We start from the raw sequence: 139,339 nt of genomic DNA, 5'->3' as shown, positions 1-139,339 counted from the left end.
CTGGTGAGCTGTTCATGTGCTCAAATTTGAAGATGTCCTCATTGACCTGATTTTAGTGCTGTCTGAGAGTAAGACAGCTCACTTTGCTAGTCCTTTCATAAAAGCCACATTAATATCAGTTTTATGGTGTTGCTCAATGTACTGTTAGTGAAGTCACACACATTTATAACACCAAAGCTGCACAGTTAAATATTTCAGGGTGAACAGTTTAACAATCCTGCTCCTCTTTTGATTCTCAGTGCTCTGATTAGAGCCAGCATGCATCTTGGTTATTGCTGACTCTTTTTGTACTCAGGAATCTGAGCAGGATGCCAGGCAGCTGAATCCCCTTGACATTTTTATAACACATGCACAGAGCTGCTGGCACAGTGTGTGAGTTAGAGGGTCCAACATTTCCAGGAGGGTGATTTCACTTCATTCTATTCCTCTGTGAACACAGAAGGATGGAAGCTCCTGCTCTGTCTTGCACAAACTGCTCACACCATGAGCTGTTCTGGTGCTTTACAGAAATACTGGGTGGACTTCACACATCTGAGCTCTGGATCCCACTGTATGGAATCACTGAACCTCCTACACCCTCCTGCATGTGCAATACCCAGCCTGTGTGCTGGGAGCCAAAACCATCCCAGCAGGCAGATTTATGGAACATGTGTAGACTGCTGGCACAGTGCTCACAGAGCAGATCTGACACTTCCTAGAGGCATTGGATTGGTACCAAATAGACTTTCTGCCCCACAGACCCTGAAATGTGGTGCCCTGAAGGGTTTCTGTTGTGCCTGTAGGGACTTTCACTGCCTTGACATATAGCAGAAAAGCACTGCAAGGATTAATCCACTTGGGCAGGTTAAGCATCCTGGGATTGCTGAGTGGTAGCTGTGGTAGTGTGCAAGACAGCATTATGATGCCACCCAGACTCCTCATTAATTCATTACTTGAATTTACTAGTGATGACTGCAAATGTGGTGAATAAGGAAAACAGCAATAATGTAGGGAGATTTTCTACAGGGGAAAACAGTTTATCAGCATTCAAAGGGCTTAAACCAAATGCATAACAGGTAGCACAACTAATAGCTTACAGTGTTTTTCATTTTTCATTACATTTATTATGCTTTAATCAGTAGGAGTGCTGTTTTCATTGCTGAGTGTACTTGAAGGACAGGGTATTGTTTTCTCTGTGTTTTTACAGAGATGCTCCTGCCTGGCTCCTGATAGCCTAGACCTTCCTTCCACAAAAGTCCTGCTCTTCTGTGTGACCCAAAGAACAGCCCTGGGTCAGTTCAGGTCTCTATCAAGTCTTACCCACATCTGACTCATTCAATAATCCCCTGGCCCAGTATCCCACCCCACACATCTGCATGGCTGTGCTCTGGTGACCCTGCCCTGGTGGGGGCAGCTGCCAGCCTAATGCATCTCCTGCTCAGAGGCACAAGGGGTGGACTGACCCATCCCTGTCCTGTTCCTCTTCCCTGCAGGGCTGGCTGTGTGCTCCTGCTTGTGCAGGCACATCCAGACCTCACACACAGGCAACACTGAGGTTGTGCTGTGTCCCAAGAGGGAATATTCATGCTAACTTTGATGCTTAAAGTCCAGATGCAGATCCAAAGTTAGTACTAAATCTGGCTCTGATCCCAGCTGAGGCCATGGGGACCACAGGGGCCCAGAGGTACTTTAATGTCATTTTAGACAGCTGGGAGTCTTGAGACATCTGCACAGATCCAGCAGATGGGACACAGGACCCATGGGGCACTGAGGGCAGAGACTGGTGGCCAGCAAGGACATCCTACAGCACCTAAGATGGCCCCAAATCCAGTGCTTTGGCAACCTCACTTTATTCATGGCCTGTAGAGGATTACTCCTATTCTATGCCTAGAAAGAAAAGTACAGGATTGCTTTTTAGCAGTTGCCAGACTCTGTAAATACTTGTTCTGCAGCACACTATCAGCAGTGGGGGGATTTTTTGATTATCTGTGTGTGATCTTCCAAAAGTGAGCTAACATTAACTAGAGATTTAGTGGACAAAGAGGGGCAGAAATCTTCTTTATCGTGTCCTCAAGGAGGAAGAACAGCATTTTTTCCTGTGTACTACAAAGGAGAGAGCACAGTAACCACAGCAGGTAAGAGGCCTGCAAAAAGAATTTGCAAATGATTAGTGTAACTTAGGGAGGACTGAGTGGGGAGCCTGGACAACCAGGAGAGAACAAAGTAAAAATTCTCAAACATAATTAAATATTTTGTTTGAGCCAGCTTACATCAGGAATGACAGCACGTACAGCAGATTTACTCATTGTCTGGTAGCGGAAGCAGCCGCCTGTGAAAGCCTGAGCTGCTAAAAGGGAAATACAGGAATAACTAAATAGCAAGGAAGCACCAAGGCTTGGTTGCCTGAAGTCCTCTAGAACTCCTGAATTAATGTTTGCCTCTCGTAAGACAGGGCTGTAAGTAATCCATAATTATCTTGCTCCATTTAAAATTTTGTGAGAGGAGGAACAAGAGCTGTACGAAGGTCTGAGCAGTGCACTGAACTGATCATTCAGTGTGGGGAAAGATTTCATGGCTGAGCTGAGATATACTGAGCTTAGTTTTGTTTTCCAGGAACGTACAATACTGGTGGAAAGTCTGAAAAACAGATTTCACAAAAAGGCAAAGGTTTCTTCTTTCTTCTGTGTCACTCATTTCTCAGCTAATCACTTGGTTAATTGAGAAAATAAACGCTGCTTTTTTGATTATTTTGCCATGGCTATTTAGTCAGCTGCCTTTCAAATGCAGAGCCCAGAATTTTTGGGTCTTGCCCAAGGTTATGTGTACAGAGACACTTCATAAGCCACAATCAACATTTAATTCAGCCCAGCATTTGTTCTCGTGACTAATGGGATACAGCTATTTGCAAGGTTATTTGATTCTTACACAATCTTGTTACTAGCTTTTTGAAGAAATCCCAAACCTTTGTGGCCTCTGTAAAGGCTGATGATCTTTTCCATGTGTATGTGTGTAAAGGGTTTTTCTCTAGGGGCAGGAAATCTGAGGTGGCTCCATTCAGACAACAGATCCTTCACAACCACAGTCAAAGCATTGCCTGCCCTTGCCAAATCCCTTGGAAAGTTCCTTGTGGTCTGCATTATGGGCTAGAGGATTAATGAATGCTGCTGCTCTTTAATGGGCCTATTTTCAGGGGATTGGCACTCATGCAAAGTAGGCTCCAACACAAGCATAATATATCTAGAGAGAGGGACAAGAACCAAGATCCTCAGTCTTTGCTGATCAAAGTTTACTTAGTTGAGCCAAAACTCAATTCCAACTGTAAGGAACAGCAGTGATAGCTGGAGAAGTGTACTGAAGAGTTGGCAGGGCAAATGCAGGTCATGTCTAGTGACTTAAGAGCAAAATAATACTAATTGAAGGGACAAAGATAAACTACCCACACAGGTTATAGAATCATGGAGTCACAGAACGGTTTGGGTTGGAAGGGACCTTAAAGATCCTCTTGTTCCAACCATCCTTCCTCAGGCAGGGCCACCTTCCATGTGGCCAGGCTGTTCAAGGCCTGATCCAACCTGGCCTTGAACTCTCCCAGGGATGGGGCACCCACAAGTTCCCTGCACAACCTTTTCCAGTGCCCCACCACCCCTGAAGCTGTGAGATTTCACAGCTCCCTCTCCATCTCACAGTCAGCAAGTCCAGTGCACCTGACTGACTTCAGTCTGTCCAGCAGCCTCACCTGATGTGGCCACCCACTATCTGTAGGGGAGGTGAATGTTCTCCCAGGTCCCACTCCTGGCCAGTTTGGACTCCTGGAGGAGGAGGAGCACTCCATGGCTCCCTGGCTGCTCAGGGTGTGTGGGCTCGGTGTGTCCCAGCCCTGAGAGGTGGGAACCCCCCCATGCCCCACGTTTGGCCCATGGGATCCACAGCCCCTCTGCAGCCCCAGTGTGGGACATCTGTTTCAGAAGGTAAAGAGGAGACTCAGCACAGTAATGCCAACTCAGTGGTGTTAAAACACCTCTTTTGGGAGTAAACAAACCAAATTCTGTCTGTGGCCCAAAATGGAGGCCAACTTTCCCATCCTGCTCCCAGTTCTGTGCCCAGGTGAACTTGGCCTGGGTGCTGCTGGGCCAAAGGTTTGTGTTTGACACACTGCCAGCCACTGCTGCCCGGGTTCTGTGCCACACACAGTGCTCGTGGCTGGCTGCTCTTGTTTGGGTAACAAAGACAGCCTTAAGCCCTGAGATAAGAAACACTGCAGTGCACTCACAGAACTGAGTCCCAGAACAGGCAGCTGCACAGAATCCTTGGCTTAGGATATGAATGAGGGTGTCAGAGTGCCTTCCTGACATGTCCCTGCTGGCAGGGCAGCCTGCTGTGCTCTCTGGTGGTGTAAGGATGGCATCTGAAGGCTCTGGTCTCCTGGGAGGCTCTCCTGCATTTCTGGGGTGTGCTCTCCCCATGGATGAGAGACCATGGGGAAAACCCACAGCAGAGCCCTTGGGTTTTCTGCAAAGCGTTGTCCCACCCATGGGTGATCACATCCCATGACCTCCTGCCCTGCTGGGCTGCTCCAGGAGCCCCTGCCCTGTGCCATGGGGCTGAAGTGCCACCCCAGGGCAGCCTCAGCAGGGCAGGTTTGTCCCTGTCCTGCAAACCCCAAGAATGGAGCCCCACAGATGGTGCACTGCTCTTGTCCTGAGGCAGACTGAAATGTTTGTGATTGATATCACTTGGAATACATCTGCTTACTTTGGGAATTGAACTAATTGAAAAGAAATGTCTGCCAGCAGCACAGGATCCCTGCAGGATTCACCAGCAGGGTTATGAGACCCACTGCTCAGCTCAGATTCCTGACTTCAGTCCCAGAGCAGTTTGGGGGCATTCCTGAGGACAGGCTGCTGGAGGGGCAATGGCACAAGCACCTCTCCAGGGAATTTCCCTTTTGGCAGAGCAGCCCTGTGGGCTCCTCTGGGGCACTGCCTGTGTGACAGGACACAGCCACCTCTGAAGGGAGCAGAGGCAAAACCCAAAACACTTCAAACTCAGACTGACTTCAAGCACTAAAATGTCTTAATTCCAATCCAACAATTACAGAAAACACCTCATGTGGTGATCTATACATATGCCCTATAGGCATGTAATCCTGTAATGGAGAGCTATTGATAATATGGCCTACAGAGAAAGAAGAGAGAGCTTTCAGATCCCCCTGTCTTAATCCTCTGTGCTGTGACACACCTGGGTCTTTCTTAAGTCCATTTGTAACCCTGAATTTCCTGTGTTTTGTGTAATTTCAATGCCCCATGTTTTTCTTTAAATTTCTCACACACTCTTGCAATGGGAGGAACTTTTAAGAGTGTAGCCAAATAATTTGAATTTGAGAAGCACTGCAGAGGACATAGGGGAAGATGTGTATAATTTGTCTCCTACCAGCTTTATGAATGTCTCTCTCTCAGGAAAGGTAACAATTCCATGCAGAAATAATTCCATTAGACATGAAATATCAGAGCTGTGAATCACTGGGCATTACAGAGCATCTTCCCAGCAGGAGAGAATCCAAAAACTGCACCAGAGAGAGAAGTTTAATTCCTATTGTAATACTAGGGAGGACAGTGCAATCAAAAACAGCTATAGGAAGTTGCAGTACAGCAGAACTATCTACTTTACTTGTTGTCTTCCTGGGAAAAGGAAACCAGGGGATTATAGTTATTCTCCCAGCAATACTGTTGATTTGCTCAGGGTAGTAACTAGAATTCACAAGACTGCAATTAAGGACTCAGGAAAGCATGTTAAATAAATTCCTCTGAAAGAATATTGTAGTGACTATGCACAAATTGCTTCTAGGTGTCCATATAGCAGAAATAACTGGATCTGCCAAGGAAAAGCTCTTCTGATGTTCTGAGAGAGCAGTACCTCCAGCCTGTATTAGAGGTTTCTAAAGGCAGAATGGATCCTGAATTGTGGGGGCAGTCAGTTATTGCCACCTGGAGGGGTTCAGCTCTGACTATAGGAAAAAGGCACCAGTTCCTTGTTCCTGTCCCTGCAGCTCAACAGAACTCCACTGTTGCACTGTGGATGGCTATGGGAGCATCCCTCCCACAGAGGTGGCCCTCTGGGACCATCCTAATTAGGCAGGAAAGTTGTTTCACCTGTAATTTTTGGACTTGCCCCATTCTGCCAAGGGACAAAGCTGTTTCCCAGGGCTCACTGCTGATGCTCAGAGCCACAGTGCATTTTCCCACTCTTCCCATTGCTGAGGTGGACAGAAGAAGGATCACAAGCATGTTTATTCTGAACACTGTATATTGCAAGTAACAATAATCAGGGTCCTGCTGACTTGCCAGGGTAATTTATAGACATGGGACCTAACCTTTGGGAGAAACAAATTCACAGAAATTGCATGGACCTTAAGCACTCAGTAACTCTGAAAGCAAGCTCCTACTGCCTGTCTCAAGATTACTGCTGCCTGTGAGAAACAGGTGTCAAAGGCTATTACACAAAAAAATAAAGGAGGTCCTTGTAGGTTGTTAGCTAGGCAGCTAAAAAGGTAATCTGCAGAGTGTTTGCCTTACATGGCTTAACTGGATTAGCCTCTACATGCTGAATGTCTGGACTGTCTCCAAGAGAGGTAGCCAGTGCCTTTCCTTGCAGCAGCCCTCTTTTCCAACCAGTTATTGGAGAGCCATTGCTCCCAGGTTGTCTGGTTGTCTGACAGCAGGATGAAGATGGAGAACTTGCATTACAGGGGCTGCTTGCAGAAGCAAACACAGGACATGTTTAAGCAAATGTTTAAGCAGGAGGACACTCTTTGCAGCAAAACTTCTGCAAAAACTGGGGGCAGTTTTTTCCAGCTGCAGTTGTGACAGTATCAAAACACTTTTCCATGTCAGTTTTTCACAGTAGAGCTCAGGTTTTTTCAGGAAATTTTACTTGTCTTTGAGTTTTTTTCCAGCAAGCTACTGAAGAGAATATGTGCCCTTTAACCCTTGAACCCAGATGTTTACCTGGTGAGGGGACAGACACTCAAGTGCCTACCAGCTTTGGGGATCCTCCTATCCCAAACCTCTGAGTCCATGGCTGCCTGAAAACCTGGGCTCATGGTCTGAACACCCTGGAGCCACCTCCAGTGTTTGCCACTGAGGTGCTTGGCAGGTGACTGTCCTGTAGCCAGGATCTTCATTCTGTTTTTCAGAGACTTTCAGCACAGTCAGAATGATCCAGTTCATCTGCCCATTCCCTTCTGTCAGTCCTAGAACCCCCAGTGCATCTCCCAGCTTACCAGGACCCAGGAACGTAAGACAGTGAGGAACAAAGGCCTGAAATGAGACATTTTTTACAAAAAACCACCCCCACTCTTGAATAATGAATGCAATGTGATGCTCCATTTATGTCATATATTGTCTATAACCACAAAAATAAAAGTAAAGCAATCCTACATTTGTCTGAGAGGAAAAATTCTGGAACAGGATGAGAGCTGCCAGAGATGTCTGGATCTGTTGAGAAATGCATGCACAGCAAAGGGGTAGATGTCCAGTGTGGCAGAAGACCTTGCTGAAATAATTTATGGTGCATTTCCTGCCTCTGCCTTGAACTGTCAGGAGGCCTTCAATGTGTCCTTCATAATTTCCCATCCTTTTCCTTGTTAAACTTCAGTCTCTGCATCCCAATTGGCATTGTGATCTCATGTGAAATACAAGGGTAATACCCTTCTGGGCTCCAAATGCCATTTTGCATTAAACTGGGTGCTGGCCATCAGCAAGTGAGATGAGCCACTCCAAACATCGATTTAAACATTCCTGTGCACTAATCCACACAAAGTCATCAGCAGAGTGATTTATCATGTGTGTGTGCATAAGTGTAGGGAAAAAAAAAAGGACAGTCTTGAAAACTGTGCTGAAGTGATCTATGTCCTGGCTAGAAATGTGTTAAGTTGGTAAAGGCTGAGCAAAAATATATAGGAGGGGGATGATTCACTGATTCTCACCTGCCCTCTACCAAATAAATCACAAAGGCTGGCTCTGCCTCCCTTGAGATTCTTTTTTTTTCTGCTCTTCCCCCAGCCACAATGAAAGGGGCTTTTCTTCCACTTGAACTGACCTTTGGCAAACATTTCCCTTCCAATTAATATCTGACATGTCCTTGTGGACTGCTGCTTCTGGAGACAGCAGGGAGGTGGCTCTGAAGCCACTCACACAAGAGTCAGGGCAGAGAATAATTGCCTGAATTCATAAGGTTAATTCCAGTCTAGACGAAGGCAGAGAGAAGTTAACTAGAGGTCTTCTTTGGAGAACAATATGTTTGTTTTTCTGGACTCTCTGGTCTCCCTGGCTGGCTGCTATCTATATAGTGTGATTATTTCTCTTATGGACTGCTGAGCAATTACTGTGTCTGAGCGCTGGGCTCACTGTCCTCATGTCATTATCAGTTTTATAGCCCAGTGGGAGCCTCCCAGGAATGAGGCTTTGACTGGGGCTTGACCTGGCTCACTGGATGAAATGGAAAGACAGCAGGCTGGGCGTGGGTGTTTGGCAGTGGGGAAGTTGCTGCCTGACTAAACCAGAGAAATTTTATTAAAAACATTCATCAAAATCTTGATGCATGCAAGTTTACAGGTAAAGCCTAGAATGACTTAATATACAGTCTCATTAAAAAGGACCAGGATAACTAGAAGAGGTAAAAGAAAAACATCAGATTAATGACTGCAGGAAATTCACGGGTTGCACTGAACATTTTCTCATCCAGACCAAGTTCTCAGGATTTTGCAAATTCTTGCTATTGTAGGCAAATTAGTGGCTAGAGACTGGCTATGTGATGTGCTGTGAAACACTTGGGCTGTCATGGTACAGTTACCTGGGTTTCATGGCACTGCCATGTCAAGCCAGTGGTGTTAACAGTGGTGTCACTGTCAGGATGGATGAAGGACATGATGCAAGGCTGGTCAGTGAAAAGAGGTAAGATCCTTCAAGACAAAGCTTTTGCCACACAACTAAAGTTCTCTCATGTGCTCTTGGGCCAGGGTAAGTGAACTTGGATGAACAGTGGTCCACTGCTTGTGCAGCTGTTGGTGGGTGGCACATACACTGTTGTTGATCCCTTCATTCCCAGCTACTCCATATCTTTAGATCATCAGCCTCCTTACAGGCTTTGGTGACATCAGTTTTATCCCCTTGCTGAGACCTTTTCTTTCCCTGGCTTTGGCAGTCCTGTGCCTCCTAAGACCTCTTTTTACTTCTCTGTTTGTTCCCTTAATGCTTCTCATCAGAGGCTTCCTCTGTTCTTCTCCTTGTTTCTTTTGAAACAAGAACCTCACAGTACATTGCTCATCCTCTCTGCATTCCAGCCACATACTCTGATGAGCTTGTAAGAGCCACTCATTAACATGGAAGTAATGTTTCTGGGCTGAAACATCAACATCCTCTGCATCTTCCTTCCCTTCCCTTCGTCATCACCATTCTTCTTGACCTCAGAAGCCTCTATTGACCATTCTCCCTGTCTTTCAGGTCCACTGTAAGATGAATTTCCACAGCCTTAGTTACTTGCTGTGCCCCACATGGTATTTGTAATAGTCCATTGTGAGGGGAATATATGAATCCTTCCACTCTTGGCTTTCCTAGTATGAAACCCATTAAATCTAATGCATGTGCATTGATAAAGCAATTTCCTTCCCTGCTCTATCCCATTCTGCTTCTGTCTTCCTTATAAATATATCAAGCACAAACATTCTCTTTTCCTGTTCCAGACTTCTGTCCATTTATTTACTTTGATGCCCTGTTGATTTCCATCCTCTGCAATGCCAGAAATCCCAGCCCCATTTGCCTGGATATCCAGTTTCCCACTGAGTGCACACATGCTTTTCCTCCTCCTGGAAGGGGGGCCCTTCTCACAGAGGTCTTTAAAATCTGCATTTTGCAGGCATTTTCATTGTGCTGCCCACACAGCAGTGCCAATTAAGCATGATGGTACAGGCACCAAGGAGATGAAAAGCCTATTCTGTGTGGTGTTTTGCCCCCACATTGACATGTGTGTGGCTGAGCTATTCATAGGCATTACGTGATCTCTCTAAATGGGACCCGAGTATGTGAGGAGGAGGCAGTGTGAAAGTGAAGGGCTGGCCTGTGACTGGGGTTTTGATGCCAGCCAGCTCTGTCACTGCTTTGGCATGCTCTGACAAGTCACCTGCTCATGCCTCTGTTTCCCCACCTTTGAAACAAGGATAATTTTGCTTACCCTGTTTTCCATGCTTTGAGACCAAATGATAAAATATGCTCTGCAGTAACCATGCACTGTTGTTTTTCCTGTCCCATTCCTCCTCATTATGTGTCACTCCAGCTGGTTTCATCTGTGGCTAAATTAGTCTGTGGGCATCTGAAGGAGCCCTACATTTTTCATTTTTCACAGCATGATGGCAGAGGCGTTGCAGTGCTCTCTAACTTACAGGTACTAATGCAGCAGAAGTAAAAATTATAATAAAAGCACCTCTCCTGGAGCTGTGGACAGTGCTACAAAAGGGAATGCTGAGTGTCTGCACTCAATAATGGGGTTCTGAAGTGACTTCTTGTGTCATTTTATAGTCGGACGTTGCCTGACAAAGATCCCATCTGGGATGTAAATTGCATGTGCTGCTGCCATATGCCTGGGGAAGCAGGATCTGTTTGTTCTGTCAGGAGAGAGGAGCCTGCTGAATTCAAACCAGAAGTCAGGTACACATTGTGTTCATCCCAGCTTGTGTTAGAGCTGTAGCAGCTTTTTATTCTTTTTCTTTTGAGTGCTGCACAGAGTTCAGTTTGGTGAGGCTGACCTTCTGTCACAGGGAATTTGTTTATTATTTGTGAAGGGATGTATCACATCCTGGTTGTAAACTGCATTTTCACTCCTAGGAAAAAAAAACCCAAATGAGCTCCCCTATTTAATATAGGAAGCCAAATTCAGGCATAAGCCTGACTCCATGAATTTCCTGATTTCATGAATGTTCCAATCACTTAATTTGGCCTGGGATGCACAATAAGACACTGGATTGCTATCTGAAAGCTAAGAAGTTTATCTTTAATCTTTTCAAGATTCTTATATTCCAGTAAAGATAGATAGAATGGGTAAGGACTGTTGTCTGAATTTTCTCTACCCTCTATTTCTCTGTTCTGACACTTTATAATGTTTTAAGATTTCTTATTTAAGACCTGTAACAGTTTTATGGCTATGCATGAATACAAGAAACAGTAACTTGGGAGACACAGAAACTGCCAGACTGAACACCTCCATTAGATGCTGATCTTACCTGTCCCTTGCTGTAATTCTAAAAACAAGGCAGTTTTTGATTAAGAAATTATGTTTTGAAAGGAACAGCCCAATGGTTGAGGCCCTTAACACTATCTGTGATTTTTTAATAGCACATTTCTCACTTGTTGTTTTTTTTTTAAATTTGGCTCTGACATTCAAGAATCTTGAAGCAGCACAATGTGGCATTCACATTCTCTGAAAAAATCCCTTTGCCCAGGATTTTTCTCCTGGGAAGCTGAGAAGCCTCAGAGAAAAGGAAAACAATTCTTGTCTCATTTGCTTCTCCTGTGTTGTGCTCACATGTGGAATGTGTTTGGAGATTGTTTACCCACAGGTGATTGTTTCATTGGATTCTGCTGTGAGTTGTTTTGACTCATTGGCCAATCAGGGCCAAGCTGTGTTGAGACTCTGGAAAGAATCACAAGTTTTTATTATTATCCTTTCAGCATTCAGTAAGTATCCTTTCTGTATTCTTTAGTATTGTATTGTATAGTATTATAAAGTAATAAATTAGCCTTCTAAGAACGTGGAGCCAGATTCATCATTCCTGCCTTCGTCAGGACATTTCCCAGCAAATGCAATAGCACAATCCTGAGAGAACATTTTCTCTTAGAAAAAAAAATTCAGGCTGTTAGATTTATTTTTTTTTTACAAGATCCATGTACAAGATCACAAGAAAATGGTTTTGCTTCCCAAACACCTGTTGTACAGGTGTAAGCTGAGGTGAGGGGGTTTGCAGCCACTCAGCAGCTGCATCAGACAAGATGCTGCAGGGCAGGTGCTGCAGCTTCTCACCTGACTCCAGACCCTGCACTGCTGATAGCTGGGCATGGGTGAGCCCTGTTGGCTCCCTGTGTAGGCTGGGGGTAGAAACAGGCATTTCTGAGAGCTGCATTTGTCCTGGTGTGAGCACCCAAAGCAGCCCAAGAGGTAAATATCTTAGGTCCAGCTACTGCTTTCTCCTGGCTGTAAGCAGGGGATTTGTCACCAGCTCACATATGGACATGTCCAGTGAGAGAAATTCCTCTCACACTGTTTCAATTTGGTCTCCTGAAGTGAATGGCTGCTTTGAAAAGGTGTAAATTGCTTTCCTTGGGTCACAAAGTAAAGTCTGCACCACATCCCTCTGTGAGGGTTCAGGTGACTCATTCCTACACTGGTCACATCCCAGTCTCTGCCTCTCTCTGCCGTGTTCCCATCTCTTTCTCACTGCTTATTTTTTGATAATCTGTCCAAATGAACTCTTTTCACTGTGAATGTTTGAAAGAGACACTCACTGTCTTTCATTTACATGCTGATAAAAGTCATAAGCCATGAAATAGCTTAGTCATACATCATCCATGTTCCCACCTTCCTGCAGGGATTCAAGTCAGTCTCCCAGGGAGAAATTTTAGGCAGTTTAGCCACCCCTAGGCAAGGGCAAAGCATCTCTCCTAATTTTTTAACCCACATATGGACTGCCAACAGAGAGCATCACACTCACCAAACCATTTAAGAGAGAAAAAAGGAAAAGCAAGACTACGAAAAAAGTCCCTGGAAGAGAAAAAGAGGGAAAAATAAAAGGAAAAAAAGCCCCACCAACAGTAAATAAGAAAAGAAAAAGCAACTAAAATGAGTTAAAAAGAAGTTTTCCAAGGATGCTGCTGAATGAAGCTTTTGTGGCACTTGGATGTTGTGGTACAGAGCAGAGAGCTCAGGCCAAGTCGTGTGCTGCACCCCTTCAGTCCCATTTCTGTGCCATGATCAGCCCAGAACCAGGGGCAGTCAGAAACCAGAAATCCCATCCTCAGGAAAGCTGCAGGATTTCAAAATTTGGTTTCATTCTGAATCATAAATAAAAGTGACTTGCACTGATTTTTTTTTTTTTTTTTTGATGGGGCAAACATTCAAACACTAAAGTCAAATTGTTTCCTTTGGGCTCATTAAATTAGACTTCATTTTTCATTTATGTAAAATATCAGTGTAATATAAAAGCTGTAGCACAAAGGTAAGAGTGGAATATTTCAAGATATTTTGCAAATATTTTAATGGAAGCCATATGTAACAGTAAAAAATCAGTTTTGTCAAACCAGCATTTCCCACCTGAAGAAAAAGAATCCCTCTAATGTATCTCTGCCTTGTCTTTTCAGTGCATTCACCTTTTGGTTAAAACTAAGTATTAAACAATCAAAAATATGTATCTGTCACGCTCCTCTTTCGATTTCCTTTCTGGAAGGAAGAGGCTGTCCAGTGATTTATGGAGGCATATGAACACCAGTAGAATTTTTTTCTGATGGAGACCAGCCTGGAGATTTTTCATCTCTGTGTCATACCAGGATTTAGGCTTCAGAGGCAAAACCAGAAAGTTGGTGGGAGAGGAAGAAGGGAGGGACCATAAAACAACTGTGCTGGAGGGTTGGAGATGAGTAAAGGTTGACTCCACTATTTAAAACCAGGCCAAGATAAATGTCAGATATTTATAACATCATTGCTTGTCATCATTCTCTTATCAATATATTGTGGGACATAAGGCCCAGGCATCCCTTACATTGACCCATGAGAGAAGCAGCACCACAGGCAGTAAGCAAGTGAAGTACCAGATCATTCAGGAATGTAAATATTTTTCTGTGCCTCTGTGGGTCATTTACCTTCTCCTTGGTCAGTATAGTAGAATAATGCACGTGACTGAGCATTTATGAAACTCCAACAATTTGCTTAGGCCAGAAAATGAGGTTGTGCACTGTTTGATAATCCAGCAATTACTAATGGTCCTGCTAGTTTCCTTTGGGAAGAAACAATGATTTTGGGAGAGTCACTGCATGAACAAAGCATTCAAAATGCATTTATGAAGTGGATAATATTTTATAAGTAGTTCTGTAAAGATATCCCTGGGCAAGGAGATTCAAATCAAGACTTAAACTAGGGAACACCTCCTTTGATGAGAAAAATATGTTTCTGAGAACAGTTGGAGCCATTTGCTGAGATAAATCAGATGCTACTCTCTGCTTTTATGGGTTGCTAAACCCCAGAAATATATGGTATGTCTAGGATCTGTTGGCTGCATTCTTGTGCTATGAACACAGATATTGTAGTCCACTAACAAAGAAAAATGATGGACCCAGCAGGCAACTGCAAATATCTTCTTTTCTCATTCTTACTGATTAGAGCTGAGAGAAAACTGCTCTGGTGAAACCTCTGGAGATGTCTGATTTTTTCCTATATTAGACATGAGCTGAAAGCAGCCTGGGTCTCCTATTGCCACTTTTACCTCTAGGAAGGGAAGTAAAGAAAATATCACAGACCTTTTTTTAAGGTAGAGCATTTTTAAGGCTCACTAGCTGTTACAAATATCTGGAAAGAATAATGGATTGTTAGGAATGCTGTCTCAAGAGACAGTCTTAGAGGCCACTAAGTCCTTCATGTCTCCAGCATCTCCAAGTTTATGATAAACACACCTTCTATTCTGGATTCTGTCAACTTATTAAAGGAAAAGTAAATTACTTATATTAACAATGATCAGTGGGTTGCAAAAGCAACAATAGAGGAAATATATTACATTGTTTTTCTTTCTTCCTCTCCTCCCATGCAGGGTGGGTTTTCTCCACAAAAGCATTTCTCACAAACAAATGCACCTGAAGCCTTTGAGCCAGCCAAGCCAGGAGCCATGGGGACACAACCTGCTTGTAGGTAGAAATGATCAAGCATGAGGATGATGTGAGCAAAAAACCACAGGTATGAATGAAGAAATACAGAAAGCAGATCTCAAAACACATGTGAGGCATTGCAAGTCTGTAATGAGGAGGCATCACAAAAGGGCAACAACAACACAATAACAACAACAACAACAACAGCTTTGCTGCTTTGCAACATCAGTTCAGGAGGCAGAGAAAGGTCCAACTCCAAGCAACCCCAGAAAGATGGGATGTGACTGATTGCCCAGTTCACATCTTGTCTCATTTTCCTGAAGGGACAGACTGCTGTACTCCAGACACTGAACTGGCTGCCAGAGAGATGCACAGAGTTTTCTTTTGGAGATGTTGTGTTTTCTCCCTCTATTGTTCTGCTTAGTCTGTGCTGCTATTTATGTTACAGTTGTTCTTCTGCTAATCAGTAAAGGTCTTTGAAAACCTCCCAGTTGAATTATCAGCCAAAACTCAAAGTGTTGCTTTTGTTGGCAGCTAAGAGAGACATCACAGCATTGCATCACACTGAAGTGTTTAACCTTCTATTCCCACTCTTTTTTTTTCCCCTTCACTTTTCTTTGGCCTAGATAGAAAGCAATGGTAAATATGTTATTAGCACTTATAGAACAATATTTCCATTGTGAAGTCTCCAGGACATATTCTATTTAATTTGTAATTTCACTTCTGAATTTTCAGACTAATTCTCTTAGCAATTCCTCTGACTCAGCCTCATAAGGAAGGGACTTTATCTGCATTTTTTTCTAAAGCCATTTTAGCCAGTTGAGCTATACACATGTTTAAAAAGAAAGGTGTTTCTTCCTTCCCCTCTCATTCTGCTTCAGCACTGACACTGCTGTAGCCTTTTGCTGTGGAAATGTGCAGTTTCCTGGTGGGTGATGTAATGGAAGGTACCACAGGTACCACAGGGAAGCTCCAACACACCTGCAGTGAGAAAATGCCTTCCTCCATTTTTGTGCCAAACACAGAAACATCACATTTTTAACTAATGACATTTTGGGGTGGCTTAGGGGTGCTTTTAAAAGGAATGTCAATTAAGTTAGACAAAAATGCTGCAGTGATAGAACTCTGTTTGGCAGCTTGTGTTGAAGTCCTTGGGGTAATTAAAGATTTCAGAGAATATTCTAGTGTTAATGGCACCATGTAGGGTAAGTGTGGACCTGCCTGTTCCTGTGCAGGCCAAGAGACAGGGTGGAATGCATACAACAAACAGCATAAAGAAGATAAATTCACACCTCTCTATTCATATAATTTCTTTCCTCCACCCACTTGACCCCACTTTTACAAACCAGCAGAGATGTATCTTCTTCCAGCCCTTTTTAAATCTTGCACATTGAGTTATGCTGATAGCTAAGAAAAGCATTTCTAAAGGTCAGAGGAGTGGTGGGTTTTTTCCACCTACTGGAGAAAGGAAACTTAAAAACCACTATAATGATCAATACTAACAACAGCAAAGAGTAATAGGAACGAAGTGCATGCTCCAAAGAAAGATCAGGGCAAGGGGTGTGCTTTGAAGCATGTATAAAAGAGAAGAAAAAGAGCATTTTGTTGTGGTCATTACAGAGAAGGTATTTTTTCAAAAGAAACCAGGAAAGGGAAGATCTCCACACCCTTCCCACAGTTCCTCCTTCTAGAAAGAAAGCAGCATTTGACACGACTCTGAGGATGAGCTGTGTGCAGTTGTTCTCACATGGGTGAGAACCACCACCAAAAAGCCTGAAGGAGATGGCAGGCACGTGGGTGGGGAGTGGATTGCAGAGTTTCCAGGAGTAACAAGGGAGAACATTGGCTATTAGAACCACAAATGTGCAGGGATGTGGCCTCTCTGGTGTTTACCCCCCTTTGCTGCACAAGCCTATGAGACACAAACACTCTGGAGGGGTGTCAGCCAGTGGGAGGAGAGTGCTGGCACAACAATACTCTGAAATGATTAACAGCAGCATGGAGAGAGTTGCCATTTATATTTATTCTTCTCCTCTGTGTCATGAATCATCTGACAGACCAGAAATTGGGAACAGATTGTGCAGAGTTTGAAGGGCTCATGCCAGGGTGCTGCTCAGGTGGCACAGGCCATGCTGGCCCTGTGGTGAGCCCTGCAGGCCTGCTGTCTCTCCTCTTCTTTCCAAAAGAAGGACAGGGAAAGTGTGTCACTGCTCCTTCTCTGGACAGCTCATGCAGGCTTCTGGAATGTGGAGACAGGGGCCTGACAAATATCCAAGCTGTGATTCAGCCTCAGGAATGGAAGTGGGAAGAAGGCACACACCGACACAGATCTAGGAGCTGGGAAATACCCCTGGATCCCACAGAAGAGGCATGAATCTGAATCTGAAATTAGCAGGCAGATTGGTGAAACAGTAGTCCAGAGAGTTTTTGAAAAGCCAGTGTTCTTCAAGAGCCTTTCCACCAGTACCTGCATCAGAAACCTGCAGCACAGAGCAGCTTGGGATGCTCCACAGAGCCTGCTGGAGAAAGATGCATTTGGGGCAAAAGAGTGGCCTGCAGCCAGTCTAGCAAAAGGGGCATAGAATTACATTACTGTCTCCTCCTACATTCACATTGTTGAGATATTTTATTTTTGAGCATACAAAGAGAGGCATCACACTGACAGCAGGAGTTGTAGCAGAGGTAATGATCTGGGGGAACAACTGGCAAGGAGATCAAGTTGAGAACTTAATTCCATTTTATCTCCTTGTTTTTCTGTCCTGGATGTCTAAAGTATCCCTCATGGGGACAGCAGGCAGTGTCAGTGCCATTGCCTGTCACTAGAGCCAGCAGGAGGTACTCAGAGACACAGAGAATGGGATCACAGCTCTGCATACAACATCCAGTGCTGTGGCACACACCCATGCTCAGATATCCACCCCTGAAAAGAACACTGAACATGAAGAAGAAGGTTAATCCAAGCATGTGCCAGCTCCCAGTGATGTGAGGCCACTCAGGGCAGGATCTGCACTGCAAGGCCCTGGCTTTTCAGCACAGTGGGCTCAGGGTAGGCTACCCTTATCCTGGAGCCCACAGTCATGCTCTGGAACATGAAATATCCTTTTTTTAAAAACTTGCAGCACTTTTGCTAGATGAACTCCCACTTAGTACTGCAAAGTCCTAACACCGGGAATTTGTCTGTTAACAAGTATTGGAGAAAGGCTTCTCTGAGCCCCCACAGGCACTGCTTCTGATGATGCCATTTCAGAAGATCCAGGGATATGTGCAATATGCAGAACTTTATTCCAGGAATGTCAACAGCATCAGGGCCAAGAGGTCTCTTGAAACCTCTTAGCAGGAAACAAAGGCAATCACTCATTTTCTCTCAGTGCTCATACCTAGGTTATATAACATGTCCTGGTCACTATTATTTTTGTCTTCCCATCCTATCCCCATGGCAGATGGTTCACCTTGTGTTAATTTGATTCATAAGATTTCTGGGCTAGAGAATGTATCTCACTGTGCTTGCAGTGTGTACATCTGGCATTTCCTGGCTTTCAAGTGCTTGACTATGCAGCCTAAATAAATACAATGTTTCTACAGAGGTATTTGTAATACATTTGAATGGCTATATTTATATTAATAATGTATTGTTAGACATAGGAGGAAAGTAATTTGAAATGCAAAATGAAGAGAGAGGTGGATATGAAAAAATTATACTGCTGTAAAATGTGGAAAATTGCAATATATTCACAAGGTAACTGAATTAGGCTTTGCAGAATGGCTTCTGCATACAGAACTTTTAATTTTCAAGTATCTGACTTTGCAACTTGTTTCTTAACATAAATTTTTTTGCATGCTTCTGTTTTTAAATGTAATTCTCCATTTTTTCTCCTGGTGTGGAAAATGATGAAGAACAAATGATATGTAACTGTAGCAACCTGCTGTCCTTGTGAGAAGGACCTGAACTCCAGACACAGACACAGAGGATGGGACTTGCCTCCAGGCCCAGACCCCAAAATTTGGGTGTTGCTGGAATAGCTGCCTACATGTGAAACTCTTACCTGTCCTGCCACTGTGGTCATTGGGTTCTACAGAACTTCCCTAAAATGGGATGTCTGGTGAATTCACAGCTCCCCAGATCCTACTAAAGGGCTCTCCAGTGACAGTAACAGGAGCTGAGACATTCACTCCACCTGCAGGTACCTGTGTGTTTGGGTGTCTGAAAGTGGAGATAAAGAGGAGCATCTGAATCTGTTCCCTAATCATGGACTTCTGCTGCTCTATTACACACTCTAGGGAACCTTGTTTACTCTCCAGCCACCTCTCCAGAAGATTGTGGGTCTCCTGCTTTTCCTTCAGCCCCAGAGAGACCTGCAGGAGAGAAGAGGGTGTCTGAAATAGCACAAGGGATCTTGGGACAGCAGAACTGAGTCCTGAGTGTCCCCTCCAGGCTGGGGAATGGACACACCCAGGACTCCTTGGTCACCTTCTGGAGACAGGAGGGCCCTGCAGTGTGGGGAGGCAGGAGCTGGAGGCAGGAGGGGGAATTCTGCTGTTTGACATGGAGCCCCATTCTGCTGCTGTGTCCAGGGGCTGGCAGTCTGATAGTCTCCCTGTTATGGAGTGGTGGGATTAGCTGTAGCAGCTGTTGCAGGGTGTGGTTGATTGGTGAGTTTAGGGGCTTCTTTTGTGTCTTTGGTGCTGGTTGTGGTTTATTTAGGGGCAATGTTGGTGGGGTTTATTTATTTGGTGCCGTTGGCAGCGGATCCTTATCCTGCAGCTTGGACTGATTGAGGGGTTGCTGGTTATGTGTGATTGCACAGGGAGAGGGAAGGCCCCTGGCCTGTCTCTCTTCTCATCACTGATTGCTTCAGCAGAGATACTGAGCCCTCCCAAGAGGAGTAAATCAGTGGTTTTGCTACAGCCACAGCTTATCCTCAGAAAGCTGATGGCTGGCAAGGAAGCAAGTCTTTCCCAAAGACTAAAATTAAGGGTGATATTTTGGGGGCAATATACTTCTTCACAAAAACCTAGCAAGAATTTCACTCTTTCAGCCAAAAGCCTTTGCTGCTGCTAAAAATCCAGCTCCCCTCACCCACAGCAAAACACTGAATATATGAAAACTTCTGGTGAAACATCATGATGGTCTTTTGTAATGGAAAGCATTAAGCAGTGTAAAATGACAGGGTCCTTATCCACTCCTCCTGAATTAATCAGAAAGTTGTTTAAGCTTTTTAGAGAGGATAATGAGGAGAGAGTTGCTTATCACAGACACAATGCCATTTGCATGGGTGCCTGACAGGCAAATCATCTTGGAAGTGGTGAGTGTTGCTGTGCCAAGCCCCTGTGCTGGTTTGTGTGATGCTCCCCAAGCCTGGAATGCAAAATCAGCTGCTCTGATGGAAACCACAACTCTGTGAACTATTTCCAGAAGACACTAACGAGATTTTGCTTTGCTTTACTTTTATCAGTACAAAATGGAAACCCCAAAGAAGATAGAAGGCACAATTGCTGTCTTACAAAAATATAGCTACATCCACATAAAACAGAAGTTTGGTTTTTTTAAGCACTAAAAAATTGGTTAAAAATTATTTTAAATGGGGCATCACATGATTTGATACAAGTCTGGCCCTGTCCTGAATTAGAATGTGCTAAGTTTGTCTATGGACATCCCTTCTTAGTCATGCTCCAGGCATGTCTGCAGCACCCCAGGTTGATGCTCTGTCACGTGTCCTCGAGGCTGACAAAGCCCTGCTGCCACATTCCCAAAATGTGCCCAGCTGACAGGTGGTCACTTCCATGACTGTGCCATCCAGGAACACTTTCTGAGTCAGGGTCTTGCTTGTGTCCTGTTTAACTGCAGATGACATGCTCACCTAGTTATGTTCAGCCTGGAGATGAGACTCCAGTGAGGTGTCGCACCCTCCCTATCAATGGCATCCTCAGCCACGAGTCACCCCAGCAGCTGAGAGCCTGACTTGTTCTGAAAGGGGATTTTAGAACACAGGTTTTGCTTTCTCCCAGGGTGCTAGGACTTTATCCCAGCTTCCTGCAATCAGAGGTTTTGTGTTTCCCCGTGCTGCTTCCCAACTGCTTTGCTTAAGGGCTGCTAATGATAGCTTTGGGTACCCTTGTTGCTGGGCATTGGCAGCAGCAGCTGTGCAGGAGCTGGAGCAGGCTGGTGGCTCTGCCATGGCAGTGGCAGAGCAGCCAGACTCATAGGGCTTGTCTTCCAAGCTCCCACAGCATGCCAGCTGTGAATGGCTTCATTTTGCTTCATGTGCAGCCTCGGCATGCTCAGGGCTAGAAGGCAGCTCAGAGGTGCCTGGGAAGTGGGCTGGACAGTGTGCTCCAGCTGGAGTGACCCATGAATCCAGCTCTGGGTGATGCTGAGCTCAGATGGGGCTGAGGCCAAACAGTGACTGAGCCCCCTCAGGCACCAATGTGAAGCTGAAGCAATAACCACTGCACATTTCTGCCTGTGTTACAAATAATTCATGTCTGACCCCTCAAAAAGTCTCTGGGAAAGTCCCTGCTGTTTTCTACCTTTCTACTTCTCAGCTGCCATATTTCAGACTTTGGAGCCATATTATAATGGATCAACTTGTTATGCTCCCTATTAGCAAAAGGCCACTGTGACCTCTGCAGAAAACTATTGCAGTGCTATAAAAAATTCAATAAACTTAGCCATGAAATATGAATGGGTTAAAAATTTTCAGTTCTTTGTTTAAATATTTTGTTTTCAGCAGAGCACAGAGCTGCCCATAGTGTGCTATTAAAATACAGTTAGGCAGAATATTATATACTGATGGAAAACCATAACAGCAAATAGAAGAAGAGCTGTGGTATGGAACCAAATCAAACCATGTATTTTGTAACAGCTCAAATGCACCCTGACTCTAACTGATTACTACATTACTGCTGTAGCTGCTGCATGGACATGCTGGGAATGTATAAAGAGCCACTCTCACTGTTACTCAAACCCTTTTCTCTGTGGAATGACAATTTCCCATTTTTCAATCTCCAGCACTCCTTCCTTTCTGTTCAGATGTGCTGAATTATTCAGACCCATTTAACTATTTGTCCTACTGCAGCATGATTCATACCTCAAGACTCAACACAGTAACTGTCATACCAAGAAAAAAATACTCTGCCATCCAAGACACCCTCTTGTCAAATGGTCATCCCTTCATTTTCTAGTGGAAAACCCTTCTGCTTGTTTTTTTCTTACCAGCAAGACAGAAGCTTTACTGCTTCAAAGTATTGGTTTTGGGTTTTTTTTTTTCTGTAGCTACTGGGTACAGTATACAGCTATTTTTGTCTCCTATATTGTTCTTGTCTTTTCCATACATTTCTCCTAACAAGCTTGGAGCCATACTGGCTGCCATCATTTTTGCTCCTATATAGTTGAAAGCTTTTCCTCTCCCCAGTGTTGCCATTCTCAGCCTGCTCAGAACCACCCCTCTAGTGGAGAGAAGAAAGCAAGAAAGCCCTTTCAAGGTATTTTGGCTTTTCTAGAACAAAAAATATTGTACAGATTTTTTTTTTTTTTTTTTTTTTTTTTTTTTTTTTACATAGAAAAAATTGACTTTTGGCTCAGTGCATAAAGCAAGACAAGGGTGGAGCAATGGTCATTTGTCTGGGTCTGCCTCTCTGGCCTCTTCCTCAGGGACTAGGCCAGAGGAACTGGCTGATGGCTCTGTGTTGCTCCCTAACTTTCTACATTTATATTTTCTTCCTACATCTCCTCTGGAAAAAGATTCTGCCTGAGGCCATGGCTCTTTAGCATCCTGAATCGTGCCCTCCCTGGGGCAAGGGGGATCTCAGGGGCAACAGCTGGGTTAGGAGAGAATCTGAGGAGCCTCCTGCTCCTCCCTGCACTCTGGTATAAACACACTGGCCTCCTTTTCCTCAGATTCATTTGCAGCAGCTGTGCTATTTGTCTGGCACAGGGAGGTCACTGTGCCTTTTAGATATTACCCAGTGCTCCCTGAATAGAGTTATTGGCAGTGCACAGATTTGAGCATTTGAGAAATTATGGGCATTTCTTGAGTTAGCCTCTGTAGACTCACCAAAACTGTCTGTAGAAGAGAAATATCCTGCAGAGAAATTTATTACAACCTTTTGCTGACTGAACATTGATCCTATCAGGTTTTAAAGACAAGCAGCTGAGCATGCAACTCTCATCCTTTCCCCTAAATCCTCCCTATGACTTTTGGAGTATGAGGGTTCTTTTTTTTAATTTTAACTAGCTACAAATACTAGGACCCTGTTGTCCCTGTCTGCTGGAGACATTGGGGATGAGATCCTTCTGAATTCTTCACAGATAAAATGCTGCTCTTCTCTAGACCATGGAAACAACCAGCACACACCAGGCAGAGGGTGTATGAGAATGACAGTGGGGAATGCAGCAAATACAGGTCCCCATGGTCCCTGCAGCACAAGCACTGCTTTTTCTCCATGTTCCTGAGGGAGCAGGACAAAGCTGGGAGAAGTGCAGCTCTCTGCCTCTTTCCATGAGCACACACACACACAAAATCCCTGTCATGGGTCAGTGCAGACACAGACCAAGCAACACCCATTCAGTGCAACTATGAGTGACATATCTAACAATATACAAACCCTCTATTTGAGCCCTCCACATAGAGTTCAGCCAAATCCCCAAAGATTTTTCAGTCATAAATCATTAAAAAACCCCCAGAATTTGTTTTTCTTAGCTTGAAAAGAAATTAAGAACTTGTCGAGAGTTTAGAAGACAGGAATTGAATGAGTTTTGAAGGTAAGATTGGGGTCAGGTTAATCTTAAGACCAAGCTGTTTGCAGATAGGCAGAACCTCCAGGTAGGTTTAATATAGCAATGTGGGAAAACCACACCATTCAGTGCAAAGAAAGGGAGGGAGGAGACAGGAAGGAAGAAGGTGCAGTAGTGGGTATAGAGGATGGTGCAAACAGTACTGTTTTCTAGGCATCCAGAAAGTCTCATATTGCTGTAACATCCAGCTTCAAGTAGATACCTTTGCCATTAACACAGACTTTTGCAGACTGAAAGAAATAGATCTGTTTTCTATATAGACTAAGAAGCAAGAGTTAAAAATAACCCATAGAGTCAAATAATTCTGAAATTTAATAATTAAATGACACTTAGTACTTGCACCATACATTAATTTCAGAGCAGTAATTAATAGCCATCACAACAGCTGAAAGACTGTATAAATATTATCCTTTGTTTATCAATTTGAGAAAAAGGGGAGGGACAAGAAGTGAAGTGCCCAAGGCTACTGAGGATTTATAGGAGAAGCAAGATGAGAAAGTGGCTATCTTTGAACATCTTCTCCACTGGTGAGCAAAATGGGCTGTTCTTCCTTCCACTGGAAGGTGAGCACAGACTACCACCAGTGGGAAATGGGGGAATATTCCACTACTGCTGGCTGCTTTAAATAGTTGCAGGAATGATGGGGAAATGACACAGTGGATTTTTTGCCCCCCAGTCCCAGGGTCAGATAATAATATCCCCATGCATCACCCCTCTGCAAAGGAAGTATGGTTCAGTTACCAGCAACTCAGGGCACAGAGAGAATCAATTAGCTCTACATTAAAAACTACTTTTTTCAGAAAAAAATCTATGTTAAACATTAATACTGGGAAGTAAGTTAACTATTACACAAGAGCAGAACACAGTACAAAAGGACTTTATACACACGGGCAAGTTTGTGAACATAAAGCAAAATCCAGGTCCCACTGAAGTCAGTAGGACCAAGATTTTATCTGCTTGGCTTTAATGAATTTAGTAATTTGTCCACAAATTCTTAGCCTGTAGAGGACACCATATGGTTCACCACTCTCCTTTTTAAAGCACAGGGACAAGGAAAATGATGGAGGGTTTCCATTTCCTAGGATAGGTTAGTAATAATACAATACTTCCATCACCCTGCAAGGAGGTGACATAAGTGCTTCACTAGCCATCCCTGCTAAACCACATATTTCTCCTTCAGCAGTGCTCTCAGAGCTGTTATGGCAGTATTTATACTCTGCCAGAATCACTTCTCTGTGAGTAGAAAATGGTTATACAAGCAGACAGCCCAGCAGCTCCGTGTAACTCTGTGCTTCTCTTCACGTGCACTCCCAATATTTTGTTTTCAAGGGCTGGCCATGGGGCACCTCTGGCAGGTTTCTGCTCCCATGAACAGGCTGGTGGCCCCAACCTCCAAAGCAGAAGCTGTGCAGACAGAGCCTGGCTGTAATTGGGTTTTCTAATTTTAAAGCCACGCTACATTACCACTGGTCAAATTCCTCAGGGCGCTGAAATCGATCTCTGCAGTAAAGCTGCACCCACGGATGCTGCCCATGTGATCCTGTTTAAATTGGAGCACCACAGAAAAGACAAACTATTGTGATCTCTTTTATTCTGCTCTCTACAGCAGATATTTTCCAGCCTGGTGGGTTGATAGGAGAGAAAAGCAGAATAATCCTTGACTGTCTTAACTGTGTCAGCAGAAGCCTCTGGTGCAGATCCAGCTACACTGGTGAGAGTTCGTGTTTTCTGGGATAGTTTGGCTTGCTCGTAAAATATAGCTTTGCTTTTTTTAGGAGCACAAAGAGCAGAAATGGTGATACAGCTACACAGCCAGTAACAAACTCTGTTGTTCAAATCACTGTACCTGCACTACTGTGCAAGAAAATTCCTTCCAGGGCCAGCACGGCTTCTGACTGCCACACATGAGCTTTGAGAAACTTGAGCAACTGCTTTAATGTGTGACAGATCCAGCTGTCACTCATTCACAGTAAGGTTATTGCCCCCTTAGCAATGTGAGGTGAAGGAAATGTCACCTCTTCTGTGGTGGCTCCAAATTTTGATCCACAGCCTTAGTTGAAGGTTTAATGTGCAGGATTGGGAATGGGAGCAGGTGTAGGTGGCTGCACATCTCCTCCTGCAAAGGTTGGGACTTTGAACAGAGGGACAGAGCACAGAGCTGGAGGCAATAACATCTTAAACTGCTACACAAGGGTTACCATCTGACAAACCCCTTTGTAATGAAATTGTGTATCTTCACTTGAGAAATACAGATGTTAACATCATCTGCTAAAGCACAAAAAAATAGGGAGCATATGTAGTAAATTTCTTCTGTGGGCCAGCATTGCCCTAGGACTTCTGTGGCTGAAACCAGGACTCAACGCTGGTGCTTTCCCTTTTCAGTCAGTCTCTAGCAAGGGAAGGGTGATTTATTTTCAAGATTTCCTGTGCTTGCTGTTAAGGAGATCTGCAGACCTGGTGCTCACCTGTGTGAGCAGGAACAGAACAACTCTGGGACCTGTTCTGATAGACACCTGAAAAGGAAAAGAATATCTCTGATTACCCTGACCAGTCTCTGGTCGCAAGGTGAGAGTGATGCAGGCAGAAGGGGCAAGAGCAAAATTGTTCCAGTTAAGGGCAGTCAGTGCCTTGTCCCAAAACACCCTGAGTCCTGCTCTGTGACCACTTTTGCTATTGCTGACATATTGCAGGGAGCAGAGCCTCCTGCTGCTCCCCAGATGAGACTCAGTCTCCCTCTTGCTAACTTTCCTGCTGAGCCCTGGCAGCTTTGGGAGCTAGACCCCTTTAAGGATTGCAGAGATCCCCTGCCAACAGCAGGGACAGAGGATTCCTCTCGCTCCCTCCCTGGCTCCCCTCCATGCTGAGGTTGGCATGCTCTCATATCAGACAAATCCAGATCTTCTTGGGCTCAGGAAAGCACAGAGCCAAAGCTGTTTTCATTCAAGGCACATTTTTCCACCCCCTAGTCTTATTATATGGTGAGATGGAAGATGAAGAAAAAGATGAGCTAATGCCACTGCCTTTTCTTTAAAAAGCTGCTGATCCTCCTCAGAAAAGCAGTACCTCTGGTGGAATGAGTCATCCAGCATTTCCTACTCATTTCTTAAATTTTCAATGGAGAGAGAGAGATGCTCAATCAAAGATGCTGAATTAATATCTAGAAGCTTCTAGGGATGCCTTCTGCCCTCTCTAAAAGGCAGAGAGAATTTTCTTTAGGAAGGCTGGAATAAATGTTTCTATACTATGGGCTAGAGGCCCGAGAAGCAGGCTGGTGATGACCTAAATTAGATCACAGAGCCATAGAATATTCTGAGTTGGAAGAGACCCACGAGGATCATCAAAATCCAGCTCCTGGCCCCACACAGAACAGCTCCAAGAATTCTTCCATGTGCCTGACAGCTCTGTCAAGTTTGGAGCTTTGACCACTTCCCTGGGGAGCCTGTGCCAGTGCCCAGCCATGCTCTGGATGAAGAGCCTGACATGTGGGTGCTGATGTCTGGGTGCTTGTTTGTGCTTGGACAATGGCCTCTCTGGAAGTCCCAGTGTAGGAGCACAGCTGTGGAGCTCCAGCCACTGACTGGAGCCCAGCTCATGGGACCAGCCCAGGGCAGACCCAATGTCCTGCAGCAAGGGTGAGGAATTCTGGCTACCACCCCTCCACCCCTCTGTTTCCAGGCCCTGCCTCTGCTGCTCCTCCTCACAGGCTGATGTGAACAAAGCCCAAATGAGGTGGCATTTATCAGGCAGTTTGCTGCCTTCCCTTGTGGCTATCCTGCTCCTTTTCTCCCTTACCACTGTTTTCCTTCTTGCTCTTCCTCCCACTCAGCAAGCTGCTTGCTTTCCAAGGATAGCTTTGCCCTGAAGGTCAGAGCTGCTGCCAGCAGCTGTTTTATTTCTTATTAGTGTTTGAGGAGTTCCCTCCCTGCCTCCCAGGCCTGCCTGCAATCCCTGCAATGACATATTTATAAAATATCTGCACCTCCAGTCTAATGACAAACTAGATTTCAAGGCTATTGAACTAACAGGGTATCTTAGCAACAAATATTTATTTTAATAACAGTATTCCCAGCCATGTTAAACAAGCACCTACTTCAATAGTCAGAACACCCTAGAACATTTTATTTTATACCACAGCCCACCTTCTGTTGGCTCATCTTCACTTTAAAGAGTTACTAAAGTCAATGCCATTGTCCCAGAGAGGTTGTTCTCAGTGACTTCCCAATATTTTAGAACAATACCCAAAAGAAGCAGGTCACTGCACTCCTGCTAAGCACCCACACCGATTTGATGTGGGGGCTTTCCTCTCACTATCTGCTGGAAATTTCTTCTTGTTGCTGGTGTTGATCTTCTCAGAGAAGTTGTTGAACTGATTTCTTGCATTGTTTGTTTACTGTATTGTCTTGGTCTGGAAGGACAGGAGTCTGCTAAGGAAGGCAGGAGCCTCCCCTGAAATGGAGAATGTAAACCCTCCCCACCCCTCTGAATTGCTATAAATTTTAAATTAAGGGGCTCTCAGGCAAAAAATAGGGGAGCAAGAAATAACAATTCTTTAATAGGGAAGAAAATAAAAGGTAAAATAAACAATGCAGTGCACTAGAACAACACTGCCAGAGTCAGAACCCAGCCTGGCACCCTGTGGGGTGCTGGCAGCAGAACCATTGGAATTGTGGCTGCAGCCCTCCTGCAGTGTCAGCGCTGGTTCTGCTGCAGCAGGGATCCTGTAGAGAAGGATGTGTTCTTCCTCTGAAGATCCAGGGAAGAGGCAGCTGCTGTTCCTCTGGGGAATCCCGTGGAGAAGCCGTGCTGGTGTCTCAAAACCTCTGGATTAGATCTGGGTAGCAATGCTTGGCTCCTCCCCCTGGGCTCACATCTCCCAATGGGATGCTGTAGTTCTTATCAGCCATGCAGGGACATTCAATAGCTGTTATCAGCAATGTCCCCTCCTGAGGGAGGTGTGAATGTGGTCACTCAGAGAGAGAGATAAGGCAAACTGCCCACTTGACACAAGACACCTGCCATACAGATGGAAACTGAAAACATCTTGCCTTGCAATCTGGAACACTTCTCTCTGAAGACTGCAACGCTCCAGCCGCTCCCCCAGCCAGGACCACCAGGCTGATCCCTGCTCTGGTCACAGTCAATCCTTGGCTCACATCCTCTCCTTGAAGCTGCCAGGAAGCAACAAGGGACATCCCAACAGACTGCCCTGCTACTGCTCCTTCATGCTGCTCACCCAACTTGCCATGAGAGGCTTTCCCATCCATTTCCTCTGGCCCTTATTAGGATTCCAGGAAGGATTTTTCTTTAAAAGAAATTTCCAATTTCCTCTCGAAAATTAGCTGTAGTGGAAACATTCACACATCAGAAATAATGGCTAACATAACCACCTAGCTTTACTGTTTTATTGTCATTGTACATTTTGCAATTACCTTTTCCTCTCCCCTGCTAGCTAAGCCAAGAGACTGACTGTGACATCAAACCATAATTTGTATGGTCATCGTTATAAATTTATGAAAGCAAGTAATAGTTTGTCTTATGGAATAAAATAACACAGCATGAAATTAGAGTAGCTTATCTTCATATTCCTTGGACAGCACATTGTTGCTCCCTGATGGGTTGAAAGCTCTTTCTTTTGATAAACTCACTAGTATCTGCCTTTGTTCTCTCCTAGTGAGATATTTTAGTGACAGAAACATCCAGAAACATTTTCTCAGCATTGCCCTACGGAGGATAAATCCAGCCCTTCTTGTCCCCAGCACTCACTGGGGTTCACTTTTGTTTCAGGAAGGGAATACTGTGGTCATCAGAAAACACAGCCTCTCCAGTGCACATTTACCTGGGGATTGTTGAGCAATATGCTCTCCAGTTCTCTCTATTTTTCCATATTGCCTCCTGTTAATTTGTGTGTCAGCAGCAGGAATCAAGTGGCATTTGAGCAGTTCCTCTCCAGGGATTCAGCACAATCCAGCCCGGGCCAGTGGGCACTTTCCTGGCTCCTGGGGCTGGTCCAGCACAGGCCAGAGTGCCCTTGCTCAGCTCCTGGACACAGCTGCAGGTTCCTCACTGTATTGCTCCACTTCCAGGTTGACTTTAGTCCATGTATTTTCTCTCTTCCACCTGCCACCCTCCTCCCCCAGTTACAAATGAATGTTTGTGTACAGCTCAAGGAGAAACACCTTCACAGCTTCATAAAAATAAATGATGTCAGCCTGACACTGAGTTAGTCAGGAAGTTCTGCTGAGGACAAAAGCTGCTCTAAAGCTGCATCATGCAGGATTTAGCAATCCCACCTGTGCTAGAGGGTGGGCCTACTATCCCACAAACTGTGTGCAAGGACAGGGGAACTGGTAATGACACCCATCTCCCTGAAACAGCCACAGGGCTTTAAAAAATGTTATGGCAAGAATCACTGTTTACTGCTGGATAGCTGAGCACTTCTTGTGTTGAAAGAGGAATATTGCTCACCTCTCTCATTCTTGCTGGTGTGGGTCAAAGTCCAGATCAAACAGGTGGTGTGACCTGAGCTGCTCCCCAGACAAGTGAAAGGAGTGTTTTGTGTTGAATGCCAGACACTTGTGGTCTGAAAACAACTCTTCTTCTGATTCTCTTAGCATAACTTCATTAGTGACAAGGACTGAGAGTGAAAGTGACAGCCTCATCATTTGATTTGATTGCTTATTGTGTTAATTTGGTATGGAAGCACTTTGAAGCTATTAATCTATTGATTCATTTTTACTTGAGAACATAATTTGATTACCGTATTTTTTGCATTTCTATTAGCTTTGTAAATAAACCAAGTAGCGTGCTTGCTTTCAATTTATGTTTGCTCTATCATTCAGTTTGATAAATTATACAAAAAAGGCCACTGATCTGGTTAGGTTAGACCATTCCTAACATGGCAAAGGCAAGTCTATCCATGCAGCTCTTCTTCCACATTATCCATATACAACATTTACAGCTTTGCTCTGTCCAGCAGCACTACCCATCCCCCTATTCATAAAGCACAGCTGGCTCCTCCAAGTGCATCACAGCTCTATTTTCTGATGTGTGAGCCACATTTTTTGCAGCTGCATTAACCAACTTGTGCCAACGTCCCTCTAAGCCAGTACCAGCCCACAATCACCCTCCAGTATTTCTGGGTGGAGTTCTGCTCCCCATTCACCCACAGTAGCTGCTCATGGGTATATGGGTATGCATATACAGCCTCATAAATTAGGGCAATCTGAATTCATAAAAGCAGGCAGGCTGTTGGTGTTTTGGGCTGTTTTTAGCACTGCTGCTCAGCTGAAGCAGGAAAAATGGATGCAGGCTAGGCATTTAACTTGCTGCTCTCCAAACACAAAACACTTTTCACCATTGCCAAGGTGTTCACTTCCAATCTCAAATTCTAAGGGAATCTGACACCTATTGTAAGCAACATCTCATGGAATTAATTTACTTTTTACAGGTCTCAAACGAGGAGATGCCATGAAAGCTATGGTGTTGAGTGCTGCTTCATAAACTGGCCTAAATTTAGGTTTTGTTATTTACAGCTAGAGCAGCAATGCATTTCAAAGCACTGGTTGGACTGTAGCTAGGAAATTGATGAGAGATCTAACCTTTAAAAATGTGTCTTCTTTGTCTAATGAAAGATAGCCACCTATTCTTCCTCTCTCCTGTAAGGCCAATCTTCACCCTCCGGCTTTGCAACATCATCATCCTCAGTGTGGCCTGGGAGCACGAAATAAACTTCCCTCTAGAGACTGTCAGTGTTTCCTGGTCATGGACACGGACAGTGAGTCATCAATCAGTTAAGTACAAAGCTGGAAATTAGCTGGGAAAATGAGGGAGAAAGATCCCCTCAAATATTTGTGCCTAAGCAGACAGAGATCCTGCTCAGCCAAGCTTAAATCCGTTTGTGTTTAAGCAAACATTTGAGTGGCCACTGTCTGTTCACAGGGAAATGGGGAGAGAGGCTGTTCATCAGTGCTTGTACACACACAAATCCACACTGCAGAAATGTTGTCTTACATATCAAGAGTTCTCTTATCATTATAGTGCAAGGATTCCATATCACCAGAGTTTGGTACCTGCTTGATGTTTCTCATAGGCATCTCCTCCAAGCACTAAGCACTCCTCTTCCTGGCCCTTGCAGCAGCCAACTGACTCCAGTTCCCAGCAATTCACTCTTTTATAATACAGGTCTTGTTGGCTACAGGTGTGGCCTGTTAACATCAGGTCTGCTCCTAATCTTTAGTAATTAGTTCAGCTACAACTCTTTAGGGGATAAGATTACATTCTATACCATCTTCATCTACCCATCTACTGTATCCCCCTAAATTCCCCCTTTTTCTTTTAATTAAAGAGTTGCAGCATTTCTGGAAGGACATATTCAAATAAACATTGTGATGCATTTATACATTTCATTTAGAACTAAGAGTAATACAAGTGTTCAAGCAGCATATTATAGTACCTATATATATTTCTAAATGTTAGTTCAGTTTTATAGCTTTTCTCAGTTTACAAAGTACTCATATTTAACAGACACTAATAGCTGTAATTGATATATTTTGCCATTAGTTCAGTATTCAAATCTGGTTTCCCCAAATCCACAGGGCAATAGAGTTTAGCCCTGAATCCACAGGTCATCCCAAATCCATGGGGCAATATAGTTCAGAATTTAAGTCTATTTTCTCCCAAATCACATCAGCATCACCATTTGTTCTCTTACATATCAAGAGTTCTCTTATAATTATAGTGCAAAGATTCTATATCACCGGAGTTTGGTACCTCCTTGATGTTTCTCATAGGCAGCTCCTCTAAGCACTGACTGTTCCTAACCCTTGCAGCAGCCAACTGACTGCAGTTCCCAGCAATCCACTCTTTTATAACACTCTTCTGATTGGCTACAGGTGTGGCCTGTTAAGATCAGGCCTGCTCCTAATCTTTAGTAATTGGCTCAGCTGCAACTCTTTAGGGGATAAGATTACATTCTACACCATCTTCATCTGTCCATACTGTATCCCCCTACACAGGAATTGGTACCAACATGCTTTAACCTTCACTGTGTGGGTAGGGGGTGTTTGGGAGAGTGTGAGGAAGCACAGAGAGACCAGGGAACAAAGCAGGCAATGCTCTCAGTCCAGACCCATGTGATGGATGCCTGGCAGTGGTGAGGAAGAGGAGGAATCCTTGAGAAGTGGTGAAGTCCTTGACCAGGAGCACAGGATGAGATGCCTGATCAGGAGCTGGGAGGGTGCAGATGAGTAAAATTCTTTATGTGCACTGCCCCACTTCAGCTTTGACCTTAAAGATCACTGAGATGGAGTTGTTTGGTTGAGAGAGGGAGACACTGATAACTATTTAGTACATGGTTCAAAGCCTGACTCCTGTCTGGATGAAATGGACAGCGACCAGCCCTGCTGTCAAGAGATAAGTGTGGAAAGAGAATTGGGTATCTTGGCAAGATTTCTGCTGGAGCTGAATTCAAACTGCAAAGTAATTCATCACTTGCAACTCTTCAATCCTTATTACCCTCTTTGCTATCTTGAATCAAAATCCTCTGTCTTCTGGAGTTCAGTTCTTATTTTAACTGAGATGTTTTTCCTGAAGAGTAACTCTTCAATTTAGGGGCAGGCAATAAATTAATAAAGAGATAGGTATAAATCATCACTTGTGACTTGGAATAGCTCTGCAATTATTCGGGTCTATAAGGCTTAGCTAATGTTTCTAATGTAATATTCTGCCATGAGATTTAATTTGCCTCATATGAGTCATTTAGTAACATAAGCATGGATTTAGAACTGACAAATATCTATTAAACCAGTATGTCCAGGTACAATAGGGTGGATTTGTCCATCACTAGGTATTATGGCAACAGTAAGCAGATGATTTTGGATAGATAGCCTCAACTGTAAACTCTATTTAATTACAGGGTTTTTTTTCTCTTATTGTTATCTGTCTTCCATTGAGCCAAGTGCATCAAGAGCTCTCTCACATGAGATTTCTGGGCATAAACAACTAATTTACATTAAGTGGTTTTTTTAGTCATCTGCCTGTTACGTTCCCATCTGGATATAATTCCACACCATGGATTTGGCCCTTTTCTGTGGATTGGAAGTGGCTTGTTGTCACCCTGGGAGCTCATGACTCAGGTATAAGATACCACTGAGGTCACAAAAACCACAGAAGGTTATAGCAACAATTACCACACCTCCAGTTACTTAAATTGAATTGTCTGTGACGTTCCCAACACACCTCCATGTCCTGTTGTTTGAGTGTGCTAGAAATGATATTGCGCTTTTCATAAGATAATGGCAATTAGCAGAACTGTGCTCGGTGGTTATTTTAGGCAGCATTGTCTCTGATGTGAGCCCTCAGTTTTTTTCTCAGCAGTTGTCATGGTGGACCTGAACATGATATTCTTCTTGGTCACAAGGTCCTTGACTATGAAAGTGGTTAAAACTGGCTTCAAAGTGACTTGTCATAAAAAAAAACTCTTCCAAGCAATATCAGTGGGAAAGCACCTACTGGTTAAAGGGAGAAATGTAAACAGAATTGAAAAGCAAAAGCTAAGAGGGGAAGGTACTCAGTCAAGACCTGACACTCTCTGTGCCTGATCTGTGCTTTTCTTCACCACCTTTCTCTAGATAGGAAAAGGTGATGCACTTCTTGCTGCACCTGCATGTTACCCAGGGAGATAAAATTCCTCAATAAAAAATGAAAAGCGAGGCTGTACGCTTTCAGAGCTAAGCCTCATTTTTTAAATTCAAACTCCTCACATCTTCAGGCAAAATAGCATGCAGCATTTAATCTCCAGACTTCTTATTCCCATGTTTTGAATTAATATTAACCATGAACAATTCTACTGGAAGAAAAGACTGAACACCAGTGTTGCTGAATACACTCCTGGATGGGTACAGGTTTCTGAAGAGCCTATCAGCATTTCCTTGTTTTATTGTGCCTCACTAGAGGAAACTCCCAAAAAATCAGATAAGCCTGGAACCATAGAGCCTTAAAATTCCCTTGTAATCTACCTTCCAGACTTAATTTCTCTCTGCCCTCTTTCTACTCCACTTTGGAATAAAACAGGGCTTTAATCAGTGTAGATTACAAAATGCCCTCATCCCATCCTGCTTAGATTGCATGAATGGCCTATTGCTGGACTGTTCCCAACTTGACCCTCGTTGTGCATCCAAATTCAATGATACAGCCATTCATCAGCTTGATTCTGGCAGTGTTATACATGCCCTCTGAAACATTATTTTTGGCAGGCTCTCAAAGCACGAGTGACTTCCAGCATACAAATCTCATTTGCTGCATCATCTCCTTCGTGATCCTTGATCAGCAGGAGCTCAGCACCTCGGCTGACTAGCACAGAGCCAAAAATAGTGTCTTTGTCAGTGCAAGTCTGAATAACCATGAATATGGAACCTCAGTGACAGCAGCTGGTGCGTGCTCTGGGACTGCTTTTCTCCACCTGTGTTCAAGGGAGCTGGTCAGCAGGAGGAAGGTGCCCTAAAAGCACTTGCATCTGGTCCCTAAATTAAGCAAATGTTGCAGTAAGTTAATTTGTCCCACCAAGGCCTGTCTGGAGATGGTAACTACAAAGAGCAGGCCCCTAAATCAGGGCCTTTTTTGTGGTTAGAAAAGCAGTAGTAATGACTGTGTGTAGTTTTTAAGCTCTGGAAAGTTTTAGAAGCATTTCTATTGTTTTTGATGGCCTGGAGTTCAACATTAGTTACCCCTGTGCTACCAATGGGGAAATGGCAGCACAGGACAGACCTGGGGATCTCCCTGACGCTCAGATTTTCTTCTTGGAGGATCAGTTCTCAGGCTTTTTCTAAGATTGCTGGATCTCACCTCTTTAACCTCTCAAAAGCTCCAGCAGAAAGCACAAGGTGCCCTGTGTGCAAGCTGTGAGTGTCCCTGAAGCAGCTCTTTGGGAAAGCACTAGGAAGTAATGGATTGCTGCAGTGCCTTATATAACCCAGCAATACCCACACCCCTGATCCCCCTGAAACTGCAGAAATGCTGTGGGGCTCTGCTCAAGTCCATCAAGGCACAAGAGACACCACTGCACCCCAAACACCCCTCTTCAGACACTCCTGCAGGAAAAAAGCTGGAGGAGCTGCCTGGACACTGGCAGTGTCCTTTACCCCCTTGGAGGGAACCTCAGGACAAGAAGTGATTCAGCAGATGATGCAGTGCAGGAGTGATTTGCTTGGCAGAGACCCCACTGCAGGTCTAAAGCTGCTGTTCTACAGCACCTCTTCCACTGGAAATGAATAAAACCAAAACCTTTGCCTCCCACAGAAGGCAGATACTAAACAGGAAGCCACCTTAGGTGATATCCCAACCTAGCAAGTAGGAGTCAGCCTCCCTGGCTGTAGTTTTGGAATAAAACAGGGCTTTAATCAGTGTAGATTACAAAATGCCCTGATCCTATCCTGCTTAGATTGCATGAATGGCCTATTGCTAGACTGTTCCCAACCTGGCCCTCCCTCTGCATCCAAATTCAATGATACAGCCATTCACCAGCTTGATTCTGGCAGTGTTAAACATTGCCACCTGAGGTGATATCCCAGCCTAGCAAGCAGCAGTCAGCCTCCCACAGCTTTGTTCCCTCAGCCAGGCTGACTGGAGACCTTGTGCTCCTCAGTGCTCTGAGAGCTGAGCCCAGCCCTTGCCAGAGCAGCTCTTTGTGCCCTTTTAATGACACAAAAAACAAGCACTCAGACTGCAAGTGTGATTCTTCACTGAGTTGTGCATATTTCATGCCAGTAAATAACTGCAGTAAAATCTATGTTCTAAGCCAGTAAAATCTATTTTGTGATGATGAGGGATCAGGCTCAGTAAAACGTATCCAGAAATTAAACAAGTAAAACAGAGCAAACAGCTCTGTCCTATCAAGGTGATTTATATCCTGTTAACCACAAGAAAAAAAAAAAACAACCCAACATGCTCAAGAGACATCTGGAAATGAAAATTAACTAAACCCAGACTGATGACATAAACAAGAGAGAAATACAGCCTACAGATCTGTGTAGCTGAGCCTGATGTATATCACAAACTAGATTGCTTGGGGTTTTTGTTTTTAAAAGAACACAACAAATCAGGGAGGAAGTTTTCCATTTAAAGCCATAACTTCTCAATTCAGACATTTGCGAGGGCATAAAAGACAGAAGCATGGAGGAAAAAAATCATCTGCTGAGTTCCACATGCATGTTGGTCCCAGAACTGATTGAATAGCAATAACCCTTATTTGAGAATCATTTTGGTTGCCAGAATTCACAAATAATATAATTTACAACCTGTTGTATGACCACCTTCAGATTTAACTGAATTAAAAAATACATATTAGCATATACACACAAAAATTTAGAAAAAATAGTTTTAATTTTAATTTTAATTTTAATTTAAGAAATAACCGTTGAGCAAGCACATGGTTTCCCTGTTGCAATATTGTCTTACACTAAGGGCATTCACTCCTCATTGTGAAAAAATTTCTGGGTTTGGTGCATTTCCTCTAAATGTATGAGAAGGATGTACATGCCACATAGATAAAAAAAAATCTGGGCATGGTTTTCACCTCATTGCTGACCTTGACTATTCTCTTCCATACCTAGCTCTGAAATCTTCATCCAAACTGCAGTGGGATCTGCCATCTGTTTGATTCCCCTGCAGATCTGGGCAGAGCAGTTTTATGATCTGTTTCCATGTCTATAATAGAATCTTTATAAAGATGGCAAATGTTACCACTTAAAACACCAAGGAGATGTTGGCTTATTTTTTATTTTCAGTATTGGAAAAAAATATTTGGAAAAATATTGGGAAAAAAAAAAAGCTTATTATGGAGCTTTCATTTGCTCATATTACCCCCAAGACCCCACCAAAACAAACATTTGCTAAAATAATGGTAAACTCAGCAAACCAGAAAGGTTCAGGTTTTGAACTATATACCATTAGATCTTAAACAGTACTGCCTGCCAAATCCAGAGTCCACATCATTTTCAAGCACAAGTAATTTTCAAATTTTCAAATACCAGGCTAGTTCTGCAATGCTGACAGACTAAAATGATCTCCTGCTTTACTTAGAAGTTGACCCAATTTGACAGAAATATCTTCAGGAGAAAGCAAATGTAGAAGTTTTTATTTTATTTGATACTACTTTACTGACTACAGCAAAGCCCTGAAGGTCAGTAATGTTATCCAGGCACTAAATGCCAAATCCTGCATCAAAACACATCCCAGAAAAGTGTGCCTGGTTCTTTTATTCCTGCATGGGAATGGGGAAGTCTTTCCTTATGGAACCCCTTCCTTGGTGAACCCATCCTGTGTCTTTATTGTCCTGCTCCTGCACAGAAATAACACAATGTCAGTAATTCATAAGGATCATAGAGGCCTTTGCTGTGCTTTGTGAAGTCACCAGAACCCAGTGAAAGGCAGTTTACAATCTAGCTTGGTGTGGAAACCCAGGGCACTGGGAATATTTCTGTGTCTGCTCTGGGGTGCCCTGACCCCCAGGGGAGCACTGACTTTGACCCTCATTCATGGAGAAAGTTTCCTAAACTCCAGAATAGACTGGAATCCACAAAAGTGTGAAATAGATGATAGAGAGCAGTGTAGGTGTATCACTTGGTGAGAAATTGAGGTTTTGGGGTTTTTAGTATGTTGTGGATGGAAGCAAGATGGAGTGCACAGGGCGTCATCTGTAACCATGATATTTTCTGAAAAATCCTTTCCTTAGGATTTTTTCTCCTGAGAAGCCGAGAGGCCTCAGGAACAAAATGTAAACAATGGTTATCTGCTGCTGTGGAATGCAACAGGTGCATCTGTGATTGTCTCATGTGGTTGTTTCTAATTAATGGCCAATCACAGTCCAGCTGTCCAGACTGTCTCAGTCAGACACAAGCCTTTGTTATCATTCTTTTTCTATTCTTAGCCAGCCTTCTGATGAAATCCTTTCTTCTATTCTTTTAGTATAGTTTTTATATAATATATAGCATAAAATAATAAATCAGCCTTCTGAAACATGGAGTCAGATCCTCATCTCTTCCCTCATCCTAAGACCCCTGTGAACACCATCACAATCGTCCTGGGTTTGTTCTTCATGCTTCTTCTTCCTTCTTCTCCATGGGTTTGGGTGGCATTTTGTAATTGGGCAGAAAAGTCCCCATTGCAGCTCTTTGAGATCAGTTATTGGGTTAAAAAGGAAATAATCCAGGTGTCAGTTCTTCATTGGATATTTTAGCTTTAAAAGACCATGGAACAAGAGATTGTTGGCCATTTTTGTGGTGCTTTTCCAGTGCACTGAGCTTGGTGTGGGCAGCATGCAAAACTCCAGATAAGATAACAATAAACAAGAACCTGAAGACCAAAAAAATCCAGTGTGTCTCTCTTTCCTGACACAAGACCACTCCAGGAGGGTATCCCTCAACAGGGGAGCCCCCTGGGAGGGCCCAGCCAGAGTCTCCAAAGTCAGGGAATTGGTGACAGTTTGGGTTTGTGTGACTGGTGCAGTCCTTATAGCCTCTTATGGACATCATGGAACTGCCTCATGACAACCTCCCTAAGGGGGTCTGAGGGAGAAAAGATCCTGTGCAGGTCTGCAGGCTGGCCTGGGCTTGGAGAGGACTGCAAAGTGCAAGGTGGAAGGAGAACACTGTAATGGAAAAAGAGGACAGTCAGAGAGACTTCATTCCTAAAGCCTGCAGGTTCTCAGGCACCAAAGTGATGAGTAAGAGACTTGCTGAGCTCTTCTTCCCCACAGGGGACATTCCACACAAGTGTCACTGGGGCTGAGGGCAGGCTTTGTGCCCCTCATCCATGAGGCCAGCATGCCAGCAAGGACATATGGGATGTTCTGGGGTTCTTGGGTCTGAAGCTCCAGGGAGAGCTGTACAATGTAGGGGGTTCTGCAGAGATTGTTTCCACAGGCTGTGGTTGTGGTGAGGTTTATGCAGCCCTGGTTTTATGTTCTCTTTTGCTGTATGAAATTGAGTATTGAATACAAGTGACATCATTAAAAATATTTCAAATTAGTCAATAAACTATTTATCTCAGTTCCTAATACAGGTATATTTCTGGGGGTCTGTCAAGAAAAAGAAGAAATTTTAACAAATACACACAATTTAGGACAAACATGGACATCCCAGATTTCAGAGGCAATAAATCAATAAAAATTTTATCAGCCTCCACTGTGCATCCTTAAAAAGGAAAGTCCTAGCTGATTCTCTGTTAGTTAAAAATCTCTGTATCTCCAGTCTGAGCCTGGATGAGGAGAGGGAGAGGGAGAGGGAGAGGAGAGGAGAGAGGAGGTACCTCAGTTATCCAGCAGTGCCCATAAGGAGGATGGGGGGAGCATGAAGCAAGATGTCCTGGTGCTTTCCCTGTGCACCTCCCTTTGCCCTGGGCTCCTCCTTTCACTCCTGCTGCTCCAGCACAGGGTGCTTTGCTCCCAGTGCCAGGGAGGCTTTGTGAACGAGCTACTGCTCTGCTCCCAGTGCCAGGGAGGCTTTGTGAATGAGCTGTGGGTGCTTCTTGCATTCCTTGACCTGAGTCCATCTCGGGTGGGTGGGCGGCCAGCTGGAGCACAGGCATGGCTGCAATGTGGCTGCAGCATGATCAGGAGAGTGCCCAGCCTAAAAGCTCCTCCAGAGAGAAGGGCAGCCCTTCCATCTCCACCAAGGCTTCCTTCTCACAGAGCTTTCCCAAAGGTTTGATTCAGGATGGGACACCTGCACCCCTCGCCTCAGCTGGCCCCAAGCAGTCCAGAGCCCAGGAGGAGCAGGAGGGTGTGCTCAGGGTCAGGGTCAGACAGGCTGTGCTTGGCAGACTGGCACAAATTGAGGCACAACTGTGCCTTAGAGGAGCAGAGCTCCTCACCCAATGGCTCAGGGAATTGCTGGATGGCTGTGGAGGAAAGGAGGCTGCTCATGAGGGAGCTGACAGGGACAAGCAGTGGGTGTCTCCAGGGAACAGATTGCTCCTCCAGAAGGAAGGGATGTGGGCACAAAGCAAGAAAATCCTGCACAAGGGAAGCAAAGCTGCTCTCATCCACCTCCCAGCTGAGCCAAGAAACAAGCAGGGTCTGAGTGAGCAGTTCTGCTCCATTCCCCAGCATCACAGGGAAGGAATCTGCTCCACAATGGGCAGCTGGGCCTCTGAGCTGGGGCCAGAGCTTTTGTGTGCTCATGTAAGAGATACCTGAATGCTACATGCAACAGGCTGTCCCTGAAAAACAAGAACTTTGCCTGCACTGGCACTGATGTGGGCACAGGATGTGCTCTAAGTATCAGTCCTGTTTCTTTGGTTGTTTTAAGATTTGTTGTCCCACACTTTACCTGTAATGAATTGTTTTTTAAATGGTATTGCTTGATACAGCATAATTCTATTCACTAAAACATGCGACAATTTTGTTGTCATTTTCTCTTTTCATCACTAGCAAATTGTTGTTAGATACTTGGCAGCTTTAAAAATCAATCATCTCATTTTTTGAAGATAAGAAGAGGAGCCATTGTTTAGAGGAGGAGAAGGAAAATTAGACATCATATAGAGAGAAAACACATTGGATCAAAATCCATGCAGTGCACCTCAAATTCCTTTCATTATGTATCTGATATGATTATCATATGTACATGGTATGATTATATACTTATTTTACCTTGAGCATGGCTATTTACTAAAGAGCTCTTGGTGTTCCCATAGCCTCTGTGGTGCTTTTCACATTGGACTATCACACTCCACACCTTGACCTCCCTCAGCAGCACCTATGTTGCCCATGCTCCATCAGCTGTCCCTCCTGAGCTTTCCCCATCCCACTGTCCATAAACTGAGGACATCCAGCATTCCCTTTCCAAGACTTAGGTTATGGTTTCCTTTCCTCTGGAACTCGGCCTGAGATGCATACAAGGAAAAGCAAGCCTCAGGGGAAAATGAAGTTATAGTAGAGGAAATGTATTTGAATATCTGTATAGAGGCTTTGCCCCGGAGGTCCCGGTTGCCCCTGATGGGCTGCAGCTGTGATGTCCTTAATTGGGCTGCAGCTGTGACCAATGAAGATGACTGGGATAAAAGGGGGTGGGTTAGCCAGTCAGGGAGAGCCTTGGAGGAGCCCTGGTCTGAGAGAGAATGGCATGCAGCAGAAGGAGTCAGTGCAGAGCTGCAGCCATGAGAATGTGCCAAAGAGGTATGGACTTTATAAGTCTGAGAATATCATTATAGAACTCTAGAGAAATAGAACAACAACATGAAGTTTTCCCAAACCTGTTTGCAAGCTGGAGTGGTCTCTGCTGAAAGGATTTGAACACTCTTATGGCTGACACAAAACAATCCAGAGCCTGCAGCTGGGGTGACAAGGGTAAGAGCACCCCAGGCAAGAGGTCCATGTGTCACCTGTGGCTGCTGTCAGAGCCAAGGTCCAGGGCCTGGCAGGTCCTTGCAGGTGCCAGGCTGACCAGAGTCTCACCCAGCCCAGAAAACACCACACAGTACTCAGCCAGACATTCCCACATAAGCCAGGGGCCTGTGTCTGTCCCACTGGGGGATTGCTGCAGACAGAAAAGCTGGGATTTGCTCTCCTGCCCCTGTTTCTTATGCAAACTCTCACAGGCCAGCCATGACAATGGGTAACTTCTGCCAGCACCGAGAAGAGGCCGAGCTCTGCCTGCTTTTGCCTCAGGGCAGACAAAAGAGAAATCTAGTGGAAACAAATCATGGCACAGTCAAGAAAGGAGAAGGAGGCAAATAAAAACAGTACTGAATGCTTTGGTGTTCACAGTTTAAGCCAGTGCAGCCCAACCACACTCCTTGACAGAAGCAAATAACAGAAAACCATGGAGGAGGGGGACCTCATAGGTATTTCTTGGCTCCTCACATTGATCCTTCTAGAAGAAGAAATTATCTAATTCCTCCCAAGATTATTGTAAATTATCTACTGACCTTAAGAAAATGTCCAGGTATTCCAGGGATACACAAGAGAGAATCTGGTGCTGTTACTCATAACTACAAAGTAAAGAAAAACCAGATAAAATACAGTGTGACAAAGTAATTTGAGTGACTTGGCAAATGTGCAGGGTTAATTGTCACTTTATTGCTATAGATGAAGATAATAAAATTGCATGCTCCATTCTTCTTGCTGTGTGTCAAAACTCCCATCATCTGGAGATGTAATAATGCTTCTCCTGAAATAACATAGACCTGTTCTTTGTGTGTTTATATGCCCTTTGTGTATTTTTCTGCTCTCTGACCTCTTATCTTTTCCAAGTCCTCCACCCACCCTCTCTAAAGGCTGGTGATCTTATTTTATCCTGTTGTGGTAGTTATGCTTAGTCACAAATGTATTTCTGTTCCATTCCCTTCAAGAGGACCCTTCACAAAGCTTTGGAGTAATCAGGAAAGTCATCACAAGCCATGAGAAATACCTGCCTACAAAACAGCTGTAAACCTCCCTTTTCAATCAAGGCATTTTCTGAGAAATATGAAGAGTTATGAAAAGCTTATTTGTATCAAAGTTACTGATAAAAACCAGATATTACATGCCTGCTCTGAAGGGAAATGGGACATCTCTTTTTGGCCTAACATTAGAGCATGAACTGAGTATGGTTCATAAGGCATGAGATGCTTCCTACAAAGCATCCTAAAGACCTTCTTAAAAGGTTTAAGAAAGTTTCCTAACATTGCTACTTCCTCTGCAAACAGGTACTGCTGCCCATCAGTGTCAGCACCACGATCTCAATATTTCAGAGCCATCCCATGAGCCCTTTATGTTGAATCAGTGCTGAATCTGAATTTCATCCTAACTCATATGTGTTGCCAAACTCTGAACCTGATGTCTGTGTGTGCTCCCTTATGCCTGTGCTGCAGGAGACTGGGCCTTTCTTTCCAAGTTGTGGTAAGTGGAAATACCTTGGCTGACTTTGTCAACACTACATTAATCTCCTTACAGGCTCTTTTCTGGCAATTCATTCTCTGGCACTGGTTTTGAAACCCCACATCTCTTCCTTGGGGACCTATAAAGCCTGAGGCATCTTTAGAAAACACACTTTGGGGCCTGGGCCTGGCAGCTTGGTCCCACTGATGCATCTGTCAAAAGCATGCAGCCACCAGCCATGTGACAAATGTGCCACCAGCCATGAGACAAACTGGCTGCTGTGTGAGTGAGAGCTCTGCTTTTTTAGAGCTGAAGGATGCATGATGCAGAGGTGGCAGTGGGACCTGTACAGAGTTACCTGAACTGACCTGTGACCCCTCAGTGCAGCAAAAGTATCAGACACTTGTTTTTCCTCCTGCTTCCTGCATTTTGCCACAAAATTTGTGGTTACTCTGCAATGGAGTGATGATGGAGTGATGTGGTTACCCTCCAATGGAGGACAGCCACTGACAGGTCACATGGAGATAGGGGGAAAGGGAAAAGGACAAAAAACCCTCAAACCTCTGCTCTCCAGGGAGGATGAAGTGAGTGTGGATTATAAGCCTGAATGCCCAATAAATGATAGCAGAGGTTGCTGCCTTTACTTTCGACAGCACCACAGCAAATCTGTGAAAGGCCAGAATGGGCATGAAGAGAACAAAGCACCACATTTCTCACCTGCTGTAATTGCAGAAGGGTGTGAGACCTTTACATTTTTCCTCTACTACTCCCAGAAAGAAGTTATTTCCCCATCAAATAGCCAAGATCAGCTCCAGGTAAGGATGGAAGTCCTCATTTTCACTTTCAATGCTCTGCCACAGGATGCAGGACCTCCTTCTAGACTGATGCTTTGCAAACAGACTTAGTAAGACAGGATATTCCCTGTGCTTTATGAAGAAATAGGAATTTACAGATTAAAGAAGAATCCCTGCAAACTGCCAGTGTTTTAAAGAAATATTTTTCAAATGACACAGTTAGGCAAAAATGTCCTGTTTTGAATAACTACAAAAATGTTCTCTCTGTGGGGAGATGTGAAGAGCAATTATGTTCCCAACTTTGCAAACGTGGATTACACAACTGAAAATGTATTTTGCTTTAGAAAGGCTTGCTTTGATTTTGTTCAAGTAATACTTGAGAATCTGCCCTCCCAAATCTGCAAAACTACGATAAAAATATTTTTAAAAGGTAGATGTGTTTCCAAGCCACACATAAAGGCTAGCAATTGTTCAGTAATTCCATTTAAGCCTAAAATGTTTGATGGCTCGGTGCTCTTGTCATATTTTAATGGTATTTGCTGTAATCAGGCAGATTTTTGTTCAGCTCTGTTCAGACATTCTCAGTTTTAATCCAAAATTTGCATCTACATCCAATAAAGTATATCCTCCTTGACTGCATGCCAAGAAGCAACTCAGTTCCTCCACAGACAGCCTGGTGAGAAGACTGTAGGCTCAGGTGGAGATATCATGAAGCCTCTGTTTCTCAGTCCTCAGGACATCATCCCCTCCAGGGCCTGACATTTGTGAAAAAAGGAGCTGTATTTCCTGGTGTGGGCTTTTCTTCTTGCACCTCTGTTTTCTCTCTGGTTCCCTGGTGCAAAATCCTCTGAGCTTTACCAGCACTGTCAAGGGAGGCTTTGTAGGCACTCGTTCAGTTTAGATCCCCAGCACATCCTTCTGAGAAGACTCGGGGGATGTATCCCAAATTAGGCACTATGGGACAGAGTGACCTAAAATCACATGCTGTTGGCAGAAAATGGGAGTCTTTGTCAAAATCAGCATCTACCAAAATATCCATTCTGATTGATATTATAGTTTGTTTCATGCTTTCTTAAAAACACCTGAAGGGGAGGGGAAGTATAACCATAGCTACTGAAATAAATGGCTTCTGTCCCCTGGGCTGTGACAGCAGCATTTATCTTTCTACAGCCCATGTGTGAGAGGAAGGAAGAGAATTCTCCAGCTTGGAGCTATTTTCTGTCAAAAATCTTAGTGTAATTTTTGTACAGTGAATATTTATAACTGTTGTTAGTGTCAATACAATTTTTTGCAGTTAGTGCACTTATTTACATTTTAATGGCCAAGCCAATAAAGATTTATGCACCTGTCATCTGAATTTTCCACAAAAGTGGTGATTGCTTAAAAAAACCCCCAGTACCTCCTGCAGAATACTCCCTCTCCAATCATCTTTTAGATGCCTTCATTGTTTTGGGAAACAGTGGGCTTACAGCTCTAAAAGTCATAAGTTAAACCCAGCAAAATCCTGCATCAGTCTTCATGGCAAAACTTCTGCATATTACAAAAGCACTTGCTCAGGAACCATTTTTTTCTCACTCTGTTTTTCAAACACTGTCTCTTGAATGGCAAGGGCTGTTTAATCACTTTGATATGTCTCAGCTGCACAAACTACATTACTTTTGCAGCTTGAGGAGATTCGCTGTTTAGTGTTGACCTTGTTTTGGTTTTAATGCAGTTAAAGGCATAATTCAGATCCCTGCTTTGTGTGCAGCCACACCACTCAGGAGGGACACACAGTGCTCCAGCATCCACTCCCATGCACACATAACCTCCTCCAAAATGTGAACTACAGAAAAAGCCCTGAAAGCATCCCCTCTGTGCCTGCCCACGGTCCTGGCACAGCAGCCAGGACATGTGTGCCCTCATTCTGGCCATGCTTCTCCTGGAGGCAGCCAGCCCACAAACCTTTTTTATTCCCACACCACTGCTTTGGTGCCAGGGCTCTGCAGGATCAGCTCCTTTTCCATGCCCAGACTAGCCCGGTTATTTCCCTGCGGTCCATCCCTCCTCGCTGGATTCCCCAGGGGTGGCTGCGGTGACAAGGAGGAGGGTCGGGCTCTCTCGGGAGCTGTGTGCCCTCTCCGGGCTGCGCTGTCACTCAGCGCTGCTCCAGCCGAAGCTGAGGGTCTCAAAGACATAGAAATGTGAGGTTTCTGATCAGTATAGCTGGGGTTCAATGTCCAGAGTAGTTTTAGCATACAGTTCAGATTCGAGGCATAAAGCCGAGGCCAGGGGCCAGGCTCTTGTAAGGCACCGTCCATAGGTCACAGCTCTTACAGTTCCACACAAGCACCTGCATAGAGCTGCAGAAGAGGCACGGCATAGGCCGAGAGCTGGAGGAGCCCTGGCCCCCAAATAGCTTCGGTGCAGAGCTCTTGCTCAGCCAGACTGCGTGGCTGTGACCAGAGCACCGTCAAACCTGCCCTACTTGCCCTTGCTGTGGTCCCCAGACCTTTGAAGCTTGCAGGAACACACATTTTAATCGTGACACTGAAGGATGTTTTCTCCCGTACGGGCAATTCCCTCCGCAGCTCCGACCGTGCAGCGCCTCCATCCCCAAACCCCTGAGCAGCCCAAGCGACGCCTCCGAGCATCTTCCTGACAAAACGGGGCGGCCGGGGGGTGTCCTTCAGCTCATCTTTCAAAACCTCAACTCGCCCCGTCCCTGAGATGAATGTCACCCCCGCGGCCGCCCCCGGCAGGCGCTGCTGGAGCCCGTGCGCGGTGCCCGGAGCGGGGGTCCCCGGGCGGCAGCAGGAGGCGCGGTGAGCCCGGCCGCGGCAGCCGGGCTCTGAGCTCACCTCCCTCCGCCCCCCCGCTCCCTTCTCCCTCCCCCTTCCCTCCCTCCTCCTCCGCCTCCTCCCGCGCCCAGCCTGCAGCCGGGATCTCAGTATTATGGCATCGAGGAGAATGGAGACCAAACCCGTGATAACGTGTCTGAAAACCCTCCTCATCATCTACTCCTTCGTGTTCTGGGTGAGTGCGGCTCGGCGCGGCGCGGGCACACGGGCACCGCAGGGCACCGCAGGGCACGGCCCGGCACCCCCCGGCCCCACCTGCCCGGGGCGGGGGGCACCGGGGGCTCCGCAGCGCGGGGTGGCACCGCCGGGCGAGCGGGAACGGGGCATGTCCGCCGGATACAGATCTGCATGCACACACACACACACATATATATGAGCTCACACATATATATATATATACACACACATTTCCATGTATAAAAAATGATGGCTTTTGCCTCCTCTCGCGGCGAGCACATCCCCCCGAGCCCCCGCGGGGGAAAGTTGCAGGGGTCTCCCTGAAAGCCTCCATAGCCTGCGCCTTCCCTGCCGCCCCCCTGGCCGCCAGGACCGTGTCCCCACCCTCCAGGACCGTGTCCCCACCGCCGGACCGTGTCCCCACCCTCCAGGACCGTGTCCCCACCGCATCCCCGTCCCTCCGGGCGATGCCGCCCGAGCCCCCCCGGTACCTGCGCGCAGCGGGGGCTGCCCGAGCCCCGGCCGCTGTACCCGCGTTTCGTAACCGGGCTCAGGCTCCCGCAAACCATTTTCCTGACCCAGATGCATTAATTGAGTTGCCGCGATTGCCTGACACGGCCCGGCCGTGTTTTTCAGGCCCCCTCCGGGGGCTGGAGGTTTTCGCAGCGCCCCGGCCTGTTAGTCAGCAGATCCCCGGCAGGAGCCGCGTATCGCGGCGGCGATCGGCAGGTTAAGGACCTTTCAGTGGCACACGGTGACAAGACACGCTAATGGCCCCGCTGTGTGCAGTTAGGGACCTGCTCCGCACACCATCGGCACAGCGCACCGAGGCGCGTTTGTCACTTCCCAGCCGGGGGAGCTGGTTGTGCTCTCTCGGTTCGGTAGCTCTGCGCTGTGGAAAGTGTCTGTGAAACACACTGGCTCAAATCTTCATCTTTCTGCTTCAAAAGGCATTCTAAACAAAGAATTGCTTATTCATGGCAATAGCGTTTGACATCGTTAGAGTGAACATAGGACTTCAGCTGTTTCAACTTTAACTTCATAGGCTTTTCTTTTTTTTTTTTTTAAAGCATAACCAAAACACATTTTTGTTTTTCCATACTCATGGCAGTACCTCGGTGTTATTGGTTCCCTCATACCTCGTACCCTCCCCCCCGATATTTAACATATCCCCCCCTCTTCCTTTTATTAATAATCTTGGTGGCAGCAGAGGTGTCTGATGACTGAAATGGATAGGAAGCCAGAATTATCTGTTGGGGCTTTTGTTGGCAAGTAGATTCTTCACATTAGTCTCAAGGTGGCTAAGTTTATATACTTACCACAGTTTTAAGATTCATCCTTTCCAGTCCTCAGTTCTCAGCAGATCTGTAAAAAACCCCTCTTTATTCTGTGATGAGTGAGCAACTGCAGGAGCTCAGGCGAATTCATGGCATCTTTTAAAATTGCGTCTTTTTTTTTTTTTTTTAAAGTGATCGTTGTATCTGCTGCAGCCCAAATAAACAGAGGGCTTAGATCAGCATGCCCATTGAGCTAGCACATTTCACCAACGCTAATCTCATTTAAAAAGAGAGAATTGTACCCTGAGCCAAGCAGCTGGCCGAGGGCATTTGTGCTGGAGGCTGTCAGGATGCCAGGCCAGGTTGACAGCTGGGACCTCGTGGGGTAAATGGCACAGCTGAGCTCAGGGTGGGCTCTGTCAGAACCCAGGAAACGGGCTCCAGCAACACAGCTGTGCTGCTGGGATGCTCTGCTGTGAATTCTTTCCCTCTGAGCTGTGGGTCAGGCTCCTGTGTCTCCGGATCTTCTCCAAGGGCATGGCCCACTCTTCCAGTTACTTAACATTTGATGGCTACCAGAGTCTCTGTTTGTCCTCTTCCCTGAGCCTGGAAAACGAGGAGGAAATCAATGGTTGGGGACAGAATCCTGCAGCCATGATCAAAGGAGAATGAAGAATCATGCTTGCTGTTGCATCTGGTTTCTCAAGGCACCGGCCAAGGGACATAGGCAGGTGTCAGTGGGAGAAGACAGCAAAGGGTTTGGTAAAGGTCCAGAGCATTTGACAGCAGATTCTAAGTCTTTATCAGTTTTTCTGTGCTAAAATCTAATTCATATTTTTGTCCTCTTTCTGGGCTCTGAATCCATTTTTGTCCTCTTTCTGGGCTCTGAATCCATTTAGAATAAATTGGAGCAGGATGCCATGAGGAGAGCAAAAACATGGCATACTCTGGCTATCTGCTCATTTTGTTTTTTTCAGGCAAGTTTGAGAGCTGAGGGATGTATGGACTTCCCTCAACCCCACTCCATTATTTTCTGGGGTGATTTTTGTACTCTTAGAATCTGCTGGCTCCAGAGTCAGTGTAACTCAACTTGAGTCCTTGTGAATTCTCAGAGCTGAAAATATGGGAAGGATTCTATTGGAGGAACTATTTTAATTTTTTTTTTCTTGGACTGAGCTAAATACCAGAAGGAAACCATGCCAGCACCACAAATGGCTGGTTTGTAAATTTTTATTCTGACGGCTTTCCCACATTTTTTGGAGAGGTTGTAAGCTGATTTCTGAAGGAGAAAGCTCTGTGTTGCTTAGCTGCAGTTTGTATGGGGTTTTTTTCTAGCTGTGGGAATGGAGCTGTGATACAGCACAGGGCAGAAACTCGTCCTGTGGCATGGTGGTGTGTGGTGGCAACCCTTTGCCTGGTGGGTCAGGTGGTTACAGATGTGAGGCAGTGGGGAGAAGGTGCTTCTTTGCATCCAGTGAGCTGTTCTGAACCGTCATGAAGGACTCCTGTGTGTTTCACATTGTTTATAAAATAAGAAAGTCTGTGTACGCAGCATGTTCCCCCAACAAGTGATTTTTTTGTCAGGCTTAAATATGAATTGCATTTGTATTTGTGGGACAGATGTGTATAGGTGAAGGCTTTTAGTAGGAGCATTAAATGAGGCTGCACAGATTTCATGGGAGCTGTAGGACCGTAATGGGGAGACACAGTTCATTCAAATTTCATGCTGCGTAGCTTGTTCCTTTCCAAATAGGTTTTGTTTAATGTAACTTGTTATTTTGATGGCTTCTTCTCCTCCCCCTCACCATACTTCCCAACTTCTTTCTGTAAATGTATCAACATGGTAAAAAAAAATTCCATAAACAGAGATAACAGGCTTTTTGTGTGCTCATATGTATTGTTATTCATAGAACACATTAAATGCCTAAGGTTACCGCTATTGGTCCTTAAGGGATGTAGTAATAAAAATTCAACAGCCATTTTTTTCCTAATCAGAATTCTATACTGACTGCATCTGGTTTGGAACTAGCAGATTAAAAAAAAAAGTTGATAAAAGCTCTGCTCTGCTTGTTAGCTATTTTTATTTTTTCCTTTTGGGTATCATAAAATGCTTGCATAGAAATCTGAGTTAGAGCCTGTCTTGTTTTTAAGAGAAAATGAATTTTGAATTAGAATTCTAAGTGAATTTTTTATAGGAGAGAGAAACCTTGAAGCACCCCTCAGTACCTTGTATTTGTCTAGTACTTAAGTAACCTTTGGTCTTAAAACATGTGTATAATTAATATTTCACTGTAGCCTTCTAAATATATTTTGTTACCAAATTAACTGCCTGCCTCAATGTGTTCTGGGAGGGAGCTTTAAGGGGGCATGCACTCATCCTTTAAAGTTATATGGCTGAGGAAAATGGGTTTTCTCTTCCATGCAAAACTTGTTGTTGCCCCAAATAGGCACCGTAGCAAAGTGATTATTTTCTGATCCCAGGCCCTGTGAGACACTTGGCACCAAATGAGTGCTTTGTGTGTGCTGTCCTGCTGGAATGGGGTTTTCTTGCTGTCATAAAAGCATGTGAGTAGAGTTTCCATTTAGATAACATTCCAAGGTGGGTCACTGATCTGAAGAGCATCTTCCAAAATTTGTGGGGACTACACTAGGTTCTTAGAACTTGGCCTGTCTTTGGCTATGTGACAAAATCAGAGCTAAGGTACCTGCTTAGCTCTGTAGTGGTAGTTTGGTTTGCTGAGTGTTTGTTGCCTTGAAAATAGACCTGTGCCTGCTGGTGTGATCCCTTGGAAGTTAGCAGGGGGCAGGAGAGAGGTGAGGCAGGTGAGTGTTGCTGGCTCTGAGGCCACAGCAGGGCTGTGATTTTAAAAAAGGTACAGTTCCTCTTCTTTAGCCAGTTCCTCTGGGAATGTGGTGTCACTGGTGGAGGTCAGGGGGTCTGGAGATGGCCCCATGAAGGGTGATGGGCTCAGTGCCCCTCTGGCATGGGAGGTGTGGGAAGTCCTGGTGGGTGCTTTGAAGTGCCTCCCCATTTTCATCTTCTCAGAATTCCCCCAAAAGGAGTCACTTGTGGGTGCTGGGAGTGGCTCTGCTGTTGGGACAGACAGCTCCCACTGTGGCAGGAGGGTGGAGGGGGCATTTCCCTGCCATTCCAGGGCTCACAGAGCTGTTTTCCAGGAAATGACTGAGACAAAGAGCGAGTGTGGCAGCCTGCTTGGGAACACAGATTTATGGCTCAACTCCTGACCCGTCCTCAAATGCAGCCATCTGAGCTCTGCATTACAATGTGGGATTAAATCTGTGTGTCCCTTTGAGTTACTAGTGGTATTACTCATCTCCCCTATATGTGTCCAGCTGGGTTGCTGAAATAACTGGTTTTCTCCCCAAATCTTCTTTCCAGTGTTTCTGCATTGGTTCCTGCATGTTTCCGGTCTTTTTAATACCTCTTACCATGCCTGTATTTCTTTTCTTTTAATTCTTTTAAAATATATGTTAGCAGATGGTTTTAGAGGAAATATTTTGGGAAATTTTTAGCTTTCCCATGTGGCTTAGATTGCTCAATCTCTTGGTGGTTCCATTTGATTGCAAAGTCAACATTGCTATACTTTTAGAAAGTGTTATTACTCATATGTAGTTACCTGAAATCCCAAAAAACCCCAAGCTCTCAAAAATGCCCAGTATCCCCCCATCATGACAGATTTGAAGTGCTCCATTGTTCAGCACAAACCTCATGCAGTTGCCTCCTGAAGTCAGTTGTTCCCTGTTCTGTTCTCATAATGATACACACGAAAGATTAAAGATAATGGTGTTTTCTAGTAAGCATAGCCCAAGGTGAATTCTGTTGGCTAAATAAATAACTGGATTTTTAAAAACAACATCAAAAAAGGCTAGATGGTGTTTGAAACCATAACTCCAGTCAGCTTTGTAAATTCCTTCTTGGGACGTGTACACAGCTTGGCTCAGTTTAGTGGGGTTTTGATTGGGATTTTTCACATTCTGAAAATTGTGTGGTTTTGGTACAAATTAGCATTTTACACCTCATTTAATGGAATAATTGATTTTGCTGTTGGCTAAATCCTCCTTCTTTCCTGTTTGTGGAGCTGTGCTTGCATCTCAGCAAGTGCCACCCCTTGACCTTGGAGTTTGCATCAGGACCGTTCTGTGGCTTGAGGACGGTGACATTTTCACATTAATGGGTCGGTTTGGACTGGTGAAGGGGATAGTGGGGGACTTGGAAGTTGTTTCAGCTCTGTTTGGGAAGGCACAGGATGCATTCATAACCCAGCAGAGGCAGGAACCCTTTTTTTCCACAAGGAAGGGCAGGAGGCTGTGGGGGAGTGCCACTGTTTGTGTAGTAAACATTTGGCTGTTTAGTGTTCCCTCCTGCTCTGAGCAACCTGTTGTGTGCTAAACAGGGTAAATATAAATTCTAGGGAAAGGTGCTGGGGAGGCCTTGTTAGCACTTTTCCATGAAAACAGCAGTAGAGTCCTTGGATGCTGCCTCATTCCAGCCTTGCTTGTCAAGGAAACGGAGGCAATTATCGTAGGTAAACCAAGGGAATTTAAAATGGATCCAATAATCTGATTTTATCTCTGATTCTGTGACTATTTATCAATTCCCTGTGCTGTCAGGGAGGGAAATTAGGTTACCTGGTACTGTTAGTTGTCTCCATCTCTGGATTTTTATCATCATTTCTTCTGTTGGTGCAACTGTCCTACAAATTTACGTGCCAGTGAGTTAATAGATGAGTATCTAGAAAGGCTCTTTGTGCATGTGAGCTTGCAGAAGCATCTCCTTCAATCTTTCACATGCTGTTTAAACCCAGTGATGCTTGTTAGAGAGATGCTGGCTTTGCTGTAGTGCTGAGTCCCTTCTGCAGCCACCAAATTTGCACTTTTCAGCCCTGCTGATCTCAGTGCCTTGCAAACCTCGGGACTGAATCTTTAAAATAAAGTACAGGACTCAGAAGTGACTGTGGGCAGCAGATGACAGACATTGTGCAGCCATTTTTATTTTGCATGATGTTACTTCTTTAGGCTCATTTCTATTAATTAGCATTTAATCATCTCTCAGAGATGAGAGATGGGCAGAGCAGGCTTCTTTCCATCTTAGCTCTCTCTCATGGTGGTGGGCAGATGGTTGAAATGTTCTGTCTCTATCACAGTTCTGGGTTAGCAGAGGGAAGCATTTGAATTTCCCTTGCACTAAAGGGACTCTGAAGCATGGCACACTTGTGTCTTACTGGATTATCATTACTTCATAGCTGAGCTGGTTCTTTGAGCTCTGGGAGGAGGACACAGGATTTTTAGGAGCTACTGTAATGAAAGAGTGGAAGTTAATGTTGTTAATATCAATTTTGCTGTAATTTCCCCGTAGTGTTTTGCAAGATGTTTTCCAGATGTGCTTTTTTCATCTCTGTGTTTCTGGGGACAATACTAAAATCTTTACAAGAAGCAAGCAGCCCCCCTTCCCTCTCTGTTTCTTGCTTTTCCCATCTCCCTAAATTGTAATGAGTTCAGTTGGTGGCTGGCCACAGTGTGATGCTGGCAGTGACCCTCTCCCAAAAACCAGGCAGGATTCACCACATTCACCAACAGCCTGGGCTGAGCAGAAGGTTGAAATTTTGCCATCATTTATTATTGGGAGATATTTGCTGAGAGCTTTGTGGGAAGGTTGGATTTGGTTTGGGCTGAGTGTGGATTTGGATGGATCAAACTGAATTTTTTTTTTGTTATTATGTTCAAAGAGAGTCTTTTTCAAGAGTTTAATTGCTAGGAGAATGTGATGGGGTGAGTAATGACGCGATGGACTTAATCTGCAGAAGCCTCTGGATCTTGGGAGCAGAGCTAAGGAAAAGGGTGGCATGCTTGTAAGGTTCTGCAGAGAAATCAGAGAGGAGAAAAGAGAGTGAAACCCTGTAAATATCATAGGAAGAGGAGCACTTACATTTCCCTTTAAAGTGGGAAGAGAAGGAAGCCCCTGCTGTCTGACCCACATAACCACTCAGTGCCTTAATGCCTCTGAACAGAAAGGATCAGCTCAGACCTGCTGCTGCCACGGGATTGGAGCTGCCAGGGAAGCTGACAAGTTCCTCAGGCTCTTGTTCCTGACTGGATTATGGGCACTGCTTCAGAGAATGCAGGAACAGGAACAGCAAATTGCACCAGCAAAGCTCATCTGCAGCTCAGCACACAGGAAACTCTGCCTGCAAGGACCTGAGTACATCTCCTGCAGCTGAGGATTCAGCTAGGCCATGCTGATTTCGTCATTTGATAAGTTGTAAAAACATTTGTCATTTGGATGGAGTTTCTCATGGGTTGGCCTCCATCTGGAAGCAACTTTGAAGTGTTTGGAGAATTCCTTTTAGCAGTTTTTGGCAAAAGAATATGAAAAATTGCTCATTTTTGTATGTTTCTGAAAGTAAATGGGAGCTATATCAAAACCTGACATTTTTGATGGAGGTAGTCTTCTCAATTATATAAACTTAGTGATTTGGGAAATTCTAGAAAAAAAAAAGAATTTTTCAAATAAATGAGAATTTCCTGAATATGCCAGGTAGCACTGAAATTCTTTCTTAATTTTTTTGTATCTGGACTTGAAACTGAGGCCAGTTTGTGGCATCACAGGGTGGGTCATGGCATCAGTGTGGCATCAGTCCAGTTGGGCAGCACCAAGGCTTCAAAAGTTGTGTCTGGGGCTTGGAGCCCAGCCACAGGTGAAAGTCTGTGGCAGAGATGGGGACCTGGGGTCTGCAGGCCCCTGTAGCCTGCAAGGATTTGCACCTGGATATCCCCCTGGAGTGGGATGTTTGTCCATGCTTGAAGATAATACAAAAGTGCATGGCAGTGTGCAGCTTGCTTGGACTGTAAAGATACTCTGCTGTGACCTCAGCCAAAGAAAAGGTGGAGGACATTGTAAACAGATTATGGAAACACATCCAAGACAATCCCAAAAGCTATTTGAGGAGAATTGCTGCAGATTTCCAGCAACGGAGAGCCCATGATTTTTGTTGTCTTCCCTAATAGTTTCCTGCCCAAAACATTTTTATTACACCTTGCTGTGGCCTCCCCTGCATTAAAAGACAGTCAACACACCAGAAATGTGTCACACAAGTTGTGCCTTTCATTCTTGGAGAATAGGTTAAGATAGAAGAGAAGGCACTTTCCAGGTATGCATTAACAGAAGAGGTAGAAACTCAATCCTCCTGTTTCACTTCAATAGTACTTAACATCTAACTGGCTCTAATTAGGCTTGGAATGGGAAGATAATTAAGAGCATGTCTGTTTCCCTTTGAAAACAAAGAAAGGAAACAAATGCAGATAGGTTACCCTCAGTACCTTGATGGCTGCATCTTATGGCTGGGTTCATTTTCACTGGTGCAGCTGCCCTGTGCTGGATGTAGCATTTATTGCTCTGTGGTGTGCACTGACTGCAGACTGAGCATGATTCAATTTACCTGCAAAATAATGTCTTAGAGGAAATAAGCAGCTGATATTATTGCATGTCTTTGAGAATTTTTTTTTTCAAATTTCCTCTGTTTTCAGGTCAGTGATGCTATGCCAGAGCTCCTTTCTTTGTCTAGCTGAATCTTTGAGTCAGTTAAAGCTGATCCAGTGTGCAGTTTCTTGTAAATGTTGAGGTCAGCTTGAGTGCCACCTGGAACTGAGTTCCTCTTTCCAGTATACTTCAGGAAAACTGCTGAGTTAAATTGAGTGGGTTCAAATAATCTAGAGGCTTAAATTGATCTCTCTTGTCCCTGAATAACCTATAGGCCATCTGTGCATCGCCTTCATGGTTTGTTTTTTTTTCTGTGCAAGTGTGACCTAAAACCTCCTGAAGAAAGAACCAGAACCTCAAGATGTTGGAGAGCTGAGTTTCAGGAATGTTTCCCTCTTATTTCCTGGATCATACAAGCCAGCCCTGGGTATATTCCTTGATTCCTGTTCTCACAAAACAGGAGCTGATGCAAAGGGATTGAATCAAGATTTTCCAACAGAAGGTCACACCATTTAAAAATAAAAAAATGTAGTTCACAGAGATGACCTTACAGGTTTATTTCTGTCATGGCAGCTTGGACTGGGGACACATAAGAGCCTTTCTAGGAGGCAGTGTGACCTTGCTGCAGTTACTGAATATGTGCAGGATGTCTGGGCAGCTTTCAGAGCACTTGTGCAAAACTCTCACTGACAGGATGGGGCAACTGCTGGTTTTGCCCATGGCCTTGTGGATAAATAGTTCCTTATGGAAAAATAACCACTCCTTTCTAAACCTTTCCCTGTTGGTCTCCAAAGTGATGCTTTTATTGGGCATCCTCCCAGCATGGAAAGGGCAGCTCAGTGCCCTCTGTGCCTGCTCAGCACTGACCTCATCCCCCCTCAGCTGTGTGTAGTGGCATTCTCACCAGAGAGATGTGCAAGGCAGGGCCACTGGTCCTTGTCCCATCCAAGGTGGTCCCTGCCACAGCCAGGGGACAGCCAGCAGCCTCCTGGCCAGCACAGGAGCACTGCCAGGCAGGTGTGGGTGGGCTTTGTACTCACCAGTGAAATTACAAACTGCAGGAGATGTGCAGGACCAGCCAGTGTGGTCATAAACAGTATTTCGTCCAGAACTTGTGTAATTTTCAACAGAAACCAGCAACAAAAATAAAGCCTCCCACTCCCAGGACTTCTGTGTTTTGTAAGCAGCAGCTTTGTGACAAGATGGTTGTGCTCAATATAGGTATGTCTGTGGTAGAGAGAATTTTCAGCTCATGGAATTATCAGAATGATATGGAAAATTTGCCTGAGTTTCTGTGAGCTGGCATGATAGGCATGTAATACTCTTTAACACAAAACAAAGTTGTCCCTGTTGTACAGAAACCTGAGCATGCTGCACCATAGCTATTTTTTAGCAGAAGTATCAGATTGAACATGTTCCCTTCCCTCCTGCTCACTGACCTCAAATTGCTGGGGGACCAGACAGGATTAATCCCTGTGCCATGAAGACTATCCAGTATTAAAGCAAGGAGCTTGGTTGTTTCCTAGAGCAATGCAATCCCCAAATGATAAAGAATATAACTGAACCACAACCACTTAGTTGATTTCTATCCTTAATTTCACCTAATTTCCAGTGTCATAGCAGGTATTAGACCAAAATTAATTCCTATTTTTTCCAGCACTATTGAATATGAAAAATATTTAAGAGTGAAGACCTCTAAATCTGAAGGATATAGAGAAGAATTTCATGCTAAGTTTTAGCTCTTAGGCAATCAATCAAGTTATTAATTATATAAGAATAAGAGCCACCTCATCAGTGAGGAGCAAACAATTACCCAGTTTTTCTTCTGGTACCATTAACCAGCTTATCAGTTGTTTACCAAGCTCAAGTCTGTGTGGCACTAAAATTTCCCTTTTGGAAACATATTTGCTCTACATCATATGTTAGTGCAATACTGGTAAGCAAAAGAATATGGAATGAAAATACATTTTGAGAAGAATTACATCAGCTCTGGTTGATGGGCACATGTGGGTGGACTCAGCTTGGTCCATATGAAAGGTGTAAAATGTCTTACAACATCATCTTTCCCTGCTTAAATTCAGTGGGAAACAAACATGACCAAACTGTCTTATGCAGCCAGGCAATGGTTTTTGAAACTCACCTGTGCTTAATATTCATGTTCAGTGAAACAGGAAGTCACTCTGGCTTGGATTCCTCAGAATTCCCACAGACATGTGTGTGCATGGGAGGGTTTATCATTCGTGTGCTGGATATCTCAGCAGGATAAACCTTCTTCCCCTTCCTCTGCCAAGTTAAATTCTGCCTCTGGTCTCTAGACTCCCTTTGGTTACCCTGTGATTTTGCAGCACAGCATCATTTCACAAGAAGATGTGTGATCCTCTGGTGTGGTGATGCCACTGAATTCAGATGGACCCTAAAATTGTGTTTAAAATTTCACAGCTTCTATGAAAACAAAACCTAAACTAAGAGAATACAAGAGCAAAAGAGTTATCTCTGTGTGGATGAGATGGAGTAGTGTGTGACCACCTGAGTCAGCTGGTGGATGAATAAATGCTGAGTATTATGGCTGGCATCAGAGGGCATGGCAGAGTGCATGTTATTTGGATTAAATTCAGGAAAAAACTGGACCCTGGCTGCACCTGTATGTTGATAAGATGGGATTTTTTAAATGTTGATAGCTGTATGTTATATTTTCTCTATTCTTGAGAAGCATTGTGCAATTACTTAGAGCAACACTAAACCTTTGGATTTATTTACCAGTGGTAATACCTAGAAAAAAAAAATGTATGAAAAATGTATTTTTTCATACAGTTGGTATGTCCATTTGATAAGACAGAGCCACTGCTACAAGTCAGGCAATATGTCTAGGATGTGGCCCAGCTGTGAGTTGGTTCTTTTAAGTCCCTAACTATAATAATTATTATGTTGTAGCATTCACTTTGACATATTACTTCAATTGCAGGAGTAGAAAGCTGAAATAATAATTAGGGTCACCTGATGTTGCTTGTAGAGTATGGGAATGCTTCTGAGAAGTTTAATGAATTCTCCTTGTGAAGACAGATTATGATGGAGCAGCTGGCTGTATCTGAGCTATGAAATTCATACACCATGATGCTTCTTTATTCTGAAGCTGCATAGACAATGCTCTGAAAAAACCTTTTAAGCTGCCCAGCATCTTGGGAGAGGGAGTGGAGCTGCTGCTGCATGAGAGTAACCCCAAGGTGAGTGGGCTTCCACAGCTGGGAATTATCCATGCAAATTTCCTGACTTCACAGGAAAACCCTTTTGTGGGAAAAAAAAAATATTCCTGCCATGCAGGGCATAGGTGGGGGATAGTTTTTCTTCAGGGAAAGAGCTGCACATTTCTGTAGATGGATATCCACCTTTATTTTGGAAGATATTTGACTGGGCCACAAGCATGTTGACACAGCTCCCCATGGAGAGGAGACTTGGTGTACCTGCTTAAGAATGTCCTCCTCCTCTTGGTGCTGAGTGATCTCTTATCTCCATGCTGTGTTCCAAGGGTGGCAGCCAGGATCAGCTTTTAGTGGTGACCTCCAGAACAGGGTGGTTTGTTTGCTTTTACCCTGCTGTGGACATGAAGACCCAGAGGAAGATTTTGCTAATGTGGAGTTCTGTATGACCAATATACAGAATTTTGTCATTTGTGGGTTCTGCCAGGTCTTGTGAGTGGGATTGTCAAGTGCTTCTAGGAACTGGACTGACTTACTGGCTCAAGAAGGGTTTCTCTCTAGTTTACTCATGCAGTGGATATTTTGACAGCTACAAAGAGTTATTACCAGTTTTGTTTGAGAAATTGTAATGAGGTAGCTAAAAAGAGCACTCTGTGTGGGGATGCAGCTCTCAGGACTCTGCTTTAGCACAGGGAGGGACCCTAGCACCTACAGGGGCAGAGGCTGTGCTGGGAAGGACAGTGGGAGCTTTCCAAGCTGTCATTTAAGGCTAGAACATGTTCTAAGGAAAAGGGTATCAGGTAACTTACTGCTTGGAGGAAACTTTTAATTTGGAGATTTCTTCAAGTAGAAGGGAGTTTGTTCATGCTGAGAGCCTATTCTGTAGCTTGTGCTTTCTCCCACACCCCTTTCTGGAAGAAATTAATGCTGGCTGCTCTTGGTTTTGTGTCAGAGTTAAATTAAGGCTTTTCACTAGCCTGGATTAAGGTGTATTTTGGTGTTTGGTGGGTGTAGGCGGTGACAACTCATGGAAAGATGTGATCATTCATCCTAGCATGCATCTTGCATCTGAGTGGGTGAATGACAGGCTGGTTTTCTTCTGATGGCCCTGTGCATTTCTATCTAAAACCCCTGTAATGCCCAGCTGGTCAGACTGGGAGCAGAGCAGAATGCCTTAAAGCAGTCACTGTTTTGTTCTTGCCCTCTCCTATGGCTTGGGGAACAAGAGGGCAAAGGGCTCAGCAGGGACTCAGCAGAAGGTAATTAATTTCTCTGGCATTCCTGGACCATGCTGCTTTCAGGCAGAGAGAATTTTCAGGTTAGCCACAGCATGATTTCTGTTTCCCACTTCTCCTTCCCCCTGAGTGGGTATCATGTAGGGACAGAGATTGCTCTGTGGCTTAGCTCATGCTTTTGTTTTCTTTTATCGCCTTATGTGGTGCAGTTTAAATTACACTTTTCAAATGGTAAATTGCTTGGGAAAGACTTCTTAATGCCAGTTCTCCTGGCAGTTTATTTCATACTTTTCATGCAAGTTGTACCAATCAGTGTCTGGTGGGGCTGCCTGCTAAGCAGGACCAGATGGCCCATGCTAGTGAGGACAGGAAGGATCACAGGGGTAGGAGCCAGTGTTATCTAAATATGTGTTTTGGATTGCATCATGAATGCTTCCCAGGAGGAAGCACAGCTGGCACTGGAATTGCAGAGATCTGATTTTTGGTATTCTCTATTTGCAGTCTTGGCATATGTGAAAATCAAGTTCATGTTGGGCCAGATCAATAATATTGAAATTCTTCTTGGATAAAATCAGTTTGCTTGCTAGTTTTCTTTCTGTCTTTTTGCTTATCCTGTAATCAAATGTACTGTGTGATAGAAAATACACAGAAGAGAGCAGCCAGGTCCATGATGTAATCTTGCTTCCATGTGTGCTCTACCACAGGATGGCCTGAAAATGGAGTAACCAATGCATAACTGCAGGAAGAAAACCAGAATTAATCATAGGTGGTTTGACCACTATTTCCCCCTCTGGCACTAAAATACTTGAGTACCCTGCTAGGCAAAGCGCCAAAGAGGAGAGGGGGATGTGTCAGAAAGTGGCTGCCTTGCAGAGCTCATGTTCTGGGCAAATTTCTTTTTCTTCCTAATGCTGGGCTGGCAGCATCCCCTATGCTTCGACCTGGTTTTCATCTGTAGCAGTGGGCACATCTCCAAGGGGGCAGGGAAAAAGCATGAATGAAGAAAGCTGTGATCTTAAACACAGTCTGTGGAGGCCAAATTTGATTCTGCTAAGGCTTAGCCACAGCCACCTTTGCTTTGTGTAATGTATTATATTGGATGTTTGTCCAGGTGCCAGCAGGAAAAGGCCAAGAGATCCCAGACATGGCCACGTGATTGAGATTTGGCACATCAGGCCTTTCAGAGGGCTCTTGGAGTATGTACTGGTATCTGTCTTCTCTTGAGACTAAGACACAACATGAATAAAAATGTGAGAAACTTCTTACTGAAAAATTCACTATCAGAAAGTTATGGGAAATTCATTACTTTGTGATTTTTTTGGGATTTTTGGGGGGGGGTGGTTGGTTTTTTTAGTTTTTTGTTGTTGTTGTTGGTTGGTTTTTTGGGGTTTTTTGTTGGTTTTTTGGTGGGGTTTTTTTGGTTTTTTTTTTTTTGGTTGGTTGGTTGGGTTTTTTTGTTTGTCTTTGTTGGGGTTTTTTTTGGGGTTTTTTTGGTTTTTTTGGTTTTTTTTTGTTCGGGTTTTTTTTTTGTTGTTGTTGTTTTTTGCTGTCCTATAAACTTTCAGTTTAGAAGATAACATTTCATTTGGTTCTGACATTTAAATCCTTTCCCTTCCCCTGCATGGACAGAGGCTGAGCAGTCCTTGCTTTGAATAAGGCAACAAGAGCTTGTGTCAGTCCTGGGATGGTGTAATCACAGAACCACAGAATGGTTTGGGTTGGAAGGAACCTGAAAGATCCTGTGCTTCCAATTCCCTGCCAAGGGCAGGGATGCCACCTGCCACACCAGATTGCTCAAAACTCCACCCAGCCCTGGCCTTGAACTCTGCCAGGGCTGGGGCGGCCACATTCTCTGGGCAAATTCTTCCAGTGCCTCACCACCCTCTGCCTTCTATTCTCACCAGCAGAATAATAACCTGTGGTAGATAAAACACATTACAACTGCCCAGAGAATGATGTGGAAGATAACCTAAGGCAGTCCTGTCAGGATGTGCCCTTATCCTTGGGCAGCTGAGCACGGGGAAGACCCTTCTTGTCAGCCTGGCCTGGAAGGATTTGTCTCACAACTTCCCCTATGAATTTTGCACTTTCCTAGTGCTACATCACTGTGTTTACCATGGTTCCTGCTGCCTTGGTGTGTGTCTTTTGAGCATAAGCAGAAAATGTTGGCAATGTGTCAGGAAAAAATCCATGAGGAATGCCTCTAAAATGCCCTGGGAGGGAAGAGGAAACCGAGTAAGGTGGTGACAATTCCTGCTCTCCCCCTGGCCCATGTACACCAACTTGCTTGGGTTTAGGGTAAAGCCAGATTCTGCATTCACTTAAAAGCTTTTTCACCAACAACTTTGTGTGTGGAGAGAGGACTAGAAACACATGGCTGGTCACTCAAGGGAAGGAAAGGTAAGTTTTTCCCCACTTTCTCCAGGAGACATGGAATATATGGAATATATGGCTGTGCAGAATGGTCAAATGCATTTCCCCTTGATGGAGGTGGCAGCTGGGTATTCCCTGGTTCTCCTGTTCCCTGTTAGCTCTGGAGTGGAGCCCCATGGCATTCCTCCTGGAGAACAGCAAAGGAGGGAGCACCTGCTTTTAGATACAAGCTGCTGAAGGGATCAAAGTATTTACTGATAACTCTCCCTTGCACTTCCCTCCCTTAAGCTCTGCTCTTGAGAAATAGCTCATTAATTTGTTAGTGGCTTGATGAGAAAGGAGGGGGTGGAAAGCCACTAAAAATGGCCTTGGTCCAGGTCAGGTCTCTCTGTAGCAGGAGGAACCTGCTCTTTCCCCCCTTGTTCCAGTGGGGAGATGAGGAGCTGGATGGTGAGGAAGGTCCTTCCCCTGTTATTCCACAGACTGGTTTGGGCTGCTATATATAACATTTCTTCTTGGTGGACATGACAAGCTACCAAAGAAATGATGTAAGGGCTGTAGAACTTACACATATTCCAAAGTTAACTGCCACATTCCTCCCAAAACTTCACACTGGAGTTTAAATGTGGAACTTTCCTCTCCTTTTCAAAGATCTGTGTGTATATCACAAGTAACAGGCAAAAAGATCTTTATCATAATACTTTGACCTGATAAATCAGTCTTGCAGACAGATAGAAGTTGGCAGGTTCCTTTTGAATGGGTTTGGCAGGCACTGCTGGAGGAAAAGGCAGTTCAGCACCTCCTTAGGAAGGAGAATATCCTTGTCATAACACCATCCATTGCTGGCCTTGTCTCTGACTCACAGCAACAATGAAACATCAGTTTTTTACCTGACTTTGAAACTGGCAAGAAAACCACAGGAGGACTGTAAAATGGAAGTGTTTGTACTTGGTTCCTGTTGTAGGAAGATGTGGATTTTCACTTTACATATTTCAAATTGGTCAGAGGAAGTGAGGAGGCCTGTAGAGACAGGAGATTTTATTATGCTTTTTGTTACATCAAACAATATGTGAAAGATGATTCATACAGAAAAGTTGGAAGAATTTAGGTAACTTAATCTGGTGATGTAGGTATTTGAACAAAGAAAAATTCTAGCATTGTTTGTTTTGGAACTCTCTTTATGAAGGGACATAGTTGCTCACAAATATCCCACTACTGAAGTTTTTATAGGTCTTTGATCCTGACATAGCTGCCAGTGTTCCTACATGTTCCTACAGCACACCTGGTTGCACTTTTGAGGCTCCCAGCTTTAGGAGTAGAAGACAAATGGTGAACACTTTGTCTTGAAACACTTAATGATAAAATGGTATTTGTGTATATGCCTGACCTAAATACTAACACCAGGAATAGTGTTCAACATCCTGGATGTAATCCCAAAGTTCAGAGCTCACTCTGCTTCTGATGCTTCCAGCAGAAGCATTTATCCCATTTTCAATGCTTCTCTCTGGCTAACCAGCAGATTCCCTCTGATTTTATGGCCTGCTCCACAGGGAATGCCTCATCCTAAACAACATGAGCTCTTGCACTTCCCCTTTTCCTTTTTTAAAAAAAAAAAACCTGATGAAATCATCTCTCTCTCTCTTTTTGTTATTCCTTCCCTCCTCCCCCCAGTTTAAAGGTTTACCTTATGTTTTTGGGTTGGTTCAGAAAAACTTGCCTCCCTCTTTGAGCTCTCTCCATCTAAAGCTCTTCCCAGCTTGTCAGAAGTCCAGATGCTGGGACTTTTAGGCTGTGGTACAGTCTGGGGATCCAAGCCCTCACTTGCAGGCTGTTTTCTCTGTGCTTTTGTCCTTGTTCAGCATTTTGGGAGGGATCTGCCTCTTGGGAATTGCTAAAACAAGAGAAGGGGCTGCTGCACTGCAGTGGCAGGGGATCCAGCTGTGGGGCATGGAGGGTTTACATCAGTGCTGAGGAGCACAACCACACTAAACCATCCTGTGCCAGCTGTGTCTGGGATTTTAATGCCCTCCCAATGAGGCTGCAGTTATTTACTGTGAGTGCTCAGTGTGGCAGACTGCCCTGCCCTCAGCAGCACCTGTGCCCTGAGCAGCATTGCACACCCTGCACACCCACTGCTGTGCCCTTCAGCTGTGCTGGTTTGAGCTTTTTCCTATCTCCAGCAGTGTGCAGGGAAAAAAAGAAGAAGAAAAAAAAAAAAGGAAAAAAGGCTGCATTCCATTTTAAAAAAGGAGGGGAAGGAGTGAGGAGAGGTGAAAAAATAGAAAATAAAGGTGTGCAGGAGCACACACTTTTAAAATAGAAAATAAAAGGGAGGTGCAGAAGCATACACCCTGGTGCACTGTGTGCTGACACAGGGGGGAATGGCATCAGCTGAGGCACCAGCACACCCAGAGCTGTCAGCAGTGCAAACTGGGCTGCACCCCTGACACCTCTGTGCATGCTGGTGCCTCACCCCTCATGTGCTGCACACCTAACCCCCTGGACAGCACAGTCTCCTGTGCAGAGCTGAGTGAGCTCTCACTTGCTGTGGGGTTGTTGGCAGCAGCACCCAGGTATCCCCAGGGGTGCTGCTGTGGGCAGGCTGCCTGTGGTGTGGCTCACACTGTGCTTGAGTGGGGTCCAAGTGCCTCCCCCTGTGCCCAGGCAGGGCAAAGCTCATTTTGGAAACAGGTGGAGTCCAGGGGTGCCCTGAGTGCTCCTGTGCTGTCCTCCAGCAGCAGGCAGTGAATGCTGCTGGCCTCGGGGTGCCAGGGGGCTCTGGTGGGGCAGCACCCCTTGCTTACCCCCAGAGCAAGGCTGCATTGGGCATCCCTGCCCCTCAACCCCCAATGCATTGCCAGAGTTTCTCTAAGGCAATAATAGCATGGAATGCCTTTGGGGTAGGAATTCCTCCTGTCTTTCCTTTGGGCTTTTCTTCCTTCACCTGCCAGCAGTGAGGGTGGGTGCTGCTGCTGGTGGCTGCCTGTTTCCAGCTGTGTGAAATGTGGCTGTGCAAGGATGCCAAAGCAGAAAAGGTGGGCTAACAGAAAGAGAGAGAAGGAAGTGTGGAGAAGTATGGAGAAGGAAGGCAGAAGTTAATGGAGAAGGGCAAAGGGAAACAGGTATTTGAGGCAACCAACCAGTCAGTTGTTGGCCAGTACAATAAGTGGCCAGCCAGAATAAATCAGGGAGGTGAAAGAGGAGATAAGGCTGGCCTGGCATTCTGGTTTATGGCCCTGTTCAATGCTTTCTGGGACATTTCACTTCTGTATCACTGGGTTTGGTGCTTCACTGTGGGGCCTATTCATGCCCCTCTCTGCTCCCTGTGCCTCTGAGTGAGGAGCTGCTGCCCCACTGACCCCACTCTTTGGTGGGGGAGGCAAAGGGGAAATGGTGTGGGAGCAGGATAGTTTGGGAGACCTGTGCATCTCAGGGGTTGTGTTGGGATAGAAGGACCCTGGGAAATGGGCAGGGGAGGACATCCCTGTGCTTCTTTTCAACTTGCCATCATGGCATAAAACCCCTTTATCTGCAGGTTAGTCTCTGCAGCAGCACCAGAGGGGCTGGTGGGAGGGAAGGCAGCGTGGCACTGACAGCAGGGAGGGAAACTTCCAGTTGTGTGGGTGCAAAACTCCCTCATCAGTCCCTTCCCCAAACAGCTTTGTCGTGTTGTCCCTCTTGGTGGCATCACGATTCACAGAGTTTTCACCAACAAACCAGCGGTGCCAATGGCATTGGCCATGAGCGTTGTCACCACAAGGACACCTGTGCCTTGAATCCAGCCCCACGCCTTTGGAAATGCCTGTGAGACTGCATTTTAAAGCTTTTTGTGCAGGAAAAAGGAGTGCATATCAAGGGTACTTAGGAGACATCTCTGGCTGGAAGAACTTCTGTCACCTTCTGTGGGACTTGTCACAAAGCCAGCTACAGCAACATCTTTGTCATCAGCCACATTGCTGTTAATGAGAGTGAGCACTGAACCCCCCAACGAGCCAAGCCCTTCACTGGCTGCACCCCATGTGTCTGTCCCATCTGCTGGAGGTGTTTGTGCAGTGGGGCTGGGCCTTCAGTGCAATCCTAAAGCCAAGGGGTTCCACATGCCCAGTGAGCTGGGCAGGACAGCAAGCTTCAAGGGTCTTACTTTCCATTCCTGTCAAAATTCCATTTTCTCCCACTTCCTTTTCTTCTATTGAATGAAAAAGCCAGTATCACTAATGATCCTATTTTTAAATGTAAGTTTCAGAAATTCATGAGCTGCCTGGGTGGGACAGAGCATCTCTTTTGTTTACAACTGCAAATCATTTGATCTTTGCCAGACCATGCATGTTGTGGAGTTCCTTAAAGAGACTTTTCTGGTGACATTAAAGGACAGAATATGTCGAGACACCCAACAATAGTGAAGTTGAGCTTACGGTGGGCAAGTCTGTTCTGAGAAAAGAGGACTTCTTCAGAGCATTTGTACTAATGAACTTTCTTTGTGCTCTGCTTGTTTGTCTGCTTTGTTCTCTTAAACGATGATGCATTTCTGGATAATTTCCTCTGCTGGTGAGCTACCCCCATCAAGTTGAAAGTTGTCTATTTTTAAAATGCCAGCTGCCTCTCGGATAAAAAAGCCAGTGCTGATGTACCCTTGCTTGCAATGCATTATTCAAAGTCCTTTTTAGACTCTCTCAAATAAAGAGCTTCATTAATATTTCAGCGGTCGCTGTGATTCTCTCCAAGGGGGCTCCATTCCTTTTTCTCACTTGACACCCCTGTCTTTCTCTGTGCAGTGAAGATGATTGGATTTCCAGTTACCTTTGGTAGAGTGAACTCATCATTTTCTGCAGGAAGTGGACCTTAAAAGAAAATCTGACCTTGAGATTGGTGCTAAGCAGATACCTGGCATACCCAGGGTCTTATCACAGCCCTCAGCAATGGGAGAGGTTTGGGAGTGGAGGGGCTGTTTTGTGCACCAAACTGTTGTGCACCATCATTCTGATCATTCCAGCTGGCTTTGCTAGCTGAGATGGGAGGTAGGGAGGGGGATTGGAAAAGGAGAATCACAACAGGTTGGATTTCTAGACATAAAGATTTGCTTAATGAGGTTTTCTTATGTAAATATTAACTGCATTTGCACTGATTTCAAAACAACACTAAGGGTTATTTTCTTTTTTTCTTGCTGTTAGGTACAGACCCTGTGATAAAGCTGAGGTTTTGAGAAAGAACACAGTGATTTCCACACTTGAGGTACTGGTGGAAAATCAGTAGCAGGCAGATCTGGGAAAAGTGGGTTTAGCTCTAAAGAAGAAAGGCTGAGACAAAAAGTATCAACCATTCTGAACTCACTGCAATATGAGCAGTTTTCCTAATTTATAGGGTTCTTACATCTTTCCTTATGATGCCACAAATAAAGATTCCTTTGGCTTGATTGTGCATGACAGGTTTTGGTGCTGGGAGATGGAGATCAAGTGATACAGAGCTGCATAGTAATTTTAAGAGGTAGTTTCTCAATACATCAAGCAATTAAGTGTCTGGAGAGAAGACAAGCATTCAAAACTGCTGCTCAGCCATGAAACAAGAGCAGGAGAGAGAGAATGGCTGCTAGAAATCATTGCTGCATCCCCTGAGTGCACGAGAGCTGCAGGCTGGGGTCTCCCCTGTGAGTGGAGGAAGGGCTGATGAAGAGGTAGAGCTGAGTAGGGTGGAGACCATCAGTCATCAAAGAAATTAAAGAACCACAAGCATAGAGGGGATTCACACTGTGGATACCTGGACATTGTGTTGGCTGCCTACAGCATGCCTGGTTTGCATGTCAGGCAGCTCTTGCACTGTCAGGCCTCTTGTCAGGACACTGTGCAAGGGGAATCCTGTGGCTTTGCTTGCAAAATACTAAAAATGCTGTGAGCTGCAGTTGCTGAGCATCCAGAAACTTAAACTCTGCTTTGCTGTTGAAGAAAATGACTATGACCAGGCTGGTTAAGAATAGCTTGATTTTTCTGCCCTGAATCAGCAGTAAAGTGATATTCTGGACAAGAAATAAGTCTTCAGTTTGGGGGGGTTTTGTGTTTGGGTTTTTTTCTGTGGGTGGTGCTGTGCTTCAAAATATGGTCTGTGTTTAGCTACCTTATTCAGTATGAAATTAAATTTCCTTTAGTTTCATGAGGTGAATGTTAGTGTCTAAAAGCTGCAATTCTGCTTTCCCAAAATGTGCAGAAGTGTTTCTTGTTCATTTAGGACCCAAATAACAGCTGCTGTTCCCAGAAAATAAAGATTCCCCCCCCCCCCCCCCCCCCCCCCCAGACACACTTCACTGGAATCATTCATGACTTTTCTGGTGTAATTTCCTTAACATTTTTTAAAGGATCTTGGCTCACAGGCTGTTCAGAAGGTACAGGAGAGCACATTTCAGGGTGCCAGGGGGATGGAGGGGAGGCCAAAGCAACACTGGAATATTTTGACCAAAATGTTGTGTCTTGCTGGGAAAGGGCTGAGGACGGGGCCTATTGGCAGTGATTCGCCATCAGTGTGTGGTTCATGGTTACTTTCCCGTCTTTGCTTGTACATCTGAAATGATTTTAAATTGCCACAGATAATTCTGGGCAGAATTATCCAGATCTGGGCAGCACAAAGAATACCTCCTTGTTCTTGTGCCCATTAGTCTAATGGGAGTGAGGAGTGAAACTCTTTGCCAGGCTTTGCAAATGTACCTCTGGGCCTATTTATTTGGTGTCCTGTGGAGTCTTTACCTACCATGGGTGTCTTCTGCTGATGAAGGGACAGCTCTCTACCATGGATGGGGCTGTTGGGGTCCACCCCGGCAGCAGCTCCGGGGGCAGCCAGGGTGAGCAGAGCCACTATGGGGCCAGGCAGGTTTGTGTGCTGTCCCTGTGTGCTGTGTCCCTGTTTGCTGTGTCCCTGTGTGCTGTGTGTGCTGTGTCCCTGTGTCCCATATCACTGTGTCCCATGTCCCTGTGTGTCCTGTCCCTGTGTGCTGTGTCCCTGTGTGTGTGCCGTGTCCCGTATGCCATGTCCTGTGTCTTGTGTGCTGTGTCCTGTGTGCCACGTCCCTGTGTGCCGTGTCCCTGTATCCTGGTTCAGGGCAAATTTTGGAGAGGACCCCCAAAGGGGCTCTTCTAGGAAAAGAGAATCAATTGGCAAGATTCAATGGGCAATTTCTCCCTCCCCGCAACTGGTCCGGGAGAAAATACCTCCTTGGAGAAAAGTGGAAAAAATCTGTTCATTAAACAATAAAACCTAAACAATATGAAACAATAAAACCCCTTGCTGCTCCAAAAGAGATGACAAACTCAGAAAGTCCCTCCCTGGGCTGCAGCTGAGCTCACTCAGTCTCTGCTCAGTCCCTCCGGTGCTGGAAATGCCGCGGCCCAGGCCCGGCCTGGTGGGCCACAGGTGGAGCTGCCGGTGCTCTGCTGGGTGTTCAGGCCAGAGCAGGTTAAACAGGGCAAAGAAAAGGGAAAAAGGAAAACCCCACAGTCCAGGGAACTTCTTTGCCTCAGCTAGCTAAAACTAACCAAAACAAAGGAGAGCTCTGTCCTGCTGTCTGTCCATCCACAGACAACACAGTCAGGAGCAGGACTGTGGAGGAGTGAGTGCAGGGTCTGAAAACAAACTGCAGCTTCTCCTCTCCTCCCTTCACTCTCTGGAACAAGTCTGAAAGGTGCAAAACTTATTATTCAGCGTAAACAGAATGAGAAGATTGGGGCTGAAAGCATCATATAGTCAGCCTAGGACACCCTGTCACCACGCCCGCAGCGGATCATCCCGTCATGCGCTCCTGGGCTGACCTTAATCCTCCTAATGCGGGATCGCCCTCCCAGAGAGGGACAATAACAACCCCAGTGTCCCTGCTGGTGGTAACAGGGTAATAGAGGGACAATAACAACCCCAGAGGGACAATAACAACTCCAAAGGGACAATAACAACCCCAGTGTCCCCTCCGGTGGTAACAGGGTAAGAGAGTTACAATAACAGCCCCGGTGTCCCCGCTGGTGGTAACAGGGCAAGAGAGGGACAATAAACAACCCCAGAGGGACAATAAACAACCCCAGAGGGACAATAACCAACCCCGGTGTCCCCGCCGGTGGTAACAGGGCAAGAGAGGGACAATAAACAACCCCAGAGGGACAATAAACAACCCCAGAGGGACAATAACCAACCCTGGTGTCCCTGCCAGTGGTTATTCCATAAGCAAGCCCACAGCTCCGGGGAGGAAGTGTTCACAGGGCACTGAGATGCAGAGGATGGAAAGAGTGCCCTGGGGAAAACCAGGAGAGATGGGATTGCTTCCTCTGTTCCCTGTTGCAGCCAGGAGAGATGGGATTGCTTCCTCTGTTCCCTGTTGCTGTGTTGTAATATGGCAATGCTTAACGTGAGCAAAAAAGATGTTTTAAGCAAGTAATGAACGAATATATTCTACTAGCATTATAAAACGTGAAGTAGTTAATAAATGACACGGTTACAAAGGTTTATTTTTAGTGGGACCGAGAGGGAGGATTGTGGGAATCCTCAAAATCAGAGGGTTTTGGGAAAGCTGCAAAAGGCAGGCCTCAGAGACAGCAGAACTGTGGTTAGAGCTAAGCAGTAGCCATGAGATTGGTCAATAGAAAAGTTAGAAGTAGAAAGTGAAGACAAACAGAACAATAGTCTGTGTATTAACACTTCAATAGAATGACTCCCTAAGCTAAAGAAAAGTATAGCAAGATATTATGAAGTTCTAAGCTTAGTAATGGAGCTCTGTGTATTGTATCTTAAGGCTTACAAGCAGGTATTGTATTCAAAATAAGCAAACATTGTTTTAACCAAAGGTACGTGTGCTTATAGTGCTTGGATAGAGCTACTGTCAATGTGCTTTTACTTTGTGTCATTGGTCAAAAGACTTTTAAAGTAAGTTGTAACATAAAGTTCTTTGTCTGCTGCTGTGGATGTGAGCTGATGGCATCTTCCCATTGTCATAACCATGTAATGAGACTGATGCTGGAAAATAAAACAGCTCCAGGCACATTCCCAGCAGTCCTGTCCTGTCTGTGATTTGTACATGGACCCCCAGCCAGCACTACCTACTGTGTGTCCATCAGGGCTTCTGCAATTAGCACTGCCTGCTGGGAAGTTCCGTCTTCTAAGGTTGCTTTTCTTGGCCAAGACACCTTTTCCCCCTTCCAACAGGGCTCCCCCAAGTACCTGGACTGGCTGCTGTTTGCTCTTTTAAATCTCTGGAGATCTCTGCTTCTTTTCCCTGTCCCAGGAAGGGGGGAAGAATCTCTTCCCTTTGTGTCCTGGCCCTGCTACCACTGCCTTTCCTTCAGCAAACTGTTAATTACAATTAAATGCCTGTTACAGGCCCTGTATAAATAATAGGTGACTTGCTTCTGCAAGGGCTGCAGAAGGGTCCCAGCCCAGGGGACCTGTCTGAATGGTGTCTGGAACTGATGCTCCCATCTGGTTGTTAAACACTGACACTCATTATTTTACCCAAATGGTGGCTGCTGGAGAAATTTGGGCCGTTGTGTTCAAGGACTGACTGATGTGAGAGCAGATGCTCAAAGAGAAAAATGGGTCCTTGGGCCTGCCTGACCTTGCAGATGGCTTATCTTGGGAGACAGGAGCCAAATCTCTTGCAAAAGCCCTTTACATTTGCTAATGGTAAATCTTTTTTCCAGTGTGGGAAGCAAGGCCTGTGTGCAGGAGTGGGAAACGACAGTGACAAAAAAGGAGAGCAGGAGTCCAAATTGGGCAGGTTTTTAATCCAGTGTCTTAGGGGATCAAGTTAGCACATAAAAATGCCTTTTTATAGCTTCAGCCACTTCTTTTAGTTGTGTGTTTTCTGGAAATGTGCTACAACAATCAGTATCAGCTCTGGTTAACTCCACACACCATCCAAATTTGAAAGGTTGAAATTTTCATGAAGGGACAAAGGTTTTAGGACTCTTATGGTTCTATCTATACATGGTTCTATCTTTTTCCTGTCCATTTTCCTCTCCTTCTTCCAAGCCAGTTCAGAAAAAAGGTCTCCAGGAATTTTTTTTCTGAGTCCCCCTCCCAATAGGAAGAAGACTTTCTGCAAGCCTCCTGACTCCTATTTGCTCAGAGAGAGAACAGGGGATTTAGTCAGAAAAGCTGGTGTGGTTGGAGGGCAGCCAAGCAAACAGACACTCACACAATCAGTGCTGCTGATAGAGTGAGACTCTGCTAGAAGTGACTCAGAGGAATTGGCTAATACGTCCTGCAGCCACAAAGTAGTGCTCAGAGCAGAGTGTTGTTGTCAGCAGAACGGCTGGTGGTGCAGTAGGTAAACTTGTTTTTAATGGAAACTGGGAGGTAAGGCTTGGAAAAATGTCAGGGGCAGCCTTGTAGGTAGAAATTGAATGCTGTATTCTTGGATGTTTGCAGGACTGTAATGATTATTTAAGAGAGTAGAAAGTTAATTTGTTAATTAAATGTTCTGTCATTCTGCTCCTCAGTGACAGCTTCTCTGAGTCACCACTTATCAGTCCAGCTTTCCTTCCTACAAGTGTCACAAGCTTCAATTTTTACCACAGCTTGATCTGCATGTACTGAAAACTGCACTCTGCTCATTTAGACCTGTGCAAATATAAATGTTGCCTGTAGTGTACCCAGTGTGGTTAAAACTACCTCTTTTGTGGGAGACATGTCAAAATTGGCTTGGATTTTCTTCTGGGAACAGCTGCTGGTGGCACTGTAGAAACACTGGGTTTTACCAGTGGGTTTTACCAATGGACAAGCAGAAAAGGAGAGTGTTGGCAGGGTTTGGTGGCTCTTTGGGAGCACCAGAGAGCCCAACCACTGCAGTGTGAAAGCAGAGAAATGGCACATCACAAGTGCCTGTGGTGCAGTGTCTACAATTCCTTCTGGTTTTTGCATCCTTGCCCTGGAGTTGGGGGCTTTGCCAGGCATCAGTGCAGTCCCACGCAGCTGCAGCCTCTTCACAGCCAAGTTTTCAGTGGAGATCCCAGCAGGGAAAGCTTATGTGAGGCTCAAAAATGTAACTCAGAGCAATGAGAAAATCCATGGAGCATCTGTCATGCTGCCTCTTGCCTGGACAAATGTCTGGGTTTAAATCTCTTTGGGAGGATGTCTGTTTGGAGCTGAGCTCTCCCAGCTCTGGGGTGCTTTTGGGAGGGATCTCTGGCTCAAAGTTGCTCCTTGCTGGTGCAGCAGACCAGAAAGGAGGCTTTTTGCTCCTGAAACTGCACGAGCCAAGAGGATTTTGCAGAAGGATGCTGAGCAGAGCCTCCCCTTCCACTGGCCAGTGGGAGCTGGGCACCTCACTGCCCTCCAAAGATGCCATCACCACTGGCAGAATGCTCCTGCTTTGCTGCTCTCAGCAGCTCATGGCCTCTTGCAAAAGCAAAATCCTGTTTGTTTGCCTCTCTGGCATTAGGGGAGGTGCTGGTTGATGCTGATTTACAGCCCCTGCAAGAGCAGCAGCAAAAGAGGGCACATCATTTTGCTGTGTTTGTGCATAGCTACCTCAGTCAAAGGCTCACAGGCTGAAAGTTTCTTCCAGACAAGAAAGTGAATCTCCTGTCCTGCAGGCTTCTCAGTAATGCCTCCAAGGGCACATTTCACTGGGACAAAATGGCTCTTTGTGATAAGTACAGTGACAGTGCTATTACCACACACTAAATTAGGTCTTGGGTCTGAAATGAAGCTATTTGGACTTTTAAACATTGTTAATAGGAGAGATTCAAAGGCTCTTTCCCTCTTTGCTTTTTCTGCTATTTTCCCCCTCATCTTTGCTTTTACATCTGAAATGATTTAAAATTGCCACAGATGGACCTTCTGGGCAGAATTATCCAGATCTGGGCAGCACAAAGAATACCTCCTTGTTCTTGTGCCCATTAGTCTAATGGGAGTGAGGAGTGAAACTCTTTGCCAGGCTTTGCAAATGTACCTCTGGGCCTATTTATTTGGTGTCCTGTGGAGTCTTTACCTTCCATGGGTGTCTTCTGCTGATGCAGGGACAGCTCTCTGGCCACCTGAGGTCTTGTGTGTTCAGACCTGGACTGGGGAAGCCACTGTGCCTTGCAGAGTCACCAAGCCAAGTGTGCAGCCAAGGCCTCCTGAAGGAGCTGTGTTGCAATTTCTTCTCTGCCCACCATGCCCAGAGTGAGCCAGCTGGGATGCTGGGGGAGGCTGATTTTCTGTGGATGAATCCTGGGTTTTATGGTCATTTCTTTGCTCCCACTCTTCTTTGCAAGCGTGACTGCTGCTGATTCCCAGTGTGTACAGGCCATTCTCTAGAGCTTTATTGCCCTCACTTTATGGAAATGCTTGCTGAAATGTGGATCTTGATGAGATTTGCTTAAGTACTAGTACCCAAAGCACTAAAATATTCAATTCTTCTTAAAATAATGTTTGAATCATTTAAATAAAGCAGAAAATAACTTCTGTAGAAGACCTGTAGGTTAAACAGATGAGAAATCCAAAAGTACAGCTAAGGAGAAGGAAAAAATCGGTTGTTCTGGTTTTCCTTCTTTTGTAGGAAATTGCTTCATTTTGCAAAAGATGAATTGTTTGCTAGCAATTCCTGGTGAGCTAGAGAGCCTCAGACAGTGACTGTGGCACTGCTGATGTCTCTGTGTTTTGCTGGTTTTCAGGAGAACCCCTGAATGCACCAGGTGATTGTCTCAAGACATGGAGCTCCTCTGTGGAGAGGACACAGCAGTGCTCCTGCATGGGCTCTTGCCCCCAGCATTCAGTGTTTTTGGGAAAATGTGGCTCCTTGGTTGTGGTGAGAGGAGGACTGACTGCCTTAGGAAGCTGCTCAAGTGTCCAGTTGGAAAGTACAATTTACTGTCAGTGCACTTCTCTGCAAAACCATCGTCCCTGGCAAGATTTGTCCTTAAATGACTGGTGCCATTAACTTTAATGGATTGCATAATCAAGCTCTCACATTATCCTACCCCACACTGTGTTTTAGCTTGCTTCTCATCCTTCTGCAAGCCTGTGAAGAGAGGTGTGTGCTGGATGACACAGATACAAGTGTGCACGCTCCACTCCTCTTGGCCACTTGGACACCTAAGAATCAAGGATGGCAGGATTGTTAATGTATCCTAGACAACCTCTGGAAGCACGTTTGACACTAGAAGTAATGTCAGGGTTCCTATTTCTGTTCTCAGGCACTGTCAGCATCAGTAAGAAACAAGGGTTGAGACCAGTAAAGGATTTGTGTGATGTGCACCCAGCACTGGGGAATAATGGGAGCACTGGCCTTGGTCCAGGAGAAATGTGACCCAGTAAACTCCTTAAAAGACAATTCAATCACCCTCTTTATTATCATGCTGGAGCATACAGGCTGTGCACAGGATGAATGGCATTTTCATAACTGCTGCCAAAGGAAACATTTTCTGTGCTGTGTAAAGTGATTTTCTCTACTTTGGAGTCTGGGCTGGCAGCAGAGGAGGGCTGCTCCTCACCTCCTCACAGGGGTGGGTGGTAATGGTGCACTTTGAACCAGACCCTTCACCAGTGATTTAATTCCATCAAGCTCAAGCACAGCTTCATTGCTCTGTACCTTTGCAGAGGAATCCACTCTCTGTCTGTAGTCATAGAGATCAGGAGCGAAATAATAGAGAGAAAAAAGTTCTGTTTGAACAAAAACAGCACAGCCCATGGATATCTGGATGGGAACAGCAGTGTTGCTGCTTGGCTGGAGATGCCCAGGCACCTGAGAGCTGTGGCTGCTCTTGGAGGAGGGCTGGAGCATAGAGCTCCTGCAGGCTCCTTCCCAAAAAAGTCCTCAATAATATCAGAAATAGCACAGTGTCTCCAGGTGGGGTTTTTTATGCCTCGAGGCTTTTCTCTAGCCTTTGCCCTTCCCTGTGGTTTATTGCTTTCCCAAAATAGGTTTCCTGGGAAAAAAATTTTCCACTAGATTCACTCTGAAGTCAGAGTAACAAGCTGTTTATTTATTTAATTGGTTTTATGTTCCTACCAATAAATTAATCTTCTCTGTGTTTGATTTTTGAGCAAGCAAAGCTAAAAGAAGGGGCAGTGCATACCAGAGATGTGGGGTTCTCTTTTTCGTGTTTTATCAGCTCTTTCTTTAAATAAAAAGCTTAATTAAGCCTGTGTTTCTCATTAGAGTCTGTGTAAATGTAGCACCTAAGGAACGTGATCTGGGCTTGAGAGCAGTTTGCTGTTCCTGTGCAGCTCATCATTTTCTATATAAGAGCAATTCCTGCCTACAATAATTTTGCTATCCCAGTGTATTTATCTTTTGCATCTTCATACATGACTCTTGGAGGTTCTCCTGGTGTTCTGACAGCCTGAGCTTCCCCAGCACTCAGACTGTTTATTTCTCACAAGTTTCTGAAACTGCATTCGATTTTTTTTCTTATTTTTTGAATCTCCTTTTTTTTTTTATGCATCATAAGCCACAGTGCTCACAGTTGTGTGTACAACCCATCTGCACACAGAACAAGAATGAAATATGCAGGGTTCATTAGTCAGATGTGGTGAATGGCTTGAAATGTTTAATTAAAGAAAAAACACAAAAGGCCCAGTGAATCAGATGCTCACAGAGTAATAGAGGTGGGGGAAAAAACTTTGTGAATTATCTGCTCTTTAAATATAGATTCTCTCATTTGCTCACAGTTAATTCCCACCCATGTTTTTTGCAAGGATGATCAATCAGTAAAATATATGACATCCTCAACTTTTTATTTCTTATGGAAATTTTGCTATGCTAATTCTTTTGCTTTGATGTTTTGCTTTCTTTTGTCCTAAATCTATTTTAAAGCTCAGCATTGCTGGATTCTACAATGTACCTTTGTTTAAGAATATAATGCCCATATATTTCCTAGCAATGCCATGGTCATTTTGTCTTAGAACTGAAGCTTTGGAAAAGTCTCTTCCCACTTAGGATGAGTCTATTCCCACTTAATTCTTATGAAGTAGCTTGCAAAACCAAAGTGGTGACATCCTTGCTAATCAGCCTTTGCAAGATAAAAAAAACCCAAAAAACATCAACAACAACAAAAAACACAACAAAAATGAACAAAACAAACAAACAAAACCAAAACAAACAAAAAAGACACAAAGAAAAAGCAAGTGCTTTATGTCTCTTGTCATGGCTGTTAAATTTGCACGTTTTTCTAAAACCTTTCCTGAGGATTCATGCTTCTTGTGAACCTCTCATCAGTGGAAAGCTGAGCAGAATAGAGGTTGTTTCAGCTAATTGCAGGGTGACGTTATAGCTTGAAATGGAGGATGAGGGATGAACAAGCACTTTGAGTGCTCTGCCCCTATTCTGTTCTGTGCAGGCATGTTAATAGCTGGATCTGTTAGTATATTTTTAAGGCTGTGTTCAATCTCAATAGGGTGATGTTTGTCTGTGGGCCTGGCTCTCAGTCTGTTTGTGCCCAGTGTATTTGTGACAATGCCTGCACTGTGTCTGTGCCCTGAGCTGCTGAAGGGGGCTGAGATGTTAGACTGGGTTGTCAGAGATGCTCTTCATTTGTATTCTGCTCAGGGGGCCCAGCCACCGAGGAGGAGACGTGCCAGAGTGCTTTCCTTACAGAGCCCCTGCCCTCTTTCATTTGCCTTTGCATTCTTTTACCCCAGTGAACGTTTCTCTTTTGAGGTGTAACTCTTCCTGCAGCACAGAGCTTGGCTTTAGATGATGAAACAGATAGGATGTGCAGTACCTACAAACCAGTGAGTTGTTTGGGGCTGGTTTATTTTTGGCTGTGAAATGTTGAGTTAGGAAACAGAGAGTTGCATTGAGAGCATCTGGTGCCTGCCCTCTTCCAGGCTGAGAGGGGGGTTTGGTGTGGGCAGAGAAATGTGAAGTACATTGTGGGAGTATGGCCTGTGCAGAGCTGCCTCTGAAGCAATAGCCAGCTCAGCTTTGTAGGGAATGGCACATGCTCTTGGAACCCCATGAATGAGGAGCTCCCAAAGTGGAATTGTTTTAAACCAAAAATGCTGGGTTTGCCCTAAATCTAAAAGGCTGCTCATTTGAGACCTGACATGTTAATGCAGTTTGTTTTTCCTAAAATGGTGCAGTGATGCATCCTCAGTGCTGAGGGGATGTGCAGATGAGTGCAGTGTCCTCACCTGCTCTGCTGGTGAGACAGTGGCAGCCTTTGGGGACCAGGAAGAATGTTTCAACAATATGAAGTAATTTTGTTACTGAATTCATGAGTACCTTCCTGTTCAATATCTTCTGAGTTTGCTCTGTGGTTTTCTGGGAAGAGGAGGGTGTTGGTTGTACATCCTGTCATTTTGCATCCTTCCTTGCTTTAACTGCAGCAGTTTCCAAGTCTCTTGGTCCTGTTTTTGGGACTGCTGATGCAGCACATCCCCATGGCAGGAGAAACCAGCACCCCTGAGCGATTCCTTGTGCTCCACACTGACAGAGCCAGGCTACCCCAGCTCCTCTCCTGGCAGACAGTGATTAATGTAAAGTTCAACAGCACCAACTTTCATTTTCTGCCACGTGAGTTGTCCCCCCCAGCAAGAGAAAGCTCTGACTGTTCTGCTGTGGGCTGCAGTCTGTGCTGCTGTCCACATGCTGGTGTGACTTTTCTCTCCTCCATCCTTCCTGCAGTTCCCTTTTGCCCTCTGCCCTTGGAGACTTCTATGTAAAGGTGAGATCAAACAGTCAGCCTGAAAGGAAAACACAGAACAGAGAAAAGGCAGTTTTGGTGAGGATTGCAGGTCATGTGTCAGGTCGAATCAGTCCCTGATGGAGACAGCAAAGAAAATGTAACACTGCAAGAGCAAACGTGGTTTTGCTGAGGAAAGGTTCCTGGCTGGTTTTCATTGCTTCAGGGTCATCTGCATGGCTGCCTAGAAACCCTCTCTGCACTTAAACTCATGTGGTGCCAAACTCTTTCAAGTGAGGAAAATGAAGATCAGGAGGAGGTTGCTGGACCCTGGCCAGGGTGAGTGCCTGACCATTTGTGTGAGCCAAGTCAGGAGCAGGACAAAGCAGCTCCTACCTTGGTGTCCCAGGGAGCCCCATGACAGGAATGAAGATGCCCATTTCTTGTACTCTACCGTCATTTTCCTCTGAGCCTCCCATTGTCTGCCCACTTGTCCTGGAAGACAAAGATCTAATTCTAGATTTAGACAGTCCCAGGTGGAATCACAGTCAGTTGCAAACCAGGGGTATATTCCTAAAGAAAACTGTATTCTCCATCCAACTTCCCTCGGGGTTTTTTGTATGTGCTGGAAGCAAAATCTTGCTTTCTTCTAGATTTTACCAGCTTTTGGTTTGGTGGGCACTGCAGGAGACTGGCTATGATGCTGCCAGTATTAGGAAAAGAGGAAATTCTTCTATTTGAAGGACATTTTGGATGGAGGCCTGGTAATCAAAAGAAAGTTCAAACAAACTCAGCCAACACTGTATCCTGAAACCATGCTAGACCAACACATGTGATGGCAGAGCAAGCCCTTATCTTCCTGGCCTATGAATGAATGAAAGTGACTCCTAATTTCAAAACAAATAGAAAAGTAACAGAAAACCAATTCTTTATTGTATTTTAGTGGGAATGTGGATCCTGTACACAGAGCTAGAACAACCATGCAGTAAATCCTGTTATCTCTTTTCCTTCATCACTGATGGATGCAGGGAAGCAAACTGAAAGGAAGCCACATCACAGTGAGTGAAGCAAGGCAGAAATAGCAGCTGGGCCTGTTTGGTGCCTGATGTGTTTGGACCTGAGTACCAGAAAGAGAGGTCCCAGCATCCTCTGAACAGAGTGGGGTGATCTGCTGAGGTCCCAAAGCCCTGTTGTTCCCATGCATTACACGTTTGTTCCTGTCACAAAGATCACCATGACAGTGGAATTTTCTTACGTAATTAGAAGGAATGTGATCACCTTCAACCCTGGGAGCAAATGAGCCTCTGCAGCAGCAGCTCCCATTCATGTGTGCACTGCATACCAAGGGGAAGAGGAATACAATGGATTTTATGTGTCTAAGCAGAACACAGTCTGCAACTGGAAATGCCACTTCTTGAGAAGCAATTTTATGCGCTGGTGACTGGACATTTTTCATTTGAAATTAAATTCCTCTTGGCCCTGCTGCATATTGGGGTTTGGATTGATGAGTAATTTCTCACAAATCTGTGCATCATCTCTGTTTTGCATCTTCCCTTTCTGCTGCTCCCAACACTGCAAATTGATGGCAAGAAGAGAGCATGACTCAAATTGTTACTTGTTAAGCCTTCTGGTTTTATCTCATATAGGAATTTTGCTATTTGAAAGTAAATCTTTCAACCATAACTAGACCTGTGAAAAATTAATAAACAGGTAAAGGAATCACCCTGTCCCAGCAACAGGCCAACAAATATAGTCTGTGGTACTGCCTGAGCAATGCCTGTGAATTAACTACATTTTAATCAAGTGAAGTGGGTAGCTTGGGTTTGCTGAGACAAGTGTTTGAGTTAAGGATCAGCTTTCTGTTTCTCAGTATTTTCAGCAAGCCTAGGAAGACATTCTGGAGTTAATCAGGCAACCTTCCCCAAAATGCTGTCCTGACTGCAAGCTTTCCAGGTCCCTAAGCGTGATCTCACTGCCTCTTTCTCATACTTCAACTTCTGACTAGACTGAGCCTCAGATGCAGATGTCAGCATGTTCCCAATTATTATGGCAATGTCCTTGAGTGGAGCCATCTCCAGTCAGAAAAATCTGTAGAGTTGAATATAGCAAAGTGCTATTTCAACTCAAGTTTGGCTTTCTTCCAGCTGACATAGCATTTGTTCCCAAAGTCAATTCCAGGACAATTTTTTTTCCGTTTTCTCTTTTTTCTCCTTTCTCTGTTCCTTCCCCCAAAGCCATTTCAGGGAAGTCACACAAGTTGTATTGGCATCTGAAAGATGTAGCTGAATACGAATTCATGGTTATTTTTCAGTTGATGTTCTGCACCATTTTTATCAGAAATCTTTTTCACAGGCTCATCTTTGAGAGGAGGGGGATATCTGAATGCAATTCATTTGGAATTTTCATATTTAGAAGTTTGCCCTTCTTCCCCCTTAGAGATAGCAGAGTTGTCTGACTGTCTGTAATGTATCTTTTGGCATTACTGCACTGAAAAACAAGAAAAATGTCTCTGTTCTTGCCTGATAATGCTCTTTTGCTATGAAGAATTTTTGCCAGAATCAACCCATCTTTTATTGCCGTGTGAAGTTTCCAGAATAATAATGGATGCTGACTTCCAAATATTTAGAGTTCTCTAATTAGAAGAAATTATCTCTGTGCTCCACAGTAGGGGAATTGTGTATGCCTTCCTTGCCCTCCCAGCCCCAAGGGGGCTGGAATGAATGCTGGGGTGTAAGAAAGCAACTCCTGCACCCTGCAAAAGGCCCATGAGCTGTGGGACAGCGCTGCCCTGGCTTTGTAGTGTTTTACAGAGAGGCCATGCCCCACCAGGAGACAGCCCAGTGCAAATGGGCAGATCCCAGACCTGAAATGTAATCTGAAGGGTTCTGCTTTTCTTACCTGCAAGAAGCTAAGCCTGATGTTCCAGTGAGGATATTACATGAGCTGTTCCTGTCTGGAAGTTTCCCAAGTTGTGTCTTGGAAAAAAAAAAAAAAGGCTCTGGATCCAGAGCTAATGGTACATCTTTCAAAGAAGTGTTTCTCTAAAAATACACTGACATCCCATATGAAATAACATCAATGAGAACCCTGAAGCGTGCTCTGCTCCCTTGTGTAGTAAAGGTTACAGCCAAAATCTTTTTAGAAGAGAAATGTAAAATCTGTCCGAGACCTGCTGGTGCTGTGCAGCATCTTCTCTGGCTGCACTGATCAGGCAGTGTCTGCAAGTGTCAGCATGGGTTTCTGGCTGAGGGGCTGGGTGTCACAGACACATTCCATGAAAAATCCTTTCCTTAGGATTTTTTCTCCGGAGAAGCCGAGAGGCCTCAGGAACAAAATGTAAACAATGGTTATCTGCTGCTGTGGAATGCAACAGGTGCATCTGGGATTGGGCTCATGTGGTTGTTTCTCATTAGTGGCCAATCACAGCCCAGCTGTCCAGACTGTCTCGGTCAGTCACAAGCCTTTGTTATCATTCCTTCTTTTTCTATTCTTAGCCAGCCTTCTGATGAAATCTTTTCTTCTATTCTTTTAGTATAGTTTTAACATAATATATATCATAAAATAATAAATCAGCCTTCTGAAACATGGAGTCAGATCCTCATCTCTTCCCTCATCCTAAGACCCCTGCGAACACCGTCACATCTGGGTGCACAGGTGAGTGTTTCAGTGCACACAGACAAATCATCCTGTATTGATTACCTGTACAAGAAATCTCTCAGTTCCAGCCAAGCCCTGAGCCAGCCTGAGGGTGCCTGCCCAGCCAGCACAGAGCACAGCCTTTATCCCAAAACAGGTCTTGACACCATGGGCAGTTGTCTCTGTTGGCTCTGCTGAGAGCTGAGAGTGATATGTGGCTGAAATTTCTCTTCTTCTGCTAATCCTATGTCAGCTGAATCATGCCCTTTGTAAAAGGCACTTCCCTGCCATCACACTGACCAGACAGCACAAATCATTTGTGATTTAATGGTTGGCATTAATGAGGTACTCAATATATGTAGACTTCACTGAGGTTTGTGGTAGCTCTTATGGTTATAATATTGTTGTAGCTCTTAGTGCTTACAGCTGTACAGCTTGAGATATATGGAAAAGTGGGAAAAAATGGGATGGGGGGAGAATGCCACAAGATTGCCAAGGTCCTCTTCCTGCTCCTGAGTATGATCAGCAGTGCTTCAGGGATGCACCACTGCTGTTAATTTACCCTGTGTTTGGAGAACTCTGAGTAAAATCTATTCCTGTGCTTTTTTATCATTATATGTAGTTTTTATAATGTTTGATCTGAGTCATTCTTGCTCCAATTCCAGCCCATTACTCCTTATCTGCTGTGGTTATGGAGAACAGATCGTTCTATTGACTTTTGTAGCACGTTTCTATGTACATAGCAGTCCATTATCACCCTGCTCATAGCATTCTCCTCACTAGATAAAAACAATGCCATTTGCTGCACTGCCTCCTGACAAGTCCTATTTTCTAGATGTTTTTCCTGGGTTTTGTACTCTCTTCCTTTGGTGCCCTTTTATTTACTTAAAGTACTCAGTGAGGGAGATAATTCTTCATCCAAGGACTCAGAAAGCTGAGCAGGAGAATGACTTGTATTGTAGGTGATGTGGGCTCCTGTATTTAGTAATCCCAGCTTGTTGAGCTTTCATAACAGTATGACTTCACCCAGGCATGTTCTCCTTATAGCCTGCTACACTCCAAATCTTCCTCTGAAGAGCTGTTGTCTGAACACTCAGAACAGTTTTCCCCAACCTCTCTTTGTTGGTTGTTCCTGAGTGCCTGTAGTAACTGTACTTCTGGCCGTGTTGAATTTCAAAGCATGTCTTCAAATGATGAAATAATCTCATTTAATCTTGTCCTCTGGTGTAATTGCGTTCTCTCCAGACTTGTGTGCTGCAAATTTTAATAAGCATGTCCTCTACTTCCTCCTCTCCTTCACTAATGTTAGCAGGGAATAGAACCAAGAAACAAAAAAAAAAAAAAAAGAAGGAAACCTACTTGACATCTCTTTTTGCTTTTACAGTGTCCCATTAATGACACCCATGTGGGTCCTCCATTTGTTGCTGGTTTCACCAAGACTGTGCTTCCTTGGTTGCTTATTGGAACATCTGTGAGTGCAGCATCCAAGGAAGTGTGGCTATACATGAAGTAAAAACTATAAAAATGTTTTTGTACAGAGGTATCTGGAGCCTTCCTGTAGAAGTGAAAACTCTTGGGCCATCAATATACTCTCTTCCTCTTCAGTTTGGTTATAGTCAAGTTGGAACAGTGAGTGATTGTCCAAAACAGTGGGGGTGTAAGTGCAGGTTCCTCATATGAAAATCTTCATATGAGACAAAAATCATGCAGACAAGTGTAAATCAGTCATAAAAATAAGGATTTTGGAGGCTGGGAAGCAGCAGACATTAAAATGGCCATACTCCTGCCTTTATGTTCAAAATGTTCAAAATCAGATAACTAGGTGCTGGCATTCAGGAAAATTGGCACTGAAAGCTCCCATGTTAAAAGGCCTCATAGACTTGAAAGCTAAATTATTTCACAGACTGAAGGCAAATGTAGGTTCAAGTGCTATGTAGGTCCCCAAATCCGTTGCCAGTGTGTGGGTTTTGCAGTAGGCTCTTTCCATAGTACTTTTGCACTTCTCCATGTGTGACAGCTGGGGAGATAGGAGATGGGCTGTGTGGCACAGACAAGTGCTCAAACTGAAATAATCCTGAGAAGAGTCTTCGTGCCACTTTCTCTTTGGGTTTCTGATGAGCACAGCAGATGTCTGCAGGGATGGGAGATGCAGGCTCCTGCTGTGAAAGACTGTAATAATGAGAAGCATTTGATGAGCTGTGTTTCATTCTTACTGATGAGTTGATACTTTAAGTATACAAATTATTACAGCAACTTTGATCAGATTTAGTTTAGGTGCAACTAGAATTGATTCCAAGAGAGGCAGCTTGCGTGGATAGAAAAGTAACTAAGATGTGCTATCTTGTAGGCTTTATTTTTCATTCCTTCCTCATCCCAGTTTCCCCATCTACTTAGCACTGATTTTATGTTAAGTATCTCTTTAGAATTGTCTTGTTCTGCAGTCTTTAATGTTTAAGGTTGTGTAGCAGCATTTTGGTTGCCTGGTTATCACAAGTACAGGGAAAACAGTCTTCTTGTTAAATATGAGTCTTACAGAGATACTCTGGCAGAGTCAAATTGCAAACCCATGTGTGCCTTGTTGCCTGGCTCTGTATGGAAAGGAACCTGGGAGAGCTGTACAGGGTGAGAAATGCAGAGGCTGGGACTAATGCTGCCCTTCAGAGCAGTCACTGGGGCTGAGGGACTGGAACACTTCCAGGAAAAGAGTACTGATACCGAAGTATCTTCACACATCACTGCTAATACTGGGTAGGAAAGTGCCTGAGGGAAGGACAAAACTCTGTAAACAACTCTGAGATGGAAATACGTGCAGCAGCCCTTTGGGTTGCTTTGACCGAGGGCAGGCCAGCAGGAAGTCTGTAGCAAGCTGTTGCTTTCTCCAGGTCAAGGAAAACATTTGAGGAATAACCTCCCCATTTTATTTTGCTTCTCATTCTTGGGAAACAGTGGGGGTTGGAGAATAAGTGTGCAGCATTTATTATTTCATGGCCAGTGCCCCGGGGAAGGGGGTGCAGCCCGGTAGCTGTGCTGCTCTCTGGTCACCTGCCTTCCTGTGGAAACTGCTGCAGGCAGCAGGTGCCCTGCCAGCTCTGTCTGGCTCCTCTTCCTCCAAGATTCCCCAGATGTGGAGTGGCTTGGAATACCTGTCCCTTTCTCCATGCCATAACTTGCCCGGAGCTCTCTTGCATCAAGGTGCTCCCGTCACGACGTGGGGCTGGAGGAGCTGCCATGGGCCACTGTGGTATTCACATGCCCTCTGAACAGAGAGAGGCTATGAGAGAAGCAGAGAAAAGAATTATCAAAACAATTCTTATCTCGTTTGCTACTCCTATGTAGAATGTGTTAAAAAAGTTGTTTACCTGGAAGAGTTTAGTAATTAGATTTAGTAGAAATTGTTTATGTTGATTAACCTATCAGGTCCAAGCTGTGTGGACTGTTGGTCTGGAGACAGACAGCCACCAGTTAGTTGGTTAGTGATAGTTCTTGTTAGTGTAATATTTGTTGCAGTGTGATTTCATGGTTTACCCCAGAACCCCGGGTTTCTCCCCTGAAGATTCCCTCCCAGGTGTGTCAATCTCCCTTCTTTTCCCCACCTTGACCCCTGCCAAGCACTGTCTGTCAATCCTGGCATTCCAGAAGTGTGTTGAGTGATTGGGCAGATTCAAAAGATGCTCTCTACCCCCTGGGGGCATTGGGCCATGCGGGTGTCCTTTGTCCCTTGAGACCTCGCCTCCTGTACCTGTTGGTGGCTTCCTACCCCTTCCTCCTCCCCTCCCCCGGGTAAAAGGGTGAGCAACCATGCAATCAGGAGTTCTGTTGGAGCTGGTGCTGGATTCAGAGGCCTGTGGGCCAGAATAAAGCTCTGGATCCAAAGCCTCCATCCGAACCGACTCCTTTCCTTCACCATCACCTTAAAGCTTCTCCACTAGAGGGAAACTTGAGGAGCAGACCCTCCATGGGAGGAAGCTCCATCCCAGCACCACTATAGCTCCTGCATGCCTGGACTTGTCCCCAAGTGCCCAGCTGCAAGCACATCCAGCTGGCCAAAAGTGTCTCTGGGCTGAAACATCACCGTTGCCGCTATTTGGTTCAGCCACAGGGGCCAGACAAGCCAAGGCACGTCCCGTCCACAATATCGGTAATACCAATAACATTCTCTAATGTAGTTATAGTATAATATAGTATAATAAAGGAATTAATTAGCCTCCTGATGTCATGGAGCTCTGCACATCATTCCTCCCACCCGTTGGGCATCCAAGCACCGACAGGCCACCAGCCCAGGGCTCCTGCGCCGCTCCCAGCGCGGTCGGTCAGCCATGGGGCTGTGAGCTGGAGGGGGCAGGGTCAGGTCATTTTTGGAGAGCTGCTGGTGAATGTGTCAGGGAGCTGCTGCCTTCACACGGCCCCAGCAGGCTGCTCTGAGCCCAGCTCTATAATTAGCTGGTGGCAATCAGCGCTGCTTGCTGCTGTCACAGGGGCTCAGGCTGGCTGGAGCAGTGAATGCACAGAGCTCCTGCTTTAATGCCTGTGCTTGCCCGGTGCCAAAGCCAGCTGACTTTTCAGCCTGCATTTCAGATTGATTTGAGGCTTAATTTTTGTGATTCGGGTGTGGATTGGTCTTTGCTTTCCCCAAGTAAATTCTAGGAGATGTGCTGGAGCATTAATAGGCCTGACAGATATTTCTGTGCAGCCCCTTGAATTTACAGGAAGCTTTCATCAATTAAAAAACCTTGCTGATTGGAATATGTGCAGATCCATTTGTAGAAACAGCCTCAGTACATTCCTTTAACCATGTCCTTACCATGTTAGCTCACTCTGCTTGAACCACTTGGGAATACAGGAACCCTTATGGGGTTTGAAGTTTCTGAAGGCATTTCTTTATCTTGGAAGTTCCTGGGTCTTTTTTAGCTAAGATTGCTCTCAGGCCTGATTGACTGGCAAAATTCTGTATCCCCCTGACCTTCTGACTTGCATCATCTACCTGACAAGGAGAATGGAGAAGAGATTGTGACGGTGCACACCACCAAATGTTTCTGTGGGAGCCAAAGCTAGGAAAGGAGGATACCACATTCTGCTCACTCTATTTTTATTTACAATGTGATAAGCCAGGACATCAAGATTTGTACTGGCTTTTAATAGATTTTGGGAGTGCAGCTTAACTCCAGTTGTTCTCAGTTAAGGTACCTGCCTGCTCTGGCACATTACCCATTTCCATTATTTTGTTCTGTGGTGGTAGGAAATGTGCTCCCCCCCTCTGAAAATTATCTCTGTACCTAAAGTTTGGGGTTTTTTGGTGATATGCCAACATACAGCATAAGCACTTCTCTAGCAGTTTTTAAGAGCTTGACTGTGGGAAAGGAGAATGAGGTCTCACATCCTGGGGAGCGGGGTAGGATCCAGAAATCTGCATTACGTCAGACTGGGCAAGACCGATTTTGACCTGATTCTATCAAACTCAAGTGCTGGCAGTAGGAGCTGGAAACATGAACTCCTTTTGGTGCCTGCAGTTGCAGGGTATGATCAGCCTGCCCTGCATTTGGCTAGAGAGCTGGACAAACAGCATCTGGAAGTAAACTGGGCACTTACAAACTTGGGGGCTTCTTTATTAAGGGTGGGTTTTTTCCTCAGTCTATCAAGTAAGTTCAAGTTTGCTTATTGAAGGATTTGGGGTGTGCACTGACAATCCTTGTCTGCAGCTGTGATCAGCCCTTGGAGCACAGCTCTCCAGGCTTTGCCTTTAATTCCAATTACTGGTTTGTATGGAGTCTCCTCTAATGCCTTCATGCAGCCTCCTGCTCTCCTGCACAAGGATAAAGCCATTTCTGTGAAAAGCCCACAGCAAACTCAGCAGGTCTGTGCCTGGATCTCTGTGGTGAGGCTCTGAACCACTAATCTTTCCTGTGGTTGCTGATGTGCATTTGGAAGAGTGAAATGACATCATAAGGCTTTCAGACAACTGTGCAGTCTCATCTTTCAAAGTCAAAAGTTTTTTCTTCAAATCCATACATATGTTAGAATCCTGGGCATCTTGTTTGTACTCATCTCTTCCCCTTTGTCTACCCCCTTTCATGAGTTACTCACTGATTTATAAATAAGTAAGGATGCAAGTACATTTTGGGAGATTTTTCATGTGTTGTTTATAGAAGAAATTTGTTTGTTAAAAAAGATAGCTCTAAAAAGCTTTTGGAGTCAGATAACAAGACTGGAACCCTGAGGACCTGCTTCACACCCAAGCTGCCATAACCTGAAGGAATTTTTAGGAGGCAGCACTGCTTGCAGTGTGTGATACTAGAAGTGTCTGCTCCTGATGTACTGTGGAACTGCTGCACAGCCTCAGTGGCTGCATTTATAGCATGCAACAGCCAGATCCACCACAACAAGCAGAACTGCTCTTCAGTGTCGTGGGATTTCCTCAGTGTTCTGGCTGAACAGAAGGATGGGGACATCTCCTTACTGAGAGCTTTGGAACTGGAGCCCTCTGAAGCAGTTTTCATGTGTCACATGCTGTGTGTACCGAGTGCTTTATGCCGAGGTTGGCACAAACCAATTTGTTGCTCTGTTTACCTTGTACTCCACACTGCTCTGTGTTCCAGAGGGGAAGGGAAAGCGTTGGGTCAGCTGCTCTCATCACCTGGGAGAGGGATTATGAGGGGAAGCAGAGCATCCACTGGAGCAGGAGCTGCTGCCCATCTATCTGCTGCTCACATAAGCGATAATCTCCGGAACAAAGCGCTGCCCACACCGCTCCCTGCTGACATCCATCCTTCCACTTCCCATCTGCTCCCGGCTTTCCAGGGCATCAGCTGCCTCCCCAGCTGCTGGTCCTCTTCACAGACCACCCAGCTCCTGGGACAGGCTTCCTGAGGAGTTGCCCACTAATCCAAGCCCTAAGGGGTGGCAGGTTACCCCTTCGAAACACTGTTCCTTCTATTTTTTGTACTTGGATGTTGATCTGTGTGTAGAATCATTGAATGCAATGTATAAAATCATACGTGCACAGCTCCTACAAAAAATAATTAATTTGCCTTAGGCTATTGGCCACTTTACCAGGCTTCCCTCTCTTCACCTGATGGCTTTCAGCCCTGTTGCAGCCTTGAGTGTCTTTAAGCCTTAGAGGTGTTTTTCAGTCACTCAATCTGCCATAGAAACGTTTTTCTCCTCTGGACCTCCAAGTTCCTGTGCCTGAAGGGAGTCAAATATGTAATTTAAACATCCTTTGAGCATGTTCTTGGCCTGCTCCTCTACAAGATGTGCTCTGCAAGAGAAGTGGGAATTTTCCCCTTCCCCTGGGATTTGTAGCGCTTCCATCTTACTTTGGAGAAGACCCAAGATACCCATTTTTAAAATTCTTACTCTTTTTACAGGAAAGTGTAAGTGTTCTACATCATGTAACAGACTTCAGCATGCTCCAAGCCTTGTATCCATCATATTAAAGGGATACAGAAAACTAGCTGTGGTAGGATTTGAAAAGCATTTCTGGAAAGGTGACATATGGATGGTACAGGGTAGCTCTTTTTTAACATTTCCATCTCGCCATCCAAGCCCAATTGTGGCTTCACCACCTGTGAACAATCCACAGTTTCAATCTCCTGCTGCAGTCACCTTGTATGCCCTTCCTCCCCATCACATATTCCAATTTCTGCTACAGAGTGACTTGAAAGGACTCTTCAATTTTGGCAGGAACAGTGTGGCTGCTATAGAGCCTCTAATGCATCCTTCTGCATTTTATTCATCACTGAAACAGGATTTGGAGAGGGTGGGGATTCTGAATAAAATGTGTAAAATTTTGCTGCCAACAGCATGATAATTAAAGAGAGAAGGTAGCAGTACATGTAAAAATATTGTTACATGTGCACAAAGCAGGGCTGATCTTAGTGTTGGAAGCTGGGTATTTCTGAGCCCTGTGCCTTTAAGACCTACATAATGCTGTTACATTACCTTAGGGTTTTTCTTTTGAATTTCCAGCTTCAGAAAACCAAGCTTGATTTTCCTTTTTTTCCTTCCATCCCCTGACGATGCTCTCAAAACCTGGGGCTGTTTATTTGAAAGAAGACTCTCTGCCTGTAAGATATCACGGTGTGATAAGACGCGTTGCAGTAAATAGGGGTAGAATCATGTGGACATCCCTGTCAGAGCTGCCATGGCCGGGTGACTGTCACCTCCCCTTCGCCACGCCAGCTCCGTCATTTAGGGCAGCACCACTCATTTTTCTCTATTGCTCCCTGACATCTCGTGGCAGCACCAGGTAATGCAGTCAATTGCTTAAAATTTTTCCAAGAGAGTAGCTCTGACATGAGATTTTGAATCTTCAGTAGCTTTGCTGGAAAAGGAACTCATTTAGCTGTTGCTATTGTGTTTTGGAATTATTTATTATTCCCCCCCCTCCCCTTGGGGAAGAACCCTTCTCTAAGGAAGGATTTTGAATATATATATATATATATGTGTGTATATATATATATATATATATATATATATATATATACACACATATGTATATATATGTATATATATGTATACATATGTGTATGTATATGTATATGTATATGTATATGTATGTGTATGTGTATATATATGTATATGTGTGTATATATATGTGTATATATATGTGTATATATATGTATATGTATATATAATATGTGTATATATATATGTGTGTGTGTATGTATGTGTGTGTGTGTATATGTATATATATATATAAAAATATAAAATTTTATACAATAAATTAAAAGCTTGCACTAACACGGTGCATTCTGTTTTAAAATTTTTCCAGTGAAATTTCACTAAATTTCACCAAGAACTGCTTTGATGCTTGGAGAGGAGGAGGTTGATGACAGCCAGTGCTGCAGAAGAGCTGAATGCCTTTGGCTGGCTCTTTGATATTTTCTTGCTCTAGCATTTAATTGCCCAAAAGAGTTGGAGTTTTGCTGCTTAGCTTTGAGAAAATGGCCAAGTCTGGGAATGGAAAATTATGCTGCATTCTGAGCTAGAGAGAAACATACTCTTGCTAGAAACAGCTGAGTATTTTCTATATCTTTCCTCCCTTTCTAGAGTGCTGAGTAAGGACAAAAATGAGGATAAAACAAGCAGAATGAGCAGTAAATGCACGTGTTTGTGTGGCAGGTGCAGCAAAGAGAGTAGGACTCCATGATCCCTCTGGGTCCCTTCCAAGCCAGACTATTCTGTGAGTTCTGTGATTTCAATACCTGAGCTCACTGCAATTCCAGCTCAGGGGCTTGGGGTTGGTGTGTGGCTGCCAAGAAGGTGTCAGTGAACCTCCCCCTGGTGCTCGAGTTCTGTGCCACCTAGAAATAACAAGGTTTCTCTGTGAAGGCCAGGAATGAATGGACAAAACATTGCTAATAGGAAGGGTGGCTTGCTCTGTAAAGGTTTGTTTTCTGTTCACAAGTCCCCCTTGTAATACCTGTTGCTGCCTCCTCTCTGGGTAGGAGCAGTGAGACCTTGGTGGGAATGTGAGCTGATAGTGATTAATTTTGTGTGGCACTCTGCAGATTGGACTCTTGTTCCAGTTTTAGGTAGAGTGCCTGAAAATTCATCTTTCTTTTCCTCTCCAATCTCCAGTCCCAAGGTAAGAAACCAGCCACAGCTTGTGGTGTAGATATAGATATATCTCTCTATATATAGATATATACTCACCTGTGCAATGAGCAGTGCTCTATTCCAGAATGGGCTTTTCCACCATCTCTCCTGGTTTTGCACTCTGTGCCTTCTTGGCTGTTCTTTTATATGGATGGAATTATCAGCAGCTTGTCCCATTTTTCTCTGTCAGTTTAATGAGGTAACAGCTACAAGTGTCTTTTTTTTATTCTCTTCCTTGGTTTTTTGGGGTTTATTCTTTGCTTGTTCCAAAGCCCCTCCATCCTGGATTTTGCCTGAGAGGTTTCCCACCTGTACCACTCAGGCAGAGTTGCCATTTGTTTATCTCCATGACTCCATGAGTAGATGGCCACACATCCCAGCTTTCAGTGCTTGAAGGGAGGGCAGAGCAGGAGCAGCAGCTGCTGCCTGCCCCCAAAGAAAACCTGAGCCAAGGGCCAAGGCTTATGTCCATTGGCACTGCAGGGCTGAATTCTGCACAGGAGAGACTTCAGAAAACACTGGCTTTGTTCAGCATGTGGGACACTTCTGTGGCAGCCTGAATTTCACCAGAGACCCAGTGTGTGTCCATATCCCCTGAAAAACCTGTGAAGTCCCAACCTCCCAGTGTCACAGAGGATGTTTTGGAGAGAGCAGAAATGCTCCAGCACAGTAGGAGATATATTGCCTATGAACCAATATCTTATCCTGAAGGGCAGCCCTGGGAGGGCTTTGGCTGATGGAGCCAGGCTGGCACCACAAGGAGTGAGAGCTCCAGAGAAAGGGCAAAAACAGAGAGCAACATGAGGATACCAAGAGCTTATCATCCCCATCCTTTGCTTTGTAAAGTTTTAACAGAAATCATGCCATAGGAAGGTGCCCAAATTAGTATTTCCTTCCCTCTTTGTCCTGTCATTGATCAGACCATGAGTTTAGTCCATTATTTTGGAATTATTTTCCACAGGGACTTTGGTGATAATACCAGAACATTGTTTTAGCTAGACAGTTAGAGTCATTTCAGCCTTGTTCATGGTGCCATCCCATGCAGAAAACAAACCCCTAAAAATTAAAACCTGCACTTTATAGGGATGTTCATAGTCTGAATTGTACCCAACTCCATCATAGCTTATCAGGTAAAATATTTACCATAGGTGTTTTCCCACAGGGAATGACAGCTGGACTTGACTGGATGTTTAAATGCTCAGATGTTTTGAATGAGGAGTCCAAGGGAGGCTCTTGGTTGGTGGCAGAGGCAGCATTAAGGGACAATATCAGCCTGGGAACTGCCACAGCATCTCCCAAGCAATAAAACTGCACTCTGCAATCTTTGGTGTTGAAGATGACTGGATCTTGACCTATATAGCAAAAATTTCCTGCTCACCAGAGAATGAGTGATCACATGAAAGTCTGCTCAGTCCTTTTGTGGGGAAGGAGAGAGTGCAAAGATCTTGGGTTTGCAGTGAACCCAGGGGGACTCCGCCTCCTGCCTTGGAGAATGGTGTCTTCTTCTTATCAACTGCTCTCCCCTGTGTGGCAAAGAGTAGTTTGTCCTCTCCTTCCTGACAGCTGGCTTTTGTGTGAAAGTGAAATAAACTCCCTGTGCTGAAGGTTTCATGCAGGGCAGTGGCTCCAAATCCTGCAGTGCAGCCCACGCCTCAGCAGAGGGGTTGTTTCATGGCACTTCAATATTGTGTGGCACCCCTGGGGTGGTTACACCAGGCACTTCTGCACAAAAGCACCAATTTTGTGTATTTTAGCTGCATTTGCTGCAATTTAGCAATTGTTTCTAAATAGCAGCAGGACAAGCTCTGTGCTTGCTGTCACACAGGAGGTACGACTTGGGAGCCAGGAGCTCTGCTTGTGTCTGAAAACATCCCAGCACTGCCTTTCAGCATCACTCTGGGGTAAGTGAGCTCAGGACCCTGCCACCATGGAGCCAGGAGGGGTTTGCTGCTCCTTCTGTACAGAAAATGTCTCTGCATTGGAATAGATGATTTTGATTTAAAACCTTCATTTAGCATTGGAGAGAGAGATTTTTTTTCCTGTCTGGTTATAATTGTTAAAGTAGGTCAAGGTTGAGATCCAGATCACTGTAAATCACTTCCCTTTAAAGGCAAATGTTTTGCTTTGTGGCCCAAGGGACTGAAATCAAGTCTGACAAGGTGCACAGACCTGCATTTTATTCCTGGCTTTTCTGTGCTGCCTCTGTCATTTTTTTTCTCCATCTGGAGAGCAGTGCTTACCTCGCTCTGCTGTGGTGGGGATTAATTAATCCCTCTATTTGCACAGAGCTGTGAACATGCCCAAATGCAATGCTGTTATTTTAATTGCCTGGTGGCTCTGTGCAGCCTCCTGTGACAGCAGAGGCTGGGGATGCATGGAGGGGCACAGAGACGCCCCTGGGCCACCCCACGTGCTGATTTCTGAGCTCTGCCTGGCACTCCCAGCCAGCCCAGATGCAGGGGACACCAGGTGTGACAGACCCCTGGGCTGGGCAGAGGTTTGTGCAGATTCCTGTTTCTGTGCCCTGTGGCTGGACCAGCTGGCCAGGAGGCTTCAGCAAGAATGGCCTGCAGGTTGCAGGTGTGCACTGCCTGCTAAAGATTTGGACATCAATTTAAGAGCCAAGTGGCTGTCCTAAGTTATCTCTTGGTGTTTGGAATCCATGAGGAGGCTTGATCTCTGCTTAGAAGATGTCAAACCGCCACAGGATGACAGTGCAAGCATCATGTGCAAGTATCTAAGGATTAAATGGTCCCTTAGCCATCCTAAATGTACATTATCAATTCTATGTGTAATCTACCAGGCATTTAAGGCCATAAATCAGATTACTGTTTTTAGAGGGACACAGGCTTTGTATTTTTTTGGCAGAGGGCTCTTTGATACCCTTGTGATCTCACCTCCTAGAATTTTCTTTGTTTTACTGGTTCACAGTAAAACAGGGGCAGGTTAAAGGTGTAACAAGGATTTTTATTACCCAGTTGTAGTTACACCAGAAAGCATTTGCATACCAGAGATTGATTTTTTTCCTAGCATCTCCTTCTACAAAAGAGATGCACTAACAAAGCATGTAGGGCTTCACAGATGGGCTGTAAAAGAACAATAGGAACATTGTAGCTGTGTCTGCTGTGTCATTTCCTTCCATCTTTTCATTTTCTGTCTTTCTCCATCACTCTTCTTTTTTTTTTTTTTTTTCCTCTGTCTTGTCATTCCCTATTTGCTTTGCTCCTTGCTGGCAGAGTTATTTGGAGTGGAAGTGGATGGTTCACATCACATGGTGATGCTCATGCAGTGGTGCCCTCACCTGCCCAGCCAGCCTGGCTGTTTGAGAGCTGCAGAAAATGCAGTCCACAACAAGGGAGGGGAGCCCAGAATTCACTTTGCTGTCGTCATGGCAGTGGATCCTTTTCCAGTGATGGATTCGGGACACCTGGGAGGAAACAGAATAAAAGCAAACACAGAAGGAAAGAAAAACTCCAGAAAAACATTTGAGTTGCTAATTATGTGCTTGGAAACAAATTTGGGATGACAATGCTGGAGGGACAGGGTTGTCTCTGGTCAGCCCATGGTGACCTGCTGGAGCAGTGGTGTGGGTTTTTCCTTGCAAGGAGGAGGAGTATGGAAAGGACACTTTTCTTAGGGATGCTCTTCTTAAGTTTCCTAAGCAGAAGAGATGCTGCATAGGTGTAACTTTCAGAAAATTCAGTTCAGGCATGAAAGAGCAGCTTGTGGAGAAAGCTTGAATTACTCCACTCCACTGAAGAAGAAAAACAAAACTTGATCATAGCTACAAAATTCCATACAGGAAAACCACATTATGCCACCATTTTTCTGTGACAAAATGCAAATGCCATTCTGGCCATGAACATGCTTACTGCATTGTCTGAAAAGATGCATTTTGATCCAGTAACAACTGCATTTCACCCACCTTTATTTTGTCAAGTTATGCTGCATTATGCATGCCTGCTAACTGGAATTTTGGGTGGCCATGGGAGCTGTGGTGTGAGACCTGGATGTTTGCTGGGAAATCAGAGCTTGGAGCTGACAAACTCAGCCCATGCCCCACTGTAGAGTGATGCCAGTGTGTTGTGAGGTACAGATTGATGTCATTTCCATCTTTCTTCACGTGCTTTGCCACAATTTAAAGGACTTAATGATGGTATTTGATATGAAGCAGCACCTGTAAGAGGGATAATTGAGTACCAGTACAGATGGTTGTCCATGTATGTCCATCACTGCAGCATGTACTGACCTGCCTTCTTCATTTAAAGCCCTCTAAAATTCCCTCTGCTTTCTTCCTGCCATGGACTGCATTCCACAGAATAACCCAAAGACTTCTTGAGGGCATTCTCTTTATCATCAGTTTCCTGTTGGCCATCCCTAGAGCTGCTTTATACCTTCTTGCCAGCATCCCTCATGCTAGCTGCTGTGATGTGAGCTCCTCCTCCTGCAAAAAAAAAAAAAAAAAACCAAGCTGACCCAGTTGCCTTGGGTAATGTTCGTTCTATTAATGTACATTGCTACGATGAGAGGAATGACTGTCACTTGAGGTAGCTGGAAAAGGAAATGAGGAATTTATTCAGCAGAGTGCAAATTGTGTTGCTTTCTCTTCCAGGGAGCCAGCAGGTACCAGTGGTTGGTGTGAGGTGAAGAATTGCTTGGTCTTGGATCCATGACTGTGATCCTCACCATGCACATGCTGTGCCTTCATCATTCATTGCTTGCTTCTGTCTCCTTCTTTCCCCAAAAAGTGGAAGGATAGAGGCTGCTGTCTTTTATTCCCTGGCTGATGGAAGAGCAGCCTTACATTCTCTTCCTATGGATTGTGTCCTTGGTGTTAAAACCTCATGTGAGGGCCTTTCTGCTGCCTTCTGCTCAGCCCAGCAGGGTTCCAGGGCTGCTTTCCATCACCCTGCCCAGGCTGGCAATCATGTCCTCACACACCAGACCTTGTGCTCTGGGTGGTGGGAGGCTGAGCCTGCATTTGGGTTCTGCCACCTCCATCTGGGGAAAATAATATTCCTGTGCAGCTGGGGCCCCTGGGGTGGGGAGGCAAAGTTCACCCCTTGGCTTTCAGCAGAAATACTCAGGCATTCCCATGTCACAGACATCTTTTATGAAAAATCCTTTCTTTAGGATTTTTCCTCTTGAGAAGCTGAGAGGCTTCAGGAACAAAATGCAAATAATGATTATCTGCTGATGTGGAATGCAACAGGTGCATCTGGGATTGGGCTCATGTGGTTGTTTCTAATTAAAGGCCAATCACAGTTAGCTAGCTCAGACAGAGAGTCCGAGCCACAAACCTTTGTTATCATTTTTCTTTCTCTATTCTTAGCTAGCCTTCTGATGAAATCCTTTCTTCTATTCTTTTAGTATAGTTTTAATGTAATATATATCATAAAATAATAAATCAGCCTTCTGAAACATGGAGTCAGATCCTCGTCTCTTCCCTCATGCTAAGACCCCTGTGAACATGGTCACACTCCCACACAGCTTTGGCTGCTGGCTCAGTTCTCAGTGCCTTTGGTTTGGTTTGGTTTGGTTTGGATGAGAGGGAGGGAGGGAGGAGGTTGGATGGAGTAATCCCTGTGGCCCCTTCCTTTGGCTTTACTCTTCCACAGGATGCTTTTCCTTGGCTTTCTCAGTCCCCCCTGCCCGTGCAGCTGGTGTGTGGGAGCTGTGAGCAGTGCTTGGCTGAGTGGAGGTGTCACTGAAGCCTTGCCACATTCTGCAGTTCCACCTGAGACTCGAGCAAGGCTGCACCATCACTTTCTTTCCTCCAGTCACCTCGTGCAGCTCTGCACCTGCTGGGTCTGTCATGTGCTCACTCAACCCAAAGTCTGGTTTTTGTCTCCACTTTCCAGGATGAGAGGCCGTGCATGACCTGGGAAGGGACCATGCATGACCTGAAGAAGGCAATTCCTTCCAGCAGGATCTGGCTTGGTGTCCCCTGGTTGTTCTGGCCCTCTCCTGGACCTCATCTCTCTGCTGCCCTGGGCAGCTCTGGGCTGTGAGATGGGAAACACCCTCTTGATTTTCAGACTGAGGTCCAGAACCAAAGCGGGACCTTAAGCCTTGAATATACTGAAGTGGGGTTTTGTAGGAGAAAGCTTTTTGAGCAAAGCACACCAAGTTTATTTGTGAGTTTGTATGGAGTGAAGGGAGTGGCTTGGTGTTTAGTTTTGATCAAAATATTTTTAGAAGCAGGTCAATTACACACAGCATTCCTTAGCTTTCATTTCCCTGTCAGTCATTAGAAATGTTGCATTTTTGTTGTCTTTCACCTCTAAATTGAAATAAAGGAAATAAATTTTATTAGAGCATCTCTATCTCCACCTCTTAAATGCTTAAAGTTGGTTCAGAACCAAGTATTAATAATTGCATTGTATTCATTTATTTTTAACTTGACTCTAAGCCTGAAAGCAACCAAGCAGAAAAAGTATTTAATAACCAACAAACTTAGAGGAGCAGAACACATAGCCCAGTGCTGTTAACATCCTTCAGCAAAAAAGATTAAGTACTGCTGTCGTCATTTAGGCTTTGGGGGGTGGGAGAAGGGAGAGAGGAGATGTCTGATCCACTTAATGCAAAGTATAAATTGATGTCATTTTAATTTTCTTCTTATAAGATTTACCACTTTACATGTAAATACCAGGCAGCACTGTGGCTATGCTGGATTTCTGATTCATATGGAGAATGTGTTCATCTGCTGGAACTTAACTGATCACACTGAGTTAAGGGGAGGATAATAAAAAGCTATGGAGTGAATAATGGAAGGATTTAAAAATGAGGCATGGGGGGCAGAAGATAGGATACAGAGTAATTTTGGAGGTAAAACTACAGTTGAGATTAACAATATATTTCTGGACATCTGGCTGATCTAAAGTCTGTCTGATGATTGTCTTGTAATTGTTAAACCTGCTGCCTTTATGTGTGGGATTAGGCCTTTTTAAATATGCATGCAAAAGGCAGAATGGTTATTGATTCTATGCAGCATAATTTGTGTGGATCTTAGTTTGGAGTCAAATGGAGTTTATTTCTACTTTAGTTCACACATACTCGGATCTTGTTTAGCTTTTTTTTCTCAAATGCAATGTCAAAATGAGCATCTGGGAGAAGCTTAGTGATAGGGAAAGAGTTTAAAATAAAAGTTACCATTTTTAGAGGGATTGATTTATAAAGGAAAAATGAACATATTTTTAGTTACTTAAAGTGCATCTTCTGAACAATTGTATTAAATTTAGCATTTAAGGATCCTGCGTCTGTATTTAATCCCTTTCACTGCCACAGATCTTTAATTAAAGACTCTTCTATCTTTATGCCAATTAGTTTGAGATCCTAACCTTTGTGCTTAACAGAAATGGTTGCAGGAGCTCTGCTGACATCCTCAGTGCTGTTTGTAAAGAAAGAAAACTCCAGGAAAAACCCATCAATATCAGCCCCCATGGAAACACCCGGGCATTTCATTAGTGGCTGTAAGCTGGAGCGACAATGAGCTGGAGGGAAGGCTTTATTAGGCCAGAGGTGGTAAATGGAAAATTGGCAGCAGAAAATCAAAGTTTGATCATGAACAGCCCCTCACAACTGCAAACAGTGTCTTATTGTGCATGGGTTTGCATTTCCACCATGCCCTGATCACAACGGTGTCAGGCCACGTAATAAATAAATAACCCAACCTTCACGAGCAGGAAAAAACAAAATGATGGCTCTGAGCCAGCCAAAGCTGCTCTGCAGCCATCTGCTCAGCATCAGCCCAGCACCAGCCTGCATGCTGAGAGCAGGGAGTACAGATCATTCCCCAAGGCCTGATGGTCAAAATGTCACTGATTTTATGTTCTTTGCAGAGGATATTTAATGTGATATTAAATTCCTTACAGCAACCATCTCCACTGGTGTTTTAGTTACATGTCTGTATTAGAAATCCACTGTAAAAATGTTGTGTCTATATTAACAGGCTGAGGGTAAGGAGAATACTTTGATTTGCTGTTCTAAGATGGTTTCAATGGAAAAAATGAACACAAGTCAAGGGACGTAAGAGAAGGGACAGATTAATGCTGGCATGAGAGTGGTCAGAAAAGGTGATGCTCATGTAGAGTCACATTTCCATTTAGGTACCTAAAAGTGCTGATAGGTCCTGCAGTTTTTAGATGGTCAGGCTGCTGGACCTCTGTGCAGTGAAAGACAGCCTGTGGAAATTGGGTGCCTGTTTTCTACTGCATTGTCTCTTCTGAGTATCTTGGTGCTTTTGAAATGTCCTTATTTACATGCTAGGCTTTTTACATCTCTGCAATCTGGTTTAAGTGGGTATGGAATCTGCAGCCTCTGTTTTTTGTCCTCTGCCCTGTGATGCCCATTCTTGGGTGCAGTCTTCATGCTTTAGCAGTGTTGACAACCAAAGTCAACACTGGGTTTTTGGACAAGAGATGGAAGAAGGAAATAGAAGACATGGGAGCTCCCAACTCTGGTTTAGTGTTTAGATACCTAAAATCTGTTAGTATAAGTGACCTGTAGCCTACAAAGTGTTTTCTTTATTTCAGTTCTGCTCTCAGTTCAGGCAATATTTTATGGGTGTGGGTGTTCTTTGTCCTTGGGGGAACTAAACACTCTTAGGTGTTAAAAAAGTAAAAGTGACACCTGAGAGCTCTGTTCAAGTAATGCTGGGTGGATTTAGAGATTTAGAGAGATGGGGATTGAAAGTGTAGCAAAAATTGTCAAGTGTAGCAGGAATTGCCAAGTTGGAACATAAAAGCTGTAAATGAGATCTACCCTTACTCTTTTATTCCCAGCCAGCTCTAATTTAAACTGGCTGTGTAACCAATTTTACGTGTGATCCACAGAGTCACGTAGGCCACGTGTGCTTGCAGAAAGAAAAGATTTAAGAGCATGACTGAAAACTGCCAATAAAGCTGCCCTCAGACCTTGCACTGTCATGAGCATCACTGGTGCTGCTGCTGAAGGGACCCCCTGAGCAGCCCAGAAACTCTGATTTCTGCAGCAGTCATGGTGCCTTCCACACTCACGGTACAATAATCTGAGCATGGACAGCTCAATTCATCCTCTGCTCCAGAGGAGATTTCATCAGGGCTCTCTTCTGTAGTACTCAGATTTCCATGTGCTGGAAGTACACAGTTTGCACAAGCATTTTTCATGCCTTCTTTGCCCTGGTAGCTAATATTCACCTTTTGAGCAGCTGGTGCAGGCCTTTCATCTGGAATTCCTGAGCTCTGAGACCAGGCTATGCCAGAAATCTGTGTACATATTAGGATATCAACACATTGGACATTACACAGTTATTCAAGTTCCTTCTGTTTTGGTGTGAAATGCCTCCATTTCCTCCAGTGTCCTCTTTGTGACAGTGCTTGTTGGAACTCAGCACATCCCTCCAGGTGTCCAGAGCTGCTGAGGACCCCACCGGGGGGCTTGGAGACCCTGGCATGCAGCCCAGAACACCTGGGGATTTGATTTTGACCCCTGGAGCAAGTTACCAGCTTTGTATGAGAACCTGAAAGTCACAGAGGTTTGAATAGTATAATAATAAAATTATCACAGAGTGAAAATGTAGATTTTAGGATTTTTGGTATGGGGGTTATGGGGACAAGATGGAGGAGCTTGGGCGTGTCTAGCCTTTCTTCTTCTTCTTCTTCTTCTTCTTCCTCTTCTTCTTCTTCTTCTTCTCCATTTTCTGCAGTGGTGTTGGCACTTTGGGATCGGTCTAGAGTAGAAGCTCACTGTGTATCACTGTCTAACATAGGGGATAGGTATTGGGAATTAAGTGTAAATATGTTATACGTAGTTTAGAGTAGAAAAGGACAACACCACCTTGGGGGTGGTCAGAGTGCCTGTGGCTGCCTTGCTGAGCAGACCTCAGCTGGGCAGAAAGAAAATTTTATAGATAAGAGTTAATAAACAACCTCAAGAGCGAAAAGTGAGGAGTCCAGACTCGTCCTTCAGTGGCACGGGCCGAAACAGAGACACCCTGCACATCTTGGGGCAGCAATTAACAACCAGCTACCCGAGAAGTGCTGGCCGTTTTCATCCTCAATAAACTTTCCTTAGGATGTCCCTCATTTTTTGTGACACTCATAAAAGCAAGTCAGCTCCAATGCTTGCAGAATTTCTCTAATAACTCCTGCTGGCACAGGTGATTGCAGCTTCCCCTGTGTTGGCAGCTCCTTTGTCATCAGGCTGTTTCAGTGCAGCTTTTTTGTGTTTTCCACGCGGTGCTCTGTCAGCAGGTTTCCTGCAGGGAGCTCAGATGGTTCCTGTGGTACTTCTGTTGTATAAAAAGTGAGTCAGCTTTTCAGAAAGGGTTATTTGGGTTAATTTGCAATAACCAAGCTTCAGTGAGCCTTGCTTTCTGCATGGCTTTATCCCACTTCCTACTTTCCTCTGTGCCTTCATTTATCAAAGCAAGTAAGACAAACTAGAAAAAAAATATTTTTATGGTTTTTTTTTTTGTTGTTTTTTGGTTTTTTTTGTGGTCAAAGTAGAACATCTGTTTAAACTAATAAAACATTGGTGTTTTGCTTCATTTAGCTGCAGTAGCACAGGCAATGCTGCTAAAGATGTGCACTGATCATCTGGATATGAAAATTATTGCTGGTTTTAAGTTTTGAAAGGAATATTTTCATTATATTGTAGCATTTTGATGGGACATTGAGAGTTTAAGAAAAAGTGAAGATAATACCTTGCTGCCAGATGCCGCCCATTCCAAAAAGTGGAGGCAATGGCTCATACTCAGTGGTATGACCATGCAAGAATATTATTTTATTTTCAATAGGTGGGCCCTAGTTTCCCATTTATATGACACTGCATCAGCTTGTAAAATGAAAACTATATCTACATTTACTGGACTTTTTTTCTAATATCTCTAAGGGGTTTTTTTTTACTTTCTTCTTGTATTTGCATTCCTAAACAGTGCAGTTGCTGTAATGATGCATCAGGGGTGTATTTACTTGTGCTGACATTAAAATATCCATTTGAATGAGAAAATATTTTCCTCAACAGAAGTGTAAATGTGTTTTAGAAGCCCTTACAGTTCTGTATTGATCAGCAAATTTGACTAAAGCAAGTTCAGCTTACTTTGTCATGTTGGCATAAAGCATTTGCCTCTGTTTGAGCAATTCCACTGGGGAAGAGGGCAAAGTATGTAGAAAGAACATTTTTTCATTATAGTTCAAGCATTGCTTTGCTTTGAGGCATCTCCTGGGGTGCACTTACCTAAGCTTTGTTTTGTAAGGCAGCTTGATCTCACAGAGGCATAATTTATCCCATGTGGAGCATTCCTGGCATGTGTTCTCATCTGGACACTCATTTATGCATTTGTGCCTCAGCATCCAGCCACAGCTCTTTGCCTCTGTGAATGACATGCATCTGAACCTTTAAGTCCAGGCTGCTCTGCTGACCAAAGTGTTCAGCCCCACTCCCTGAGCCAGAGGGACCATCCAGAGCTCCCAAAAATCCCTCTCCTGTCTCTGGCAACACCACACTGCTCTTGGAAGGGATGCACTGAATCCCTTTTCTGTGTCTAGGACATGGATGTGGTTGGTTGGATGTTTCTCCTATAATTTCTCTAGAAAGAGACAAAGTGGGAACCTGGAAGATGGATGGTAAGAACTTGGTGGCCTGAGAGACAAAGGTTTTTGCCTGATCTCTTGAAATGGTGTAATGGTAGAAGGGGTTAGTTCCAAGCAATTTGCATTTTGCAAAGAGCTTTGTGAGTCAGATTGTTTGTCTTTCTTGCTGTGTTAAAGAGTGGTACTTTTTCTTTAATCAATGAGACATTCCTCTGGTGTTGCATTCATGGTGTTTGGGTGACTTACAGGTCAGTGAGCTTCAGCCCTGCTGTGCTTAATTCACAGTGTATCTGGAATATCTTTTGAAAATATGCCCCTATTTGCACAAACAGAAGAAGATTAATTTTTGTTAATTTTAGATATTCACATTTCTTGATATGGCAGGTTTTGGGATGCTTTCTACTGATCTTGATTCTGGGTTTCTACAGCTGCAGTGCAGCAAATTGCACTGCAGAATTTGCATCAAGACTTTGCAGTGTAGAAACTTGAAACTAAAGTACCAAGTTGAGTGTAAGTAAGGTGGGAATGGAAATGCCCATGTGGGAAACTGCCATAAGAAACAGCAGGATAAGGGTTAAAGGAGCAGCACCTTTTGCTATAGAGGATCCTTTGTGTGAAGTTCAATCAAGGAACCAAACAGCAAGAAAATAGAGAATTATATTAGACTCTCTCAGAGAAGTTCCTGTTACTTGCTGGGTTGTGTCTTCTCCAGACACTGATTTTGGAGCATTCCCTGTCAGCAACACTTAGATAGGAATAGCTTGTTTTGGTTTTGGAGAAGCAGAACTGGCTGGGACTGTTTGGCAGGGCTGTCACAGCTGGAGCAGCCTTTGTTTTCTCGCTGTGAATCCTAGGAAAGTGCACAATTCCCAAGCTTTGACCTCTACAGCATTGAGGCAGGAGAGCTCCCCAACAGCCTGGCATGCTTGGAAACCATAGGGTCCCCTTTTAATAGAATCCATATCAAAATGCAGGTCCTTATAATTCTGTATGTTAATTAAGTAGGCAGATGTGGTCCTTTTGCATGTGCCTGGAGTTTGGAAGAGAATTCTGCTGTGTGTTAACACTGAGCTTGGCAGCATGAGGTGGAAAAGGTGTGTCTGGTCTTTTCCCACACTGTTTGGTGCCAAGGTTTTTTAATTTTTTCTTTAATTACTGTTCTTATATATGGATGAGTGTAGCAGTTTGATTTTTGTTTCCTTCCTTGCTGGTACTGCTGCTCTGTCATTGCTCCCAGGCTCTGATATCTTAAGCTGAGAGAAGCTTGGGATACAGGAACTTCTCTGAGAGAGTCTGATATCATTCATTATTTTCTTGCTGTTTGGTTCCTTGATTTGGTAAACCACCATGGTGCTGGTGTGCCACCCTGGATGAACAGTGTGCATCAGCTACAGCAAGCTAGGAGGGCAAATTTGGGAGGCTCATCCCTGCCTGGAATCACAGTACAGTCCTAGGGACAGCTGCTGGCAGGGTGTAGTAAGAGCTGGTGAAGTAAAAGAGGAAAGCTTGGTAGAGTAATCAGTTAGGAATTTTTATGGCTCGTGCTCAGCCTTTTAAAGGTTTCTATTTTCTCTTGTTAGTAGGTGGTTCCCCAAATTGGAACCTATAAAGAGCAGAGATGAGGCTTGAATAAGATCAACTGGCAACAGTGCAAACATGAATTTTACAACAACCAGTCAAATGAAATAAAACAGAATGATGTGTATAATGATGGTAACATTAGCTTGCCTTACTGCTCCTATGAATGCTAGTAAGATAAATATTGAATATCTGTAAATAAACTAGCATTATACCAGCATGAAATCCCCCTCCAAACTGTAATTCTTCTTGAGAAAGATGCAGTGGTTTTCTTTAATCTTTTCAACAGGGGCTCTGCAGTGAATCATTTCCTTTAATTGCTGTTCTGAAACACATAACAGGTTTTTTAATGCCTACTTTTTATATTTGTCTTTTTTCTTTCCGTTAATTGCAGTACTTCCATTCAGGCTTGAAAATGAAATTGCTTCCTCAACATATTTCTTCTCTGCTTTATGTAAACATGGGGGGGTTTATTAGCCCAATTTCCAGGGAAGATGGAAGTGCACTAACGCCGAGCACGCAGAGAGGCTTTAGTCAGCTGTTGCAGTCACAGGCACTTTAAAGGAAACTCAGAAGAGCTGCAGGCAGAACAAACCTCATCTCCTTCTCTCACTCTGGAATTCATCTCGTGCCTGGGGGACTGAAGGGCAGCACCAAAATCCAGTGGGATGGCTGCTCCAAGAGGCTCAGAAAGGCTTTGCACGTGGCACTCTGGAACTGTGTGCACCAGAGCCAAGGATCAGATAAAGTCCTTCCCTTCCTTCCCTTTAAAGAACCCACTTGCTTAATTTATTTGCATTGATTGCAGATTTGGTTAGCAAGTATGTTAACTGAATATCAAAACCTGATTACAGCTGATGAGATGAACAGGAATAAAGAAGCCTGAAATTACTTAAAAATTAATCATCTTTCATAGCAATAAGATATGCAAAATCCCATGCAGTTTGGTCCGTCTGTCATTTAGGACATCATTGCAGCTCTTCCAGGAAAAGAAAACTTGAAGGATTAAGCAGCAAGCGAGCCTCAAGTACTAGATGTAGAAATCTAAAGAGTTTGATTTAAAACCCAGAGTAATCCATCCCTTCTGCAAATCTCATAGTGCATCTCAAACAGCAGGAGCAGTCCTGCTCAGTTCTGGGGTATTTTGTTGGTTTTGCCAAAGGACATTTCATAGGCCAGGTGGAGGCTCGTGGCAGGGATGCAGAGGGAAGCAGCCGCCTTTGCCTCCCAGGGCCCTTCTCAAGGGGACTGGCAGCCACAAATGGCTCAGACATTTCAGACATTTGTCCTGTGCTCCCACAGGAGCTGTGGCAAAGCTTCAGGATGGGGTGAGGGAATCCTGCCTGATGGCATCCCACAGCTGCTGGACCCATGCCAGAGAATGAGTTTAGGTTGGTGGGAGACCTGTGGTTAAAAGGCTTTCCTGGAGGCATCACTGTGCTGGTGGGGAAGAGAGTTGCAGGTCACTTTTGTCTTTGGTATTGCAATTATCTGGTATTTTTTACTGGTTTTGCTGTTTTGGTGGTGGTGATGGCTTTTGGGGTTTTGTTGTTGTTGTTTTTGTCGCTCAAGTTCTTTTGTGTTGCTTTGGTTTGATTCAATTTTTGGGCTTAGTTTGCTTTTGCTTGGGTTTTTTTGTTTTGTTTGTTTGTTTTTTTCTTGCAGTGTTGTTTTTGTTTTCTTACTAATCAAACATCTGGGTTGAAATATTTTAAGTTTTGTTTCTGCTCTGGCTGACGTCTTTTGGTTTTGTTTCAGCTGGAATTTAGCAGTTTGAGTGCAGGCCACTCGAAATGTAGAAAATTTCTACATTCATGCAGAAAATTTCTTTCCTTTCATGCAAGCACATATAGTCATACACATCAAAGGTGTCAGACATGTAGCAAAACCCAGCTAATATGTGAGGAATAGGCCTTTATTTTCAGACACATGCTCAAGTGAATCCCCACAAACAGGAACTCGTGTCTCAACCATTTAAGCACCAGTATATGTGTATGTATAGGAATAGAAAACACAATTAAGTTGTTTCTTTTAATTTTATCCAGGGAGTTTTGGTGAATGGTTACAGGTCCTAAACTATTTCAAAATCATATTTATAAGCCATGGTATGAAATTTTGATTCTGCAATCCTGTTGGGATTTGGGGCAGATATTTCCTTCCTCTCTCTAAAAAAGCATTGAAGTACTTAAAGCAGCTTCTGGCTTTGGCTCCTGTAGCAGGAGCAGCACATGAAAACCAGAGCTGTGCACAAATGAACAACAGAGCAGTGTGAAAATTGTTGTGTAGATGCAGAACCAGAGTGCTGGGCCTTAGGTGGGAAAACTGGGCTGTTTTAGAGTAGAACAAACCTTATTTTTGCCATCCTTAGCAGGTGAGGTGTGAGTGAGAGAAAATGCAGATGGTTATGGAGAACATGGTTGGTTTTGAAGGACTGACCTGGGTATGCTGAACTGAGAACATTTTATTTCTCATGTGAGCTGTACAACAGTGGGGATCCATCCTCTGTGCACTGCCTCCAAAAGCAGACCTCCAGAAAACACTGGAGCCTGAAGAGCACAAGAGGAGAACATGGCTCATGTGAAAGGAGAAAGAACCAGAAGTTGTAATGATGGAATAAATGTTTTCTTTCTGGGGAAAAAAAAAATAAACCAGCCCCTCAGTAGGAATGGCAGTCCTCACCCCATTCTGAGTCTGATCAGGATGTAAATAACCAGTGATTTTCCTTAAAATGGGATCAGGACATGAGGGGCTTGGTTGCAATAATAAAATCCCTTTTCAACTTTAAACAAAACCTTATCATTACTTGTGCCCTCAAGCTGATTTTTGGATGGACTGAACTGAAATTAATGCTGCAGCTGACAACCTTCTTGCCAGAGGCATCCTGGCTCTGCAGGGATGGAGGCTGAGACCCTGCTGCCCCCCTTCCTCTTCACAGCTCCGGCCTTTTAGGCATTCAGTGGGACCCCCAGCTCTCCATAGGTGCAGCCCCCATCCCACAGTGCAGGGATGAAAGCTGACACCCTTTGCAGGCTCTGGCTGTGTTGCTGTTTTCCCCTCCTTCCCTCTCCCAGAGGAGGAGGCTGCTCCCACCCTCACCACCCTGATTTGCACCCTCCATGAGCCCATGGCCAGCATGGGCTGGGCTGTCCTGGGGCTTAAGCAGCTCCCTCTTGTCCTTGGAGTGTAATCCCCCCACTGCAGGTTTATATCCCCTCACCCCTCCTCATCCCCACACACCTCAACTCCTGCTCAGGGGACTCTCCAGCACCTCCTCATCCCTCACTCCTGCCAGGGACCTGCTGCAGCACCACCTCAGCTTCCTGAAACAGCCTCCTCTGGGAATCCCTCACCTTTGGAAATGCTCCTCTGGGAATCCCTCACCTTTGGAAATGCACCACTGCCTTGGGTGTGCTCTATGTGTGTGCCATGAGTGGCTCCTTGTGGTGTTTGTGAGGTCCCCAGGACAAGGTGAGAGATGAGAATTTGACTCCTTGTTCTCAGAAAGCTGATATATTATATTATATTATATTATATTATATTATATTATATTATATTATATTATATTATATTATATTATATTATATTATGAATGCTATACTAAAGAAAGAGAAAGGATACATCAGAAGGCTTCACAAGAGTGATAATGAAAGCTCGTGACCGACTCAGAGAGTCTGGCACAGCTGGCTGTGATTGGTCATTAAGTTAAAACAATTCACATGGAGCCAATCAAACATTCACCTGTTGGTGAGCAATGTCCAAGCCACATTCCAAAGCAGCAAACACAGGAGCAGCAATCAGATAATTATTGCTTTCATTCCTCTCTGAGGCTTTTCAGCTTCCCAGGAGAAAATTCTGGGCAAAGAGGATTTTTCAGAAAATATCATGGTGACAGTTCCTCATCAACACCGTGGTCAGCTGGCATTCAGAAGTCCTTTTCCTCCATTATTAGTTGCAAATTCAGGGGCTTGAAACTGCTGGAATTGGTCCCAGCACCATGACCTTGCATTTGTTACTACTGAATTTATCATCTCACACCTCAGTCCCATATTCTGCTTCTTCTGAAGGTTATTAGGACTGTAGTGGCTTGAATAAAAAATTATTCTGAAGGAGTTTCACGCCACTGCTGTTGTGTGCAGTGACTAATGAGCTTGCACATCTCTTTTTAATTCTTTTCAAGTTTTCTTACTGCTAAATCCAAACTTGGTAAGGCTGTTACATGTGCAGGGAGGAATTTAAGTGCTGATTGATCCACTGAAATTACCAAAACTCCTTGACTGGGGTCTCTCCCAAAGTCTTCTCTGCCCTGGTCAGTCCTGAGGAACAAGGGAGCCTTTCACCTGAAGCCTGACCCAGCCTGGGCTTTGGACACAGTGTGAGTCCCATGGGCATGGACAGCACTAGAGGATGTTTTTCAGAGTGCTTCTTTTTAATCCTTTTCCTTGTCCACATAAGCATTATAGAAGTTTAGATTTTGCCTTGATTTATTAGGAGGCAAGCAAACAACAAGAACATTTAAGAAACAAAGTGTTTAATTAGGGGTAGTCTTGTTTCAAAACATTTTATTTTCTTGCATTTTTTAAATTTCAGATCTTCTATCTCAGTAAAATAGGTGAACTGTTTTAAAATTTGAGGCCAAGCCATGTCGTGCTGTGTAAATAATGTTTCTGTCACCTCTGCATTGCTACTGAAGGGATTTTAAAGTGAGAATATGAGGGACAGCTTCTGCATTCAAGCTTCCAAAAACTTTCAGGCCCCACAGGTTAATATTCTCTGGCTGTATCACTTTGCTGATGGTCAGTTAGTTCCTTCTGTTCTGTGCACTACCAGACCTCCAAAACATCCCCAGTTCCTCTGGCTAGGAGTGTGCCTTAGCCTTGCAGAGTGGGATGCTGCTTTTGAAGTCTCCACTCTCTAAGTTCTTTTCCCTGAGATGTTCAGTCATGCATATTTAAAGCTACATTTCAAGAAATTAGGTCTGAAAATTCCCAGCAGAAATGTATTTTTGCGTTTTATTTTTATCCAGAGATGACCACATTTTTGTCTGCCAGCTGGCTTAAAAGATACATCAATTAATAGAGCCACTGGTGATTAAACTGCAAAGCAGAATATCTTCTCTCATTTAATGAAGTGCCTTACATAAAAATAACTATAATTCTCATGATAAAGAACTCAATTTTACTGAGATTTCCAACTTCTTTTCTGAAAGTGCAAGGTGTTATAAAGCTACATCTTCAGCATAAGAATATGGCTGTTTATTATAATTATTCATCACTGGCATGATATTAGTATAGAGATCAGGTCCCAAATGTCCTTATTCTTCCTGAATCTTCCTACAAGTGGCATGTAATCAATTGTTTCCTTACAGAAAAAAAAAGAAATCTCTAAAAATAGGTATTTGCACTGTCTTAGCAAGAAATCCTTAGTTTTGAGCAATGCTGCAAGGTTGTTTTCAAGTTCTTGCCTCCCCACTGCAGTCCTTGTTAGTGCTCCTAGGACTTCTTGGGCCATGTCCAATTTTTTATCCTGCAGCAAACAAAATTACTGTGATGTTTTCTTCCATGCTGTTCATTAAATGATCATTGGCCTCTTCTGGTTGCAAGGAGAAGGTTGCACTCACCTCTATGTGATTTTTAATCTGTTTTCCATACAGAGCCAGTGATTCAGTCCTGGTTGTCATTTCTGCCCCAGCCTGCAAGGAAAGCACCATTAGACCTTGGTGTGTGGTTGGTATGGATGGGTGGGGGTGCTGGGAAACACCACCTGTGTTGTTTATAAAATATCCACTTCCTTTCAGAGGTCATTTAACTCTGCAGTTGATAGAGGCACTATTAAAGTTAGGGATTAGTACACACTCTGTTGTCTGCAGAGTTGGTGGTGAGAAGCCAGATCAGCTCCATGATAATTTGGTTTTCACTTTGTCATCTGTGTGACAGCCAACATTTCAATTTCTTTTCTTTTTTTTTTCATTTTTTTTACCAGTACTACAGTTTGACCTCTGAGGACCTTAAACTGATGTCAGCTCACCTGGGACAACTATTCATGTTCTTGTAATAGTGTCCCAGCTAGGACAAACACTGAAAATTAAAACTATTATTGAAAAGGAAATAGGATGGTAGTCATCTCCACAGAAAGGAGCTGTGCCAGAACAGGGTGTTAAGCTTGATATCAGTGTGTCTAATCAAAATCTCCTCCACTGTGTTTCAGGGCAGATTCAGTATTGTCCCCTGAGTGTGGTAGATACTCAGCTCTGACCCAGTGGTGACATGAGAGCAGAGGCAGCATCTCCCTTGCTGTGGTTTGCCTGTCCTGGTATCCCTGAGGATGCTTTCCACATGTAGCTTTAAACGCAGGAATCTCAGTTTTGCACAGAAACAGCAAGGGCTGTGGTGGATAATCAGTGTTGTGACAGCAGCTGGCTCTGGATGGATGCTGAGCAGCTGGGATCATAACTCAAACAGATTCCTGAGGTGAAGGGATGGAGCAAGATTCCTTGTGCTGGACATTGCACACATGCAGCAGGGAGAGAAAACCCTGAGCCCAAGGTGTGGCAGCCTGCCCAGGTGAGACAGGCAAGGCATCTCAGAGAGCAATGTGGATTAATCTTAGGGCGTTTTTCCTTTAAATCCTTTTGGCTGTGGCTTTTTAGGAGGGAATTATTTACATGGAAAACTGTAGGGAGCAAAGAAGGAGAGGGACAGGCCTGAGTTACAGGAGCAGAGGAACAAAGTAATTAGGTTAGGTACTGGGGAGATGTGTCAAGAAATGGTGAAGTCAGGAATAGAAGACACTAGAACAGTTAGTTACATCCAAGAATGGCCACTGCAGGTGTTTTCCTCTAACACAGTGACCTTTACAGGCTGTCTCTCAGTTTGCCAAGGGGCCAGAAATGATGATTTATTGGCTTCCAACTTGTTGCCTTCTTCCAAAGGTACAGCTGGTGGCATCTTCCTTTCCTGTTTGCTCCAGCAGAGATCAGCCCTGTGCAAAGGTGACCCAAGATGGGTTTGCAGGTGTAGTCAGGATCAGCAGATGTGAGGACAGAGAATTCAGGTGTGTTGCTGGGTCACAGGCATTCCCATGTTCTGTTGTGTCTTGGCCTAATGCTTTGCCCCTGCCTGTGAAGAGCTGGCATTGAAGCTCAAAGGAAGATTTATATCACTTTTAGTCACCTGCCTGCCTGAAGAGGGCCCAGGGGCTGAGGAAGGAGAAGACTCAAAGCCAGCCACTCCCAGTGCTTGACAAGCTGTAAAGCAAGAACATTTTGAATGTGATCCATTGCCTATTTTGGGAAAGTTATAAAATTTTCAGAGGTAGGCCAGTTATTTTTAAGTCTCTCTGGACATGCTTTTAACGCAGGATTTGTTCTGGATGTTGTCAAGGTCAGACATTTTCTTCATGAAAATGTTTCCCTCCTTTGGGGAAATGTCTGGAAGAGCTAATTAGCTGTGTGCCTTGGTCCTTTCTCATTTCCTCACAGCCTGCTAAACCTATTGCTAGACCTTTCAGCTTCAGCCAAGATGGATTGAGATAGTTCTTGTCTGCCTTCCCCTGGCTTCATCTTTTTTATGCACATTATCCATTTTCTCTGGCCTGTTTGAGAAGATTGCAGGACAGCTGTGCAGAGACAGCATGCCTCCACCAAAATGCAGGGAGGCTGGTGTTTGGAAAAGGATGGAATTGGAATATTTGGAATTGAGAAACTGAAAATACCAACAACGTGGTTATTTTCCTTGTATCTGATTCTTTGCTGCTGCTTTGAATTTCTTTTTAAGTTGCCCACATTTTTCATTCATTTAGCAAGGTGAAAATATGAAATGAAATAGAAGAATTGTACCTACAGTGAGATAGATCCTCATTAATGAAGATGCCCTCCTGCATCTCAGTTCTGTAGATAAAGAACCAGTCCAGAGAAATGCTGAGCTCTTCCTGCTGCTTTTGGGAGTGGAAGGAATTGCTGTGTGCTCTGCAGCAATCAGCATTGGCTTCCAAGTTTTATTTTGACAGACCTTAGGAATCAAAATTGCTCACATCACTAATGAACAGGAGGACATGGATTATGTGGACCAATAAACCAGCAATTCCTGCTGCACATTTATCTTCAGCTCTGTAATTGACAAACTTTAAATATTACATGTGGCAATCCTGAGTATAAATAAGGGTTTGAATTAGGGTCTTGTATTGTATTTGCAGGGAATGCCTCAACGAAGGCAGGAATGATGCATCTGACTCCATGTTCTCAGAAGGCTCATTTATTACTTTATAATACTATATTATATTAAAGAATACTATACTATACTAAAGAATACAGAAAGGATACTTAATGCTAAAAAGATAATAAATGAAAACTCCTGACTCTTTCCAGAGTCTCGACACAGCTTGGCCCTGGTTGGCCAAAGAGTGAAAACAACTCACACCAGAATCCAATGAAACAATCACCTGTGGGTAAACAATCTCCAAACACATTCCACATGTGAGCACAACACAGGAGAAGCCAATGAGATAAGAATTGTTTTCCTTTTCCTCTGAGGCCTCTCAGCTTCCCAGGAGAAAAGTCCTGGGCAAAGGGATTTTTTCAGAGAATGTGAATGCCAGAGTCCTGAATCTCTGTGGATGTGAGGTGTAGAACCTTTCATGCCTCCTGTATCAGCAGCAGCAACCTTCAGATCATGCCACCAGTGCTCTGTGGGTTTTGGGGTGTGGAGACAACAGACTCTTTTAGGAGTGGTGTGCATCCAGTTGAAATGAGTGCATAGTGTTTTCCTGCCTAATTCTGACAGAACTAAAGACAGTGCACTTTCAGAAGTTATTTTCTGAACACTCCTCTCTGCAGATTTTGGTGTTACCTAGAAGAAGGGGATTGATAGTTTGATATTTGTTTTAGCACTAATAAAAGAAGGAATTCTCAAACACTTTTCTGTTGCCTTTTATTGAGGAACTGCATGTGTTTAGTATTAGTTCTGATTTTATGAATGCCCATCCTTACCAGGGCATGACTCTCCCTGTGTCCTGTAAAGCTGTGGCACACACCCTTGTGTCAGTGCTGTTGGCCACATCCTTGTCTGTGTGTCTCCAAAAAGCAGCTGGCTCATTGGACAAGTGGAGTTAGAGCTGAGAGTCAGTTCTGCTGTATTTCTGCCTGCCTGCAGCATGGTAGCTTTACCACCACATCCTGACCTGTGAGCAGTACTGCAGGTAACACTGGAATCATCTGTATTGATGCTGAAGGAAGGTAACAGGACTAGAAAGCCTGTCTGCCTTGAAATGAAATCAGTGATGGTGGGATGTGCCTGTGGTACCATGCTTGAGGGGAGGCAAGAGGCAGAGCTGGGGGTGAGGGGGGGAAGGTTGGTTCACAGATATATATATATTTTTTTTTTTAAGCCAGAAGAATCTAATTCATCTAGATTAAAACATTCTGTGGGAACACCATGATTTCAGTGGTGTTTTTTGTTAGAAAATGTCCAGGTGGCCCACCTGCTTCATTTCCTGCCATCTCATCAGTCAAAGGGTTCTGGGGTGTGTTTGCTGAGCCTGAGCTCAGAGGCACTGAAATGTGAGACCTGCTAGGACTAAACAATGTGATTTCTACTTGTGTGCAGCCTTTACAATCCTTGCCCTACTTGGATATCTCCTGTGTTTTGAGGGTTTTTTTTTTTTTCCTTTTAACCTTTAAAATTTTGACCTAAATGAAGGTCAGGACTAATAATGTTTTATGGAATGCTGCATCTCTGGTTTCCTGGCTGAGGAAACATGAGTGCAAGGGGCTTCCACTGCAGTGAACTTTTGTAAGGAAGATATCATCTACCTTTGATGGAATCCAGGATGAAATAGCTTTCTAACAATGTTTCAAACTACAGAAAGAACACAGAAAAGAAACAGAAGGTGCAGGGAAAATCCATCAAAACAGTGCGGGGGGCAAGACAGGGTGCAAGCATGAAAAAGAGACAACCAAAACCAGCACAAACCACTTGCAAGCCCATTTGTGGACACAAAACCTGTCTGAGTTTCTGGGGCTTTTTATGATCATAGGAACTGGTCCCAAGCATGGATAAATCAGGCCAGCCCTGGCTGCTGGCAGGAATCTCTCCAGTGATGTTCTCTGGTTGGGTGTGGATATGAGCTTTGCCTGTGTTATCCAGGGTGGGCTATTTCTGCTTAAGCCAAGGCTTGTATAAAGTCCAAGGAAAACTTTGGAGTTTTTTTCTGAATCAAAAGCATTTGGTAAGTTTGTGACAGGCCTTGAAACTTGGGATTTTGGGTAGTTGTTCTCTTTTGCTTTCCCTTAAAAACACCAAAAGACAGGATCCCACGTGTGCTTACATTTAGATAGGAGTGTCTGGCAGTTGCTTTTTAGAGGGAAACTTCTTCCTTTTTGGTTTTTTTGGGAGGTTTTTTCCCTTTGCAAATGCTGGTTTTTCTGTACCACTCCAGATGTCTCATTTGGGGCATCATGGATGTGCATGATGCCCCAAATGAGCAACTGGGGCAGCTGCCAGTTCATTTCTTCTGTGGCTGCTGAGGATCTGGAGTGGGGTTATGGCACTCTTCCCTCACTGTAGGCTGTAGCTGTCATAGCATCTCCAGGACAAATCTTAAAATTCTTGCTGGGCCATATGAAGACCGGGTTTTGCTGTAGGAATTCACTGGTGGAATTTCACTGCTGCTCTCATGCTCCATGTGTGCTGGCTCTTCCAGGTGTTTGTAAATAAACCAAGGTGTTTGGTTTAGGTGTTTGGATGCTCAGAGGGTCTCTAAAGGCCAAAGGGCTGGCAATCACTCTCCTCTGACTGCCAGGATATCTGAAATACTTTGTACATCTCCTGTATGATCATTGCCTGAATTGAAACTTTACCGTGGAAAGGGAGTAGGGAAGACTGGGGTGGTGGGGAGGAGGTGGGGGGGATTGTGCATTGGAGAAGGTGCTCTGAGTTTCATTTTAGACCTTTCAGGCGTAAAGGGACACAGAGCACCCTGCTTTTGTAACAATTGAGCCTGGTCACAGATCACAGAATTAGGCTGGTGGAGAGATTTTGGGCCAAAGGAAGGAGATAAGGGGAAGATGTGTGTACTGATGGTGAGTGTCCAGAGCAGTGTCTATTCCTGCTGCCTTGTTCTCAGGCCAGCACTGTCCTGGTCTTCTGTCTGCCCATTTCTCTCCTGCTTTTAAAGAAAAATCTAAAAACCAAGCCAGAAACCAGTACATTGATTTTTCCCTAACTGTGTGATGGCACAGAGAGATAGTGATGAAAAGTGTGTCTTGGAAATAAGGAAATGAGGCTTGCCTTGGGGTGGAGGTAGGCATTAGTCACACCACTGCTTGTGCTCTGCTGAATAAAGGTCATGGAAAGGTTTGTAGAGAAGTCTTATGGGTTTTTTGTCTTCATGAGCAAAATTTCCAGCAGTCACTGCAGCTTGAGGTGCATCTCCAGTGTGTCTTTGTGGGAACATCCCATCCCCTCTGCACCATGCCAAGCTTCCCAGGGGCTCAGACCTCCCAACAAACTCAGGGATTTCCTTAAATCCCTGTAAATCAGAGCTCTATTAAGAAGCAGAAGGGAAATAAACCACCAAGAGGCTTTCCTCCTTTTTTCCAAAGTCTGTGTGTGCCATAAATTGAATAGCCCCCCCCTGAGACCTGGGGAAACCAAACTCTTAAAATGCATAGTAAAGGGTTAGTAATTGTTTCAAACAGCCAACTAAAAATGCTTTTTATTAGGAGGCTTGAGCTCTCTTTCATATGTGAAGCTGCCTGTTCATTTTGGCAGTGAAGGCTGCTTTTATGCCTCCCTGGGGATGGTGGTAAAACTTTCAGCAGCTTAGGCACAGAAACCAGCCCTTTGTGGAACTGGAGGCGAGAAACCAGAAGTTGTTCTGCAGATTCCCCAGTCCCCTGCAGCTTGCTTTCAGATTTTGCTGATTAATCCACTTTTGTTCAGGCCAAGGAGAGGTGAAGTGCAGGGATGGGACAGACTTGGCCAGGGCATTACTGTCTGTGGGTGGGTAGGCTCCTCAGTGATTTTTTCTGACATTCAGCTGTTGGGTGCCATAACAAGGATTCAGCACTTTTCACACAGTTGCACTGAAAGATGGACAAGAGCTGGATTTATTATTACTGCCACTGTGAGCAGGAGAGCAGAAGTCCCTGCTAATCCTGTCCCAAGGTGGCAGCAGAAATGCCAGCACCTGCTGAGGCTGATCAAGGGGAGCAGGGGACACTCAGGCAGAGGGACAGGAGAAGCTGGCTGTGTGTCCCTGGGGCTGCAGGAGCAGAGAGCTGTTCTGCAGGGTGCACTGCATCCTCCCCTGGCAGTGATTACCCTTAGGGGTTTGTCCTTCAGTGCCAGCCTCAATGCAACAGGTGCAGGAGTTTAATTCATCTGTCTGTCCCTCTGGAGCTCTTGAGGCTCCTTGCTGCCAGCAGCAGGGCACCAGCACATCCCTGCAGGATCACTGAGTGCTTTGGAAGGCTCTGGATGCCCTCCCCAGTGGCTCCTGCTTGGAACCCTGCTGGCTGGGAATTTCAGGCTTTCTGTGCTGGCAAGCAGTGACCCCCCAAGGGAACACTGCATTTGACCTGGGTTTGTGGAGAAGGCTTCCAAAATTGGATGATAAAACTGAGATTATAAGTGTGTAGTTTAAATAGAAGTGTATAATATGACATGGTAGAAAACTTAAAATTTAAAGTTTTAGAATATATAAACAATACATAAAACAAAATAAAAACATAAAACATACATAAAACAAAATTTAAAAAAAAATAAACCAAAAGCTTGTCCTTCTTCTTCACCTTTATCTTCATAAGTTTAAGTAGTATGGTATAATTAAATTTAAAACTCCACATTAGGAACCACAAGTAGTTAGTTATTAAGTTAAAAGTAAAAATAATTTAAATATCACTTCTTAATTAGACAGTTTAGCCTTAAAAAAGCCTTATAAAGAAAAAAATACAACTCCATCTTTAGTGTATTAAAGCACTATAAAACCCACGATTTATAAGACTATAATATAAATAAAAGCTAATACACATCTAAATCCAAACAAAAAATACCATCTTGCACATTTAACCCCAACCTTAAAAAAAATTAAAAAAAAAAAAAAAAAAATCCACCGTTCCTGACAGGTTTGTTCCTTCTTCCACCAGGCAGTAACTGATAGAACCAGAGGACACAGTCTCAAGCTATGTCAGGGAAGGTATAGGTTAGACATTGTTGTTGTTCTTCTATTTCTAGAGTTTCATATTGTTGTTGTCAGATTTCTTAAGTCTATACTTCTTCAGTGTATTCTTACAGCTGCAGATCTTCACAGCACAGACCCCTTCTTTTTCTGCATGTTGTTCTCTCTCAGTTCAAGGCTCTCCCTGACTGGCTAACTTGCTCTCTTTTATTTTAGTTATCTTCATTGGTCACAGCTGCAGCTTAATTAAGGACATTGCAGCTGCAGCTTATCAAGGACAACTGGGACCTCCCAGGGCAAAGCTTATATACAGATATTCAAATACAATACATTTCTTCTACTATAGGACATCAGGAAAAATATTTCACCTAAATAATAATAAAGTACTGGAATGCACTTCCCAGGGAGGTGGTAGAATCACCATGTCTGGATGTGTTTAAAAAAATGCTGGCCATGGCACTTGGTGCTATAGTCTGGTTAAGGTGTTAGGGCGTGGGTTGGACTGGATGATCTCAGAGGCCTCTTCCAAGCTCTTTATTCTGTGATTCTTTGCAGATCACTGGCGTTATCCTGCTGGCAGTGGGAGTCTGGGGCAAGCTGACCCTTGGCACCTACATCTCCCTGATTGCTGAGAACTCCACCAATGCCCCCTACGTGCTCATCGGGACGGGCACCACCATCATCGTCTTCGGCCTCTTCGGCTGCTTTGCCACCTGCCGGGGCAGCCCATGGATGCTGAAGCTGGTGAGCAAACCCCAGTGCCTGAGGAGGGGAGGAGGGTTTGGGATCAGCAGGGATTCCCCCCACTGTCACTGCAATGGGTGATAATTAGCTGGGACTCTGTGATTCACAGAAGGCTGATCAATCTCTTTATTATTATTGTTATCATGAATAAGAAAGCCATTGCTTTTATAGACAGTTGTGATACAGCTGGACCTAACTGGCCCTTTAATTAAAACACCATCACCTTTGGCTAAGTAAGAACCCACCCTTTGGTAAACAAATCTCCATAACAACCCTCCACATGTTCACAACAACAGGTTAAGATAAGAATTGTTTCTCATTCTTTGCTCTGATCTTCTCACAGCCTTTCCCAGGAGGATGCCTGGGAAAGTTGTCCCTGTCACTCTCTGTGACCAGAGAGCTGCTGCCACACCCCCACCCCCTGACAGATGTTGGTGAAACTTCTTAAGCACATAAGCTAGATTTTATTAATCATTACTTTCAACATTTGTGCCTTTTGGACAAAGAGGGGGGGGAAAAACCTTCACCAAGCCCAGTTTTTGATTGACTGTGACTGAATTTTGCAACACATGGCACATAGGCCCATGTGTTTGGAGCAGGGTGGTGCTGCTGAATTGCTCTGTGAGTTGTTCTACAATCATTCTGGTTTTCTGTGAGCCACACAGATAAATATATTTACAATCTGAAAGATTCCCAAAGCATCATCAATTTGAAATTCTTTTGAATTGTATTTTAAGGGATCAGTTTAATACCCTGATGTGAAATTATGGAACTTCATGAAAGCCTGCCCTTCTTTTTCTCCTAACATTTAGGAGAACATTGTTCTAGGATAGAACAATTCAACCCAAAAAGAAGGGCATTTATGGTATGTTTGGCCTCACCTCAAAAGCAGCAGGGGCTCAAGGTGCACTGAGCAGAGGGGGAGCTGTTGTCCCTCAGTCCACTTTAACCTCTCTCTATATGAATTTCTCTGTTCTGAGTTTTCCAGAAAGTTCTGGAAAATTTCCTTAAAATTCAAAATAACTACAGGTTAAACAAACTTACATTATAAACTGTGTTTCTAGGCATATTTAGGAGCAAAATGCTGCATGAGGAATGATTTGAAGGGTGGAAATAGCACTTATGAAACACTGAACTAGTGAGAAAGGGCTTGACAGTGCAATGCACCTCCTGCTACAGTATTTTGGGACAGGTTTTCTACGGAGATGGGATTATTTTTCTCCAGTTTTAACTGCATTTTAAAAAAGAAAGGACATGTTAAAGGGAGTTAATTTCCTCAAATGATGGCAGGGAGGGGAAGGGGAGAGGCAGCAGCTGCAATTCCATCAGCTGGTGGCCAGCTGGCAAGAACCTCACTGCTGTCTCTTGCTGGTGATGGGTGTCAGGGCATGTGCAGAGGCTTGCTGGAGTCACTGCAGGCCAGATGGGAAAGGGATAAAGGTGAATGATGGTATAAATCCATAGGAAATCAGGCTCTGCTAGCTGCTCCATAACTTTCTTAAAGCTATGCCACTAACCCTAGCATGTGGTGTTCCAAGCACGTGGGTTTATTTTCATTGTACATGTAAGAAATATTCCTGAACTTCTTTTCTCTCCTGAACAGACAGTGTTTTGACAGCTGCATTAACTGGACATATTTTTTCTAGTTCTGCTTACACTGTTGTGCTCCTTTTCCCAATAACCTTTCATGAAAGCTATGTTTCCCTTTCTCCACTAAATCCTGCTAGGACTGAATTTAAAATATTTCCTTTCTTAATTAACTGTTACTTAGCAGGTGGAATAAAAAGGTAATTTTTCCTCCAGAAAATTAAGCCCCAACTTCAAATTTTACTATCCCACTTTGCAATTTTTCTTTACCGTCTTTATTTCTGCTTCAATATATTTTGAGTACTTGGTGAGTGCCTACACTGAAAGCACTGTTTTCAAGGTTTATTCAGCTCCTGATCCAAATGCTGCACCTAAAGCCAAATATGGACCTTGGCTCAGCAAAGTATTTGGAGCATATGTCTAATGTTACTGTGAGAATATTTCCAGTCAAGGCAATGTTTCAGTCCATTCATTGGAGAAACTTCAGGAACCAGGCAGCCAATCCCAGTCTGGCAGTGAGACAGATAAACACAAACCAAAACACCTGGGGAAGCCTGTTGAGCTTAGCAGAGCACCATGCAAACAGGAAGGGTCTGTTTGTATTCCCTATTGCAAGATCAAAACCTGAGTGACTTGGATCCACCTCTGGCACGTGAGTGTGTTAATTTATATAAGAATGCTGAGAAACTTGGAACAGAAATGTCAGGAAAGCCAATAATTAAGCAATATACATTAGTTGTGAGTTGTATAAACACGTGTGTTACATTCAGGTCATAACCTGTGTATCTCCTCCAAAAGACCTTTGGTTTCTTAACATCTTTGAAGGGTGCCTAGAGGGGAAGGTTACATTTCATGTGATAACATCTGTGCTGAGACAAAAGCCTGTCGTGCTCTGACTTCTCTTGCCTCCTGCCTTTCCAGTATGCCATGTTCTTGTCCCTGGTGTTCCTGGCTGAGCTGGTGGCTGGCATTTCAGGCTTTGTCTTTCGCCACGAGGTAGGTGGAAATGTGCTGAGCTGGAAGGTGGGAGGTGGGAATGTTTGCAGCTGGCAGAGCCTCCCTGGCAGGGCAGGAGCTGCTGAGGAGCTCCCTGGAGGGTGGAGAATGTGCAGGGCACTGAGCTTGGCTCCAGCACATCTCCAGGGATGGGGCTGCTGTGACACAATGACCTGTACAGCTCCTAAGAACCAGTGCCATTCCAAATGAGGGCATTTAGCCAAAGCTCCTGCCCTCAGCTGCCTGGTGATTTACTCTGGAGCTATCAGGTTTTGTGTGTCCACCACGGAAGATCTTCTTTAATCTTTTACATATGCTGAGGGCTGCAAAACAGATTAAATGCTTTTCTTGAACACACTTTTTCAGCCAGGCAAATGCTGGTTTATGTAAGGCAGAGAAAACTTCTGCATCACACCAGAATTGCTGTTTTGTAAATCTTTTTTTTTTCCCTGGGGGAGGTGGGGGGGAGAGAGGGGGTGGGAAGGGAGTGGGATGGGATTTCATTTCTATCTTGAGAATAAGGAGAGATTAGAAGTAGAGTGAGGGAGGAAACTGGGACAGGAAGAAGCTTTAAAAAAGCATGATGGTCTAGATTTGTAGTAACACTCCTGCTTTATCCACTGTAATCAGGTCTATCTCTGGCTGTAAGTCCATGGACCTACATGCCACTGGTGCTGAACCAGAGCAGCCCCAGGACCCTCCTTGTCTCCTCTCTTTGTGTCAGCTGGTTTTCCAGCTCTTTTGACATGACATTTCCACTGCTATAGAGTTTTCTGCTGCTCACCCGTGCAAGCAGTGGATTGTTTTTAATGTGGTCCTGAGGTGCCTGTCCAGCTGCTGAGGATTCCCATTTCATCCCACCTAACCTGCAGCAGCCCCAGTGTCAGACTGCTCCCTTTTGGGAGGGGCAGTCTCTCGTTAAGGCCACAGCCATGTAGGTTGCTCATATCATCTGCTTCCCAGCCCCTGTCCCACCCCGAGTGCCATTCCTGATGATGTGCCTGACACCTTCCAGCTGAGGGACCTCTTGTTCCTTACCCAAATCCCTTTGGTGCTGGGGATGCCTGGTCAGGAGATTTATGTCCTGCTTTGGTGCCACTGGCTTGTGTCCCCAGTGTGTTTGTACACCTGGCATCCATGAGCAGGGAGAAGCATGAAGTCTCCTTCAGACTTAGTGCTGGAGCAAAGTGTTTGGGTGGAAAAGCATAAAATGATACCTTTTTGATAGGTTAAGTCATTTTACAGTATTTTTTAACATATCAGTTTGCTAGGGTAGTCTTCTTTCTGTGACTGATATCCCACTGGAAAAATGGCATAAATTATTCCTGACATTTAAGAGGGAGCTCTGCCAGCTCTAAAAACACCCTTAAAAACAAATGGGAAGAGCTAGTTTGGGTTTTTTGTTAGGAAATCTGCTTCCTGCAAGAACTGCTTCAGATATTGTGCTTCTTGTTGCTCATGTGGGCTGTTTCTTATTCCTCACCCTCACAGATCAAGGATACTTTCCTTAGGACATACACTGAGGCAATCCAGAATTACAACAAGAATGATGAGCGGAGCCATGCAGTGGATAACGTACAGGAAAGTGTAAGTCTCAAACTGGGTACCAAAATTAGACAATAGAGAAAGCACAGGTTTAATCCCAAAATCTGAAGTTTTGATGGCTCAATCTGCAAGCTGTAATCTGCAAGCAAAATTAGAGGCTGGCAAAACTGATCTAAAGGAAATGCTTGCCCAGGATTCCTAAATTTTAGTGAAAAAGCTGTCTGATAAAGGCAAGGCCTGTCCCACTGGCTTGTTGTTGGTCCCAGATCTTGAATTAGGTTTATGGGGCAGGTCTATTCCTAAAGAACATACCTTATTCCTAAGGGAATTTGCCAATAAGATCATAAAATGTTTTAAATTTGAGCTGGATGAGACAGGGTTTTATAATCTTGTGTCCTGCATCACTGATAAAATGCAGCAGTTCTCTTCACTAGTACAGTGAGAGGCTGGCAAAGGAGACCTGGTGAGTTAAGAAGAAAACCTGGGTATCTTTTCCCCAGAGGAAAATGGAGGGGAAAACTGCTGAGGTTGGCAGTGAGAGGTGTGGTGGAGGGATGGAGTAGGAGCTTGGTGGAGAAGAGCCTCTCTGACCCTCAGGGTGGCAGCAGGGCAGTGGGAATTGCCTTGCCTTCCAGCAGGACACATGGCAGGAGCAAATGCCACAGCACAGCCAAACCAGCTGGGGATGCCACCCACAAGAGACCAAATACACCAACTACAACACAGAGTGATAAAATTCACATTTAAATTCCCACTGGAAGCTCTGCTCTAGCAAGAAGCTGTTCCTTCAGTTTGCAATACATTCCATGAGCCAATTTCCTTTCCATATGATTGTGGCTCTATAAATGGCTAAAATTATCAGTGTAATTGTATTGATGATTTCCAGACCTTTAGAAATTACAGCTCTCGTGTTGGACCCTTCAGCATGGTTGAAACTGTACTCTAACCTGGCTTCTCCTGCTTAGCAGATTACTGCAGTGCTCCAAATCGAGTATATTGTGCTGCCACATTGTCTGTTTGCATAATGTTAACCTGTATTTTAAATTTCTGATTCCATGGAGTTGACCAAATGAAATAATTCTGAGTAGTTTTTCAGTGTTTCTGTTGTAGCAGAATGTTAATTTCATTCATAATTTTCTCTTTACAGGAACTGCACTTATAAGCCCTTTCCATGCAGAAAATTCAGCACATACTCCACACTTTTGAGTCTCTGACTTCTAGCTTAGGATCTAAATCAGAACATCCTTCCCAATTTAGGGTTTTCTAGCTGACTTCCTAGATACACCCTGTGAACATATGGTCTCTTTCTATTCACAGCTCAGTGAATTGTCCTAGAAATTATTTTGGTGAGTTAGAGAGGCTTCACCTTATGGATTTGTACTAGTTTGAACCTGTATGTGTTACATGTAATTCTGTGTAATGCTTTGAGGTCTTGAATTTACAGGATCATCTTTAATCAAATAAAAAAAGTAAAGAAAACAAACAAACAAAAACAACCCAAAACAAACAACAGACTGTCAACTAAAAAAGATGTGTTTATGGCTGGACCTTTATCAAATGTTACAAATAATAGTTCTGCTCATAAAATACCTTCTTTTAGTAGGTCATCAGCTCCCATGTTCTGTAAGCTGCATCCCTGGTACTTTTGTAATTAGTGGGGCAGGGGTGTTATCTGCTTTTCAAAATTGAGGTGCCCTGTCATTATTTTGATTATGAGCTTATGAAGTGGGCCGAGATGATTCTGCTCTAGTTTGAATTCTGGTTTGTTTGTTTGTGTGTTTTAAACCTGCCTCTTACCCCTCCCAGCTGAGCTGCTGTGGCATTCAGAGCTACACCAACTGGAGCACCAGCCCTTACTTCTTCAAGCACGGCATCCCTACGAGCTGTTGCATGAACTCCAGTGACTGTAACACTCAGGATCTGCGCAACATGACCGTGGCTGCCACTAAAGTAAACCAGAAGGTACCAGTAACCTTGTGCCAGAGGCACTTGTGACACCACCCAGCACCCCAGGGGAGTGTGTGCCTGCTTGCACCTTGCATTTCATTTCAAATGGTTGGTTGATAACGTGCAAGTGAGGCTGGAGTAATGGTGAGGATGGGCTTGGTCCTGCACTTGCTTCATTTTCCTCGAGCTGCCCTTTCTCAAATCCAATCCCAGACCCAGCAGTTCTGAGGAAAAACAGGTGTGGGGTATTTTCAGGGTCCCCCATGGCAGGAAGGAAATGATGAATCTGACTCCATGTTCTTAGAAGGCAAATTTATTATTCTATTCTATTCTAGAATGCTATACTAAAACTATACTAAAGAATAGAGAAAGGATACTTACAGAAGACTAAAAGATAATAATAATAAACTTGTGACTCTCTCCTCAGAGTCCAAAACAGCCTGACCATGATTGGTCATTAAGTCAAAGCAATTCACTTGTTGGTTAAACAATCTCCAAACCACATCCCAAAGCAGCAAAACACAGGAGAAGCAAATGAGATAATATTGTTTTCCTTTTTCTCTGAGGCTTCTCAGCTTCCCAGGAGAGAAATCCTGGGCAAAGAGGATTTTTCAGAAAATATGATGGTGGCACAGGTGATTGACAGTAAATGTGGTGGTTGGTGGCTACATTTATTGTGAGTTAAAATCTTTGAAGGTGTAGGGCTGCAAAGTGACCCCTTCCCTGGGTTCACCTGGAGGAGAGGGCTGGGAAGACAGAAATAGGATTGAGAAGGCAAGTAGGGAGAACAGGAAGAAAATGAATTAGAGAATAAAAATACAGAAAATGCTAAGAAAGGAAAGAATAAAGAGAAAATAATGCAGCATCTATGCATTAGACATTGTGCTGAAGAAGTGCTACGCAAGTTATTGCTTCAAGTGCTAGTGTTTCATCTATTCTTTCTCACTTGAGATTTGCAAGAGAGGGAAGAGTTTGTTGGTAAGAGGAATGATATTGTGGCTAAATCACCATTCTAAGTAGTGCAGCTTAGTCAGACTTAAGGATTATTTTCTTTTCTGTTTTGATTTTCAGAGATCTGTTTAAAAAATAAATAGAAGTCCTGAGGACAACAGGGTAAATATGGAAATGCCTCTGTCTCTTCTGTTTCTGTCTTTTTCACCTCAGTCACTTGTGACTCAGAAGGTTGGACTGGTGGCTGAACACAGCCTGAAACATCTTTGAAAACCAGTCAAGTAGACAACATTTTCTGGCATCTATTGTAAAAGGGATGCTAGAGGATTATTTTCCACTAAGCCTTTCTCTTTTTTTTGCAATGGTTTAATGAGAGCCACTTGTTGCAGGTGTGGGGAATGTTGGTGGTGTCCATTGGTTGAGTAACTCACAGTCACCACCAGCAGAGTGACCTTGCATGAGCACGGAGGGTGAGCCCCTCTGTTCAGCTGCTCCTGGTGAATTTGTACTGCCTCGATGTTTTTGTGCAAGTGGAAGGAAGGTGAGAGGCAGGGTGGATGTAGGGCATGTGCAGCCCTGCCAGCACCCCAGCAGGTTTGGTGCCTCCTGGGCAGCCCATCCTGAGTCTCTGCTTTGGCTCCCCTTCCCAGCAGCAGAGCTTTCTGCTGTGGCTGGTGCTCCTCCAGCTTTGCAGTTCAGCACAGCCGTGCACTCCCAACCTGTCCTGCCTGCAAAACCATTTAGGTACCATTGGCACTCCCAGCACTGATCTGTGGTTCCCCCAGGTGTCTTGGTCTGCCTGCTCAGGGAAATCCCTGTCCACTTTGGAGTTCCTGGTGGCACAGGATGCCTGCTGAACTGTAGGGAGTGACTGAGGGATCAGTGAGTGCTAGGCCAGGGCTGGAAACACATTTCCAGCCATTCTTGCTCCTTGCTCTCCTGTCAAATGCACAAGTCACCAAACAGAAAAGCACTGCCAATTCTTCAGGAAATAGCTGAAGTAATTACTTGAGGAAATTTGGATGTTTGGAAGTTCATGTGGTTTTGTCTCATTTTCTGACATAGCCATTGAAAATCAAAAGTTGCAGATTTCTGTTGAGCAGTTGTGGGAGCTTGGAGTTGTCCCAGGCATTTGAGCAAAGTGGGATGTTTCTGAAAGATGCATGGGAATAAAAAGCAAGAAGGAGAAAATGTTGTTTAGCCCTATCCTTTCACTTCAGATAGTACCAAACACCATTGCCTCTGACCCAAGCCCCTTGCTCATCTTGGAAACAGACCCTTTGCTCTCTGAGTGTTGGAGAAAAAGGAAAATATTTATTGCCTCTGTTGTGGAAGACCCATCTCACCATGCCTATGGACAAGTACATTTGGATTACATCTTTTGGTGGATTCTTGCAAAACTATCAGAAAAACGAGTTCTCTATGAGCTAATCAAATTACTAGCAGTTTCTGAGGACTAATAATGAATTAACCAAAGAGGATTAAACTAATAATATAATTACAGGACAAAAAGACAGCATTCCTGGATTTTCTTTGCCAGTTCTGACCCTAACTTGCTTAGTGACCTTGGGTTAATTATTTGGGCTCTCTGTTTCTTCGTCTCAGACAGCACTAATACCGAACTTTAAGGGCTGTCATTAGGATTAGCTAATTAATGTTCGTCTAGTGCTTTTAATCACAGTTCTTTACTAAGAAACCTCAAGAACCATTTCTCTCTAAAATCTTAAGAAAGGAACAGATGCATGGAGTCAAGAAAGATCAGATCCTTTGTAAGCTGTCCCTGCTGTGCTCTGGATCTCTGCTCAGCACCCAGAGGTGCTCACACGCTTCTGTCCTGCCCTGCACCAGTGGGTGCTGCCCATGCCCACTAAGGACTGAGCAACTGGGCCATATGTAAGCAATGTTCTTCAGAAAACAGGTTATTGTGGCTTGGGAAAACAGATTCTTCAAGTGAGGAGGGTGATCACAACTCTGCCATTGCATGTTTTTGTTGACAAGATCTTCTGTCTCCCTGAAATTACCACTGTGCTTCAGTGTTGCACCTCTTGAAGGCTCTTCAACAGAACTGGTTTCAGAAGAGCTGGGAGAGCATTAAGCCATGTCAGACAGAATGAAAATGCTGCTTGAGAAATCTAATCTCATTGCATAACATGTAAGACACACAAACTATAGTTGCTTGATGGGTTAAATAAGCAAGCTTGAATCAGACTTACTGTACACTGTGGTAAAACAGAGTTGATATGTACACATAAACATTTCAGAAATTAATTGGGATCAGCTGTGCTACTATTAGGTTCAGCCCTTCATTACTCTCAGGATTAAATGTTTTGTGACATTATAAAAGAAGTTAAATAACCTTGTACCAAGAAATGGTACAATTTATTTAATGAATGGCCTGTCTGAAATAAAGAACATTGTTTGTCCTTCTTGCTGTTATTTTTTACAAGCACCTGATGCTCTGAGGTCATCAGGAGTTCCTACAATGCTTGCAGAATGAGGGATGTGTGGATGTGGGTGAAATGTGGAGACACTTCTCTCCTATGGGACAGGAGTCCAAGCTGGGAAAGGCAACTCACTGTTATTTCTGAGTTTTCCAATTTCTGATCAAGTGGATAAAGCTATAATGCATAAAACTCCTCAGGACTGGCCTTCAGCCAGAGTGAAGTTGGTCATTAGAGAGTGTTGGTCATTTGAGGAAGGTGGCAAAAGGGGCTGAGGAGTGACTTTGGGTTATGGGGACAGATAATGGGGGTTAATAATGAAAGAAAAAAGAGATGAGTAGTGGTTTTGGTGCCATCTTTCTTTTTTAATCCATGTATCAAGTCACATGTTTAGATTAATTTAGGCACCACAAAGCAGGAGATAACTTCAAATGCTTTTTTGAGGGGTCAAATAGGTGAAGGGAGAAACTTGGCAAACATTATTATACTGAGAGGGAGCATCTCAAAGAAGTCTATCCAAGAGAAGGGCAGATATTGCACATGAATTGTCTGGCCCCAGTCTGAGCTGTGAATTGAGGCCTGAGAAAGAGAAAGAAAGTCAGCAAAGAGAAAATTCAGTCTGGGGAGCAGGACAGGGAATTTTATGTCCAAGGGCAAATGAACCAAGAAAATTCATAGAAAACCCTTGATAACTTTGTTACATGGTTTAAAGTTACATGCTGTTCAGTGCCTTGCCTGGTGTCCTTTGATGGGTAAAGGCAAGCAGAATGCCTCAAGGGACACTTTATTAAATATCTAGAGTATTAGGAAATCAGCATCATTTATTCATTTTTGACATCTGTGTTGTATTATAACATTGGTGTATTGTTACTAGTTTGGTTTCAGGTCAAAGCTATATTGTTTTTTAACTGACTTTCTTTAAAAAGACCCATAAAAATGAGTGCAACATCACATTTAGATTTTAAAAGTATTGAAATGCATTCATTTCTAAAAGTAATTGGTTTTACCACAACTCCACATCATTCACTCAGAATTGCTGTTTTAGAAAAAAGGTGACACTGTTGGAAATTACAGCAGAAATATTGTCTAGCCAGAGTTCATTCCAAATGAGAAATTTGTATGTATGCATTCATGGCAGGGAAGGTCAGTACAAAGAATGATGATGTTTGTTTTCCAGGGCTGTTATGACTTGGTGACCAGTTTTATGGAGACAAATATGGGAATCATAGCTGGAGTGGCTTTTGGGATTGCATTCTCACAGGTATGTGCATAAACACTCCCCTTCCCCCCCTTTTCTTTTTCCCTCTTTACCTGGACTTCAAGGAAGGAAGGATTATGGAAAGGGACTGAACTCAGCATGCTCTTTAGTCCTGAGGTCATCTGTTCATTGATTTTCTTTTTTTCAACTTAAATGAAGTTTCTCCTTGGGAATATCAGTTACGGTTGAGCTAATGACTAGCTCAAGGAAAACAACTTGTCCCTGCACTGGGTCAAATGGAGGTTAACCCAATAAAACATTGGCTTAAATGGAGCATAAATGCTAAGAAGACAAATAGCTTATCCATTGTTTGGGTAGGCTTCTATCTTCCAAGTACTCTTATTTGTTCTTAAAGGACTCAAGCATTCAAAGGAGTGCACCCTCAGGCCTCCCCATCCTGGACCTGGGGCCTGGAGAGGACACTTTGTGACCAATTTGATTTATTTTCCCTTTAACACTGAACAGTGAGAAATGTTAAGTCTACCAAAATCAGATTGTTAAACCAACTCCTTGTCTGCACCAAAAGGGGTTTTCTGCTCCATGATGTCCAAACTGCATTTATGTAGACAGGAACTGGGGAAAGTATAGCTCTGGTCAGATTGTTCTGATCAAGAAGGGGCAGGAAAACCCCTGCATCTTTCAACAAGATGTCCTTTATACCAGTCACTTTATGTGTCACAGCAAGGACTGTACTGGAAACATGCAGAAATGAGAGAGAGGGAAATATGAACAATTCAAAACTGTCCCCAAGCCACAAAAGTGTGAGAAACGGCCCCCACATCCTCTCCATCAGCATGCACACAACCTGAGGGAGCCCTAAAATTGTCTGGGCTCAGTCTGGCTGAGTGCCCTGCCTTGGGCATGCCTGGAAGCCTGATGCCCTGTGGCCAAGGTGCTGGATGTGAGCAGCCCATGGTTTGGTGTGGGTGGAAATGTTGGTTGATCTCAACAGCAGCTGCCCAGAGCATGGGCCCACATGCCAAGGATCCAGAAAAGGAGAACAATCTGCAGCTGTTTGTGCATGGAAAAGGGGAGGTCAGGGGTTTTTTAAATAGGCTATTCTAATTCTTGTTGAATGGTGACAGCATTGATATTCTTCTCCAGCCTTGATTATGGTTTGATTGCTGCTACAGGACTCCAGGCTCGGGTTTCAGTTTGGGTTCTAGATAGCCAGAAGGCTGTAAAGCATCTTTTTAAATGCCTCCTGTAAAGCTATCCAAAAGAAAAATGAGACTAGTAGAATTGTAAAATATGCTGCTGGGGGGAAAGAGTCAGGACCAATACAGCCTGAAAGCATTTAATGGGTGTTTCATGGCAGGCTGCAGGCAGCAAGGGCTGCAAGGCATTTTGTCCCTGTGACTGAGAGGAAAAATGAGGTGTGTTTTGGTGTGGTGTTGGCATCTCATACTGCTGGTGGCACCAGGAGCCCTGCTGCCAGGTGGGGCTGTCACTCCCCAGAGCAGGCACTGGGCTCTGGCACTGTGAGGACATGCCCAGCTGCTTGGGGTGTTAGCAGACTTCTCAAAAAAAGAGAAGAGAGAGGCTGCAGAGGGGGAACACACAGCTCTCCCAGGCTCTGAAGAATAGGAGGTGGCCAGTTGTAATTTACTGAGTAATCTGTTTTGCTGGGCCCAATTAGGGACAGTGTTGACAAATTGATTTCAGGTTAAGGTGTCTGGCAGAAATGCCAGGCAGGGCTCCAGCTGCAGGCGAGGTTTTGCTGTTCCTATTGAGAATAGGTTTAATCTAAATAAAAGACAAATTAAATCATGTTGCTCCTCTACAGCAAAGCATGCTCAAGGGCCTTTCCTTCACGTGATTTGTTAGATGTTGACTAGCATGGGGAATGTGCTGATGCCCAGAAATAGGGAAAGTTGGTGTAATGGCATTGCAAATCTTACAGGCCTGGCACAGACCTCCCCATCAGAGTCAAGAGTTCTTATAAAAAACACTGTGTTGTTGACCTTGTCTGATCTGCTCCTTGGGTTTGAAATAATAACAACAAAATAAAATTTGATGGTTTTCGGACTTGGATGCCAATGTTCACTTCCAGCTGGAATAATTTCCATTTAGCAGGTGCTCTTCAGAGCAGAAAAATTATTGCTGTGTTGTGCCCAACAGAGAATGAAATTATGCAAACTGCACAGATGATGGAGAGCTGTGCCTAGATAAAACTACAGAGCAGGCATTGGCTGAAGGAATGCAAGGAACACTGTCTGGAGGTGTTAGAGATTGTCAGTAGGGGAGGCTCAGTGCAATGTTCACATTATTCCCTTGGTGCTGAAATCAGGTGCTCTCCATGTGCTCCAAACCAGTTGTTTGGCATGTGCAGGTCCCATTATTCTAAGATAAATTCCCCTGCAGTCATGGACCCTCTTTACTGTCAGCATCAGTGTGGGCAGCTCTGCCTGAAGGTGGATTTGGTTCTGGTGCAGAAATCATCCACCTTGTCTGCTCCAGCTCCTCCCTGAGCACAGGGAGGCTGGGACTGGCTCAGGGGTGAGGAGTGGGATCCACATCAGCCTCCAAGATGTGACTTGAAATCTGGTCTAAGACTGGGCTGTTTCTGAAAGCTACTCACAGTGGATTCAGTGGAGGCAGGGCCTGTGACAGAGGCACATCACAGCACAGGAGGCTGACTCAAACAACTGACATGTGACACAGAAAATTCTCCCTTTTAAAATAGAGCCAGAGAACTTGCACGTTTGGAGATTTGCATTTTGAGAATATGACAAGGCATTGAGCTAAAAAATTATTCCTGATGGATTAAACCCTCCCCCCAGTTTTGGCTTACCTGATGTGCTGATGAATTCCAAGTTAGTTCAACACATTTCTATTTATAGAAATTCTCCCAAAGAATGAAAAATGGTGACAATACCAAGACCCAAAATAAAATGGAAATTCAAATTGCAATTCAGTTTCTTTCTCTTCAGTATAATAAGGTGTAATAAATATGTCATGCAGAACAGCTTCCAGTCAGTGGTAACTCCTACAGAATAAGTGTATTAAAAAGCCAGTTATTATATGTACTGGGGGGATAAGACTGCTACAAAATATGCTATGGATGGTTTTCAATGGCCAGAACTAAGATGTGCCTGAGATTGCTCCTAGAAACCATGAGAAATTCACTGCATTCTGCTTGCTGGAGTGACCTGTGATGGTAATACAGGAGAAACAACTGAGGGGTGTGGGTTTCCCAAACTAAAGAATTTGTCAGCATTTTCAAGTTTCCTGTGACAAGACCACAGTATGGAAATCTCTCTGCTTTCTATATAATAGCTCAGAAGACCAAGATAATCTTAGAAAAAAAAGGAAGAAAAGAAAAAAGTAAGAAAGAAGACAAATGCAGAACCAAGTCTGACAACTTAGCACTCAAAAATCAAGAGACTAAAATCAAATGAATGAATAAGTGGATAAAAGTTGAGATGGGGCAATGGGAGTGCAGGGAAATGAATGCAGCTCCCAGCAGCAGTTTCTTTGTGGGAATCCTTTACCACCAATTCTTCTGGTTTTTCAAAGGAGCTGCAGGAACCTGGTGCACAATGGGATAAGGAGCTTCCTCCTGCCTGAAGAGCAGAGGAGGCAAGTGATGGAACAAATGCAGAGAGCAAGGCAGGGTGCAGAGTGCTGATTTGTGCTGCAGTCTGGGAGCCTCTAGCCTGACTGAAAAGCAGAGGACTCTAGTTCTGCCTGTAATGAAAGAGCACCGTGGAGAAAACTCAGCAGCTCAGTACAATGTTGCCTCTTTTGGGCTGCAGGAGGAGCAGTGCTCTTGTGGTTAAATGTGGAAATCAACACATCAAAAAGCACGTGTTTTTATATGCATTCAAAGCGTTTCCAGACTATTTATTATAGCTCTGTTATGTCCTGGTAATGCTTAGAAATGCTGAATAAAATGTGTGTGCAATGGCTTGACACGCATGCCATTATTTTTGAAATACAGAGTTAAGCATTCTGTCACTATAACCACTTAAATGCCAAAACCAGCCTAAGGTCAGAGCCAAGAATCAATAATTGGGCCAAAGATCATGGAGATAGACTCATGAGTAACCTGCCACTCGTCTTAGGAGTGAGCTGAGTAAAACAAAACACCATTAAAAGCCTGCAGATGCTACAAAGTTTAGGCACACTGATTGTTAGAGAGGAATCCCTATTTGTAGAGGCTGCAGCATCTTTCCCCTTGTAAACCTGATGCAAGCAGCAGATTGGGGTTGAGAAGAAAGTGGCTGTAACCTGGGTGCTTGTGGTGGGGAAAAATAAACAAACTGCAATGTACATTCTTGGCCATTGTAGGGAGGAATTGATTTGGGTCTGGGCTGGAATTTGCTCAGGGAAAATAATTTGGATTAAATACACTGCAAAGTTCATCTTACTTAAAAATGCAGTAAGGCAGAGAGGTAACTTCTGAGTCCAGCCAAGAAAGGTGAAGAAAGACTGGAAGTCACCACAAACACAGAAAAACGACAATGAAGGAGGTGGGACAGGGCCACCCAGAGACACTCACTCTGTTCAGCCTGTCAGTGCATGGAGAAATACATAGCACTGTCCAAACCAGAAATCTCATTCTCCAAAATTCATCTGAGCTAAAGAAACAGTGCATGAGCCAGCTGCAGGAGTGTTGTAAGAATTCACATTAGTGCAATACAACAGAGTGTCATGTAACCAGTAGAATGTGGTTGGTTTTCAGCAACACCTTCAGAAATTTATTAAATCATCCTCCCAGTGATGAGTAGAATAGGCAACAAAATAGCTAAAATCTCTTCTTGGTATCAGCTGAGATTTTTCAGAGCTGAGGAGGGTTTCCACCTGTGGCAAGACCATGGTATGGAAATCTCTCTGCTTTCTATATAATAGTTCAGAAGATCAAGATAATCTTAGGAGAAAAAAGAGAAGAAAAGAAAAAAGTAAGAGAGAAGACAAAAATGTATTGTTTTGGCAACCAAAAACACAGGCCCTGGACCCTGGTAGCTTTGGTTTTTGTTGGAGGCTGGTCAGGAATTGATAGCAGTGCCCCACATCAAGTTCTAACCAAGGCAGTGTCATCCTTGGTGCCAAAATCAGAGGGTGCATGTGGGGAACAGGGGAGTTCAACCTGCTTCTGAATGTGGCTCAGTGCCCTTTTGAGATTCCCAGAAGAGCTCTGGTGGACGCTGAAACAGGAAACTGAACAAATTTCTGGCAAAGAAGCATGGCCTGACAAGGACTGTGACATCTTAGGGACAGGAAACAGTTTATCCAGATTTGAGTTAACCCTGGCTTGGCCTTGGTCTGTGCTGGTGCCAGCCCAAATCAAGATGGTACAGATGTGTATTTTGATTTAACAGGGAGCACTGCCTGGTCTAGGGGAAGGGACACAAAATCCTGGGCTGTGAAATAGGAGGATCCAGTCTGGATGAGCAGCCAGCCAGTCATACCTAGGCGTGCTCTGGATGTGCTCAGGAGTTAATTAATTAATTGACCATCCCCAATGAGAAAAGCGAGGTTGAATTATTTAGAGCATATTAACACTGTTGGCACATGAAGGAAGCACTAAGAAACTGCAGTAGACAAAACACTGAAAAGACTGAGTGCTTATTGATGAGTGGAAGCCTGGGATCTGTTTTCAATAATCTGAGTGACAGCCAAGGGAATAGTGAATTTTGTGAATAACTTTTTTAAAAGTTATTTCCAGATTTACAGAGCTTATTTCTACAGTGCTGCATCACTTGTAAAGGAAGCATAACCAGTGTGGGACATCAGGAAGCTTTTCCCTGGCACAGTGATAGAGAAGTTTAAGGCAGCAGCTCTCAGGGCTGAGGGGTGGTGGTGAGGGATGCAGGTGGAGCAAGTGAAACACAGCCTGTAACAAGCTGATACCCCCAGAAGCTTATTCATCCATGTCTGGCTTGGCCAGACTTTGACAATGGGATTAAAAAATACCAAAAAGTCATGCTGTCTGTGAAATAAATGTCAAAAATCAAGAGGAAGATCTGACAAAGACAGACAACAGATTTAAATGCTGTTTTTCTAATTAGAGCAGTCCTTAAAATAGGGCATAAATACATTGTGCATAATAACTCCAGAACATGAACTACATGTTTACCAATGCTCTGCACTGATGTATTTAACTGAAATTCTGTTCTATTGAACTGAAATTCTGTTCTGTGTCTGTCTTGTCTGGAACAGTTGATCGGGATGCTGCTGGCATGCTGTCTGTCCCGGTTTATTACTGCTAACCAGTACGAGATGGTGTAACAAGGTGAGCTTTTCCCATTTTCCTGGTGATATAAAGCTATAAAAGCCTTGCTGTGTTGTGGCTGTGCTGCTTCTACTGAAGACAGCGAGCAAATTTTACATTCTGACTTCTCATTCATTCATTTTGAGCGTGTTCATTGAGAATTAAGCTTTCCCATGCACTTCTTTGCTTTGGGATTTTCATCCCCATTTTGCGTGTGGTAGGGGAAAAAAAATAGAAGGGGGGGGGGGAATGCAGTGTTGAATTTTGTCATTTCAGTTTTCTTGGGGAGAGATGTTGCAACCCAAGAAATTCCTCTGGCTGCCCTGGAGGACTCGAGCCCCTGCCCAGGGGGCTCAGAGACCTTGGCAAAGAGCCCAAGACCCCTGTGCCTTTGATTTAGCCCTTGGAAAAAACAATACCAATCACCTATGTTAGACAGTGAGCTTCTACTCTAAACCAATCTAAAGGTGCCAACATCACAGCAGAAGATGGAGGTTAGGAATAAGAAGGAGAAAGGCTGGACATGCCCATATTCCTCCATCTTGCCCCCTGAACCCCTATTCTAAAAACCCAAAAATCTACTTTTCACATCTATTTTTCAGTATCATTCTACTTAAACTGTCGTGGCTTGTAATTCCTCATACAAGGTTGGTAATTGTTTTTTTCCAAGGGCTAAATCAAAGTCACAGGGGTCTTGGGTTCTTTGCTAAGGTCTGTGAGCCCCCCAGGCAGGGGCTTGAGCCCTCCAGGGCAGCCAGAGGAATTTCCTGGGTTCCAACAAAGAGAGAGCAAAACACCTGCTGCGGATACTGATATCAACCAAAGCAACCCACTTGTTGGTTTGTTATTTTGGTTTTTTTTTGGTTTTTTTTTTTTTTTTTTGGTTGTTTTTTTTTTTTTCCATCTCCAGTCTTTCAAGAAGTGTGAAGTCCAGAGCCTGTGTGAAGACCAGGAGCTGCAGAGCTGGAGAAAGACTGCCATGAATGTTATAGCACACACTGTCTCTCGCACGCACGCACGCACGCACACCCCACGAGCAAGCCCGTGCGCGCGCACACTCGCACCCACCCCACTCCCCAAGTGTCCCACGCCTAGTGTCCCATCCTGTGAAGTTCCACGGTGCCACCCGGAGTGTGGCCGGGTCCCCTCGGCCTCCAGAGCCAGCGCCACCCCCGGGGGACGGCACCGTCTGTATGTTCTTGGTCACACAGTAGTTGCATCGTAAGTTAACAAAGGTAACTCATTAACAGCATTGATCGGGCTGTGCATGTAGTGACTGGAGGGCATAATTAGCCTTTCACCATGGTTAATAAGTGTTGCACACATCCATATAAACCGGTATATGAAATATATATTCTTTTTGGTTTTTATCTTAATTTCTTGGTTTGTTTATTGCTTTACTAAGGTTTCCATCCTTTCCCCCCTTCCCCTGCGCCTGTCCCCCTTCTCCCCAAAAACAAAGGAATCAGTAACATAACATAAAGATACTTGAAAATGATGTTAAAATGTTGTGCTTGAAGGGAACTGTTATTCCTGATGTTCTTCTACATCTTTGATTCTTACTCAGTGTTGTATGCCTAGTGCGTATCCCGGTAGGCTTTGTCTAGTGCATTTTGCCTCGGAACCTGATCCTGTGTAATACTGTTATTAAGCTGTGTTGTTGCTTACTGTGAAGGCAGAAATTTTTGCTCCCTTTATTTTTATTATGTAGCTATGAACTAATTGAACTGTGCTGTACTGCGGCCTTCATACTTTTTTCCTGTTCTTTTTTTCTTTCTTTCTTTTTTGCATTGAGGTTGCAGCCACCAAGTACATTGTTGAATCAAATCGAAATAAAAACACACACACAGAGACACAAAAAAAAAAAAAATCTCAAAAAAAAATAACAGGCATATGAAATATTTTTGGGGGAAAGCAAAAGTTTAAAACCTTTTTAAAAAAAAATAGGACTTTTTTAATAATGCCTCTGTCTAGCATGCAAATGAGAATGCATTGATATTGTGAGTATTTGTGATATACGTATTAATAAATGGAACCATTACAGATTTCTAGCTGCTTCTGTCTCATTCTTTAGTTAAAGGAAAACTCTTTTTTGGGAGGGGGGGAAGTGAACATGAAACACGTAGGCACAGCTTGGCGTGACATGTCTTTATGTGTTTTTTAACAACTGATTTGCTTGTAAAAGAGAAGTGTGACTACCCTGGGAAAATAAAAAAAAAAAAAGGAGAAAGAGCTGGAATTGTTTCAAACTCCTTCTACAGCTGGTTTCACCACGGGACAAATACCCTCTGCTTTGCAAGTTTTTTTCTTGTAATTGTTAAAAATCCTCAGTGTTTAGTTATCCCATCCTTAGTGCAGTGAGTGATTTTGGCATTAAGCATTTCTCTCTTGATTTTGGTGAGAAAGGAGAGAAGAGAGCTTTGGGGTTGAGGGGTGGGCTCATGGAAAGGCAGGCAGTTATCTGTTTCTCACTTGAATAAGTGAAATGTCACAGATGTGACAGAAAACCCGTGGAAGTTTAAACCTGGGAATTTTGGGGCAAGCCCTTAGCTTGGCAGTGTGGACCGAGGGGGAGACTTGAGAACTCCTGGAGCCTTCTGGTTGTGGGAGCT

The 139,339-nt window shown here is 44.3% G+C and overlaps 1 protein-coding gene and 1 long non-coding RNA gene across 6 annotated transcripts; one reads left to right on the top strand and one right to left on the bottom strand.

Moving 5' to 3' along the window:
• Positions 1-28,194: 28,194 nt before the first annotated feature.
• On the bottom strand, positions 28,195-49,260 carry LOC139591584 (uncharacterized). Of its 5 annotated transcripts, none has more exons than XR_011679685.1 (4): positions 48,653-49,260; positions 44,240-44,448; positions 42,592-42,654; positions 28,195-39,637 (listed from the first exon to the last, which is right to left on the bottom strand). It is a non-coding gene; the product is annotated as an uncharacterized lncRNA (long non-coding RNA). The 5 variants fall into 5 exon arrangements; XR_011679684.1 differs by lacking the exon at positions 48,653-49,260 and adding an exon at positions 47,825-48,172; XR_011679686.1 differs by lacking the exon at positions 48,653-49,260 and adding an exon at positions 47,825-48,172 and having other exon boundaries at positions 44,240-44,443.
• TSPAN7 (tetraspanin 7) lies at positions 47,057-138,772 on the top strand. Its single transcript, XM_071430312.1, has 8 exons — positions 47,057-47,331; positions 119,597-119,785; positions 122,294-122,368; positions 123,860-123,955; positions 125,720-125,875; positions 130,430-130,513; positions 136,676-136,748; positions 137,638-138,772. The coding sequence occupies exons 1-7, from the start codon at positions 47,251-47,253 to the stop codon at positions 136,742-136,744; spliced, it is 750 nt and encodes a 249-aa protein (XP_071286413.1). The 5' UTR covers positions 47,057-47,250; the 3' UTR covers positions 136,745-136,748; positions 137,638-138,772.
• Positions 138,773-139,339: the final 567 nt, after the last annotated feature.

This window comes from Agelaius tricolor, unplaced genomic scaffold (assembly GCF_023055355.1).
Source record: "Agelaius tricolor isolate 1412-34295 unplaced genomic scaffold, bAgeTri1.0.p SCAF_7, whole genome shotgun sequence".
Taxonomy (NCBI): domain Eukaryota; kingdom Metazoa; phylum Chordata; class Aves; order Passeriformes; family Icteridae; genus Agelaius; species Agelaius tricolor.
This window is presented reverse-complemented; position numbering and strand designations above follow the sequence as displayed.

Bases quoted from the DNA above. Each gene is read 5' to 3' on its own strand.
- TSPAN7 (XM_071430312.1), top strand. From the start codon at position 47,251: ATGGCATCGAGGAGAATGGAGACCAAACCCGTGATAACGTGTCTGAAA. The intron at 119,786-122,293 runs GTGAGCAAACCC...CTGCCTTTCCAG, and splicing joins GCCCATGGATGCTGAAGCTG to TATGCCATGTTCTTGTCCCT. The intron at 123,956-125,719 runs GTAAGTCTCAAA...TACCCCTCCCAG, and splicing joins TGGATAACGTACAGGAAAGT to CTGAGCTGCTGTGGCATTCA.